This window comes from Anolis sagrei, chromosome 4 (assembly GCF_037176765.1).
Source record: "Anolis sagrei isolate rAnoSag1 chromosome 4, rAnoSag1.mat, whole genome shotgun sequence".
Lineage (NCBI taxonomy): Eukaryota > Metazoa > Chordata > Lepidosauria > Squamata > Dactyloidae > Anolis > Anolis sagrei.
Window position 1 is genome coordinate 200,436,880 of NC_090024.1, and position 116,048 is coordinate 200,552,927.

Here is a 116,048-nt window from a genome sequence, read left to right on the forward strand (position 1 = left end):
GCTACTCACAGTGCCATTGTTCATATCCCTGCTGCCTAGTCTTAAAGCTTCATATACCAAGTAGAAGGTCTAAAGAGGAAACTTTCCTTCACTAAAGTGAACATGCTTAGAATCTCCTGAACAATTGAGTTTCTAAATGCATCCAATCCATGTACAAAGACTTCTCCTTCGTACTTTGTGCCTCAATGCATGATATAAAACTGAAGATTAGATGACAGTGGAGAGGTGGCTTGACTTCCCACTACACATTCTGATGAAGGCCTGAATAGGGCCATGAAATCTTAGTAATCACTCTTCCCGTTTTCCTCTCCCTTCACTGGGAAGTGTGTGTGTTTCTGTGTATGTAGCTTCAAGTTGCCTGATGACTTATGGTGCCCCATGAATTTCATAGAATTTGGGGGGGGGGGGGGTTGGGTGACAAATAGAGGTAGTTTTGTCAGTTCCTTTCTCTGAAACAGAGTTTATGGGTTGGTGTATTTGGAGGAGGTGTCTCCCATCCAGCTACTAACCAGGGCTTACTTCGCTTAGCTTCTAATATCAAACAAGATCTGGTACATTTAGGATATTTAGATGAGAAGGAAGTAGGAGAGCTCAATTTCCTTTCTCGTGCCTTGTGGCTACCATAGCAGTGGGGCAGTGAATTTGCTCTTCTGTGCTCTGAGTTTTATGACCTCATCAGATGGGCTGCCAGAATCACCATGCATCATGGTGAATCTGGCAGTACCTATCTGGGGGTGTGGGGAACCCGTTGCCCAAAGCCCCACATCACCTGACTCACCTGAGTCCCCATCTCACGGGGAGAAGTGTCGACAACCTGGCTTCCCCCCATTGTTGCTGTTCACTTTCACTGGCAAAGGAAAACTTCTGTTCCAAAAGCTTTTTTGTAATTGACTGGAAGGGCTTTTAATGATGTGCTGTTTTAACGTTGTGCTATTCTGTTGACTATTTTCTTTTATTTAAACTGGGGTTTTTTTTTAATTCTGTAGGTTTTTAATTGTATTTTGACAATAACTTGGTATATATCCATGGAGATAGCCCGTTTAATCATAAAAAGACAAAAAAAATCTGGTAATAACTTTGAACTTAATTGGAGAAAAGAAAATCCTAGCATAAGCTTTTATGGGCTTCATGCTCTGATGAAGAAGACCGAGTTAAAAAAAATGTTTATGCCAGAAAATATAATTGTATGTGTTTTTACTTACGGTTTTGCAGAGATTGTTATCCACATTTGATTGATTTTTTAAAGCTGACTTGAGATTCTGTCCTGGAGAAAACAAGGGGGATAAATTATTATTATTATTATTATTATTATTATTATTATTATTATTTCTTACTTGCCTCTCCTCATAGCTCAAGGTAAGTCATAGCACAGCAAAAACACACAAATACTTTACAAATTCTAAAAACACATATATTAAAATGCAGTTCCATAAATGATACATATCAAAACATGTCTATAAAATAGACATTAATCACACAGGACAGAGAGCAAAACATAGGACATGAGTTTAATAATAGTAACCATAACAATACTACAGTATTCCCAAGATAGCTTAGCACTTTGACATTTAATAGAAAACCCACTGCACTATTAAGATGAAAGCATCATGCCTTGCTTGTAAAGTACATGAAGACATCTTTTTGGCTTCTATGGCAGACATGCTAGAGTTTAGGTCTGATCCATCAGGGCATTTATTATGATCAAACCAACAAGTTGGTTTCCAGATGAACTAATTGTCCAAATAGGAATCTGAAACAGATAGCACATCAAGCAGGCCACACAAACCAATAGTTGTGCTTTTGGAAAAGTTTGTAGGAAAGACTTTATTACAAACAAGGGATACTAAACTGTGAGATACTGTATGCTATAGGTTGCTGTCTCCATAGTGGCATTTTCTGGTGTGAGCGTGTGTGTATGTGTATAAATATTTTTTAAAATATTTTCCATTCCTGGGAAGAAGCTACACAGAAAGCACTAATGATTAAAATTCATCTAGGTTTCACATATTAGCTTTACCATAGTTGACACACAGATCAAGGCTATTGTTCCCTTAAGCACCAATTATATAGTTTGGGGTGTAGTACAAGGTTTTGGTCACAGGGTGGAGGCACACATTCAGATAAGCAGTTCTGATTCTGAACTGAAAGGTCTTTGCAAGGTCTATGCTGTGGTTCTGTGGCTGTGCAGAGAAGTGACTGGATTTGGTATATATACAGTCAGCATGGCCTCCATAAATATTTCTCCCCACATTTCTGTATGGGGGAAATTGTTCTGTTTAAAGTCTTTTTGAGGGAGAGTTTTTCTATTTGATCTTCAAGATAGTTTTAAAGGTTCTGCTTTGTGATTTTGCTGCTGGCAAAACATAGCTGTGAAAGTCAAGATGCATTGGGTTATGGCATTTCTTCTAACAAGTGGCTCAAGTCATTGGGCTCTGTTTGCATATGATGGATGAAGTGTACAACAGAGAAAGTCAGAGCAGGGAATGCTGCTGACAATGCCCCATTTAAGGCATTCAGATTCTGAAGGCAGTAGCTGAATTGGAGACTTTAAAAATCTCAGGAAGATATTTCTAGTTTCTATGTATGGTCGTGAAAGTTGGACAGTGAAGAAAGCTGGCTGGAAAAGAATCAACTCATTTGAAATGTGTTGGAGTAGAGTTCTGCAGCTGCCATGGACTGACAAAAAGATAAATAGATAAAAAAAGTAAGTCCAAAAGCTAGGCTAAACTCTTCCCAGTAAACCAAATATCTAAACTGAGATTATTGTACCCTGAACAGATCATGAAGCAATGTGGCTCCTTTTAAAATATATTAATTGGGAAAGTGAAAAAGAGGAATGCTGCATTATAAGTGGAAAGACTTAATTAAAGAAAATGGTTTTGAATTTAAACAACCAGAGCACAGGGTTAATAACAGGGTTCCTTGAACATCTCTCATTCATAGGGTCACCAGGTAACTTGACAGTAATTAACTATAAAGGCTCTTAATTCCAATTTCCATTTCCCTGGGGTAGTGTTACAACTAGTTTTTGGAGGAAAATCTACTGGAAGTCCATTTTTCAGCACTCCTTGTAAAGACTACAGAAATCAATAAAGTAATGCAGTGGAGAAGGGCAGGTGCAACAGCCAGTGGAAAAGCCGTAAGGAGCCTGCTGTTTTCCATTACCTTCTTGATGTAATTAGCATTTTATGAGGGGAAAAGAATCAAATTCCATGTTTTGAGGAGCAGACAGAATCCTCCCAGTTCCTGATGAGACAGAAAAAGACCCATCCGAATTATTGCCAACTTCTCTCCATTCTATCATGCATCCATGCTTTGGGTCCCACTCCTCCAAATCCAAAATTCTACACTAGTTCTCTAAGAACAGTACAAAAATGGTATCAACAGGAGGAAAAATGCATCAATACATATCTTGAATTTGCATAATTACAATAATATGCATACTTATAATTATGTATCTAATATGCAAATTAAATGCTTCAGTTTGAGCAACTGGGAGGTGATAATCTTATGTTAGGAGCATCCACAGATTAATCTATTCTTAGGATTGCTGTAAAAATAGGGGGCACCCTATATGCCACCTTGAGCTCCTTGGAAGAAAGATGAAGTCTACAGTGAGCCCTTGATGTTGCTTTGACATTCCCGAATCCCTCATATATCCCAAAATCCTTGGATGTTCAAGTTGCATTAGATACAAATGACATAAAATGGTGTCCCATGGATAAAATGACAAAATCAAGCTTTGTTTTTGGGATTTTTAACAAGTATTTTCAAGCCTGGGATAGTGAAATTCTTAGATGCAGAATCTGTGGATATGGAAGGCGGATTGCAAGTGCAATAAAGTAATTATTTCTATGGACTTCTTTGTGAATATCAGAGGTTGTAAGCTTCCTCGCTTTTTTTCCAATAAAAGTAAACGAAAGAAAAATAATTAAAATGTTGCTGTGTTAGACATATTACTCATAAGAGCCTTCCACTTCTTTGTTCCTACTTTACAACAAGGAAGTACAGGCAAGGATGGGTAGTAAGCATGAAAGCGTATGAGTCAGAGATTATTATCAAGGCTTGTCTCTAGCAACCTCTGACAAATATATCAAGTGCAAAACAAACATCCTTGGATTATATAGCGACTTCTGCAAACTTTGCCAACCACTTCTCAATCTTTGGTGAGATCAACCTTTTCTAATAAAGTGCCTTACACATATTTTGAAATTCAGCTCCCATCTGACCCAGTCAAAGTGCTTAGTGGTTAGGAATTATCAATATCAGAGAACCAATTGGATAAATCATTGGATTAGATCATGGGAATGAGACTCAAGAAAAAGGCAATAAAATTAACACAGACCCACCCTCCTCCCGAAGTAACAAATAATGTATTATATTTTAAAGAGGAACAACCAATTCTGACATGGTTACTTTAAAAAAAAAAAGGCTTCAAGCTCTGATTACTCCCTTTGCAACCACCTGAGATGTCTCTTTCCTTTTAATAGATTTGGTTTCTTAAGGCCACCATTTACTCATTGCCAAAAAAGAGGAAATATATTCCTTTGAAACTTGGCAGACCTATCACCTCAGAAAGTGCAGCTGTCCTGAAGACCTGATACAATTTTATCAAGAAATGTTTTCAAAGCCATTGGCACAGATATATTTTAAAATATGTACATTTACAAAGTACTGGCATCCCCCCTTTCAAAAAAAAAAAAGAAGTCAAATCACTAATTGACTGAAATTTAACCAAAATTTAATATCCTCTAAAGGTGCTATTATAAATTAAATCTAATTGCTTGTTGCAATTATAGTGGACATGTTGAATCAACAGATTTTACATGAGTGCTGACTTATCCTACAGCAGTTGATTCTAGTAGCAACTAGCAGTTACATTTAGATTACATATTACCCAAAAATTGCTTTATAGCCGTTGGCTGAATTGTAATGATAATCAATGGAAGCCATGAAGATTTGGAATTCTGAAGTGCTATTCCAATTTAGATCCATTCCACACTGGCAGATATGGATAAGATTGAGAATATAGAAGACAAGACGAACATAGCTCTGGCTTTTGGCACAAGCTTTTTAGCCTGAAAATATAGAGAAAAGGCCCACATTTTACTCATGTTTCTATGTATATAATTTGGAGGTTAAACTACACAATTTACCTGACTCCAGTGTTGCTCAGGATTACACAAAACCTAGTGTTACTGTACTGTAGTCCTGTTTAGTTGAACAAGAACAGGGAATTAGCCACAGAAAGCATTCCATTCATCATTGTCTACATTAAATGGTTTTTTGGGAATTGTTTTGCTATTGGATCCAATGTATTAGGGCAAGTTTCTTAAATCTGTGTGCTACTTTTAAATCATTTCTGTATTTGTTGTTGTTGTTTCTATTTCAAGAGTTCTTCAAAATTAAGGGAAGTGATGAATGATCAACCTTGGTAAATAGTTTCCACTTAGCACCGATGAAGTGTTAAAGAGGATTTGCTTTTTGAACATAGAAAAAAATCTTTTTCTTTCAAAGACACTCCAACTTAGATCCCATTTTTAATACTTTAAAATAATAACAGTCATCTGCATCCATAGATTCTGCACCCATGGATCCAACAGATCAGAAATATAGAAGTGCGGAGGGCGAGTGGGGTTGTTCCAAAAAACAAGCTCTGACCCCCCCCCCCCCCCCCAAATATCATATAGACTTCCATTATTTCACAGATACTCAAAGTCTCTCTGGCACTCATTTGAGAAATTTCCATTTTACATCATGGGTCTTGAACATCCATGGATTTTGATATCCACATGGAATCCTGGAGCCACACCTCAGTGGATACCAAGGATTCACCATACTATATCTAGTGCTGATGTGCTTTAATAAATATGTACTCAAAAGTAAAGGCGATTATTACTGCAGCTATGGGAGCTCTAAACAGAACCAGCTTTTGGAAGGGTCCACTAGTCAAAGTGGAGCCGTTGAACCTACTGTTGAATGATAAGTCAACACTTACATAAATCCCATTGATTCAATGGCTCTACTTTAGTTGGGACTAACAATTAAGATCCAGCATGATCTAGTGGTTTTACTATGACCCTGAAGACAAGGTTAGAAACACACCCCCCCCCCCCACCCACCCAAGCTGTGAAAACCCTGGGTGGTATGCAAACCTCCTTTCCATGACAAGGCTAACCTTGGGGGAAAGAACCAGTGATAGGGTCACCTTAGGGTCAAAAACAACTCGCCAAAGAAGACAACAAAATAATTGGATCTCAGCCTGTATCTCCATCATGTGAGGTCTTAATTCAATACCAAGCCACTCCAAAATGCTTTTCATGATGACAGAGAGCTCTTGTAACAATGTATTGTTGCTGAATAAATCATTTCTCCCCAGCTACTGTGAGGATTGCAGAAAGGTTCTGAAGTAATATAAGAGGGCAAGCAGATGAAGCATTGAAACCAAAAAGATCCAGCACTTTAACCCTGCAAACCCAGACACCATTTCCCCAATGTTCCAGTAGTAGTACTTTTGGATTAAGCACAGCTCAATCTTATTTTATATCAACATGATGTCGAGCATCGACACCCCTTCCCTCCAGGTCAAATTATAAGTAAAAGTATAGTTGGAGTCACGGCAAGAAGATCCACAAAGAGTGGGAGCTGGGATCCATTCAAGAACCTATTCTGCTAATGATCAGAGATACAGAGGAGCCCAATAGCAGCTACCAGCAACCTGGATACAATCTATCTTCCCCTTTTATTACAATATAACCCTTAAATAAGCATGCAATAAGGTGTGTTATCCTCCATCTTTGATTCTTTGTATCTTCTTTTCCTCCTGTGTCTTTCTCCCTTTCTCCTGCCTCCTGCAGCTGGCCCTGGTAACCACATGCCCATCAACCCCAGACTGGGGTTCTCCTCCTTCCTTCCCTCCTAAATCAACCTTCTTGAACCCCAACTAACCCCATTACCAACCCTCGCCCCTGTGGATGCCCAGGTTCCTGTGCCTGGGAACCCTCAGTATCCATGGACCCTTTTTGATTGTATAAAATGCTATTTTGTGTTTCATATAAAACTTTTGAAGACCAAGCCACTGATCCAGCTCAGGTAAACTTTCCCTTGCACCCCTTTTACCTCGGAGTCTCCTTTAGCACTTCCTGGTCATCCTCACAAAGGATTCAAGCATCCATCATCACTGGAATCAATCAAGTTATATTGAACCCCAACTGTGCAGAAGACGACAGGCTCTGTAAGCCAGACCATCCGCCCTTTGTCACAGTCACCTGGACATAAAAGACACATTCATCCCCTGAAACTCCTCCAGTACTCCAGGAGGTCCTGCTCCGGTCATGCACAATGCCATTTTCCCTTTCCCTGGAACAGACCACATAATCCTGACATCATGGACAATATTCTGCTTTTGGTCTCAATGGACACCAGTGGCAGAGGTGTTAGACTCATTTGCTGAAGACTCACAACTCATTTATCTTTACAATAAAACCTATAGGACCCATAATCCTCTCAGGACACTTTGCACTCCTTTGTCCAGCTGGTCATCCTGTCCCGTCAGCCATTGGAGATCAGGAATCTGGACTGGAAGCAGGAACTCCTCCCCTATTGGCTGGTGGGTGCAGCAGTCCTGTCTCTCCAGGGGAATCCTCCCAGCTGGCCATGATGTCAAAGCTGGCTCTGCCAATCAACATGAAGCTGGCTCCAGGTGGGAAATATAAAGGGTTTCTGTGTATTAAAATGTCTGTTTTTGCTATGCCAAGTGTGATGAATTGCCTACCTTTTAGACCAGAATAAGCTCAGGAATTAGGCCCAGCTTTTCTTTTTGGCAGCCATTTTGGGTGCCTGGAGGCAGCAGCCATCTTAGGTTAGTCATTTCTTAGTGGAGGCAGAGCTTAGAAGCAGCCTGGGGGGAAATGTGGAGAACCTTTGTGATTGGCTGGGAGAAAGTGGGCGAAGCTTGGGTGAAGTGCAGAAAAAAATGAGCCTTAAAGGGTGCTTTTTGAAATCTGACAGTTAAGTCTGGTTCTGGTGTTTGAAGAAGAGAGTTAGGAGAAGGAGGGGGGAAGCTAGTGAAGCCTAAGAAGATAGTTAGAGAGTTCAGAGAGCTATTAGGGGAGAAAAGCTGGTTTAGTGATTATAAACAGATCCCAGGAAAAGGACTGTTTGAAGTAAAAAGAATCTAGTCAGGAGGAAGTCTGCTAGTATTCCCGAGGGAGTTAAGAGTTGTTACTGGAAACCAAGAACTGAACTGTTTTAAAGTAACCAAATAAGCTTCAACTCATTCTTGCAACCGTTACACTTAAGTGCCTGTGTTTTTGAAAACTACACAAATAAACATCTTTGTTCTTCGTTCACAAACAATTGCCTCAGTGTGCCTCTCTATTAAGAAGTATTCTGGAGCCCCTGGTGGCACAGTGGGTTAAACCCGTGCTAGCAGGATTGAAAACCGACAGGTCGTAGGTTCGAATCCGGAGAGAGGCGGATGTGCTCCCTCTATCAGCTCCAGCTCCTCATGCAAGGACATGAGAGAAGCTTCCCACAAGGATGATAAAAACATCAATTCATCCGGGCATCCCCTGGGCAACGTCCTTGCAGACAATCAATTCTCTCTCACCAGAAGCGACTTGCAGTTTCTCAGGTCACTCCTGACACAACAAAAAAAGAAGTATTCTTTTCAAGTTAGGGAAACAGAGTTTCCAGATTGGTGGCAGCAAATACTTAGAAGGATCTCAATATTAACTACCTCAGTGTCCCTGAGTTTGAATTCAGCACCATCCAGCTTACTTACAATACATTGGTTCAACAAGAAAACTAAAAAAACCCTTTTGTCTTTGGTGGTAGCCTGTTACCATAAAAAAACACTTTAGAGTATTGCTTTATTTGGTGGCAGCGTTTGAGTCTTCAACCTTTAATTAATCAAATAAACAAATAGTTCCCTCACATATATTGGTGGCACAGCGTTAGGGACTGTTAGTAAAGATAAACTGTTCTGTACACCAAGTATCTCAGTTTCTGTTAGTAGCTTACTACAAGTCGTCATCCTTTCCAGCTGGAGTGCAATAAAATACCTCAGTGGCTTTCTTCTTGAACTGGTGAGATCTCTTGATTGAAGAATATTGTGTTTATAGCTTCTTGATCTCACCAGGCATGGATCCACTGCCAGTACCGGTCACCCGCTTAACAGGATTTGGTATCCACACTCCGGGATTGCAGTATCTGTAGTTTGGATCTCACAATCTGTGATCCCTTAAATTTGCTCTATTTCAAACATAGTCCAAAAGGATATTCCACCTCACTGTGATTTCACAATGTGCAAAGAAGGGAACAGGTCAGGGGAGAATTAAAACGATTTCATATATCTTCATAAAATAGCCAGTCTGTGACATTTTCTCTCATTAGTTCAGATGTGGGTGAGTTGTGGCTTTCCAGATGTCACTGAACTGCAGTTTTTCAATGAGTGTAACTGAGTTCTATGAAAGAAAGAAGCTCAGCTGGGGCACTGCAAGGAAGAGGCACATCCTGTTTCTTATTCTAAAAAGTGGAAGTGTGAGAACACAAGGAAGAAATCCAAAATCATGCTAATAAGATCTGCCTTTGCTATCTCACATGCAGATGAATGGAATGACTGTCTTTCATTTTTGTGGGGGCTGGAGCAGGAAGCAGGCATTGAACTTCAAACCAGTATTACAACAGGAGAAAATCTTGGCCAGGAATCTTTGGTACTGTACAGGTCACCTCAGATAGTAATACCTCAAATGGCAGTATGATTTTTTTTAAAAAAAAAAAATGGGACGTATAATACCAGCTGAGTAGTTTCTCTTCTACCATTCAATCTGTAGTCAACTCCAGGGGTGAGATAGAAAATGGTTATCTGTATTGATCTGTTGTTATAAATAAACTCCTCACTCCACCCCACACAACACAGAAATCTAAGATCTAGTAGTAAGTAATTTTCTTATTATATTGTTGTCTGAAGAAACAATATACAGAGACACAAGAAATTATTTAAATGTGTAAATAATTGGGTTGTTGCTCTTAATGGTTACTTGCACCAGGAAGGCAGCAGGTTAAGAACCATTGCAGCAGCCAACACTGATTAAGACCCCAGAACACACACACCTAGACTGCAAGTGAAAACTGTGGAAACTGAGGTACTACCACTGGTTCATCTAATCCAAGCCCTGCCATGGAACAGGAGCAAAGACAATAAGCCGTGTCATTGTTAGATCTTGGGCATGATAAAGGAAATAAGAAGAAAACAGAAAAAAGCTTCTGCCAATTGTGTAAACTATTGTCCTTTGCATCAGTGTTTCTCTGTTTTGGTAGATAAAACTTTGGATGTAAGCACCTTAGAACAGTTATTGCTTTCAGTAAGGTACACTGATGTTGAAGCTGCAGGAGTAAGAGAAGACTTTATAGCAGGCATGGGCAAACTTTGACCCTCCGGGTGTTTTGGACTTAAATTTCCACAATTTCTAACAACCTACTGTTTTGGACTTCAACTCCCACAATTCCTAACAACCTTGTTTGAGTTAAATTCCAAAACATCTGGAAGGCTGAAGTTTGCTCATGCCTGCTTTATAGGCTTTGTGAAGATAAGTGATATGACATGTGGGGAACTTGCAGACATTATTTTGAAAACACTAGGAAAAAAGTGGGCTGAACTTGCAATACTTGTGTAGACAGGGTTATGATGAAGTTGCTAATATGAATGGTCATATTAGTGGTGCATACGCAATTATATTGCTGAAGTATCCAATGGCTGTCCACATCTACCACAATGCTAATTCCCTAAATCTAGCCTTAACAAAGACTTGCAACATTCCACCTGCCAAGGAACACTACCACCTATGTGCGATTTCTTCAGAGCATCATCCATCAGACTGGCACTGTTGAAGAAAAAGACTGTTTCCCTGAATCAAGCAGCCTGTTGCCACTTTGCAAAACTGGTTGGGTTGAGTGACACTTTTATGAATTCTGTCTAGCTTTGCTTACTAACAGACTGTCTCAACTTTTCAGGGAGAATTCCACTTAATCCTCTCTGGTTTTTCAGCAGTTTTTGTCTCCTCCTCTCACTTCCCCTCTTTGACCACAGCTGACTTCCATTGGTGCAAACTGTCAATGTGCAAAAGTAGTTAGTATTCATTTGTCTTAGGAGGAGAAAGGATAGCATCCTGCCCTTCCCAGTAGCCTCAGGCAAAAGCACAATGGCTTGTGTTCTTTTTCATTAATAACTTTTTCCATCTTGACCACCCTCTGATGCTGCTTAATCATGTGTCCCAGTTTTCATCTGTGAAATGGAGGGCATGACTTTGTCCTTCTAATTTTAACAATAGGGTTTGTTCAGGAGATCCCACAAGGAATGCAAACTTTTCTTAAACATTAACTGAAAAAGTTGCCATGGGAACTCTTTGTGAGCCAAAGCCTTTTTATAACCAGCAAGGAATCTGAATGGGATGCTCCCTTCCCTCTACAGAATGTTGTAATCCTTGTGTCTGTGCAGAAATCAAAAGTGCAAGCCAATTATTTTGGAATTCAAAAAAGAAGAAGTTTAACTTTGAACTCCTGAGCTCAGACCAAGTGTTCTGCTAAACATTCTGGTACTGGGAAAGTGAAACGCTGAGTGTTCATTGGAGATTTTACGCATGCCCTTCTATGTAGGGTTTATTTGTTTCTTTATAAATAAACAGAAATATTACATATCACCAATAAGACCCCAGCCCCCTAATTCCCAAAGCAAACCAACAGTAGGATAAGTACTGTATTCTTGTACATTTTTACTGGCTGGAGAATTGAGAGTCACAAAAACCCATTTAAAAGAGGAGGCAGGCTTCCATAACCAGCAAGACCACTGAATAATGTAGACCCCCAAAATAACTTTTCCAGATCATATTTTCTATTATGTCTCCAGAATGCAGAAATTGTTTTTATTGTTTGCCATAAGAAAAGTGTTTTGACTTGCTTGGTCCCAATGCAAATGCTGAATTTTCCACTAGACAGAAAAAGTAGCTAATTATTTAGTTTACCAATAAATAATTACCAAAACCCAAATTAACCAGACAAATGACAACGTTGGCATGCAAACAAAACAAAGCTGCTGAGAATTCTTGTTAACATTTATGTTTAAAAGAAATTCACTCCATTTGTCAGTTTCCATCTCTTTCTCTCTTTTTAAAGCAATTACAGCGCTGAATTATTCAAAACTATCCTTTCCCAGTGAAGTGCTGAGACTGCAGTATCTCCCTGCCACTTGAGAAGGAAGACTGGACCTATTAAACCACAATCCAATTGTCAGCTTGATGACAAATGTCATCACATATGTTTTTAAAACTACAGTAGTAGGCTTCAGTTTTTTATTTGAACAAGAAATCTACTACATGCTTACTTAAAAGACAGCTCCATCAACTGCACTGGGATTTTATTCCTATGTACACAATTATATGAAAGAAAGATCCCCTGAAAGCACAGGGTCTTGTATCTGAGTAAACATGTGAAAGATCAAATATGTAGTTTATGGGTTGTAGTCCAGACACTCTGGTTTGTAGTAGATTCCTTTAGTGTTTGAAGCAAGTTGCTTAGGATAAGAGATACACATTTGGAATAGGGATATGCGAAATGGTAGAAATCAGTCCATCCCCCCACCCCCCTTGGTTCTGTTTTCTGGATGATTCTGGGAGATTAGGAGGGGGACAGATTCGTAATTCAGAACCCTGAGTTCCGTTTTCTTTTAGGGAAGATTCGGTCCATTGGCTCCAATGGGGAAATTTTAGAGGCTCATTTCTCTGTCATTTTTATGGCTATCAGGATTAAAGTTGGCACACTTGTAGGACACATCAAAAACTATAATTGGGAAACACTTGTCCGCAGGAGTGACAACTACTAGGTTCATAGTCTTTAAAAACGAAGACTAGCAATTAAAAATGCATGCTTTTTCATATAAGAGGAAACTGTGAGCAATATAATTTAGCAGCCATTTCTAATTGCATGTATATATCCACGTTTTAAGGAATTTGTGCCCTCAGTATGGATTGATAAGCTATATTTCTTTTGTTCTTTTATCAAAAGAACTTACCAAATACCAAAAAGGAATAGATTCACCCATCCGAACCATGGGTTGAACACACAAAAGTCTTACAAGTTTTGATAGAAATCCTTGTATCTTCAGCCATGTCAATATTCAATCAAAGCTCTTTTTAAAAAAATTTCCTCAGGTATCTCACATCTTTAATATCTATACACAAGGCAAATTTGACATGGCGCTCTTTATTGTCATGCGTAGCTGTAGAATTTGGCCACTATCAATGGAAGGATTAATGTTGCATTTATGTTTTGCATAATTTCTCAGATTTACACCTTTTTATATGTTGAATGGAATAAACAACCCTTTTTATAAAGTTGAATGTAGGAGAAAGCAAAACAGATTTCACCATCCCTCTCTCTGTGAGAGGCGTACTTCTTTGCAAAGAAGGATGACATTGTGATGAAAGAACTGGTTTGACATACAAGGAATATGCCCTGCCTTTGTAGGTGTTTCTTTTGCCTTGCTGGGAAAGCCACTTAAATTGAACTTTAAACAGGTTTCGCACTGCAGGAAGGTACATCTATTTGTTTATCAGTCTGTTGTCATGGCACAGCATGCCACAGTAATAAAGTGCAAGCATGGCAACGCAATCCCAGCTTTTTCCTTATAGCTTTTATAAGCCAGGCATTTTTAAGCAACAGTTGAATGTCTAAATGAACATCCAGTTCTAGTTTTGGAAAACTCACTGAATCTAAAATGGACACATTCAAGAAACCAAGGGCACAAGTTCAAACTGAAAGCTACACAAATTCAGACTAGAGATATGCTATTTGAATAGAAATGAATTAAAAGAGTAGAACACAAAGACACAGTCAACAAATAATGCTTACTGACATGTAGTCTGTCTAAGAAACTCAACAAATTATTTTCCTGTACACCAAGAATATACAAAGTCCAGACCCGAAACTGGACTAGTCCTCTTGGCCCCTTTTACACCTCGTGTAGGCTTTTTTGCTTACTGCAAATTGCATTCACACCTTCCTTAAAAAAAAACTCACACCAGAGCACCCTGTCGGCCATCACCACCCCCAGCTCCTTCAGAGTCAGGCCAGTCACTTCAAGGATACCAGTCATCCATCTTACCCTTGGTTGGCCCCTCTTCCTTTTTCCTTCTCCAGCATCATTGTCTTCTCTAAGCTTTCCTGTCTTCTCATGAAGTGGCCAACGTACTTCATCTTTGCCTCTAATATCCTTCCCTCCAATGAGGGAAGGATATTTCCTTAAGTATGGACTGGTTGGATCTTCTTGCGGTCCAAGACACTCTCAGAATTTTCCTCCAGCACCACAGTTCAAAAGCATCTATCTTCCTTTGCTCAACCTTCCTTATGGTCCAGCTCTCACATCCATAGGTTACTACGGGAAATGCCATTGCTTAAACTATGTGGAACTTTGTTGCCAGTGTGATATCTTGCTCTCCTCCCAAGAAGTAAACGTATTCTGATTTCCTGGCTGCAGTCTATGTCTGCAATAATCTTTACACCTAGAAATACAAAGTCTGTCACTGCCTCCATGTTTTCTCCCTCTATTTGCCAGGTATTGATCAGTCTTGTGCCATAATCTTGGGGGGGGGGGGGGATGTTTAACTGCAACCCAGCTTTTGCACTTTCTTCTTTCACCTTGGTTAGAAGGCTCCAAACTACCCCTCTGGAATACATACAAGCCCACTTATATGTCACCCACCTGGCCCTTTCACACTACACCATTATAGCACTATGATTCCACATTAAATGCCATAGCCGAGTTCTTTGGAACACAAGGGTTTGTCACTTAGGGAGGTACTAGAGCTCACTGGCTGAGAAATACCCCTTCCTAAACTGCAAGTCCCAAGATTATATGGGACATTGCAATTCAATAAATGTGGAATCATAGTGCTATAATTGTGTAACGTGAAAGGCTCATTGGTGCAGCTCAGTTTGAGAACTGGAGAAGACCTCTGTACATTTAATGGTTCAGTAGAAAAGGGAATATCACCAAGTCTACCTCATCATATGGTCACATAACATGCAGCACCTGTGAGAACCCCTTTTTACAGAATTATTGAAAGTGCTGACACTTTCTTCAGTTTTCATTCTTGCAAGTGTACCATCAAGAAGAGCTGTCATTTTCAATGTAAATCCTGACCTTTGTTATTATGTGTGGTAGACTGGTTTAGCTATTTTTTCCTTTTTTTTCTTGAGAAGTAGAGTAAAAATGGTTTTCAATAAAGAAATAAATGGAGACACTTGAGAACAAATGGAACAAGATTTTCCCAACAGCAGGTTGTTTTTATGTTTGCTCTTTGACACTAGATCACCTTCACTTCCTTCACTGTCTAGCAGCAGCTGCAGTTCTCCAGAAGCTATCATTGTTTTGCAGAAGTCTACATCTGTGAGACTGTTTCAATTTTACTGAGTGCTGCTCTGCAGTAACCACTAAGAGCAGAAGTACACATGAGAGAACCGAGATGAATGAAAGAAGAGAGAAGCAACAGGAGAGAAAGGGAAGGTCTTTGAATGCAAATGCAAACAAGCATGCTATACACACTCCAGAATTTCAGAAGCTGAAAACTGGGACACATCAAAGGGTGGTCAATCTGACAAACATTAAGAAGGAAGAAAACAAATGAGCAAGGAGAGGCAGCAGCTGCTTGCTTTTGACTATACCTACTGGGAAGGGCAAGACTTCACTTCCTCTCAACTGAGTTGATTGAGTTGCTGAGTTAATTGAGTGAAAACTACTTTATCTCTTTGAACTGTTTTTTCAGTAACAGAAGTAAACTGAGGACAAAGGAGAAAGTGGGAGGTGGGTAGATAAACTGGAATATTTTAAAACCTGATGAAAAAGTAGGACAACAGAAGATTAATTGGAAATTGGAATAGTTGTAAGGTAGGGAGACTGGGGATCTAGATTGTGAGAATATAAGAAGCCTCATAGCACACATGAAACTTGAAATTTAGAAAAACTAATGAATTTCCAACAGCCAATTAACTGCCCGCACTTCTGAAAGCTGTTTTGATACTCCCACAGTGAACAAGATTGTTCTCTTCATTGTACTGATAAGATGGTTCTCTTGGTATTTCCCAGAAAACCACACAAATGTTTGGGAATGAGAAGGACGTATTGTCGAAGGCTTTCATGGCTGGAATCACTAGGTTCTTGTAGGTTTTTTCGGGCTATAGGGCCATGTTCTAGAGGCATTTCTCCTGACGTTTTGCCTGCATCTATGGCAAGCATCCTCAGAGGTAGTGAGGTCTGTTGGAAATAGGAAAATGGGTTTATATATCTGTGGAATGACTGGGGTGGGGCAAAGAGCTCTCTGCTGAAGCTAGGTGTGAATGTTTCAGCTGACCACCTTCATTAGCATTTGAAGGCCTGGCTGAGCCTGGGAAAATGTTCTGTTGAGAGGTGTTAAGATGTGCCTGGTTGTTTCCCCTCTGCTGTTTTGCTGTTGTAATTTTAGAGTTTTTTAATACTGGTAGCCAGATTTTGTTCATTTTCATGGTCTCCTCCTTTCTGTTGAAATTGTCCACATGCTTGTGGATTTCAATGGCTTCTCTGTGTAGTCTGACATGGTGGTTGTTGGAGTGGTCCAGCATTTCTGTGTTCTCAAATAATATGCTGTGTCCAGGCTGGTTCATCAGGTGCTCTGCTATGGCTGACTTCTCTGGTTGAAGTAGTCTGCAGTGCCTTTCATGTTCCTTGATTTGTGTTTGGGCGCTGCGTTTGGTGGTCCCTATGTAGACTTGTCCACAGCTGCATGGTATACGGTAGACTCCTGCAGAGGTGAGAGGATCCCTCTTGTCCTTTACTGAACGTAGCATTTGTTGGATTTTCTTGGTGGGTTTGTAGATTGTTTGTATGTTATGTTTCCTCATCAGCTTCCCTATGTGGTCAGTGGTTCCCTTGATGTATGGCAGGAACACTTTTCCTCTGGGTGGATCTTCATCTTTACTCTCGTGGCTTGTTCTCGGTCTTGCAGCTCTTCTGATGTCTGAGGTGGAGTATCCATTGGCCTGGAGAGCCCAGCTGATGTGGTTCAGTTCATCTTGGAGGAGGTGGGGTTCGCAGATTATTTTTGCACTCATCAACCAGAGGTTCCCAGAAGAAATCACAGCTCTGTTTCACCATTGCCTCACCACCAGTTACTTTCAGTGGGACAATGAATTCTACGAACAGAAAGATGGAGTAGCTATGGGTAGCCCTCTCAGCCCGGTCATAGCTAACTTCTACATGGAACACTTTGAAAAACAAGCCCTGGAGACAGCAACCAAAAAGCCCACGATATGGTTCATATATGTGGATGACACCTTCACCATTTGGAGCCATGGAGAAGAAGAACTCAACAGGTTCCTGGACCATCTTAACAGCATCCACCCAAAAATCCAATTCACAATGGAAAAAGAAAATGAAGGAAGACTGCCTTTTCTAGATGTCTTGGTCATCTGCAAACCAGATCAACAATTGGGTCACACCGTCTACAGAAAACCCACACACACAGATAGATATCTACATAAAAACTCCAACCATCACCCAAGTCAAAAAAGAAGCACCATTAAAGCCTTGGCAGACCGTGCAAAAAGAATCTGCGAACCCCACCTCCTCCAAGATGAACTGAACCACATCAGCTGGGCTCTCCAGGCCAATGGATACTCCACCTCAGACATCAGAAGAGCTGCAAGACCAAGAACAAGCCACGAGAGTAAAGATGAAGATCCACCCAGAGGAAAAGTGTTCCTGCCATACATCAAGGGAACCACTGACCGCATAGGGAAGCTGATGAGGAAACATAACATACAAACAATCTACAAACCCACCAAGAAAATCCAACAAATGCTATGTTCAGCAAAGGACAAGAGGGATCCTCTCACCTCTGCAGGAGTCTACCGTATACCATGCAGCTGTGGACAAGTCTACATAGGGACCACCAAACGCAGCGCCCAGACACACATCAAGGAACATGAAAGGCACTGCAGACTACTTCAACCAGAGAAGTCAGCCATAGCAGAGCACCTGATGAACCAGCCTGGACACAGCATATTTATTTATTTATTTATTTATTTATTTTATTTCATCTACTTATACCCCGCCTTTCTCACCCTGGGGGGGACTCAGGGTGGCTTACAGGAAAGGCACAATTAGATGCCCAAATCACACAACAAACAATACAAAATATAACAATTCAACAATTAAAATAAAACATCAATACCCAATAAAATCATAAAAACTATCTCATGTCAGAGTCCATATATCAGAGTCCATATATCCATTCCATTCCATTGTCCTTGTCTATCGACAGGTCCTTTAGTTAGTTGTCAGCATGGCCAAAATTTGGTCCCACATCCAGGTCTTTAGTTTTTTCCTAAATGCTGGAAGGGAAGTCGTCGATCTGATCTCCCCGGGGAGTGAGTTCCACAGGTGAGGGGCCACCACTGAGAAGGCCCTGCTCCTCGTCCCCGCCAGCCTCACTTGTGCCACTGGCGGGGTCGAGAGCAGGGCCTCCCCAGAAGATCTTAAACTTCGAAGTGGGATGTAGAGGGAGATCCGTGCGGACAAACACACTTGGCCGGAACCGTATAGGGTTTTGTAGGTCAAAACCAGCACTTTGAATTGTGCTCGGAATTGGATCGGCAGCCAGTGGAGCTGACGCAACAGGGGGATGGTGTGCTCCCTGTACGCCGCTCCGGTGAGCAATCTGGCTGCTTCTCGCTGGACTAGTTGAAGTTTCCGAGCAGTCTTCAAAGGCAACCCCACGTAGAGTGCGTTGCAGCAATCCAACCGGGATGTGACAAGAGCGTGGACCACCGTGGCCAGATCCGACTTCCCAAGGTACGGGCGCAGCTGGCGCACAAGTTTTAATTGTGCGAAAGCTCTCCCGGCCACCGCTGAGACCTGGGGTTCCAGGCTCAGTGATGAGTCCAGGATCACTCCCAAGCTACGAACCTGCGTCTTCAGGGGGAGTGTAACCCCGTCTAACACAGGCTGTAACCCTATACTCTGTTCGGCCTTCCGACTGACCAGTAGGACCTCTGTCTTGTCTGGATTCAATTTCAATTTGTTAGCTCTCATCCAGTCCGATACAGCAGCTAAACACCGGTTCAAGGTCTGGACAGCCTTCTTGGTGACAGGTGAGAAGGAGTGACATATTATTTGAGAACACAGAAATGCTGGACCACTCCAACAACCACCATGTCAGACTACACAGAGAAGCCATTGAAATCCACAAGCATGTGGACAATTTCAACAGAAAGGAGGAGACCATGAAAATGAACAAAATCTGGCTACCAGTATTAAAAAACTCTAAAATTACAACAGCAAAACAGCAGAGAGGAAACAACCAGGCACATCTTAACACCTCTCAACAGAACATTTTCCCAGGCTCAGCCAGGCCTTCAAATGCTAATGAAGGTGGTCAGCTGAAACATTCACACCTAGCTTCAGCAGAGAGCTCTTTGCCCCACCCCAGTCATTCCACAGATATATAAACCCATTTTCCTATTTCCAACAGACCTCACTACCTCTGAGGATGCTTGCCATAGATGCAGGCGAAACGTCAGGAGAAATGCCTCTAGAACATGGCCCTATAGCCTGAAAAAACCTACAAGAACCTAATGAGAACGACATTGCATAATAGAAGATGGTGATCAGCAATACCAACACTTGTCTCTTTTGTGGGTCTTCAAAATCAAATTATAAGGTTTCTAAATATAAAACAACAACCACAACCACAAAAATATTAATAGAAAGCCTCAATTAAACAGAGACAAATTCTGGCACAACTGGTGAGTTTTGCAAGGAGTTTGCATCTATCTCATTGTAAAGCTCCAAAGGAACAATTGAGTCTCTCGTGCATGCAAACTATTTGTGATAACTAAAGGCAATGCCAATGTTCTTTAAAATTATGTTTAGTGAACAAAAATGGTTGCTAAGTTCTGTCTTTCATCACCCCATATTTCCTCTTTGGGGAGAAATACATTGTTGAGCTCATTGTTTCCCTCATATATATAAAGCAGTGAGTTCAGAAATATATTTCCCTGTTCAGCTGTTCTTCTCTTCCAAATTCTTTCAACCTTCCCCTGCATTTCCCACATCTTGCTGTCTGCCTCAAAGACAAATACATCCTTCCACACACATATTCTTTCTGTACATTCTCAGCTGTCTGCAAATCCTACCCACCTTAAGCACCCTACTATCATCACATTTGGAGTCAATGAAACATGAATATCCTTTTTCTCCCAGGGGCATAGTTAACTTTTAGCAGACGTGTAACTACAATTGATTCAATTCATTTATGAAAAACCCTTGACTTTTTAAAAGAAGCAGTGTGCTGAACTCATGGTTTAAAATGACATCTATTCTTGAGAGGGGATTGCATATCCAAAGCCATTAATAACAGCATAACATGGAAAGATTGATAACATTAAAATCCTGGTATTTCTATTGGAATTTAAAACAAACATTTCAAATGGTAAAAGTGAAACAGAATATTTTTGTTTGGGTCAGCAAAATCCTGTAATTTGGACACATGTATTTAGAATGGAAATAGGACTTTATGCATATACAAATAAAATAAAAGCCAAATAAAATCAACATGTAAGGATCAAGAGCATAACAGCTCTTTTTTTCTAATGTGTATTTCCATGCCTCTTCTCTTTTCATATGGATCATGGATTTCATGTTTTCCATGAGACCTAGAATGTCACAAAATCAATGTTTCTGGTAACATAGAGAGCCTTCACATGGAGGTTCTCTTGGTTAAGGATATTGACAAGCTAAAACATGTCCAGAGAAGGGTGATCCAAATAATTAAAGGAATGGCTTAGGGAGATGAGTATGTTTAGCTTGGATAAAAGGAGGCTGAGAGGGGACATTAAAGCCATGTTTAAATATTTGAAAGCATGTCACATTGAGGATGGGGGCAAGCTAGTTTTCTGCGGTTCTAGACATCAACATATAGAGCAATTGATTCAAGCTGCAGGAAAAGGGATTCCACATAAAAATAAGGGAAAATGTATTGAGGGTAAGAGCTATTCAGCAGTGGAAGATGCTGCTTCAAAGTGTGGTGGAGTCTTCTCCTCTGGAGGCTTTTAAGCAGAGACTGAATGGCTATCTTTTGGGAGTTCTTAGCATATTCTGCATAGCAGAATAACACTGAACTGGATGGCCCTTGAGGTATCTTCCAACACTAGGATTCTATTATTCTATTGCCAGATTGTTTTATATGTGTTTCAACTTTCTTTTATAATTCTGTATCACAGACTCAGAGCGCCAACTAGATCTGGCCTCGGTTCCAACCTTCCTTATCAACGAAGACAGCAGATATCTTGCCTCCCCTATGGCATATTTAACAAACTTGGAGGTTCCTATTCATCGAAGGGCTTTCACCCTGGCTTGATGCCACGCTCTCCCATCAGCTGTATTTGAAGGCCGCTACTGGAAGATCCCTTTCCCAGAGAGACTCTGCCCCTGTGACTTGGGTCATGTAGAAACAATAGAACATGTGCTCCTTCAGTGCCCGTTCTACAGGAATATCTGTGCCAGGTTTATTTTACCTCTGATACACAAGTACCCAGGCCATTCAGGACAATGTTATACCTCCCTGCTACTTGCAGATACTAATTCAGCTACAATCTACAATGTTGCAAAGTTCTGTGCAGCAGCATACAAAATCCGTCAGGGAATGACTAGTCCCAAAAGTTAACTGTGTGTCCAGTAATCATCTTCCCTGAATCTACAATTTGGTGATGGATCTGTGCACTGTATGTTTTTACCGTTTCCCCCTCCACTCCCTCGCCCACATTGTGCTTCAGTAGTTATATTTATATTTTTAATGTACTAAACATACCAAGCTTGTATGAAAATGTGATTTCTATTTTCTGTGCTGGTCTATGACCGAAATAAATGATTTGATTTGATAATTCTGTAGGTGTTATTTTCTCTATGGGCATGAATGGGAAGTTAATGATATGCTATTGGTGAATGTATTAGTCAAATTACCACATCTCTTCCTCTCTCACACACACATACTCCTAACTGTGATATTTTAGTTTATTGTACTCTGCATAAACTGAGTTTTGGCTTCAACTTTTTAGGAGTATATAACTGTCCTATATCTGGATTCTGAGTTTTGACTTTAACTTTCTAGAAGTATGTAATTGTCCTATATCTGGATTCTGCATTATTTTTAACATGACACAATACCGTGAGATTGAACTAGACTACTATCAATTGTAATTCCCACCAAAATCAACAGGTGATATATTTATTGTAATTAACTTGTCCTATGGATTTCAATGGGGTTTGATTCAACTGACACCGCAAGCCTGTAAATGTCTATTCACCACTGAGCTGGATCCAAATATTTTAAGTAATGCCAACACTTCTTTGAGAGAACATATGCATCCCAGATTCAGCCCTGAACATTTCCAAGTCAGATTGGGACATTTACTCATGTCCAGAAAGCCTAAATGAAATCATTCCAAAAAAATATAGATACATATTCTCCAACATCTAACAGCTGAAAAGCAGGATATGTGTGACCAAAATAGTAAAAGTCACCATAAAGAAAAACACGAACTAGGAGAGGCTGTAGCAGTTTCCTTTTGCCTATTATGCCCCCCCCCCCCCCCGTTGAATTAGATACAAGCTATTTTTGAAGTCAGAACTCAGTCTGACTTAAGACAAAACAATGTGGGGAGAGTAAAAGTAGAAAAGAGAAGTGGAGATTTGTTTTTTAAAAGCTGAAAAAGTAGGATAGCAGAGGACTGTTGCTGTCCCAAGTCAGGACAGTTGAAGGGTATGCAGATAGTATAAGACAACTTCCAAAAAAGTATGCTTTAAAAATCAGGAGTATTTTGTGTGTTTCCCCCCTTAAAGCTTAAGGTTACAAAAGCAATTTATGGAATGTGTAATTTCTTCTTGTCAATTCTCTCATCTGCGAATTGAAACCTCTTGAGGCCGCTTCGGCTCAAAAGCAAAACCACATGAGTACACATTGTTTTTCTCCTGGGGTTTAATTAAACTGGCAAAAAGGAAGATCTGAATCGTGTTTTTTTTTTTCTACATGAAGAAAATCCACAGATCTTAATAAGCTCTTCTTCTATTTGATAGTCAATTGATGCTGAGCTTTTGGAACCCAAACTAGGTCTGAGAAGTGAAGGACAAAATCAAACCCTGCAAAGATCATTTTGTTCTGCTTTCAGAGAAGTAACATTTACATACACAGTAAAGAGGAGAGAAAAAGCAATATTAGTAAGAGAAGTAAGTCCTGTTGTCACTGTTATTAATTTACTTCATTACTTCTCCACAAAAGCACACAGTTGCATGCATCAATAATAAATACAGTAAATGTTGCAGTACTCAATAATTCTTGTAATGGAGTGCATGTAAAACCTTTTGAAGATTAATCAGAAGGAAATGTTATTTTTAATTTCAACCCTATTTTAAAAAATAGAAATAAAATTTCTCCAACCATTATTAAAATGGTAATTAAAATGTATAGCTGGCCCTGCAAGACATGCAATACACAGCACAATGTGATAATTGGGTTTTAGAAATGAATGAGAGGGACATATGGAAACTGTAACAGCCATAAAACCACATATTTATATTTTTCTGAAATTGCACATTCAAAATCCGTTCTCTTTAGGATGCCCACACAGATTTCTACATACACACGCACACATATCTAAAAGTGCCTGATTTTAGATTTTAGTGTTTCCAAAGATTTGTAGAGCGATCTGTAGCGAGAACACTTTTCTATGCAGTTTTAGATCCTTCAGGATAATGGTATGGTCAACATTTGGCAGAAGTTGATACTAGAGCCCCATTAGAAGATTTAGAAATTCCTAGAAATGTTATCTCAAGTTGAAAAATTGTGTTTTCATTTGTGCTTTCTCCACTTTCAAAATGTTTTTTTTTTTTTTGCCTGTAACTTCAGTGAAGTGGAAGGCCAACAATAATATGGAATACATGGAAAACAACTTGAAACACCCCTCCTTTCTATGAAGGATAAAAGATTCATCAGCAAAACACCTTGCAGTTGCTTCAGTCATTTGTAGTGACAGTGGTGTTGATGTCAATTATACTTATTTGATGTATTGTCGAAGGCTTTCATGGCTCGAATCACTAGGTTCTTGTAGGTTTTTTTGGGCTATAGGGCCATGTTCTAGAGGCATTTCTCCTGACGTTTCGCCTGCATCTATGGCAAGCATCCTCAGAGGTAGTGAGGTCTATTGGAAATAGGAAAATGGGTTTATATATCTGTGGAATGACTGGGGTGGGGCAAAGAGCTCTCTGCTGAAGCTAGGTGTGAATGTTTCAGCTGACCACCTTCATTAGCATTTGAAGGCCTGGCTGAGCCTGGGAAAATGTTCTGTTGAGAGGCGTTAAGATGTGCCTGGTTGTTTCCTCTCTGCTGTTTTGCTGTTGTAATTTTAGAGTTTTTTAATACTGGTAGCCAGATTTTGTTCATTTTCATGGTCTCCTCCTTTCTGTTGAAATTGTCCACATGCTTGTGGATTTCAATGGCTTCTCTGTGTAGTCTGACATGGTGGTTGTTGGAGTGGTCCAGCATTTCTGTGTTCTCAAATAATATGCTGTGTCCAGGCTGGTTCATCAGGTGCTCTGCTATGGCTGACTTCTCTGGTTGAAGTAGTCTGCAGTGCCTTTCATGTTCCTTGATTCGTGTTTGGGCGCTGCGTTTGGTGGTCCCTATGTAGACTTGTCCACAGCTGCATGGTATACAGTAGACTCCTGCAGAGGTGAGAGGATCCCTCTTGTCCTTTGCTGTCCTTTGCTGAACATAGCATTTGTTGGATTTTCTTGGTGGGTTTGTAGATTGTTTGTATGTTGTGTTTCCTCATCAGCTTCCCTATGCGGTCAATGGTTCCCTTGATGTATGGCAGGAACACTTTTCCTCTGGGTGGATCTTCATCTTTACTCTCGTGGCTTGTTCTTATTTGTATCCCAAAACTGGGCATCAAATGGTGCCTCGCTTTTGTAAGCCGCCCTGAGTCCCCCCCGGGGTGAGAAGGGCGGGGTATAAGAATCTGTAATAAATAAATAATAAATTTGTTTTGAGATACTTATTTGTATCCCAAAACTGGGAATCAGAGCAGCTGGGAATCAGAGCAGCTGAAAAATGAAAGAGGAGTACAGTTAAAAGCATTAAAAAGTGAACATTAAGAACATCTTAAAACAGTTCAAACCTCCCGTATAAAGAATAAATGCAATTGGAAGAAAAAAAACAATTAAAAACAATTCAGTTTCAAACCATCCAACATGTCTGCTCTTTAAAAGCTTTCCATTGGAATAAAAAGAGGGTTGACTGCCAAGGAATGAGCAGGAAAAAAAACATTTGGGACTCTGTGGGAAAATGTAGCTGCAGCAACTTAGCCACTGTATTAATACTGCATCCTCCCTTTAGTGGGATAAGCTAGAGATAGGGCAATTTTTCTCATATACACATGCCATGTGCTGACCTCAAGGCATGTTTTCCAGAAAGGCAAATGAGTTAAAATCATCACATGTTTTTCATTTCCAGCCATGCAGATTTGGGGCCAGAGGACCACTTGTGAGGCGGTTCTTGCAGATGTGAAATTATAATGCAGCTCTTTTTAGCGTTGAAACAATTCTGCTGATGATGAAATAATGTTTTCTATGGTTTTGGTTGCCTCCATACATTTGCTTGCTCATTCCCTATGATACCAGGGCAATGCTAGTTGCTTTTTTGGCATCAGAATTATCTTTTTCAGTTTATCTTCCTCTGCATGTGAATGCTGTGTTTCACCTCAAGTAGCCTGTCCGACCTGTCTTATTTTTTTTTCTTCCCACCCAAGACAGGAGCAGGCAAAACTTGAAAATGTTGTTTTGTTTTTTGAAACCACAAAACACAAAGGCCATGCAGGTTGGGGATTTTAGGACTGAGTCAGCATGATGAAGTGGTGAACTATAATTTTGAAGACCAGGGTTCAAATTCCTGCCCAGCCATGGAAACCTTGACCCCGGGCCAGTCATACTCTCTGAGCCTTCAAGGAAGGCAGTTGGAATGAAGAAATGCTGCCAGAAAAACCTCATGATTGGTTTGACTTAGAGCTGTCATAAGTTGGAAATGACTTGAAGGTACACAACAACAACACCAAAAAGGCAATAAAAATTGCAAGCTGAAATACTTTTTTAAATTATACATCCTGGAACCTTCCACTCTTATGACACTGTGGTTTCTTTCTTTCTCTTTCATTTGTTCTTTCTTTCTTTCTACCTATGTATTAGTGTATTTGTGAATTCTCAATCAAATATTCAACTAACAGGAAGGATAGATGAAGATTACCATCCTGTTAATGGAAGACTAAACTACATATTCCAGCCAATATGCATGGATAATTTTGTATGTTTCACTCAGGTTTGTTAACATACTGATATCAACAAGAGCACCATTCAAGCTGTCTGTGATCCACAGTCAGGATTTCTACTAAAATCATTGCCATGATAATTATTCTTCCAGGATCTGGAGTCATGAATTCAGACCCATGCAAACTATCTCTTTTCATAGAGTTGCTTATTCCCCAATAGGATACTCAAATGGATAAAAGCACCTTAGAAAATGTGCTTTTGTGAGGTGCATGGCTACTGTGTGCTCGGACCCCTGGCCATTGACCTGTGGGGTCCCACAAGGATCTATTTTGTCCCCCATGTTATTCAACATCTACCTGAAACCGCTGGGAGAGGTCACCCGGAGTTTTGGAGTACGGTGCCACCTCTACACAGATGACACCCAACTCCACTACTCTTTTCCACCTGAATCCAAGGAAGGCCCTCGGATACTGGACCAGTGCCTGGCTGCTGTGACAATCTGGATGAGGATGATCAAGCTGAAGATTAATCCTGACAAGACAGAGGTCCTCCAGGTCAGTCGCTCGCCTGAGCAGGGTATTGGGTGGCAACTTGTGCTGGACGGGGTTGCACTCCCCCTGAAGTCACAGGTTCACATTTTGGGGGTCCTCCTAGATTCAGCACTGGCGCTTAATGCCCAGGTGTTGGCGGTGGCCGGGAGGGCCTTCACACAATTAAAACTTGTGCGCCAACTGTGACCAAACCCTGTGAAGTTGGACTTGACCACAGTGGTCCATTCCTTAGTTACCTCTATATTGGATTACTGCAATGCTCTCTACGTGGGGCTACCCTTGAAGATGGCCCAGAAAAATCAACTTGTTCAACGTTCGGCCGCCAGATTAATAACAGGGGTGAATTACAGGAAGCGGTCAACCCCCCTGTTTAAAGAGCTCCATTGGCTGCCGTTTATTTTCCGGTCCCAATTCAAGATACAGGTAATCACCTACTAAGCCCTAAATGGTTTGGGACCCGCCTACCTTCGTGACCATATCCCCCTCCATGAACCTACTCAATCCCTCTTCTTTCACTCCTAACGTTATCTCAGGCCCGCCTTGTGGGAACAAGGGAGAGAGCCTTTTCCTCAGTGGCTCGCCGACTATGGAATACATTGCCCGGTGAGATTAGACGAGCCCCTATTTTAGAAAGTTTGAAGAATATCAAAACCTGGCTCTTCCGCTGCGCTTTTGGAGATTAATCATATAATCTCATATTGCTGTTATCCTCAACATCTGTCTTTAGTGCATACCCCCTCCCCTTCTGTATAAAGGCTTTTTTCAACCCCATTCCGGAAGAGTTTCTCCCCCACAAATAATCTGCTCCATTGTTGTCTCACCCTGTGTTTTTAGACGTGCTTTTAGCCTTAGTATTTTATTTATGCAGCCCACTCATTGTTCTGTTGTTATGATTGATTTTATTGTGATTTTATTTTGTTTGCTGTGTTCTTATATTTTATGTTTTATGTAATTTATCATGCTGTTGTTTGTGCTTTGATTTTATTTATTGTATTGCGTTGTTGGGCTTGGCCTCATGTAAGCACCCCGAGTCCCCACTGGGGAGATGGTGGCGGGGTACAAATAAAGTTTTTTATTATTTATTATTATCAAGTAGTGCACTTAGCCCTTCAAAATCATTGCAATTATACCCTATTCACAAATGCTAGCATTCACTTAAGATGTTGTTATTATTATTATTATTATTATTATTATTATTATTATTATTGCAGCAGCAGCTCACTGCTATTTTCTCCCCCTTCTCTTGTTTCCCTTTTCTTTGCACAGGCTGTTGTCCAGCAGACACAGATCACAACCACTGTGTTACTATTCCAGTAAAAGAAATGGTCCGAAAGCCATAAAAACCAGTTGGTTCTCTTCTGCTCCATCTGTTTCTGTCCCAACACCTCCGTTTATAAGCACTTGCTCTTTGGGTGCATCAACACTGTTGATGCCACTTAAACTGACATGGCTCAAAGCTATGGAATTGTAGAGTTGTAGTTTAATGAGGCACTAATACTCTTTGACAGAGACAGCTAAATATATTGTAAAACTACAATCCCCATGTTTCCATAGTATTAAACTGTGGCAGCTAAAGTGGCATCAAACTGCATTAATTCTACAATCTAGATTTAGAGCAAGGAATGCTCACAGGTCTCTACACCACAAGGAATACCTATCATTACTGTGTTCTGGGCTCTGCCCAAAGCCCACAACTTTCCATCCCCGTTCATTTAAGAACACTGACATTTACTCCAGTATCATAAACCCTCATGTTTTTGTGATTTGCTTTACGAGTCTAGCAAGAACTGCCTCTCTCAGACTAGTCCTCCACACTTAAGTCAATCCAATTATTGAGACCAAAGGTTCTCAAACTCTGGCTTGCCGGATGTTTAGGACTTCATTTCTCAGAAGCTTAGCCAGTTTAATCAATGTTCAGGGATTCTGGGAGCTGAAGCCCAACTATTTGGAGGATCAAAGTTGAGAACCACTGAATGAGACTGTAACTCTTTTGTCCCTGCTCATCAGGGATACCAATGTGCAGTTTACAGTTCAGGACATCTGAAGAATGGAGAATGTTGCCCAAGACAGAAACAAGGAGGGATAGATTAGTCAGTGCCAAAGGGGAATCAAAAAGGCCAATTTCCCATCCACTGGAAAATAAACCTTGGATAGAGGATAATGTATGCATAATGAAGATCTGGCACTTTGAGTGTTTGACAAAGTCTGCGTTCAACCACTCCTTCCTATTCTTTTATTCTTGCTTTTAAGTTGTACTGACACTGAACAATCGTTAAAACTAGGCATCAAGTAAGGAAAAAAAGATTGGCAGTAGAGGATAACATATATTATTTTAACATCCATTTAAGATCTTGCTCTTCCAACAACTCAGATGATTCTAAGATACAAAGCAGAGGCCAAAGGAAGGCATGAATATATACTATACCCTAGGAGAACGGAAATGTGGCAAGAATTCAAAACGATTCATTGACAGAGGAGTGATTGTCCACAAAGGGGATATTCAAAGGAGACGGAAAGAGAGACAACCCATTCATTAGACTGGTGTACTTTAGATTAGTTTCCATTCAAAAGACAAAACCCCAGGATTCTTTAGAATGGAGCTACGGTCATTAAACTGCTTCAACTCTACAATGTGGATTGGTCCCATCAATATGTATTTTTCCGCACATTAAACATCTTTTCACTAAAGGTTCTGGTTTCACCTACATTGTAGAATGAATGGAGTTTGAGACCACTTGATCGATGCTATGGAAACATGGGAGCTGTCCTTTCACAAGGTATTTAGCCTTTGCTGACAAGAGTACTGGTGCAATCCTTACCAAACTTTAATTCCCATGATTCCATAACACCAAGCCATGGCAGTTGGAAGTGGTGCCAAACTGCATCTGAGAAGGCAAGCAGTTAGAAATGTCAAACCACTTTAATTCTGCAGTGTGGATGGCCTCATTGATGCAGGGATTTTTACCTCTTTTCACTGCAGATTCAGATCAGACAAGCAGCTCTCACTCCATTCTCGATTCCAGAAAGATTGGTGAAAAAAAGGAAATAAAACAGACAGAATGTGTTTCATAATGGGCTTTCGTAAGAAGAGATCAATTATTCTTCTTATTCATTTATTTCTACCTCGCTTTTCTCCTGAATCGAGACTCAAAGTGGTACACAATATGTGAATAAACATGACACAACATAAAAATAATCAACTAAACACTAATAAAGAAAATTATAGCAATATAAAATTATAAAATCATGATATACATTATGAATCAGGAATTGGCAAATTTGGGCCCTCCAGGTGTTTTGGACTGCAACACCCACAATTCCTAGACATGGACAAACTTGGGCCCTCCAGGTGTACTGGACTGCAACACCCACAATTCCCAGACGTGGGCAAACTTGGGCCCTACAGGTGTTTTGGAGTTCAACGCCCACAATTCCCAGACGCGGGCAAACTTGGGCCCTCCAGGTGTTTTGGACTTCAACTCCCACACTTCCTAGACGTGGGCAAACTTGGGCCCTCCAGGTGTTTTAGACTGCAACACCCACCATTCCTAGACATGGGCAAACTTGGGCCCTCCAGGTGTATTGGACTGCAACACCCACAATTCCCAGACGTGGGCAAACTTGGGCCTTCCAGATGTTTTGGACTTCAACTCCCACAATTCCTAGACATGGGCAAACTTGGGCCCTCCAAATGTTTTGGACTTCAACACCCACAATTCCTAGACATGGACAAACTTGGGCCCTCCAAGTATTTTGGACTTCAACACCCACAATTCCCTGACATGAGCAAACTTGGGCCTTCCAGGTGTTTTGGACTTCAACACCCACAATTCCTAGACATGGACAAACTTGGGCCCTCCAGGTGTACTGGACTGCAACACCCACAATTCCCAGACGTGGGCAAACTTGGGCCCTCCAGGTGTTTTGGACTGCAATTCCCACACTTCCTAGACGTGGGCAAACTTGGGCCCTCCAGGTGTACTGGACTGCAACACCCACAATTCCCAGACGTGGGCAAACTTGGGCCCTCCAGGTGTTTTGGACTGCAATTCCCACAATTCCTAACAGCCTCAGGCCCTTTCCTTTTGCCCCTCAGCCGCTTAAGCGGCTGAGGGGCAAAAGGAAAGGGCCTGAGGCTGTTAGGAATTGTGGGAGTTGCAGTCCAAAACACCTGGAGGGCCCAAGTTTGCCCCGCCTGTTATTAATTTTGTATTATTTGAAGACTCCAAATGGCCCCCATCCTACCCTTCCCCGGAAGTGACGCCACAAAATCCCTGCTCCTCTCTCTCTCTCTCTCTCTCTCTCTCTCTCTCTCAACCAGGGCGAACAAAAGGGATTTTCAAGCCTGCCCAAAGACTCACACGGACACGCCCCCTTCGCGCGAAGCCACCGGCTTCGGCCTCTGATTGGTCGGAGGGGCCCTCGAGGAGGCCGGCTCCGCGGCTTTCCGCGCGCGGATTGGGCTATTCTCCGAGGGGCCCGGCGAGGCGGTTGGCGGGCGGGAGCGTCAATCAGGCCGAGCTTTGAGGAGGCTGGATGGAGAGTGGGGCCGAGCGGGGACACTGGTGGTGGCTCAGGCGAAGGAGGCGGCGGCGGAGGAGAGGGAGGCGGAGGCCGGCGGAGAGCCGAGAGGAGCTCCGGTGAGAAGCTGTTGCGAGGAGGGCGGGAGATGGCGGGGAAGGGAGCAGAGGAGGAGGAGGAGCGGAGGGGGGCGCCTGCGGGAGGGCTTCGGGCCTCCGGAGGGAGGGGGCTCGTCCTCGCCGCTCCCTCAGAAACGACGCCGCCGCCGCAAGGGGCCTCCCTCCCTCCCTCTCTCTCTTTCTTGGCCGGCATTTGGATACAGCTTGAGCATCCCTTCTCTCCCGAACGGTCCACCCGAGAGAGGGACACCCTTGCCTCACGCACAACTTCGGTTTCAGTCACAAAATTACCTTCGGCCTATGCATTTCATGCTTCCATAATCTCACCAGCAGGTTATCTCAGGCATGGGCAAACTTGGGCCCTCCAGGTGTTTTGGACTTCAACTCCCACAATTCCTAACAGCCGGTAGGCTGTTAGGAATTGTGGGAGTTGAAGTCCAAAACACCTGGAGGGCCCAAGTTTGCCCATGCCTGGCACATCTCCTCTTCTGGAGGTCTTTAAGCAGAAGCTGGATGGCCATCTGTCAGGAGTGCTTTGATTGTATTTTCCTCCCTTGCAGGGGGTTGGGCTGGATGGCCCACGGGTCTCTTCCAAGACTAGCATTTCATTCTGGATAGATATTGATATTCCAAAATCCAACAAAACTTGTGTTTTTTGCTGCTCTGGAGACTAGGATGCAGAACGATGGCTTCAAACTACAGGAAAAGAGATTCCACCTGATCATTAGGAAGAACTTCCTGACTGTGAGAGCTGTTCAGTAGTGGAACTCTTTGCCGAGGTGTGGTGGAGACTCTTTCCTTGGAAGCTTTTAAGCAAGCTGAAATGCCATCTGTTAGGGGTGCTTTGAATGTGATTTTCCTGCTTTTTGCCATATATATATATATGGTTTTCATTGTTTTTATTGCATCTACTGTGGTTTTATAATGTTTAATTTGTATTTTGTTGTTATGCGTTCTGACTTGTTGTAAACCGCCTTGAGTCGCCGATAAGGCTGAGAAAGGCAGGATACAAGTATAGTAAATAAATAAATAATATATGTATTCCAGATATTGATATTCCAAAATCCAACACAACCTGTGTTTTCAGCCGTCCTGTAGACTAGGACACAAAACAGTGGCTTCAAGCTACAGGAAAGGAGATTCCACCTGTATATTAGGAAGAACTTCCTTACTGTTAGAGCTGTTCAGCAGTGGAACTCTCTGCCCCATGGTGTGGTTGAGGCTCCTTCCTTGGAAGTCTTTAAGCAGAAGCTGGGTGGCCATCTGTTGGTGGTGCATTGAATGTGATTTTCCTGCTTCTTGCCAAGGGGTTGGACTTGATGGCCCTTGTGGTCTCTTCCAGCGCTAGCATCTAATTCTGGATATATATGTATTCCAGATATTGATATTCCAAAATCCAATAAAACCTGTGTTTTTTGCTGCTCTGGAGACTAGGATGTAGAACGATGGCTTCAAACTACAGGAAAGGCAATTCCACCTGATCATTAGGAGGAAATTCCTAACTGTGAGAGCTGTTCAGAAGTGGAACTCTCTGCCCCAAACTGCGGTGGAGGCTCCTTCTTTGGAGGCTTTTAAACAGAGGCTGGATGGCCACCTGTCGGGGTGTTTTGAATGCAATTTTCTTGCTTCTTGGCAGGGGGTTGGACTGGATGGCCCGTGAGGTCTCTTACAACTCTATGATTCTATGTCCATGGTAGAAGAAAGAACTTTTGTCTGCTTGAGGCAAGTGTCAATATTGCAAATGACCACCTTGGTTAGCATTTACTGGCCTTGCAGCTTCAAAGCCTGGCTGGTTTCTGCCTGGGAGAATCTGGAAAACTCACAGCAACCCAGTGATTCCGGCCATGAAACTTTCTTTGTACCTTGCTCCGTCTCCCTGTGGGGTGGCTCACAACATGAATAAACACAATAAGATACATAAAAATAAAAAGAATAACACATCAAATCAATATAGAAACAACCCAAAACACAAGTTAAAAAAAAACACAAGTACCCAAAAGTAGGAGTATCCCTTTTTCAAAATCTGAAATGCAAGAGTGAGAGGGTGACACCTTTGCCTCACGCACAAGTTTGTTTCAGGCACAACATTATTTAAACATCGTGTATAAATTACCCTCAAGCTATGGCCGGATGACCATCTATCAAAAGTGTGTTGATTGTGTCTTCCTGCATGGCAGCAAGTTGCAATGGTTGACCCTCGTGGTCTCCTCCAACTCTGTGGTTCTATGAATATATAGGGCATAGATGAATGTCTTGTTTAGACTTGGGTCAGTTATCTCATTATGTATGTATATGCAAATGCAGGAATTCCAAAATGTGTTTTTTTTTTAACACATTTTGAGCATCTCTTACCCAGAATTCCAAAATTTGAAACTTCACACGGATGGCTGGTGGAATTACACCTGTGCCTCATGCACAGCCCAGGCACAAAATTATTTTACTTGTTGTATAAAATCTATCTTCAGGCTATGTATGTTTAGAACATAGATGAATTTCATGTTTAGATGGGTTCCATGTCCAAATTATCTATATATGTATATGCAAATGTAGATATTCTAAAATCCAGGGAAGAAAATCCAAAATACTTCTGGTACAAAACATTTTGGATTAAAAATGCTCAACGGGAGTATCAGGTACTGTTGAACCTCTCTTATACTTGTGATCAGGATTTTTGGATTTTTTTGGATTTTGGAATATGTGCATATATATAATGACATCTTTTAGGCATGGGACCCAAGCCTTAACATGAAGATGATTTATGTTTGATATATACCTTGTAGACATAGCCTCATTTTATTGACAATCCTTGTAATAATTTAGTGCACGAAACCAAGTTAATGTGCAATTGTCCCAGCAGACAATTTTGGAGTTTGGGGTATTCTGGCTAAGAGATACTCAGTCTGAGATCGACAGGGCCTAAGAGGGTTGGAAAGAATGAAGAGGCTGCTGTGAAAGGATTCATCTCTTTCTTTAAGGAGCCCCTTGAGAGCTAACTTGTGTTTCAGATTAACAAGTGTCTGTATGCCAACATGATGCATTGAGGTAACCGTTCCTGGAGTTATAGTTATGTAACTATAATGTGTGAAATTGGCCTGTGAGTTTTAGACCTTGCATGTGGTGTGTGTGTGTGAAAGGTAGAGAAAGAGGAAGAGATGTGATACTTAGGCTCTGCAGTCTTCGAATTCATCTTCATTTCCCCAAAATGAGAAATGCTGCCAATTGCATTTTCTTAGTCATATTCTGTCGTGAAAACCCTAGGAGTAAAAATGATCTAACCTATGATCCCCACACATAAATGGGCACATAAGAGGCTGAATATTATACCCCGCTCCCACTGTCATACTTTCCACATTCGACCTTCTCCCTAGGTTTCCAACTTCATGTAGAAAGTTGCTCCACTGGACAAAAAGACCAGATCGGATTCCCCTGCTTTGATCACAAAATTATCCATTTTATCTTTTGAAAGAATCTCAGAACAAAACATACTAAGGAAATCTTGTTCAGCAGCTCTCCTTGGTTTGAAAATTGAACATAATTGGAATTATTTTATGATCAGATTTAGAAAATTGATGTGTTAAGAGGAATGGCTAACTTTGAAGGAATTTAGAGCCATTTAAAAGCAATTTTCTGGGTATGAGGAAAGAACAGTAATTGTTTTAAACTATTTCACAGCTATGTATTTTTTTTCTGAAAAATAGAATTTCAGTCTGGAAAAACCACAGGGTGTTGGAATCCGCTAGAATATCAAAAGAATATTTTGTGTTTTGGGGTTCTTTTCACAGAGACCATTTATTTGCTCTAGGTAAAACTGTCTTTGTAATTCAGTGAGGGAAGCTTCTAATTTGTGTTGATATATACTCGGTTAATAGCTTACCATATTCAATGAAATGTGTTTTTGGCTGTCAAACAGCCAATAATTCATCACAAAAGAACACTAAATGCAATTTTAGTGCTTTCTTATACAGATGGGGGTTCCACCATAATGGGTTTGTGATAAATATATGTTATGTGACTGTAGCCAAAATTAAAAGACTAATTAGGGATATTAAGTTTAAATGATTATCTAGTGCTTGATATATAGCAAACCTTCTTAGCCAGATTTTTTTTAAAAAATAATAATTACTATTTTAGTAAATTTAATTATCTCTAACATACATGCTACTTTCTCTAGAATATTGGCTTTTTTATATAAGCCGAAGCTTTTGCTTGTAGCTGCTTTGCAGAATTTCTATGTTTGTTAAAGGTGTGTTTAGCGGCCATAGTAGCACTGACAACACAGATCAGCAGTTGCTGTATGTTTACTCTGTTCATATTGGAGGCATCAGGTGTTGGAAGTCTTCAAAGCAAAGGAGGGAGCTCTAACTGCAGACATCAGTCTATAGAAAGTAGTGTGTTATATGATGTTCTTTTAATCTTAGGTAATTCAAGATGTTGCCATAATACTGCAATATTTCTTTAAAAACATGAAGTAAATTAATTGGATAATTTATAATAAAATTCTGATGTAAATATTTAGAAAAATATTTTAAAGTTACAATCCATGTACTACCAAGTAGATCTCTTTAGTGCCAGTGTGGTCTTGTACTTTACTCAAAATCACGTCCGCCACCACAGCTTTATTGGTGTTGTGGTTTTCCTTTTCCTTAGCTATTGTGCTTCTAATGTTTAAACACACAAGTAATTCCTGAAAGGTTGCACTGAATGAAGGTAATCCACATGTTTCACTACAGTAGTGCAAGAGACTTCAAAAAACAGAACAAACCTATTGATGTTTAGGAAAATAAGCAGTGATCTGCATTAAAGGCACAGGTCTTTTAACAAAATTTCTAACGAAGTTGACTTTTACAAAGTCTTGTTACACTTGCTGAGCCCCCTTTTCCTTTTCCTCCTCTGTCTAGCTGGAGGGGTTTTTTAAGGAAGCATTGAAAATGATGTGATATTAATAGAGGGCTACAGTCTTCTGATGTCAGGTTATATTGGCATGTCTGAAGTAAACAATAGAAGGCAGCTTGAGCTTAGAAAGAGCTTTCTTATCCATCTAATCCTGCTTATCCATGTGTGCTTGCTTACAACAGGTAAAGTAAACAACAGCTACCTTCATTCTTTCTAATTGAGCATTTGTTAACACAGAGAACACAGCTACCCCAAGAGCATGTTAAAAAGCATAGATCAATAAGTTTGGCCACCAAAATGAAAATCATAGAAAAAGTGGAGACTTATAAAAGAGAAGATAACCCTTGGATGCATTTTGGAAGACATTTTCACATAGACTCTGGATGGCTCAAACTGTTCATTTATACAGGGTGAGGCAGCATAACGTTTTTTTTCAAAACTTAATAAAACTCATTGTATGAATCAGAAATTTATTTTTTTATAATGTAGGCGCATACCTAAAGTTTTGTTTTACATAGTTTTGAAGATCAAATTAGGTAGGTGACGTCCCCCATTCTCCATTTTCCATACACTGAGTAAACCGATTTCTGGCGTTTGTCATGACTCTTGCCAGCATAGCAGGCGTTATGTTGGCAATTTCTTCCTGGATGTTGGTCTTCAAATCTTGTAGGGTTCTTGGTCGGTTCACATAAACACAGGATTTCAAAACACCCCATAGAAAAAAATCACAAGGGGCCAAATCTGGAGAGCGGGCCAGCCACTCCAAATCCTCTCGAAAAGTAGGCCTCAACAGCAAAAGCATGCTCCTCACTGTTCCAACGCATGATGGTGACTGAACTGTGTCAGGACAAAACTTTATACTCCCGGCTCTCGAACGAGACCACTAGCACTCCACTACGTCTTCAACCGACTGAATGACATGCATTTTAAAAAAGGAAGTTATGCTGCCTCACCCTGTACAAAATTTACAACCTACTTTGTTGTTTTATGTGAACCGAGAAAAGGTGTGGCAATTATTCATGTTCCTTGTGCCTGTCAACCAAATTTTCTGTTAAAGAAGTCATATTCAGAAGCACATTCTACCTTGTTAACTGAAGTATATCTGTATATTAGAGATTGAGACCCTTGATGAAAGAGAATATTCCATGTCCACTCAAAGCAGTGTTTTCCTTATTCTCTTGGGGGGCCCACTAGAAAATAATGTGCATTATTCACTTCCACGTGTTTTTTCCTGCCTTCATTGTTGATGCAGTCACCAGCTGACTTGCCTCAGACTGGCTGAGATGGGGATTTCCAAAAGGAGCATTGTCTGCCTCTTTTTCAAACATGGGTTGTGTCAGACTGATTTTTTTACAGTCGATTTTACTGAAAGATCTATGTGTTAAAAGGGATTATGCCCATGCTGTGAGACAAATTCAATTTGTTGGCTCTATGTTACATTTATACCTCCAAGAGCCCAAGGTGTGACATATGTGCCTATTCTTACTCCACAACAACTTTAAGAGGCCCAGAAAGAGTGACTGGATAAAGGTCCTCCAGAAAATGTTATGGCAGAGTAGGGCTTTGAACATAAATCACCTTCCATTGTGTTTGGAAACAAACAATCACACTTTAATACAGGCAGTTGTGTGAAAATGTGAGTGTCTCCCAGTTTCAATACACTTGAAATACATGCTCAAAAGTGGACAGGTAGTCTACACTAATTTGAAATCATGTGAATGTATTATAGGTTGAATATTCAATCCCTTGAAATGTTCAGTTGAATCTCAGAATAAAAGTGTGTAGCACCTGGATTAAAGAATATCATTATCCTCAGAACATGCTATAACATGGACACAGAAAAGTTATCCAAGCTTTTCTTCAATGGAAATGCTTGTCAAGTGAGGTGACATGGAGCTACTTTTTTCACTATTGATATTGACATACTGTAATTAGTTGCATGTTTGTTTTGTATGTCCTCAGATCATTTTGACTTATGGCAACCCCAAAGCAAACCTATCACAGTGTTTTATTGTTAAGATTTGAACCCTGGTCTCCCAGTGTTCTAATCTAACCCTCAAAACACTACACAATCCTGGCTATATATAAACATATGCATGCAGTGATCTTAAAAGATGTCATTTTCAAGAGAATGTGCATCTTTGATAGTGGAAAATAGACTTAACAAAACATTACTAATGGTTCATTGTTTGTTTCCTGCTTTGCAGTTGTAAACACATACTACCACTATTGAAAAGAAAAGTACAACTCAGATGCCAGATACGCCACTTAGGCAGAAAAAAATGAAATGCAAAGATACAGAATGGGGCTCAACAGCAGTATGTGCTAAAAAGATCTTGGAGTTCTCATGGACAACAAGTTAAACACGAACCAACAATGTCATGAGGCGGCAAAAAAAGGCAGTGTGATTTTGGCCTGCATAAATAGTATAGATCCAGGAAAGTTGTGCTACCCCTCTATTCTGCCTTAGTCAGACCACACCTGGAATCACACTATGTCCAATTCTGGGCACCACAATTGAAGGGAGATGTTGACAAGCTGGAATGTGTCCAGAGGAGGGCGACTAAAATGATCAAGGATCTGGAGAAGAAGCCGTATGAGGAGCGGCTTAAAGAGCTGGGCATGTTTGGCCTGCAGAAGAGAAGGCTGAGAGGAGATATGATGGCCATGTATAAATATGTGAGGGGAAGTAATCGGGAGGAGGGAGTAAGCTTGTTTTCTGCTGCCCTGGAGACTAGGAAATGGAACAGCATCTTCAAAGGAAAGGAGATTCCACCTGAACATGAGGAAGAACTTCCTAACTGTGAGAGTTGTTGAACGGTGGAAATCTCTGCCCTGGTGTGTGGTGGAGGCTCCTTCCTTGGAGGCTTTTAAACAGAGGCTGGATGGCCATCTGTTGGGGGTGCTTTGAATGCATTTTCCTGCTTCTTGGCAGGGGGTTGGATTGGATGGCCCACAAGGTCTCTTCCAACTCAGTGATTCTGTGATTCTATAATTCAGCACCAGTGAACACTAGGAAATGCTCCTATTACATGTGTGATTTAGAGAAACAATATAATAGGAAATGTAGACATTTCTTTGGAAAAAAACACTGTAGCCTTAGTGACTCCTCAGTTAAAATAATTAATGCACAGGAGACTCACCAGTTTGAAACTTTCTCTTACAGCCTCAATAGTATCTGAAACACCAATATCCACTTTTCAGAAATACACCCTATTAATTAATTCCACATGAAGGTTTTTACCTCTTATCTGCAAACACTCCTAGATTCCTAGGTTTTTCAAGTGTTTATTGTTCGGTTTCCATTGCTGGGTGTACCTTTGGACAAACAGACAAAATGTTATCTAAAATTACGAGTAAGTTGCTGTGAAAATTATGCGAGTACCTCTTTGTTACAGCATCAAACAGTTATTTCCAGTATTTTAAAGATGTTTGTGAGCCATACAGCCTGTTCCCTGTGGATCACTTAATACTAGCAGTGGACCTGATTTGAAATCACTATATTTCTGTAACAGCTAACTGCCCATGAATGAATCCCTTATCACTTGAAAGCATAGGGTATAGTTTCCAATGATTACTGCTAGATATTTTTCCCAGCACACAGACAGCCCTTATCCTCAGCTAATTACAATGTGGCAATGTATTGTCAAAATTGAGTTTATTAGGCTATATTAGGATATAGCTGAATCTTTTCCAACAATATCAGCAGCGTGGTTAGTAAAACTTGAGAAATCATTGAAGTGTTTATAACTTTTTGTGTAATTGTAACATATTGTCATCATGAAATGCACTGTTTTGAAATTGGGTCCATCATTTTGAAATAGTCTGTATTTGATTTCTTGGAAAACTGTCAAAATCAGAATGTTGCATCCTTTGTCCATAGTGGGCAGACTGTGGCTTAGATTCATCATTTCGGTTAGTTATTTCTCAGATCAATGCTTAAACTACACTGTAGAGCAAAGAGACAAAATGTGAAAGATGCGGTGACAGATTACAGAAAGGAACAGACATACATCTAATTATGTCTAAAATATTCAGCAAGTACCTTTCCTGTCTTTGGAGTTCTGACCCTAAATAAAACTTTGAAAACTCTAGGAGGACACTCAGGATCTTTTAATACTGACTCAAACTGCCTATATAACTTCACAGATAAAATAGATTGTATTTTAAAAAAATGAACAAATTCCGGTTAGTATCATGGTTGCTCAAAACTTTGCTTTAAACTTCAAAGATAACAATCTTCAGAGTTCAAACAGTAATGATTTTAGATTTTGAGAAAGATATCAACTGTCATCAGATTGTAAATGCTTTCATGGGACTGACAAAAAAACAAGTCCAGCTTATAATGTGAAAAAATATTTTCATTTTCTTTCTATTATTGCCTATATATTTGACAGTTTGAGATTTTTTCCATATAGTAAATGTCAGGTAGTTATAAGAATAACTTATTTGTGCAAGAAAAATACAGTTTTTCAAGAAAAAAAAAAGCTTCAGCGATTTTTGTTGTGACATGAGAATACATACTTGGCTTGAAGTCTTTCATGATTTATTTGTTCATAAAATTGCCATAGTATAGGTTGAGCATTCCTTATCTGGAATATTTAGGACCAGTAGTGTTTTGGATTTCATTCTTTTTCCTGGTATATATGCATGATGAAATTTTGGAGCTGGGATCCAAGACTAAACATGGAATTCATTAGTTTATATACAGTGGGTTGATGTGAATTTTCCAGGCTGTATGGCCTTGTTTCAGAAGCATTCTTTCTTGACGTTTCACCCGCATCTATGGCAGGCATCCTCAGAGGTAGTGAGGTTTGTTGGAAATTAGGCAAGTGAGGTTTATATATCTGTGGAATGTCCAGGGTGGTGAAAAGAACTCTTGTCTGCTTGAAGCAATTGTAAATGTTCCAATTGGCCACCTTGATTAGCATTTAATGGCCTTGTAGCTTCAAAGCCTAGCTGATTGAAACCAAGTTTGTGGATATTGAACTATGGGAAAGTTATCTCAGACACCCATGTGGACAATTTTGAAGGATTTCAGATTTCCAGATAAGGAATGTTCAACCTTTATAAGGAAAAGACTATTATTAACTGGGCTGCTGGTTCCTTTTTCTCAAGTATATCAGTAAAATATTAAGCACACTTTTATAAAGATTAACAGTGCAGTTTTGTCAGGTATCCTTTCTCACATGTTTCCCAATTGGGAAACTGAAGAGCATCTAAGATCACAATTTACAATAGAGAGAATAAGCCTCATTAAACTCAGTGTATAGGTTTGTTGTGTTGACAGGATGCTGTTTCAAAAATACTTCATGTAGTGGTTTGATCATTAGGCTATGACTCTGGAGACAAGGGTTTGAATCCCTGGTCAACCATTGCAACCCACTGAATGACCTTGGTCAAGTCAAGCTCTCTTAACTTCATAGAAAGGCAAAGGCAAACCTCTGAACAATCTTGCGAGGAAACCTCAGTGATACAATCAGAAACAACTTGAAGGCATACAACAATAGCTAAATTATGTTGGTGTTAATACGGATAAGTATTAGGGTTGTGCAAAACTTTGTAATTAGTTTGTTGTATCTCTTTCATAAGATTCGTACATATGAAGTGATACTGTGAAACAGGAGGGCAGGCCACACAAACATTGACCTATGACTTTCGGAAGAGTTACATAAGTCTTATAAATGGCTCCAGATTTTCATTGTGGTGATCTTCTCCCCCAAAAGGGCTGGGTTTGCTTCCCCCAAAGAGGACGGCGAGGGATCCTGGGGATGACTGGCTGGATGGCCGGGCAAGGAAGGGAGGGAGGGATGCCTGGCTGGATGGCCAGGCAAGGAAGAAACTCCTCTAGCACATGGCAGACCCAGGGAGAGACAGGCAGAGACCGCACTCACATTGAGGCTTTAACATGGGAAGTGAGCAGAATTCTGGGAAATGTAGTTTAGGGTGAGGCCTTGCCACAGGGGTCCTCACCTTCCCAAACTACACTTGCCAGAATTCTGCTTACTGCCTTTTGCCGCCCCCTCCTCCCTGAAAGTTTTGGTGGGAGAAAACCCGTGTTCATTCTCTAAAGGAATTTCATCAAAAAAGGAGATTGTTGGGAGTTGAATCAACCCTGTGAGATAGGCAAAGGTGAGAGGTAGTAACTCCAAAGTTTACCTAGTGGATATCCTATATTATTATTATTATTATTATTATATTATTATTATTATTATTATTATTATTATTATTATTATTATTATTATTTCAAAGGATGGATGGGCATCTGTTGGGACTGATTTGACCGTGATTTTCCTGCCTGGCGGAAAGGGTTGGACTGGATGGCCCCTGGGGCCTTGTAGTGAAGTAGTACTGTTAAGTTTATGTTGGTTGAAATTCTCTAAAAATTAGCAGGTGTGTAAATCTTTCTGAAACTTGGGAATGATTCTCTGATTATGTTGTATCACTGAAAATAGAAATTCAAGGAAATAGCGCTTGTCTTTTTTTGGTTTTTTTAATGTTCATAAAAACTTTTTTAAATTTCCAAAAATCAGTGGATGAGTGAACCATTCTGAAACTTGGTGGGAGAACAATAGTGGTAAATGTGTTCTACCACTGTAGCAAGTTTCATCCCGGTAGCTCTAAAAATGAAGAAGAAAGGAGCCCCGGAAGCTCCCCTCCCCCCACGCAATTACTTAATGAAAAGGTAACAACAAATTCATTATTCGGACCACTAACAATATTTTAGAAATACTTTAGGAACAGTTTGCCATCCCCATAATTTAGTAATGAGCATTTTTCCATTCATTGCACAGGCATAATAAATATATCCAGAGATGTGTTTTGTTTTTGTTTTTTGCTTTTATTTTTGCATCAGTTAACCTGTTTATAAACCAGATGGAGACAGTGTAACTATTCTAAAGTAAGTAGCTTATAAAAGGAAACTCTTTAGTTTAACAATAACTGGGTGTAGGAGAAATTGAACCTGAAATTATCAATAAATGTATTGTCGAAGGCTTTCATGGCCGGAATCACTGGGTTGTTGTAGTGTTTTTTTGAGCTATATGGCCATGTTCTAGAGGCATTCTCTCCTGATGTTTCACCTGCATCTATGGCAAGCATCCTCAGAGGGTAGTGAGGTCAATAAATTTTACACTCATAAACTTCTAGATATGAAAGAAAACTGTTCCCGAGTTTTCTGTGGATTACTATTTTATGAATCTGTGTAGATGTGCAATATCACAAGGATATATTCACTATTGTATAAACAGCAAAAACTTCTAAAATTCTAGTAATAGAAACAATTTAAATTAAGTTTGTTCATAGAGAAGCCTTGTTTCAATAACATCTATGTTTTCTCATAGAGTGTAGGAGGACAGGAAATATCTTCAATAATTGCAGGAAAATGCTGGCCTGTATTTCAGGAAATAGCTAGGCATCAGAAGCAAAGTATTCAAATTTAATTTCAGCTATCTTCTCAGAGACTTCTGCTGTATATTGGGGTTTCAAAAGTATTACACAAAAGTTTTCTTCTGATTGGCCTTGTAGAATAGTTGTTGCTATATGCTTGGCTTGTTGGCACTCCTAAATAAAAGGGCTCCAAGAATTCCTTTTTTAACAACCCAGCTTAGGTCTTGCAAATTCAGGGCAATTGCTTCCTTGATTGAGTCAATCCACAGAATCTTTCCAAAATGCTCACTTTTTGAATTGTTTTAATACTGCAAATAATTTTTTTAGTGTTCACTTTTTGAATTGTTTAACCATTTTTTAACTGTAAGCTACTCAGAGTCCCAAGCTGAGAGATTAAAAATAAATACCATCATAATCACTGCAGAGCATATCAGTAGTGTTAGTGTTTTTTATTGCTATTTACAAACTGTCAGTATGAGCTACAATGCAGGTTTTCTATAACTGTGTCTGGATTTACAAAATTATAATAACAAATATTTTTTTCATTTCAGTAAATAATTCTGAGTTTTGGTACAATTGTCTTTATAGTGACAAATACAAGTTGAAATTTATGAACAATCTGGGTTATATTCTAGATCTATTTGTGAATATCATCACACAGTTTTATTCCCTTGCAAGTTATTCAGGGTAGAATAGGAGATTGTAACTAAGATCTGGGTTGCAATATTTAAGGAAAGACATTCTAGTCTTTTGCCCAGTACCAACCCAACCCAATCTGCACCTCTATGGAATTGCTATTAGTTGTAAATGGGGGGAAACAGGAACCCATATATGTGTAGGTTTGTAAAATAAAACATAAAAATATGTGAGGTGATTTTGTCACAGATATATCAGGTATTTGTGTAAATAAATTTCACAACAAAATTAATATGGATTACTTTTGACTTTCAGTGTACATAATTGTCTCAAATTTTGATCATTTTTATATAGCAACTAATAATGCAAAATATATTACTTGGCATCCTAAGGGGAAACAGTGATTGATTTGCCTAATAGCATAGCAATTTAAGTCTTTCTGAAAATATTTTGAGTAATTTTGTGTGTTATTCCTTAGATAAGACACAGACTGTAAAGATGAATTCTGAGTGAACTCTTTCTAAGTGTCTATTAAATAAATATTTGGGAGTGTTTGGTTGATGACTGCACTGATATTATCAAGTCTGCTTTTCCAAAAGTGGCTGCATAGTTCCTTATAAAGAAGGAAAGAATATGGGCCTTCATCATCTGCTGGTAGTTGTTTCCAGAAGCTCTGTAGGTACCAAAATCTCATTACATACAACGGCATTATAAAATGGCTTCCTGGCACTTCTTGTAGTCCTTTACCTATGTTTTTAGCCAACATGTATTTTAAGCAGTTTTTAACTGTTGTAAATTTTATCAATTTGTGTGCTTAACCCACTGGATGTTCTTAATCTCATTACCTGCATACCTTGTGCACCTATGGTGCAATATGGGTCTTTGGACCATTCTAAAATGATGTTGTTATTAACAACAACTGTTGCAAAGCTATAAAAATGGAAAACCTAGGCCAAGCATACTCTTATCATGGCAAGATGCTCTGTAAATTACTATCCTCTTCAGATGTTGCCCCTAAGCCTGAGTGACTGTTACGTGAGATGTATACGTCACTTTGGCTGATCAACTTGAATTTTCTGAATCACCTTTCCAGAGGTAGTGTGGTGTTATGCTTTGAGCATTGGGCTATGACTGTGGAGACCAAGGTCCAAATCTCCATTCAGCCATGGATATCTGCTGTGTGATGAGCAAGTAACACTAACCTCAAAGGAAGGCAATGGCAAACTTCCCTCTGAATAAATCTTACCAGGGAAAGCCTATGATAGGCCCCCCTTATAGTCACCATAATGTCATTGTACGTGTGTGTTGTACACACACATGTATAAAACAAACAACTCGTGTTGGAGAGTACCTGAGGATCTTTGAAGTGGCCAGAGGCTAAAACAGTATTTCTACAAATCAGTATAGTCCTTGGCATGTGGCAAAGTCAAGATCTAGGGTGGAGGGTCAAATATTTTAAGTAGTTGTTTGAATCCATAGCTGCAGTATTATCGATAGGGTGAGCCTCCTGTACGTGTTTGAGTATGTAAATAGTTCTGAATCCATTAGGAATTAAACTGGAAGATACTGGATGCTGCAACTATTGCTGTTAGTTTTGCATGATGTTGAAATATATCTTTCCCAACTTGTATCTACATTTTGGGTTGACATTGTCAACCCTTCAGCCTCCCTGTGTAAGTGTATTGTTCCCTCCTCCTTTGGTTTAGTAATAATGAAATGGATAAATGAATTCAAGGTTGATCTAGAGCTCTAAACCCAAATCACAAATATTTAAATTATAGTTAAAAGTATGCTATAGAAAACCCGAGCAGATCAGGTAGAGGCTGTAACAAAATGTAGAAATTAGCTCTTTTTAGATTGGAATTATTCTGACATATTTTAAGTGTAAATAATTTATCTGACCTACCGTATATTCCAGCATATAAAACAACCCCCAACGTTTCCAGTTAAAATATAGAGTTTGGGATATATTGGCCATATAACACTACCACTCTTCCAACGCACACCAAAAAAAAGCATCAGATTTGATTTCAATATGGTAATTTTCCTATTACTGTACCTCTTTCTCTGCCTCTCGGATCTCGCACATGGGCACCTCCACCGCTTCACTGCAGTCTTCAGGAGCGAGATGTGAAAGGCAGAGGAGGAGGTCAGACAGGTAAAAGAGGTGTGTTTGTTTGTCTGGGCCCTGAGCCACTCTATCTTTTTTTTCCATACCCCGAATGCCCTGGACGCCTGCAGCTTGCTCCGCCCTTCACTTACGCCTTCCTCGTGAGGTGCCCCTTCAGCTCACCATCGGGACCGCATTAAGTACACGAATCCTGATGAATGGATTTTCTTCTACCATACTTGTGCAGCGTCGGCCTTAATGCTTTCATACAGTCGCTGCATACGGCAGGGACACGGCCATTGCGATTTTTTAGCTCCCCCCACAATATGCAGCAACCACAGATTCTCCAATCCGATTGGAAGTTTCAGCACCCGCTCTATAAGACGACTCCCAGCGTATAAGACTACTCCCGTGTATAAGACTACTCCAGCGTATAAGGCTACTCCCATATATATGACTATCCCCGCGTATAAGACGACCCCTGACTTTTGAGAAGATTTTCTTGGGTTAAAAAGTAGTCTTATACACCGGAATATACGGTATTATAAATTTAAATAATATAATCAAATTACAATCTGGGTGAACATCTTATTGCTATGAACAAAACATAAGGACTAATTTGAGCTCAACAGTTTTTCTATAGTGATAGTTTCTTTTAAAAGTTATATTACTTTCCTAAAACTTTTCATGATTCATTCAATGCTAGTTGTAAAACTCTGGCAAAAATATAGTTTTAGTCCGCAGCAGTAGTAGTACTTTAAACAAACGGTGTTGTGTCTGACCTTATTACCATTTATCTAGCGATGACTTTGAAGAGTCTAGTGGAATTGCCAGGAAAATATAGTAACAGTATGTGTATAAGGAAAAGCTTTTAAAGGTGCAGGAAGAGGGAGGGTTGCTGTTTTCTTCAAGAGCAACATGCTCTGTCTAGTCTTGTTGGAAATTATGAAAGAGATCTGTGAGTTTTCCAAATTGTTTAAACTTCCTCTAGACAGTCAACTTATTTATCTTCAGCACTGAATGTACTTGATATGATGACAGTTGTAATGAGTAGTTACACTGGATTTCAAACTCTCATACTTTTGTAAGGACTCATGGCTGTGGTTTCACTTGGAAAACTAATGAGAGCAGCAATGTATTTTCTGTTCCCACCCTGCCTTTCACCTTTGATGTGTGTGGGGATTTTTTTTAAGTTAACACTGTACCTTGAACTCCAACATGAAAATAAGCCTATTAATGTAGGAGATTCAGTAGAACTCTAAATTATGACATATACGGTTCCTTTAAACATGTTTTGCAACTATAACAGCGGCTAGAAAACTATTACACTTTAAATAAACCTGAATGTGTCCGCATGGTTTGCATCTATATGGAACTATGCACTACTTTGCAAAGTAATAGCTGTCAGATATTTGAACCCAACAGACTACTTTTGGTATTAATCTGACCTAGTGAATGCTGTTTCTTTAGTAATACTTCTGAACATTTTTGAAATGGTGCAATGGGTACTACAAATTGAAGATAGATGCTCACTGGAATCTTTTTTTCTTGGAGATATTAGCAGATTAAGATGAGTTCAGTTGAAAATGTGCATGATTTAATTTTTTGTAATGATATGATGTATAATATATGGGTTTCAAATTTGTTAGGAGGAATGAATTCTAGATACCAAGCATGAGTGAATGCCTTGAAAGGTAATTAAGAAAAAAGTATTTCAATCAAGCAATGCCACATGGGAAGTTTTATTACATATACACAATAGCATTTCAAGCAGCCTTTGTAAAATACTAAGTTACAGGGTCCAATATTGTTCTCAGTTGCTGCCGCTTGCTGCTAGACTGGCTAAAAGAACTACACTGCCTTGCTCTGTACATCATGTCTTGAAAATACTAGCCGTATCAAACCAGTGCAAGGATCCATTGTTTATTCTTCATTTTGGAGGGAAGAAGCAAACCACTAAAGGGTAGCTTTTTGAGGTTGCATGGTATGATAGACAGAGCTCTGTGGTTTGCATATCCATTCCCATTGCAAATAGGAATAATCAGACAGCATGCAGCAACACAGCCCTCCTGCATGACAGTTCAGGATTATGTGATTTTGCCTGGTGTGACAATTGGATGAATAGTTTCGTACACTATGTGATGTACTATTTAAAAATATGTATAAATGCATGCACATTATCCTTGTTAATTCAATTCTACTGATTGTTATATTTCTGCCCTAGTTGTCCTGTTTTGTTTTCACTGATTATCTGTCTATGAATATTTTTGTGAACACCTGGGAAAATGGTTGCTCATTTGCAAGTAGATAAAAGTACACATAAGAATAAGTACTGGCTTTGACTGCATATGCATTGTAAAATGAATGCAGTTTACACAATTTTAATTGCTATGGCTCAATGCTATGTAATCATGGAATTTGTCATTTTACAAGGCCTTAGCCTTTTCTTCTAAAGAGTTCTTTCTGGTCATTTGCCTAACTCCAAACCCCAGGATTCCATAGCATTAAGCCAGGGCAGTTAAAGTGGTATCACACTGCATTAATACTACAGTGTAGATGCAGCCTTTGTGTGGCTTTGATAAGTTCATCTAGAAAAATGTGGAAATTTGAAGTTTGCACGTCATCTGTGTTTTGTTTTGTTGTGTTATGAAAGGATGCTCAACGTTTCTTCAGAAAACTTAAGTTTAAGGTTTCATTTTGTTTCCAGGTGTTCAAGATGAATCTCGAAAAACTCAGCAAACCTGAACTACTGACACTCTTCAGCATTCTTGAAGGGGAATTAGAAGCCAGGGATCTTGTTATAGAAGCTTTAAAGGTAAGCTGCAACACAGACAGAAATACAGCAGTTTTGCAGCATTTGTTCTATTTTCTACCCAAAGATATATATGTGTGTATTGGGTTTTGGACTGAAAATGCTACATAATCCTTTGTAGCTTGCCATTTGGACTCAAGATTGGTAGAAGATGGAAACAGTTCTGTATTTAAACATCTTATCTTAAACAAGGCTGTCCTTCCATCTTAACAGAATGGTGAGACTTGAACTTCTTGTTCTCATTGGCAGGTATCAGCATGTTTCTCTTAAAAATATGATCTGGTGAACATCAGTTGTGGTAGTTTCTACAGGCAGGAATGGCAGCAGTTTATTTTCTAGATTTATAATTAACCACATTAGCATCTTTAAAACTTTTTCAAAGTTCATTTCTGGAATGCACGTTATTACATGAATTCAGTTTTCTATAGATCCCTCCATTTGAATATTCTGAGAGTTTGCATGGTGTGATATTCAATGTATATTTACTTTATTTTCCTTGTTTTCCTCTTAGTGATGCCCTTGTAATGAATAAATGTGTATATTTGCTCAGTTACTAAGAAGATATGTCATTTGAATTATCTGAATTTTTAAAACATGCCATTGAGTTCAACAGGCATATAACAAGATGCAACTTGTCTCAGCCACAATAAAAGTAATAATGTCATGTGCCATGATGTATGCATTCTTATTCAGGCAACATAAATTTAGGTCTGCATTTTTCCATCATGTCACTTCACTATTAGCAGCATAGACAGGCAAGGGGAGGCAGGTACCTTTGTAGGTACGTAAGATGGTGCTAAGTTAAGCCCAAAGCATATTACTTTTAATGGTAATCCAGTTATCTGTAGTTTATATGTCAAGAATAAGTCATATGGCAGTAGCTTACTTACTTATTGATATTCATTCACACTATTTTTTCTGGTGTTTTCATTGACTATGGAAAGAGTTTTAAATTACCACAGAAGTTAAAAAGAGTGAAGTAGGATTGTTCAGCATGAAAAGCCTAGTGAAATAGTGTAGCTGTGAACATCATAAAGTGTTTTTTCTGTTTCTTCTCTTTTTCAGTCTGAAGGTTGAAATTCCTAAACATTTTATCCATGATAATTTCATTCAGCAGTAATCTTAAATGATTGAATGTGCTTAAAATCCTTCAGCTAATTGTGTAGAATACCAATTACTATGCCATGTCAAATCTCATTAACTTGCATTTTGGTTTGGAGAAGTTATTACAAGTATTTTTAAGAAGTACCTATAATCTTATTGGTTTGCACAGTCATGGGTTTCCCCCTTTTTTAGCAAGGGGAGGCACAATCAAAGTGAGAAAGGTGGGCTTCATTCAACAGCAAGCTACATGCTTATAGTAGCCAAAGCTTATGTCATGGTACTTCTAATCAAATAACACTGACTTATTCCAAAGAAAAGCTCATGCAAGGATAATTTAACACTCTTGTCACTGCAGAAAGCTTGCAAAAAGACCAGGTATGTGAGATGGTTTACTATAGTGAAAGAAGGTAATCGGGTACAGACAGACATTTTGCACTTTTTGTTATCAGTTTTGCAAATCTTGTATTGCCATTTTTGCCAGCTTTCATATAATACTGTGTTACTAGGTCAACTTGAACAGAGATTTGACAAATTTGCTTTTTCTGAGTGGCTAATTGTAAGGCCACTGTCATATATAGAATAAGACTGCTATCACATATTGAATAATTGCTTAGTTTAATCCAGGTTATTAGGAGGAAAGCTGCTTGGTTTTATTTCATCTTTGGGAAGCCTCTCTTGCATCATTGCAAGCTTATTCTTTTGTGAATCTAACTAGCATTTGTCCACATGACAAAAGGATTTGCTAAGGGATGAATTATCTCTTGAAAACCATACAAATTCTCTATTTGACAGATGTAAGCACCAAGAAAGTGGAGAAAAAGCAGTATGAAGTAAGATATCTTTCTTGTATTATCTACTGATAATACAGAAAAGAGTAATAGCAAAGTTTGCCATGCTAGATCTTCAGCCTTGACTAGCAGTCTTAATTGTATACTAGAAGAGTTCTGTGGATAAAATGAGTTAAAGCAGAGAAAGTCCATAAGGCCATATAGAGCATTGACTCAAATTTCAGCTTATTTTGACCAGTGGAAAATTCCTACAGTGGGGGCGGAGGGGGGTAAGGCCTCCTGAGAATCCAGAAACTAACACATAGGCCTTTGAAATTGTAATGCTACTGGACAACCATGGGTGTGTATGTTTCACATTGAATAACAGTCAATTATTTCTGAATTCCTCTGACTGCTTTTCGTCTCTGGATCTTTGGGAACATTCGCATGACCCAAAAGTAGTGAGCTTTTTTTAAACCCTATTATGCTGGGCTGTTAAAAAGTGCCTAGCACAGTGGTGGCTGAACTAGGTATGTCACCTGAGTAGGAAATTATTTTTTTTCTTAATGAAATGGCAACTCTGTTAAGCCTGTGTAACTTTGGGGCCATACGTGTTGTGAAAAGGAGTTTAAACTCTCTCAGCTCTGTTTCCAACGAACAAATTTCTCTAAAGCTACTATTTTCATTTCAGGGGAAGGTCCCATGGGTGATGTTTTGAATCATGCTTTTGTATTTCTGAAGACTGTTTTTGTTTTCTTGCAGGAGCAAGAGTGTGCTCATGTTTTGAAATAAAGTTATATATTCAAATGCAGTGTAGGTGCTTAAAATTTCAATTTTCTGGTATTGCAGTGTTTCTGAGAAACAGTAGTAGCAGTGCATCTCAGGATATTTACATACTTTTTCTTATTGGTCTTTTCACAAGGTATATTTCCATGGACCCCAGAGGTCTGAGAAGATTATACTTTGGGTGCTGTCTTCTAGTAGCATTGGCTATTGTAGCCTGTTTGATCAGTAATTGGCTAACTGAAGAGTGAACTGGGAGGGGGGGAAGAGAGAAATACCTATTTTATTTTTAATTTTAATATATGATTTGAGCCAACAGGCTTCAGAGAAATTTAGGACTAAGTAATCCCAATTGCAAGAAACAAGCCCAATTATAGTCAAGGCTGATGGCCAGTTGCTGCAGTGTCTTTCCTTAAAATAACATTTTACTTACAGGTGAAGTTGGATATGTTGCTGTAGGCATCCACTGAGTTTCAAGGTATGCTACCATCTCCATTTCCCACAAAGCATTTTGAGAAATTGAAGACATGAGCCAGGCCTGGACCTTGTCAACAGTGTGTTTAGCTGCCCAACTCAAGCTCTGAGTGGTTTTAAGTGGAAGTGAGGCGGGGGGGGGGGGGGGGGAATAATCCTGCCATTTGATATGTTGGAGGAAACAGCAGGTAGTGATAGAGCAGAGAGAAAGATTCCACCAAAGGGGAAGCACGGCCAATGTTGAATAGGGTGGCCTTTTTTTACACTGTTAAATGCATTTTACTGTGGTTCATTCATTTTAATCACATTTCACATTTTCATTCTACAGATGTGGCAAGGGGAAGACAAAATGCCTTGTCACTTTGAGGGTATAAAACAGCTAAATCAAGGGGCTTTTTATATTACTCCAACTTAATGTATAGCATAAATAAAACTTGCGTATTTGTAGGGCTTTAAATATACCAGTTACTTGATTATTGTGCAGAGCATCTTTCAAATCTGGATCTCCTGAACCACAGAGATAAAGAGATTCCTTCTTTTATCATGCTTCTGGCTGATTAGATTCATGCAAGAAAGTAATCTTTCTCATTTTCTCTGTACCCACTTGTTATTACCTCAGCCAGTAGTTATTTTCAAACATATGTTGGGGGTTGGGGAAAATGGGAATAAAGAAGTTCAAGATTGCATGGTAAGCTATTTAAAGAAGCCTGTCTGGATAGATAAAAGCTGCTTGAGAATTGTGGGATCTAATAATACAGTGAAGGCAACTGTTGAAACAGCTTGCTTATACAATGTCAAAATAGGAAAATAAACATAGGGAGGCAGAACTCTACTTTTCTGCCTTTAACTGCAGCTTCAAAAAATTGTTTTTCTACAGACCCCAAAGGTTGTACTGTGGGTCAGAGAGAAACATCCTGTTAAGCCATCTATAAAAAGAACACCCACAAAACTTTAAAAAGCCTGCAGGAAGTATTTCTCCAAAGACAAATCCTTTTGGGGAAATAACGCAGTTTCTTCCTGCAGAGTGCTTGCCTTCTGCACTGCTTAATTCCAAATTAGCAGGGGACTACCTGCACATGTCACATCAACAATTGTCGGTACTCCTAAACTTTCCCTTGATCATTTCTCTAGCATCTACAAATGTTCACCCATATGTCATGTTGTTCATTGCTTTTAAAACTCTTCACAATTCCATTCTATTTTTTCCCCTGTAAGTAATTTGGTGTTGTTTGCATAGTTGACCATTTCAACACTCACACCCAAGATTCACATCATTTATGGAAAAAAGCATTTGTTCCACTGATGACCCATAGGGATATGTATGACTTACTTCCCTCTATTATTCGTCCACTCCATGCCCAGTTCTGTAATCAGTTCCTGGTGCAGGAGTGATTGTCTTTTTAGCCCTTTCTTATTAAATGTCATTCCTTCACAGTCAAGCTGTTATGTACACATTTTGTGTTATAACTCTGGCAATATAGCAATCTTTTGTAGAAGTATAATACACATATTATATTTAATATTGCATTTGGACAAAATAGGGGATCCCTGTGTGTGCCTTCAGATTGCCTGTCAAGTTACACTAACCACTGTGAATTCTATAGCATTTTCTCAGGCAGGGAATACTAGTGGTTAATTTGCTAATTCCTGCCTCTGAAACATAGCCTACTACAACACCTGTTATTCCCTGGCAGTCCCCCATCCGAGTACAACCCAGGCCTGATCCTTCTTAGCTTCTAATATCAGATTTCAGAAGATAAGGGTTCAAATCTTCTGCTTAGCTGTGTAAGATGATTGAGCAGTCCTGAGTAAGTTATACCCACTGAGCCTCAGAGGGAGGCAATTGCAAACATTCTTTTGAACAGATATTCCTAAGAAAACACTATGATAGATGTTCACAGGGATAAAACAGGGATATTCTTTTTAACATCTATATGAATGTTTAGCTAAAAGTGTTACATATGACATAGTTCACAGAATTAACCATAACTCCCACTAGTTCCAGATCTTATTCCAAATCTCAGACTTTTGGATTTTAATGAGTAACGTGGGAAGTCATATGTTCAGTCTTAGATGAAGCTGACAGTAAATTTCCTCCAAATAAAGACTGCCAACAAATTCCCAGTCATAGGGTGGTCCCCACCCAGCGACAGGTAGCAATCATTCTCCGTTACCGCTCCCCACCTCTGGAACTCCCACCCAAAAGAAATAAAAACTGCTCCCTCTCTCCTTGCTTTCAAAAAATTGCTGAAACCCACTTATGTACTGTGGCATATCGAGAGGAGGAAGACTAATATGTCCAGCATATACTCTCACCTAGACTTGCTAAACCTTGTCTAGAGACTGGAACTAACTGCAGCCCCGCTGATTGTTGCGTAACATATCATCTTTTATAATGGTTTTAGCCATTGCGTTTAATTGCTTTTATTTTTATTAATTGTTATATTCGTACAGGTCATTTCAGTTCTTACTGTTGGTTATTTTATCTGTTATTAAGTTTGGAGTTATGTTGCTGTTATATTGTTAAATATGATTTGTTCTGATGTAATTTGTCTGAATGTTTTCACTTTTTGGCATTGAATGTTTGCCTTACAGGTTGGAAACCTCCCTGAGTCCCATCATAAAGATGACGATGATGATGATGATGATGATGATGATGATTATTATTATTATTATTATTATTATTATTAAGAATCATGAAGACAAGTAACAACTAATCAGACTTTCTAATAGTGGATGAGCAAACTATCCCTAGTAAAGCTATTAGAGATAGTAGAGACAGAAGGGTAGTTCAAGAAATAGATAGTAGGGTGAACAGCAGGGAAATTATGAACTATGGTTGAGAGGCTGAGAACAATAAGAACTTTTTATAAAATTAGGAAATTATTTGTGAAAATTTATTTTTCATATATTCTGTTTATCTACATTGAGGCATACTGATTAGTTTTAGTTGGAAGCAATGTAAAAATAATGCCTTTCACCTAAGTCTTTAAAAAATATAACTAGAAAACTACAGTTTTCCTTTTCTTGATAAGAGATGATTTTATTTCAAAGTAGATGTCTACTAGTTAAGATACTTATTTTAGGAAGTGCAAACTCTTGTGAGTATGCCTGTTGTACTGGAAATAGTTGTATCACTGTCCTGAAACCTTCAAATGGGACAGATAAAAAACTAAAACAATAAAAGGAAGTTGCTTGTCATTCCAGTTTAATAATAAATAGTAAGGAAAGAACTGCTTGTGCTTTCCTGAGTTGAACTGAAATCACCTCTGGATCCTGGAGAATATTACAGTGTGATGAGTGGGTGTTTGAAAATTAGGTTGGAGGTGTCTTTCTGTTCATTCAGTCAAATATTGTGTTTGAGAGTACAGTTGCCTCCTTTCGATGTAATGCAAAGACATAGTGTGTTGTTCTTTTGTTTTGTTTTTAAAGAGAGTTCCGCAAATCTTTTTTTCTGGCACAAGTTAGAATTATAAATTTAGAAGCATTCACTTTCTTTTTAGATTAATCACATTTTACTTTGTCAACTGAATTGAGATAGTCTCTGGTCTGTTTTAACAGAGTTAGGAGAAGACTTCAAATTGTACTTAACCTAAAACAAAAACTTTCAATTTCCTGATAGCTATAGTAGGGTTACATATAATCCTATAACTTGTTCTGATAGTATTAAACCATAGTTTATAGTTATGTCTGAACACAGCCTTTTTCTTAAAATATGAAGTCAAAATGTATAAGTTTTACAGAACAGCCGTTGGTTATTTCAACTGAGTTAACATCTCATGGTTTTGTATGCTTCCTATTTTCTTACTCTTATCAAGCTTTAATGATTTCTTACTATGGTGTATATTGTATTGATAAATCCCTCAAATATACTATAACATTTAAGAAGCACAGCAAGGTAAAGCAGGATTTTCTACATGTTTTATTAAACTGGTAACATTCCATGAAACAATAGCTTTTTGTTGCTATTTTTAATAAATGTACATACATGCTAACTGATAGTTATTTTCTGCTCTTTTGAGCTTACATGAAAGCAAATTTCCCAATTTTTGTCTACTTCAGATAAATTATATTCCAAATGTATACAAAAGTTTTCTTTAGAGTATCAAAATACTGTTTCATCTGAACTGCTTCTGTCATTCTGTTTCTACCCATCTACCAATACTTTTAGTAAGTAAAATAGTTTCAAGAACAATGCTACAGATTGTACAGGGGATGTTATTGCCTTCTCTAACACAAATTGTTGGTTTGCTTTTCCTGTTGCTTTGACAGCTGTCCTTTGTTTAACAAGATCAGCAGAGCCAGGGCTTTATGGAGCTACTCTTTAAAATTAAAACCTTTATTGATGCTGAAAGGGCTACTGTATTTAATTTAGTTATAACTTAACCATGTGTTTATGTTCATAAAGATACCCAGATGTGTAGCATACATGTAAGAACAGAAAGTACTGTACTTCATGCAACTACATTGTTAGTCTTGCAATAAAAAAAAATCTGTCAGGAGAACTGCCATATTTTATTAAATCTCTACATAGGACTTTTTTTTGTGAACAACAAACATTGCAAAACATGATTTTTTTCTTGAAAGAACAACTTTTGCTATCAGATTGTAGAAGAAGATTCTTTTCTGTAGTTCCAACATGGAGCAGATATGGTGAAATGACTCCAAAACAAATACACACTTTGTATAATGCAGGCTATTCTGGGATTGCAGATTGTAATTTTTCTCTGTAGGGCCCTGTTTTCCGGAGAAAACTAAACTCAAGATTATTATTAAAAAAATAAACTAGATGTCTTTAAGGATTTTTTTCAAGAGCCTTGGTCAACTTCTGTGTGGATTTTAGCCTGAAGAGAAAAGAGCTGGATTATATTTTTCCTAAAGCAGTCATTATCACACTTCTATATCATAACCATTCAAATATAGTATAGAGTTGTAACATTCTATACTAGGCAATAGAATAAAAATGCTGCAAAGCATATTCTGTAGCAATTTTTTTTTTTTTTTTTGGAATCTTCAGTATGAGCTGCTGTTTTTATTTTAAAAATAGCTCCATCGTTCTATGCTTGCTTGAGGTTTGTATATATTTTAGTGTGATGCTTATTCTTTTGCATCCAACTTACTTTTTGGATTTTTATAGTAACAATTTAAATTTTATACTAACAATTGGTTTATTTATCTATAAAGTAATCTCTGTCCTGTATTGTGTAATAGAGTTGTGCACAACATGCTTTTGTCGGATTTCTGGATCAGATTTTCACATATGCATTCATATCACTTGCTTTTACCCACATAATATGTTGATTTATTGTTCTCTGAGAATTCAGCCCCTAAATTTCTGTAATTGGGAAAATTAGGGTTAGAAGTGGGTTTGTTCAACTAGGGATGTGGTAAAGAATTTTGTGGTCCTCTGATCATTGATTATTGCCTTGGCTTCAGTAAGAATTTGAATCCATCAACCTTTGATGTAGAGTTTATTCTGTGACATAGGCAAGACCTGCTTAAAGGGGCATTAAATTGCATGTCTTATTTATAACTTTGTAGTCTTGCAGTAGATTATCAAAGTTTGGAAAGAATTTAGAAGCTCACCTTGTACCTTTTTATATGACCAGTCTCTCTGAACAAATAGTTTTGTCCTGTGTGCTAGACTTGCAACACTCAAAGCCTAATCAGCTCATGCTTATTTGACATGACATTGTAAGCTCCATTGACAGGAAACAAGCCCTATTGGATCTGTGCTATTCTTAAGCTAGTTAAGAATGGAATTTGGAAGAGACAAATGATAAAGTGAGAGAATTATTTTTCTGCCTTTGTTTACATGAATCTGTGGTATTCTGTGTAGGATTGTGTAGGATTAATGTTTCTGCATACTTCCAGTTCTTACAAAGATGTATGTGTGATAGATCAACTGTCTAAATAATCAGGCTGGCATTAAATTTACTGAACAATAGTTAAATACAACTATGCTGCTCTTTCACTTAGTGTCTTTGTGGACTGGGATTAGGCAAGCACCACTCCATTTCTTAAATTTCCCGAGGTATTTTTCCTCTCTAGTTACAGAAATCATTCATGAAATGCCCTGTTGTTCTGTGCTGAGCAATTCTGAATGAAAAGCAGTGTTCTCATCCCAGAGTAGGAAAGTGATGTCTGTGGTTCAGATCATGTGATTTAATTGGTAAATTGGGACTTGTTTTGTGTGTATGGAAGATTTTTATAGGCACCGAATAAGGAAAGAGATTCCAGAATAGAATTTCTCAAGCAAGGGAGCACATAATTTCCATTAACTGAGAGCTATTTCACTATTGGGTTTTCTTTTAACAAATATGTTAACAGAGTCACATTGTGTATCCCACTGTCACTGGAAAACTAGAAGTGGGATTCTGTGAAGCAGTCAGAATTGTCAACCATGTCTTTTACTTTAGTTGTAACATATCTTCTACTTGGACTAGAGTGAGGATGGGGATGAAAAAATGCTGGCCTGACTTGCAAAAGGAGTCTTTTATAGGAAGCAATTTGTCAGTTCTGTAACCGGACAGTCGTAGTTGGAATAACACCCTCGACCACCATGTACTCCAGCCCTTATATAGTTAGTGTTGTATTATGTCCCCTCCCCCCTCTCTCTCCCTTCCCCCCCCCCCACCTGCCCCACATTATTGAAACATAGAGTTGAAAGAGACCATATGGTCAGTCCAATCTCCTGCTATGCAGGAATACACAATTAAAGCATCCCTGACATATTATTATTATTATTATTATTATTATTATTATTACTACTACTACTACTATTATTACTATTATAATTTCTTACTCACCTCTCCCTGTAGCTCAAGGCGGGTTGCAAGATCATTTAAACACATAATCATTGTAAAGATTCTATAAATACACATATTAAACTGTTCTATAAAAGATATTAAAACATATTTCCATAAAATACTTATTAAAATAATAATTAAAAACTTCATTTATATCCTGCCCCATCTCCCTGAGGGGATTTGGAGCAGCTTATAGCAATGAGAATTATACAACAATAAAGAATAATGAAACGAATAACCAATTTAAACTAAATCCATAAAAGTAACGACACAAAATCAATACAAAGTGAACCAAAACATATTAAATTAACACAACCACCATCCATAAATAAACAAGGATTAAAAGCAATTAAAATATCTCAGCCACTGCTCTGGGTGATGGAACTAGTTAAGAAATTTAATTCCATTTAAATCCTCCAACCATTGTGCATTATTATGTTTAACCATTATCAAAAGCCTGTTTATAAAGCCAGGTGTTCAGTTCTTTCCAAAATGTTGAAAGTGTAGCTTTCCTGATCTTCCTGGAGAGGATGTTTCAGAGCCAGGGGCCACTACCAAAAAGGCCCTCACCCTTGTCCCCATGAACCGCACTTGCAATAGACGTGGGACTGTGAGAAGGGCCTCCCCAGCAGATCTTAAGGCCCAGACAGATTCATCGAGAGAGATGTGGTCGCATAAACAGTCTGGACCTGAACAGTATCAGGCTTTGTAGGTAATAACCTGCACTTCGAATTGAGCCCGGAAACATATGGGCAGTGAATGTAGCTGCTTTAATAGGGGGTGGTGTGTTTCCTATAATTTGCTGTAGTCAGAAACCTGGCTGCAGATCTTTGTACTAGTTATAGTTTCCTGACCATCTTCAGAGGCAGCCCCACATAGAGGGAATTGCAGTAATCCATCCGATATGTAACTAAAGCATGGACCACCGTGGCCAAGTCAAGTTTTTTGAGGTACGGGTGCAGTATAAAACACAAAACAAAGATTAAAACGAAGGACACGAGTTTAAAATTCATGATTAAAACAGGCTGGGTAGGCCTGCTGGAAGAGTGATGATCATCAGTCGGGTTCTGGTGGACTAGAGTAACCAAATCTCAGAGGAATTGAATATGTGGGGTAGATTCTACAGGAGAAGGTGATCCTTTAGGTAATCTGGACCCAAACCGTGTAGGGCAGTGGTTCTCAACCTGGGGTCCCCAGATGTTTTGGGCCTACAACTCCCAGAAATCCCAGCCGTTTTACCAGCTGTTAGGATTTCTGGGAGTTGTAGGCCAAAAACATCTGGGGACCCCAGGTTGAGAACCACTGGTGTAGGGCTTTGAAAGTCAAAACTAACACTTTGTACTTTGCCCAGAAACTAATTGGCAGGCAGTGAAGTAACTTTGAGATAGGTGTAATATGCTCACTCCTGAATGTTCCCACAACCAATCTGACTGCCATATTTTGAACCAGCTAGAGTTTCCGAACTTGGTACAATGGTAGCCCAATATAAAGTGCATTGCAGTTGTCCAACCTTTTGTTTACCAGTACTACCATCTTTAGGTCCTCCAAATCTAGAAAGGGTCTCAGCTGGTGGATCAGTTGCCACAATTAGTAAGTACTCCTGACTGTTGCATCTACCTGGGCTGACATTTGGAGAGATAGATACAGGAGCACTCCCAAGCTGCAAACACAGTCTTTCAGGGGGAATGCAACCTCATCCAGAACTGGTTGACAAACCTCCATCCTCAGATTAGGACCCTTAATAGCAAGCACCTCTGTTTTTCCACATCCAGCTCATCAATTGGCTTTTCCTCATCCAGGCATTAATTCAGAAGAGACACACTATTCTTAGCTGAGGCTGTTTTTGACAGCATGGAGAAATTTATATATTTATTTATTTTATTTCCTGCGTTTGTACCCCGCCCTTCTCACCCCCCCCCCCCGAGGGGGGGGGGGACTCAGGGCGTCCTTCCAACCTCTGCTTTAAAATCTAAAGAGCAGGAGACTCCATTGCACTCTGAGGAAGCATATTCCACTGTCCAGCCACTCTTACCATTAGAAAGTTCTTAATATTCAGGTGGAAAATAATTTGAATTCATTTCTCTGTGTCCTGTTCTCTAGAATAGCAGAATACAAGCCGGCACATCTTCAATATGATATCCTTTCAAATATTTCAGCTTGATTATCATGTCCTCTTTAGACCTTCTGTTCTTGCAAGCTAAGCATACCCTGCCTTTTAAGCTGTTTTTCATAGAATTTGGTTTTCAGACAACTTATGTGCAGTTGTCGTCGTTGTGCCCATTTAGTGCACTGAATACAGGCACACCCATTTTGCTCCTTTTTTCTGATAGTTTTCATTTTCTTCCTTAAGTGCTGCTGCTCTTATTTTAACTGTTTCCTGAATTCATTTTTAAAAGTTAAATTCTCCATCATGTTTTGCTTACAGTGGAGAATAGTGGCAATGAATAGACATTTCTGTGAACTCTTACCAGAGCTTCTTTCTCTTGAACATTTTCCTCAAGGCTCAGAGCACTCAGACCAGCTGCCCTGCATTTCCTCGGTAGCTTGATCCCTCCTATCCCTGCCAGGCTTTTGTTTGGCTTTGTGAAAATTGAATAGAAAAGGGGCCTACTCTCCCTATCATACAATCACCAAACGCTTTCCAAATTTTTCTTATCAAATTGTTGGGTTCTTTGGTAACTAATGTTATGAGTTCTTTTTCACAAAATACACAACTTAAAAAAATCGGGGGGGGGGGGAGATGAAACATAGACTTGTTCTGCAAGGTGTTTGTTAATTTAATCTGCCTCAAAGGCCCTTTTTTGCTTTCATCATCTTCCACTCACTCTGGGTCCCTCCTTGTATGCAGACTAAAGAAACTTTCATATTCAGAGGTGAGAGCAATACTTGTCTGAGTCTGTATAACAAATGTCAAGTAAATTCTGTAATAATTGATGATGACAAGTTATCTCATCTGCATGAAATCTTTGTGTATTCATTAATTACACTGACCAACACACATTTTGGTGCCATAAATGTTAGACCTATTTGTTGGTATATTTGACCCGCTGATACCAAATACGGCACCAGTTTTTCCCCATTGGCTCTAGTGTTTGAGATACAGAACATATGTCATATACCAGTCTTCATCTTCTCGCCCATAAAAAAGTGATAACCATATCTAAGAAACTAGAGCTGATACAGTCTATCCAATTCAATTTTCTGAATCTGTTCCCCAAATAACCCTAGAAACAGGCCTAAAAAACAAGACACCATGATATAGATAGATAGATGGATGGATGGATGGATGGATGGATAGATAGATGGATAGATGGATAGATTTATAGATGGATGGTGGTTGGGCTGTATTATCTCTTGTCTTGAGATTCGCAACAATGTAGAAGGAAGTAGCCGTGAAACCTCAACGATTAACCTTTATGTATTTGTTACTGGTCTACCCAGACAGTTTTAATCACAAATTTTAAACTTGCATCTTATGTTTAATCTTTGTTCTGTGTATTTTAATATGTATTTTTTTAGAAATGAGTTTTAATATGTGGCGCAGCTGGCTGAGTGTCAGCTGCATTAAGATCACTCTGACCAAAAGGTCATGAGTTCGAAGCCAGGCCGGGCTGGAGTGGGTGTCCAGCCATTGTGTAGCCTGTTGTCGACCTTTGCAACCCGAAAGACAGTTGCATCTGTCAAGTAGGAAAATAAGGCACCACCTTGTGTGGGAGGCTAAATTTAACTAATTTATGAGGCCATAAAGAAAAAAGACTCCGGGGAATGTGGAATGCGGAAGAACTTCATTGGTGTCGCTGATGGATGATGAAAAGCAGCAGCTCCCCTGGCGGCCAGAAAAAAGTTAAATAGCCTTGGTGTATTTGTGTGTTAAACGTTGTTTGTCAAAACTGGCATTGAATGTTTGCCATATATGTGTTGACTGTAATCCGCCCTGAGTCCCCTGCGGGGTGAGAAGGGCGGAATATAAGAACTGTAAATAAATAAATAAATAAATAAATAAATAAATAAATAAATAAATAATATTTTGTAGAATGTTTTTAGATGGGTGTGTTTTTTAACAATGTTGTAACCCGCCTCCAGCTACGAGGAGAGGCAAGTAAGAAATAAAAAGATTATTATCATTATCATCATCATAAGCAAGCATCATCATAAGCAAGCACTTTGCATCTCCAGTTCAAAGAGTTTTTATTTTGATTCTGGGTTATTAAGTGAGACTGGTTTCTTTTTGGGTTACTGATAATGTAAATTAATAACTGCAGTTGGTGATCATGATGAGTGGAAATTACTCATGCTCATTTGTTCTATGCTGGGTAGATTGCAATAAGGTTTAAATTTCAATGCCACATAGAATATTATATACAACTGACTTGAATCCCTGTGCATTGTGGTCTGCCAGAAATATACCTGGACATCCCAAAGTTATTCAGCAATGTGTGTTTAAAAAAGAAAATCCAGAAGTAATGTTCTAGCTTTTTAACTAACTTTCTTGGGTGGCAGTTCCTTATAGAAGTGTGTGTGTGTGTGTGTGTGTGTGTGTGTGTGTGTGAGAGAGAGAGAGAGAGAGAGAGAGAGAGAGAGAGTTGTTATTCATCTAACTAGGTTAAATTACAAGGGACTGGTAAATCGTGAGAAAGAATATAGAATCATGGTCATATATTGTGAATCATATATACCTTAGTTTTTCATCATTTGTTGCTTTTTTCTGCATCTTTAACCAGTTTACTTTTTGTTCCTGCTGGTTCCATTGGCCCTTCCTTGAGCCAATATCTCCCTTCTTTGTTCCTATTTTTTCATACTTTGCTGCTTGGTCATATCCTTCTTTTGGTCCACTTCCCTCTTCCTTTCAGTTTGTCCTCATAGATAGATTAAATTTTAGCTTATAGCGCATAGTAAGGAGACTTCTTGTTAGATTGAATCGGATCTCCCTCTCATTGTTTATCTGTGTCTCTCTAGCTAATGTAGTCTTGTTCGCTAGAGCCCCACTGTGTTTTTTTTTAATAGCTAGACCACGGTTGTCTTGTGGTGTTTGCTAAATTCCTGTTACTGTGAGATGGCATAGTTTTATCCTGAAGGTTCCTTTTCTTTGACAGTTTATAATTCAAAATATTCGATCAATTGTTTCAGGCCCAGCATAGAGATACTTTCATTGAGGAACGTTATGGAAAATACAACATTAGTGATCCACTAATGGCTCTTCAGCGGGATTTTGAAGCACTGAAAGAAGAAAATTATGGTGAAAAGCAACCTGTTTGTGCCAACCCCTTATCCATCCTGAAGGTAGTGATGAAACATTGCAAGAACATGCAAGAGAAAATGTTATCCCAACTAGCTGCTGCGGAGAGCAGGCACAGAAAGGTGGGATACAAAATCCTTTGAACTCTGATCAGACTAATAAAATTGTCTCTTTCTAGAAGGTAATATTGTAAAACAGAGTAGCATTTGCTGAACAAAGTCCTTCAAACATTAATTTTACTAATAAAAATGATGTTACATTGTCCAGCCTATTTCACTTAATAAAATGTATTTTCCTTTTTTAAAAAAAGCAAAGAAAAATGCAGTGTTGTTGGAAATGTATAGCTGTCATAAGTTCTCAGACAAGATAATCTTGTTACCTCATCTTTTTGCTATTTCTCTGGAAGTCTTACAGGGTAACAATCACCGTTTTAGCAGCATGAATTTGTTTTGGAGCTGAAAAGGCTCCAAATTCAATCTCAGAAAATAAAATAACCTCAGTAGGCTTTCGCTGGAATTATTAACCTAAGGGAGAAATTACTTTTGCTGAATTGCATTTTATTATACTGTCTGAAGTATTGAAGAAATATTACTACAATATCTTTTATGCCAGTTCTAAGTATGTTAGCTTAGAAGTAAATCTCGATGATTTTGTGAATGTGTTCTCTTGGAAATTCAGCCAAAGCTATGTTGGTCTGGAAGCTGAAGGCTTTTGTTTTTTGATATAGGATCTTCAGTTTCTGAAATATTTGGTAAATCCAAACTACCTAATCCTTTCATAAGCCCATTTAATATATAATCGTGTGACAAAAACACTCAGTTTTTCTAACTGCACTAGCTTAATTTCCTGTAGATACCAGAATCTGAATTTACTAGATATTTTGATATAATGCAGTTAAAATATTGATCATAAATCTACAGAGAACAATTGGCAATAGTGGAATACTACAATATATGCTAATACAGTCCCCTCCATAGAACATACAGCAGAGGCTTTTTGATGTGCAGTAACTGGACAGAATATCATTTATTCCTGTAATTCAACATAAAATATGAAATAACTTCTTGGCTGGGTCCCCAGAACAAGGCAAAAGTGCTAATTTTATTCTCAAGTGGGTAAATAAGTTTCTTTTCTTAAGTTTTACAGTCCAGCTAAAATCAAAATTTTGAGAATGACATAGCAAACTCTGGGCTGAGTTTCTGCTGGCAAAAGAATAAAATGTAATAAGCATAGGAAGACACAATCATCCTTTCTCACTGCAGCCCCCATTTACACCTAAATATAGTGTAGCGGGCAGGTCGAGAAATCTAGAACTAGTGTTCAGAGATACAGATACAAAGGGGAAAAGAAATTCAATACACTACTCATTGATGAAAACTAGTAGCTTGCATCCGCTCAATTGCACAAGTGATAGTATATGCATACACTAGCAGATCATGTTGTGAGGTGCAATATACTGTGCATGCCAGTTTATTTTATTTATTTATTTACAACATTTTTACCACACTCTTCTCACCCCCGCAGGGGGACTCAAAGCGGCTAACAATGGCAACGATTCGATGCCGCAATAATTACAATTATAATAACAAGATAAAGACATACAATACAATAAATTAAAACAACATTAGTTAAACAATCATAAAACCTTTTCCATTACAACAATCATATGGTCAGTTGTTTCTGTATTCCTTTTTGGATAAGTTTGTGTATATGTACTGATTAAAAAAAAAAAGAAAAAACAAAGATGTTGCCTCACAGTTGCACAGGAGAAAACTATGTTGAATTCCGTCTGCTTGTTCATGGGGTAGTGAGGTGGACAACCTCCAAGAATTTGGAGGAGGGGGTAATGTCACACTTTATGTGATCCTGGAAGACCCCACACACAAATCTATTTTCATCATCACTAGCACACCCAGACTCTAGGATCTAGTTCATTCCAAAATCATTGGAAAGAGTTTCTATTGGCTACTTCATTTGTTTCAGCACCTCGTCTATATCAGGTGTTGCATGCTGTATTTCAGAAGAAGAAGCTGTCTAAACCACCTCTTTCACAAGCTTAATGAAGATACACATTTGTAAATAATTGAACAGTGGACATGCTATCCTGGGGAGGATAGAATATTTCAGTAAGCAAAGAAAAAGGAGTTCATATGCCATGTTTGAGAGTTCTTACATTCTTGCTTAAGGAAAAAAGAGGCCTTCACATCTGAATGTACCAGTAATTGTTACTCCTAAGTAATCTTGATTGATGGTGCCCTTTTCTGATTGAAAGGTAATTTTGGATCTTGAAGAAGAGAGACAGCGACATGCCCAAGATACTGCTGAGGGAGATGATGTCACATACATGCTGGAAAAGGAGAGAGAGAGACTCACACAACAGGTTGGCTTTCTCACTACTTAATTAGATATCAATAGAAATTATTAATTATTGTTTGGAAGCCTTCTGTGGGTGGCTACTTTTGGTATCTTTATCTTGAGAGTTTACTCATCCTGTGAACAAGGAACTAGATTTGCTCCAGTATTTTTCAATTCATTTCAAAGAAGATCTTGTTCTGTATTCAAAGTGCAAAGTGACTTGGTGTAAGAACATTTGGGAATATAAAATGGCATTTATGAAAGATCATGGTTATACCATATGGGTTTGTTTGTTGTATATATTCTTCCTGTCCATGTACCAGTGTACATGGCAAGGAACCTGAGAGTTTTAAAAAAGCAATACATCCACATTATGTTCACTTTATAGTTATTACCTGTACTTAACCAGGCAGGTTACAGCCATCAAACTACACTGCTGCTATCAACTGCATTGGTAACAGACGCACTTGGTTACCAGTTTGTTTCCTGGCACCATTTTTAATGTTGGTTATAACCTTTAAAGTTTTGTATGGCTCATGTCCAAGCACTGGAAAATCATATATACCTGTACGAGCCTGGGGCTTGCACTCATCAAAAGAATCCCTTTTCTCAGCCCCAAAACTACCACAAGTCTGGTTGGTGGGGATGTGAGATAGATGCCCTTAAACTCTGGAATTCCCTTCTAAGGAAGGCCAGAATGACTTTCATTGCTGCCTTAGGGTTGTCTGGCAAAAAATATTTTTTATCTCAATAGGACTTTAAAGTAGTAAGTTTTGAAATAACATTGCCAAGTTAAATTTTTATAATATTTTAATTGCATTTTATCCTTTTAAGTGTTGGTTGGGATTGTTTCAGTACTCTGAATGTTTAAATGATATTTTTTGTATATTTGTAGTTGCCTTGTTTTTTTGTTTGTTTGTTTTTTAAAGTAAGATGCCTCAAGTTATAATTTTGGGAGAAAGGCAGAATATCAATAATAACAACAGCAACTGATAATTTTGCTTTATTTTATATATGTTATGGTGGTTCATAAATGCATTGATCCACACATCCATTCTCTATTAATTTGGAGCGTTTTCTGGTTTTGTGTGGTATGTGTTAAACAAGTTGGCTTTTTTTTTCAAGCTCCTTTGATTTGTTTTCTAGCTGGAATTTGAGAAGTCCCAGGTGAAGAAGGTTGAGAGAGAGCAGAAAAAGCTATCCAGTCAGTTGGAAGAGGAACGTGCCCACCACAAGCAACTGTCTTCCATGCTTGTGTTGGAGTGTAAGAAAGCCACAGCCAAGGCTGCAGAGGAAGGACAAAAGGTCGGAGAACTAAACATGAAGCTGGAGAAGGAAAGAAGCAAAGTGAACCAGTTGGAGGAAGAGCTGGCAGCCAAGAAGAAGAGGGGCTTGCAGATGGAGGCGCAAGTAGAGAAGCAATTGTCTGAGTTTGATATTGAACGAGAGCAGCTGAAGGCCAAGTTAAACCGCGAAGAGAATCGCACAAAAGCCCTGAAGGAGGAAGTCGAAAACCTGAAGAAAACACTAAAAGAATTAGAGGCTTCTTACAAAGTTGCCAACAACAAGGTTGAGCTCACACAACCCAATGTCTCAGTGGTGTCAATCGCAGCTGGCACAGAGGACTGTGGTGGTAGGTCAGTAGCTTGCCAGACAGAAAGTTCCCTGGCTGAGAACACCAGCCAGGGCAGTACTGTTAGACTGGCACACATGTTGGCAGCCAACTGTGTCACAGCTCCCCATCCTTATGCCAAGGTCAATGGGCACTGTGATGCTGATATACAAGCAGATGTAGAGGCAGCTCAGCCTAAAATGGAAAACCTGCAGAAGAGTAAGCCCCCTGGATCAACTCCTGAGAATACCACAGAAAACAGTGGCTCCCCTATAAGAACAGAGTCGCTTTCCCCTTCAATTCCACCATTTCCTTCCAGTGGGATATCGTTATCACCAAGCAACACAGCTTCGTCATCTCTGACATCCTCCCCATGCTCCTCCCCAGTCATGACAAAGCGGTTGGTTGGAGCGTCAGCCAGCAGTCCCAGCTACCAGTCTTCCTATCAGGTGGGAATCAATCAGCGTTTCCATGCTGCGCGACACAAATTCCAATCCCAAGCTGATCAAGAGCACCAGTCAAGTGGCCTCCAGAGTCCTCCATCCAGAGACCTGTCCCCCACTCTGGTTGATAATTCAGCTGCAAAGCAACATGCCCGCAATACAGTCACTCAGGTTCTCTCCAGGTTCACCAGCCAGCAGGGTTCTATTAAGCCAGTCTCTCCTAATAGCTCACCCTTTGGCACAGACTATCGAAACCTGGCCAATGCAATGAGTCCCAAAAGTGAATCTAGCCCAGGCAAAATCTCCAGCCCCTTAAGCCCGTTGTCTCCTGGAATTAAATCGCCGACCATACCCAGAGCTGAAAGAGGGAATCCTCCACCAATTCCTCCAAAGAAACCTGGTCTGGCTCCTTCTCCAGTCATTCCCACCCCACCAACCAAAACCTCCCAAGCTACTTCTCTGGGCTCTCCTGTTGATTTGGCAAGTAGCTGCTCCAGCAATGCTGTTGTAACCAATGGGAAAGAAATAGAGATCTTACTGCCAACGAATAGCTAGTATCCAGAGTCACATTCCAAGTGTTTACCATTCTTGGAGCTGAAGCACTGTTTTATCCACTCCATGTTATTTATTTGGTTAGTAGTATTTAGTGTACTTTTCTTTTGTTTCCTCCCCCCCCCCCCCCCCATGATTATTAATATGACTTGTATATTCTAGAGCCTCTTGGTGTCACATAGCAGCAGACATACCAAGTAAAAAGAAGCAGTTGATTTCCTACACTGGTAGCTGACCAGTGGACTATGACAACAAAAAACAGTCATTTTAAAATTATGCAGAAAAACATGCCATGCAAATTTCCATTCCAGACAAACATTTTCTAAGAAGTGCCTGAGCTAAAGCCTGCAGATATGAATGTGATCCTCTGCAAGCCAGAAGGGATTGTCCAGCTGCAGAAAGCAGTTTTTCTGAGTCATGAATGTTGAAATCAATACTGTTGTTCCTTTCCAGTAGTTTTGTTAACAATATGCTACAGAAAGGAAATGTTCCAAAGGTGATCAGTCAGTTGTTTCCCTGCTATGAACAAAATGAGTTAATGTAGCTGCATTGTCAGGTGCACTTTGGCCCCCATTGCCAAGCTTTATGCAGCCCATACTTTCCTGAGATATAACCTTTAAAAAAACTTTGGAAGCTTTAAACAATCAGGGTGTCATTTTTTTCAGTAAGTATCCATTCTTTGAATATATTCTTTCAGTTTAGGTAAAATAGGTAAGCTGAAGTGCTGAAAAAGTGGGTTGGGTTTTTAATATGCCTCATGCATTCTACTGTTGTATTTAGAACTTCTGAGAGCAGGATCTTTGCTGTTAGTTGACAAAGATCTTAATATTACTTGAACTTATAAATGTTATTCAATTCGATACAGGTCTTTGCATTAGAAATATTGGATCGACTCTGGATGATCCAAAGCAATAACATAAGTGTTGCTCGATATACAACTACACTGTATGTCAAGCTGACATAGGTTTTGATGATTAGGTTGGATGTTTGTAGAAGACAGCTGTCCTCCTGGCAGCATTGTGGAAACCAAATTGTTGAGTTTTTGCCATAGAGAGGTTCATATATGTATGTGTGTGTATAAAGAGAAAGGGGCATGCATGTTATGCACCCAGTCCGTTGAGTCTTAGTGTGGTTATATTATTGAGGGTCTCCAGATTTTGTGAAGAAATTGAGAAAATGACACTTATAAAGCTGCTTCTTCGGCTTTATCCACTTTATTTTTGAAAATCTTTGTCCAAGGAAAGAGAAGATCGCTAGGCCAATAAAAAGGCGAAAGCATTTCCTTCCTAATAGACTTCCATTCTCTACATCTGGCCCTCTCTGTGAACCAACAGTTCTGTAACCTGTTCATGTCAGAAATTTATGCTATAGGCTGCTTTACTCTAAGATACTACAAAAGGGTGTGCTCAAGGTCAGGAATATGTTGATTGTCTGCCAACTGACTTTGAGTAAAAGTGTATGTCAGTATCTACAGAAACAGATGCTTCCACTGTCATATTCTGTATTTCCTGGACCAGAAGATCTGAAATCATGCTGAGATACCGGATTAGATTGGGGAACATGTCAGCCTCTGGATAATGTTGGACACTAGTTTCTGTCAACCCCAGTTATCATGGCTCCTGCTGGGAATTGCAATGCAGCATCATCTGGAGAACAACATGTTTCCATTCCTACACTAGACCAAAGCTATTGAATACTTCTTGCAAAAAATGTGCTGTATATGGGATAGCTAGTAGTCTCCGTTTCCTAATGTTTTTATAGAAATGCTAGACAAGTATTTGAGCAAATGGCTAATATTTCTGTGACTGCTATTTTCAAACACACAGATATGTATTTGTTCAGTATACTGTGTTTCCCTTTGGCCTTTATATTAACAATACTTGATCATTACTTATAGGAAGATAGGAAACAACTGCAATAAGCACATAAACCATTTAGTTGTGAAGTACAGGTTTTTCAGAAAGGGTTGCACAACTAAAAAATAATTGAATGATTTCTTGTCAGTTTTGCTCCTAATCTTAAAGGGAAAGTATTGTAGCAGCTCTTTAAAAGTATTCCCTTGGTGTTTACACTAATTTGTATCCTTTATGATATAACTCTATAGAGATTTATATACAATTATGAATTTTAATAGGAAATGCACTGAGTACTGTATTCTTCAATGGATTGTAGGAAAAAAAGAATGCAAAAGGAGATGTGTATTTTTGCTAGTAGTCTATCTTCTGAGATTAAAGTAAGCACAACGTCACAAGTGGTTCCAGCTAATTCAGTGAGACTTCTAGGGTTAGTATTTAAGTTTTCTGTAGACTTATGTATATAGGAATAAAATGTTTAATCTTCTTTTGATCATGTATTGCTAGAAAGGTTTGCCACTGGCTTAACAGGATTTTAATGAAGTTCAAACTGCATAATCTAGTATTAATTTTCATTAACATTTGTATATTTGTAAAGTCAAATGTATGGAACAGAAGTCTTTTTTATCATTTTTATAGCTGGCAGCATTAAACATGTTAAACATTCATACTATCAATAAAGGTTTTATTTTTATGATTTGAATCCTGTGTAAGAATCTGTTTAAAATGTAGGTTGGACTGCTTTCATGCCTAAAGATTTTAATGGACTAACATGGAACATTTAATAGCAACATGTAGACATGCCACTAGCTTTTATTGGTCTCATCAAAAGGAGAATCATTCAACTCTCCAGATGTTGATGAATGACTTTTCACAGAATCCCTTTTAATTGGCCCTTATTATTGGCTGATGGGAATTAGAGTCCATCAGAAGTTCTCTAGATGTAGTCAACGGCAGAAAAAATGAAATACAAAGATACCGAATGGGGGACGCCTGGCTTGACAGCAGTACGTGTTAAAAAGATCTTGGAGTCCTCATGGAGAACAAGTTAAAGCACGAGCCAAAAATGTCATAAGGTGGCCCAAAAAGGATTTTGGCCTGCATAATTAGAAGTATATTGTCTAGATCCAGGGAAGTCATGCTATCCCTCTATTCTGCCTTGGTCAGACCACATCTGGAATACTGTGTCCAATTCTGAGCACCACAATTGAAGGGAGATGTTGACATGTGTCCAGAGAAGAGCAACTAAAATGATCAAGGGTCTGGAAAACAAGCCCTATGAGAAGCAGCTTAAAGAGCTGGGCATGTTTAGCCTGCAGAAGAGAAAGCTGAGAGGAGACATGATGGCCATGTATAAATATGTGATGGAAAATCATAGGAGTGAGCAAGCTTGTTTTCTGCTGCCCTGCAGACTAGGACATAGAACAATGGCTTCAAACTTCAGGAAAGGAGATTCCACCTGAATATTAGGAAGAACTTCCTAACTGAGAGCTGTTCAGCAGGGGAACTCTGCCCCAGAGTGTGGTGGAGGCTCCTCCTTTGGAGACTTTTAAAACAGGCATCAGTTGGGGATGCTTTGAATGCAATTTTCCTGTTTGGCAGGGGGTTGGACTGGATGGCCCATGAGGTTTCTTCCAACTCTATGATTCTATAGGCAAATGCTCAAACCATTGATAATATTAATATAAATAGCAAAGCTATTAATACTTTGGAACAATTCTGTGAATATTTGCCCAGCTCTGTTTCGGTTCTCGAAAGCTTAACAGTCCATTCATAAGAATTCACTAAGGTGGAGTATATCTGCATCAATGCCACTCTAATCACATAGCATAATATGGTGATTGTATCTTGATTACTGTCTTCCAACAACCTTTAAACGCACAGCTACATCCTTTCATTTCTGCTGCATTTTGTAGTGTATTATCTATAGCAATCTAGGATAGTGAACTCGATCGCTGCTTGAATTATTCTTTGACTTTAAAAATGAACTTGTTTATTTGCTAGTAAGGAGTGTTCATTGGGTGTTTCTTGAAGTTGGTGTAGTTTGACTGCTACTTGGGTGTATCTTTAAGCAGCAACTGAGTTTATAAGCAAGTTTACTGCTTTGGGTGCCAGGATGTGGCTTGGAATACTTGGCCAACTTGTGCAGCAACCAGTTTCTTGGGATGAAGACAGATTTACCTTGCTGCAAAGCCCTCACCCCAGTCTGGAATGTTGCTGCACATACTTTACAACATCAAAAAGCTTCATAAGTTTCCACCCATCTCTAACATGTTGCAAGTAGCGAACATATTAATCTCAACTGTGGCAATCTACTTAACCCAGCCCTTTCTAAGGCTGCAATTATTGGGAGCCAACAGCAGCCTTGTAAATAGATTTTAGCAGTTTCATTGCTTTCAAAAGTTTTCTTTCATGGAGAACATACAATGGTTGTTTTTGTTTTGCTTTGTTTTGGGCCACTGGTAACAGCTTGGATGGACAGAGGATAGTGAAGCAAAGTTAGTATAAAGCCATCTTTGTTTCTCACAAAAGAAGATCAATGCCCCACAGCTATATGAGATAACTGGAGAATATGATACAGATTTCTTTTTCTTAGGAAACAGCAGCTTTCTGCCTCTTAAGAAAAACATTAATTGCAATATGATCCTGCTGTACTAGCCACATGAATAGATGCCTAGTTTTTAAAAAACTTCCTATATCTTATGTTTGTTTCTCCAGGTTAATTTGGCTTCCTGAAACAGGAAAGCTGGTGGTAGCATATCTGGATGAGAGGGCTGTTTCATATGAGGTTCCTTCCTTCCTCCCAGTTGCATTTATTCTAGGATCAGTTCACAGATAGTACTCAGTTCCACTTAGATAATGTCTCTGTCCCTTTAACAACTTCTAGTCCAAGTGTATCCTAAAATAACTCTTTTCTGCCACCTTGTGTTGAAAATACGAAAACAAGACACAGGTTTTACAGTAATAATAATAATAAATAATAATAATAAACTTTATATCCTGCCAACATCTCCCCAAACAATACGAACCTTATACACAAGTATTGGTGGGGAACACATGCACTTCGTTAAGTAAGCTATGTTTGTATGGAATGGGTCGGGGGGGGGGGGGGGACGGACGACGACTATAATAGCCTTTCTTCCAGTGCCTCCACACTTCAGTACTTTGTTAAGTCTTAAGTTAGTTTTCAAGCTTTACTTCCTATTCCCTGAACATTCCCAGTTTACCTTTCCAAACATATCTCCCTCTATGAGCCACCAAGGATGTTAAGATGCTTGCTTATTAATGTTATGTTGTTTTATGCTGTTTTAATTTGTTATCGTTTTGTTTTTAATTGTATTTTGCCTTGGGCTTGGCCCCATGTAAGCCGCCCTGAGTCCCTTTGGGAGATGGAGGCAGGGTAGAAAAATAAAGTTCCTCTCCTCCTCCTCCTCCTCCTCCTCCTCCTCTTCTTCTTCTTTCTTTTTGACATATTTTTAGATCACAGAAAAACCCTTCTTTAACAGGAAGTGACTGAGCCACCTAAAAAAATAATGCCCCCAACACTCCTAGAGGACATTGAAGGATGACTGGGGGCATTTGGAAACATCTTTTTGACTCTGAGAGCCACAAAAACAGTCCTGGGAAGGGTCTCTCTGCCAACCTCTGATCAAAGATTTCTTTACCCTTCCTTACATCCATTCTGAAACTTCAAATATTGTTTTCCTGTTTAGTGGCATTTCTATATGATTTCTAATTTTTGTACAAATTGTCCCCAAAACAACGGACAAATGAAGACATAGGGACTAATTGAAATATGAATTTAGGTGTGTTGTCACAGAATGAGGTGCCTTGGTGACACAAAGAAGCTCAAATTACCTCCTTCATTGGGGAGCTAAGAAGCAAATAATGAAGTGGGGGTTGTGAAGACAGAAAAATGATAGTGGGGTTTGTGTTTCTTATGGGGTTTTTGAAAGATTGGCAAGCTGGCTATCTTAGCTTTTTAACACTTACAGCCTCTGCTTTCTATGACCCATGATTTAGCCTGCAAATTACAGCCCTTAAGCTAGAATTATGGGATATTGCTCTATAGAAGGCTTTGACCCCTGTTGAAGATTTCCTGAGCCAAAAGAAGTATAGCTTACTGAAAGTGAATTTACAGTGATGTACACTGATCTAGTTCATCCCTGGCAATTGTGGTTTGGAATATCCTACCAGAATATTAATTGAAATAAGCCATCCCTAAAGCACAGGTTGTAGAAATCAGCTTTTCCTGGACTTTTTCATAGCATCGGCACTAGAGGGCAACATTTCCACAATTTTATAAACTGGAAACCTTTACAAAGAACTCCAAAATCCAAAAAATAGTTATACTTTTATTTGGCAACCCAATTGCACAAAATAAATTATGAAAGTTTTTGAAGTTTCAGTGGCTTCTTAATCAGCAAAGGTCTGGAGAACAAGCCCTATGAGGAGCGACTTAAAGAGCAGGTCATATTTAGCCTCCAGAAGAGAAGAGTGAGAGGAGATGTGATAGCCATGTATAAATATGTGAGGGGAAGTCATAGGGAGGGGGAGCAGGCTTGTTTTCTGCTGCCCTGGAGACTAAGATGTAGAACAATAACTTCAAACTACAGGAAAGGAGATTCCACCTGAACATTAGGAAGAACTTCCTAAGTGTGCGAGCTGTTCAGCAGTGGAACTCTCTGCCCCAGACTGGTAGAGGCTCCTTCTTTGGAGGCATTTAAACAGGGGCTTGATGGCCATCTGTTGGGGGTCTTCTGAATGTGATTTTCCTGCTTCTTGGTTGGGAGTGGACTGGATGGCCCACGAGGTCTCTTCCAACTCGATGCTATGATTCAAAATATATTCAAAGACATATAGGAAAGAAAAGTGACTATGTTAGGGTTACAGGCCCATGCTTTTTGTCAGATATTACTGTCAATTAAGATGGTCTGGAAGGATCTCAACTCCCCTTTTTGGCCATGTAGGGACTAAAGACAAGGGGCAAAAGAAGAGAGAATAAAATGTCAACACCATTAGCAATTAGCATTTGTTTTTTCTTTGTTTTGTTTTGTTTTGTTTTTGTGTCAGGAGAAACTCGAGAAACTGCAAGTCGCTTCTGGTAAGAGAATTGGCCATCTGCAAGGATGCTGCCCAGGGGACACCCAGATGTTTTGATATTTTTACCATCCTTGTGGGAGGATTCTCTCATGTCCCCGCATGGAGAGCTGGAACTGACAAAGAGAGCTCATCCATGCTCTCTCCAGATTCGAACCTGCGACCTATCGGTCTTCAGTTCTGCCGGCACATGGGTTTAATCCACTGCGCCACCAGGGCTCCAGCTTTTGTTTATTTGGGTTGACTAAGAAACGTATTGCTGTTTTGTAGGTTTGCCCTTGGTTTTATTTTATTGCATGGCAAATCCAGTCAAACCAAATATGCTTCCAGGAAACACTTTTATTAAGAAAAAAAATTCAGGTAAGCTTTCAACTTCAGATCTCCTACCCAGGAAAGATGTTAATCCTCAAAGTGGGGATGAGAGAGAACAGAAGGGGAAAATACTAACTTGAGATTCAGCTCATGAATTTCATGGTTAAAGTGTTAAGGAGAGATGGAGGGGAAGATGCAGATTTTGAATGTATTAATGCTTTATTAAATATCATGCAGCTTTCAGGTTTCACCACAGGCTAAATAAAACACTTCACAGAACATCTCCTCGTTTTGGAAAATACACATTCAGTAATCACTTGGCTATAATTCTGACTTTGGGCAAAATATGCAATGTTTTTTAACCTGTAGATAACAAATAAGAAAGAGAAACACAGTAGTTTTTCATCTTAATAAAACTGAGGATTAATTTTGAGTGGCAAAGAGTTCACAGATGTAGACAAAAATCTCAGAATACAAAAGTCCCTGCACAGCAGGTTGCAGTGGCCAAAGAGGACGTGTTGTCATCTTCATTGGGCTTTTTAAATGGTGAGTACTGGGTACAATACTAGCCATTTTGAAGATGTTCCAGAAGAAAGCATTTCCCTTCCTGAATGAAGGTCTCTTACCATGCTTTTTTCCCAAGCTATTTCATAACTGATTGCCATGAGATGTAATTGGTTACAAGATGTATTGACTTATGAGGCTAGAAAATGGACTCCTTTGTCTTGGCACTTGAATTTAAGTTAGTTGGTACTTTACACTGGGTACAATGAAATCATGATCAAAGTCTTCCAAGGAGACAAGTAGTAGATCCATTTGTTATGTGTTATCAATTTCCAGGACTAGACACAAATGTTTAAACTTGGATTGCGGGGAAGGGGGGTTCTATTGCAAGCGAGTATCTGTTGACTCACTTCTTTCTGCACTTCTGGATGGTCCCACAAGCGACATATTCTCTGAAGGTCTGTACTTTGTCAAAGGAATTTATTTTGCCTTTCTTCTCTCATTACTTTCTGTTTATCTAATTAAACACTTCCAATGCACTGCACAGTACACGGTATGATTTCTTGTTCTTCCTACTTTCTAAAGATATTTTATTTCTAAGGTAAAGGTAAAGTTTTTCCCCTGACATTAAGTTGTGTCCTACTCTGGGGGTTAGTGCTCATCTCCATTTCTAAGCCTAAGAGCCAGCATTGTCCGAAGAGACCTCCAAGAACATGTGGCCGGCATGACTGCATGGAGCTTTGTTACCTTCCCACTGGAGCAGTACGTATTGATCTACTCACATTTGCATGTTTTCGAACTGTTAGGTTGACAGAAGCTGGGGCTAACGGCGGGAGTTCACACCACTCCCCGGATTAAAACCTGAGACCTTTTGGTCAACAAATTCAGCAGCTCAGTGGTTTAACCCACTAAAGATATTTTAAATTAGTATTCTACCTCTCTCTATCAGTGGCATAGATACCCATGGTTTCATCTAGTCACATCTAACAATATTCCTCTCTAGGGATTCTCTAAGTCCTGGTGATTGTGTGGGATGCATATAACAGAAGTTATAGCATTGTGCTGAAAGTCCTGGTAAATTCATAGGGTAACTTCTGGCAGAAATAAATTTCTTTCAATAGGGTCCACTATTACCCAATTTTTTTCAAGGTAAGTACAGGAAAATATCCCACATGGATATTGGAAGGGGGGGGGGGGGTTTATACCATGAAGTACTTTACCTTTTCCCTTTTTTTAATAATGAGTTTTTTATTTGAGAAAAAATACAGTTACTATACATTTCCCTCACTTTTATTTACATTCACCCCTGTTCTCCCCTTCTCCAGAGCCATCTTTTCTTCTAAAGTCTCACCAAAAGTTCAATTCTTCTTCTGGAGGCAAATTCCCATCTTCTTTTTCCAATACTTTTTCTAGAAATTTTCTCCAAATACTTTTAAAGTCATTATTTTTACACAGTCTTTTCTTTACTTTTAAGTTTGATGTTAGCTTATCGTTCAGTGCCATTGTCCAGAGTTCTTTGTACCATTCATTAATCTGTATTTTCATTTCCCCTTTCCAATATTTTGCAATTAATAATCTAGCTGCTTTCCCTCTTATCTTTCTCATCCTCTTTTTTAATTAAAATTAATATTTCTACCAGATTCCTCCTAATTTTTCTATCCATAGTATTTTCTATTTCCATTATAACATATTCCCAATTTTTTTTTACATATTTGCAGTCCCACCACATATGCATGTAGGTTCCAATTTCTTGGCACCCTCGCCAACATTTTTTTATTATTATTCTTATTTATAATGTTTAACGTACTTTACCTTTTCCCAAAAAGCACTTTACCATCATGGCTACAAAATAAAGGATACCAGTCAAATAGCGGCAATAGTGGAAAAGAGAATGAGGAGAGAAGATGTTGGGGAGGGAAAGCAACCTCATACATACTACAGTGAACCTCATCTCAAAGCAAAGAAGAAGAAAAACAGAGGATACTCCAGTATATTTAGAACATGACTGGAGGTTTGAGCAGGAACTATAATTAGAAGTTGGAAATCCAAAAAGAAAATAGCCCAAAGATTAGTGGAACAGGAAGAGTATCCCTCTGAACAGCTAAACCAGAAAATCCCAAAACCCACAAGGGTCTTCCTCAAGGGGCAAAGGAAGAATGGGCAACTTAGAAGTCCCTGAAAAGACTTTGAAGTGGAGTGGGCAGATCAAAAGACAACCTGGCAAAATGGCACTACCTAGTCTCCAATCTCCATCTTTTGGGCAAAGAACATGTGGTTGCCTCACAGCTCATGGGGTTCTTGGATGAAAGTGACTATCTGGATTTTTCACAGTGTAGTTTCAGACCGGGCCATGGAACTGAGATGGCCTTGGTCACCTTAGTGCAGTGTTTCTCAACCTAGGGGCTGGGGCCCCTGGAGGAGTCGCAAGGGGGGTTTCAGAGGGATCTCCAAAGACCCCAATTAATAACTGGGGCGGCATATAGGGAGCACACAAATCCCATGTTACGCCACCTCCACTGGCTGCCTGTTTGCTACCTGGGCAACATCCTTGCAGACAGCCAATTCACTCACACCAGAAGTGACGTGCAGTTTCTCAAGTCACTCTTGACACACACACACACACAAAAGATGTATACTTGTTTTAATTATGCAATGCTTTTGACATGAAATAAATAAAGTGGAACTATTGGCCCATGTGAATGATCTCTTAGTGGTTTTCCATGGCTGTGGGATGTCAATCTGGTGTACCAGAGTTCTAGTCCAACACAAACCTAATACTCCACATTCATTCTCAAAGCTTAATAGTTGTGCAAATACAAAAACGATAGAGTAACCCTTAGATTGGTAACTATGAAATGATGAAGACAGACATGTTCACTCTGTGACAGTAATTTTAATACAGGAATGTGGCGAGTGCCAAATAAGCACATACAGAAAGCTCACTTAGTATCAAAATATACATGTAAAATGCCAAAATAACTATAATAGTCTTGTCTTTATTGATGTCTCATTTGCATAACATTTCTCTCATCAATGACTCAGGAACTGAAAAGTCAGCTAAGACATTATAATGTTCAGTAGAGGGCAGCATTGCACAATTAGATGTTTGGTGTTTTTTTTAAGCAAGAACAAAAAAAAAAAACCTGCTACTGTGAAGAAGTGATGAGTTAAATGAAAGGTGCTGCACACGCATCCTTCCTCCAGTATAACTTTTGCATCTTCTCTCTCTTGCAGTCTTCTGCTAATCTGCTTTGGAAGTCTTCTTAGTCCTCCAGGTAGATTTTAAACAAATGGGGAATTGCAAGGAGGTTATACCTTCCTTCCAGTTCTTTTGGGGGGACTTTTCCTGCAGTAGAATTAGAATTATTAGGTCCTGGTTCCATGACACATTTTAGGTATCTAACTGGTGGCAACTAGCTTTTACAGAAATCCTTTTACAGAAAGCCCACTCACTTTTTGCTAAGAGATGTCAGCTTTATAGGAGCTATATTGCTAGGTAATAAGTGACATTGCAATAAATTACTACAACACGAAGTGCTGTGTGTGGATATAGTAGGATGCCATGCATTACTTTAATACACAGTACAATTTTCTAAAATGCATATTCTTCGAGGAAAGGTTAGATTTGAGTTAAAAGAATCACCCTTTTGTCTTGTTTAAATCTACATGATTGAGTTCTTCTCCATATCAAAAGCAACACATATGTTTCTTCTTTCTAAAGACAGCTTGCCTAGCACTGCAAATGGGAACTGGAGGGGCAAAGTAATGAGGAATGGATTTTTGAAAGTGTATCTGAATCATAGGTGGGCAGTTATAGCCCTTCACATGTTTTTGTATTTGTGAATATGGCCATGGTTTGGGGAAGCTTTACATCAAAAACACTTACCCACCCAATCTGAATGGATTCATTTTCTCAGCTACCTGATTAGTTGTTTAATGTCATCCCTGAAGTTAAGGAAGAATTTTTCAAAACATAAAGCAAATTTTCAACCTGAGAGTGAACTCTGGATTATGTGTTGCCATGGTCCAACCTGAGTTTGATACAATCTTTGCTAGTTTGGTGTTTGTCTCCTAATATAAGTAAACTTTGGACACGGTTTGGCCAACACTGCAATGAAGCCAGAACTCCAAAGACCAAAACATTGGGTCTTTCTGATTTTCAGAGGCGATAATATTATCTATGCCCCACAAGCCCTTGCTCCCAGTTTTATGGTTATTTGGTCTTCAGTGGACACTTAAGACACCCTAATTTGGTAAATGACTTGATTCTGGTGGAGATGAAAATGCTGGAGCTTTCAATGGAACTGGCAGTATTTTTGTACTTTCCTTGGTTGGAGATGATGTTTTGTCTGTGTTCCTGCAATATATTTCATAAAGTCAGATTACAGCAACCAACATTTGAAAAACCGAGAACTAAAAAGTAACAAGAATCACAACTATTTTAACATGTAATAATACAAACTATAGTGATGGAAAGAAGAACTCGTTATTTTGTAGTGAGATGCATAATGAATTGTCTATGGTGGTTGAATATACTCTTTTCTTTATTCTCTATGTAATGTCTATTCAAGTACAAGGATACAGAGTTTTCTAAATAAAACAAGTTTTACATTCAACCACTTAATGTTAATGCAAAAAACCTTTTGTTCTATCCTTGGCCATTCTCGTTTTGTCTTGACACCTTCTCTTAGATCCTAGACAACTGCTACATTACATTTGCTTTGTAGTGCCTGACACCAGAAATGTTTGGTTACTCTCGTAGTGTGTATATTTCAGCCATAAGCAAAGGTTTGTGTACTCCACCATAAATATACAGCTGACTGGTTAAGTCTCCAAAGAGTTGAATGGTGCTGTGAAAAGATTTCATTTGGCAGGTTGGTGAAGTTAGTGGAATTACAGCACAATGAAGCATCGGGGTTCCCAATTGAGTTGATGTGCCTCAACTGTATTTATTCAAGCTTGCATCAGATCATAAATACTGTGAAGTCTGATTCTGAGGTAAAGTTGGGAGTTCAACAGTGATACTCTCCACCCTGCCAGATGTGAAATTTAACAGAGTAATTTGATATAACATGGTACTAGATGTTTACAGACGTTAGCACATTTGTTTTCCATAGAGAGGCTGGAAACTGTAATTTCAAATTACATTTACATTAGTTTTGCCTTTTTAAAAAGTGCCTCATAGGGGAATACTTCAATGCCCAGGCTTTCATTTGTACTAAAAGTGCCCTTTGGTGCCCATACAGTATTGGAGGGCATGAACAGATAGTTGTGTCAGTTGCAAATGGACTGGCTCTTCAGAGCCAATGGGTGTGAAGAGAAATATTTATTTTTTTCAGATGGATCAAAGGGAGCATTTCTTCTCTTTAGGACCAATCAGGAGGGGAGGGTAACACAAGAGGGCAATTCAAACAGGGAGGAATTTCAATTCTCCATTGCTGTTGTGTCTCCTTCTTCTCCTGCCTGAAGACTGAAATGTACAGGGTTGGACAATATTCCGTGAAATGGAGATTGGTCAAGATATTTTTGTCCCCCTTAATATGCATACATTGTCAACACAGTTTCAATGAGTATTAGAAATAGCTATATGAATTAATTCTAACTACCATGGCAAAAAGATATTCATGTTTGATTTGTGAATGGAAGAGCTTGATTTTACTGTGCGCCAATTTTCTCAGTTTCCGACCCCCCCCCCCCCCCTCTCTCTCTCTTGGACCAGCTCCATGTCTCTTCCCAGTTCTATGCTTTGAAAGATGGCTTTCCTGGCTTTGGCAGACTGGTAAAGCTGCTTTCCCTACAGCTGCCTCTTGTCTGCCTCACAGGCTGTATGTGTGTTTCTGAGCAATTAATCTCTTGTGCTTGAATAACTGGCAAAGGCATCAATTAATAAACCCCCAATTTCAACTGTGCCGCCTGGTAAACATTTCCCTTTTTACTAACTGTGACTGGGGATGTGCCGACTGTTGGGATACAAGGAGTAGTGCAAATGTTATTGTAAAATGCTACAGGGCCTTCAGCCACCGAGGCAAGGCAGGGTGTTAGGATCCAGGGTCAGATGTGTTTGACGGCGAAAGGTCACCATGGCGGGAGGTTTGTTTGTGGAGGAATTGCCTATGTATAGTGTAATGGAGGGGGTGCCAATGGGAATATCTGCTGTCACTTGGGGGCTGAAGAAAAGGCTGCCAGTCCATGGATAAAATGCCTGACAAGTTTGGGCTGGAAGAGAAGTTGATGAGTTGAGAGATGAAAATTCACAGCTCAGCGCATGGGCCTGCTTTTGGAGAAATGTTTGTCTAAGGGGGGGGGGGGGGGATATGAAGAAACAGCCAAAGTCCAATTGGTAGTCTGGACTAGAGAGCCAGCATTGTGCAAGGTTTAGGGAGCTGGGCTAGAACTCCAGGAGAGGTGCAAGCAGGACTGTTCTCTGCTGCCCCAAGTCTAATGGATTTTATTTACAGGAGGGTAGATTTCACATCAAGCATTAGAAAAAAAACTTCTTGGCAGTACAAACTGTTTGACATTCAAACCAATAGATTAGAGAAATGGTGGAGTCTTCTTCTCTGGACATCTTCAGAAAGAGGCTGGGCCTGATACAGATGCCCTAACTGGAGTACTCCAATACTCCAGAGGACAGGAGCAGGATTCAAAACGATCTTGACAGATTAGAGAGATGGGCCAAAGCTAACAAAATGAAGTTCAACGGTGACAAATGCAAGATACTCCACTTTGGCAGGAAAAACAAAATGCAAAGATACAGAATGGGGGATGCCTGGCTTGAGAGCAGTATGTGTGAAAAAGATCTTGGAGTCCTTGTGGACAACAAGTTAAACATGAGCCAACAAAAGCCAATGGGATTTTGGCCTGCATCAATAGGAGCATAGTGTCTAGATCTAGGGAAGTAATGCTGCCCCTCTATTCTGCTCTGGTTAGACCACACCTGGAATATTGTGTCCAATTCTGGGCACCACAATTCAAGAGAGATATTGACAAGCTGGAATGTGTCCAGAGGAGAGCGACTAAAATGATAAAGGGTCTGGAGAACAAGCCCTATGAGGAGCGGCTTAAGGAGCTGGGCATGTTTAGCCTGAAGAAGAGAAGGCTAAGAGGGGATATGATAGCCATGTATAAGTATGTGAGAGGAAGCAACAGGGAGGAGGGAGCAAGCTTGTTTTCTGCTTCCCTGGAGACTAGGACGCGGAACAATGGCTTCAAACTACAAGAGAGGAGATTCCATCTGAACATTAGGAAGAACTTCCTGACTGTGAGAGCCGTTCAGCAGTGGAACTCTCTGCTCTGGAGTGTGGTGGAGGCTCCTTCTTTGGAAGCTTTTAAACAGAGGCTGGATGGCCATCTGTCAGGGGTGATTTGAATGCAATATTCCTGCTTCTTGGCAGGGGGTTGGACTGGATGGCCCATGAGGTCTCTTCCAACTCTTTGATTCTATGATTCTATGAATCAATTTCTAGGCCTTATAGTTATGACAACATTGAGCACGTGTGATCAATGTCTGCTGAAATCTCAACACTGGGTTGGTAAAGAATGTTTTCAGCCAATGTTGATGGGTCCACCTCCCAAATTGGCTTCCGGTTAACCTCCAGCCCCTCTGAAAAGGTGTACTATGCCATGTTTCTTCGATTCTAAGATACCATCAATTGTAAGATGCACACAAATGTGTGTGTGTGTGTGATTAAAAAGCTACCACTCTTTGAAGACACACCCTGTTTTTTTCAGATGTTTATATGGGAGGTATCTTCAAATCTAAGAAATACAGTAGTTAGAAGTCTATGGGAAGTTTGTTCAAATATTGGCTGGATCACTGTTCTCAGTCTGTATTAGTTTATTTATTTATTTGCAGTATTTATATTCCATTCTTCTCACCCCACAGGGGGCTCAGGGTAGATTACAATGTGCATATACATGGCAAACATTCAATGCCATTAGACATACAACTTATATAGACAGACACAGAGGCAATTAAAGTTTCCAGCTTTCCAGTTTCATGAGAGTATACTCGATTCAGGCCATAGGGGGAGCTGCCACTTCACCGTCCACTTGTGACTCCGGGTCCTTGATGGAGTACTTTTTTATTCTTATGCATGCTACTGGAAGGTTTTATGGTGTCGTGAATTAGTTAAATTAGCCTCCCCTCATAAAACAGTACCTAAATTTCCTACTTGACAGATGCAACTGTCTTTTGGACTGCATAGGTCGACAGCAAGCTAGACTATTAATGGTCGGGAGCTCACTCCGACCTGGGCTGGCTTCAAACTCATGACCCCTTGGTCAGTAGTGATTTAATGCAGTTGGCTAGTAACTAGCTGTGCCACAGCCTGGTTCAAATAATCACACCTGTAAATCTTTTCTGCCCCATTTCTGTATTAACTGACAATTTAAAAAGATACTATATATGAGAGCATTATATTTAAGCACTATATATACACTCATATATAAGTCTAAAATTTTTAATCCAAAATTGAACCCAAAATGGGTTAACTAGTTAATGTAAACACTGTACCTTAACCCTTATTTTTTTAAAAGCACTATTCCCTTTTCTGAGTAGAGTAGTGAAAGGCAAGAGTTTAGTCTGTCCCAGAAGAACCTAAAAGAAAGCCCAGTTGCCTTCTGCTTTCTCTGCCGTGATACCACTTCTAGCCTTTTGGAATGCCTGGATGGAAAAGGGGCAGCAGTAGTGACTTTTTAGGGCTTCCTTTCAAAGGACCACAAAGAGAGTTCATCTGCATTTTTGACATCTAACTTAGAAACAACTCATAGTTACAAATGGGGTTGAAACAACAGGAAATGGGGGGAAAATCTATCCCTAGGAGGGAAGGAAATTCCTGAAAGAATTATCATGGGGAGAAATGGTCTCAACTGAAGCTTGAGTACCAATCCTTGTTTCCACAACAAGGTGAAATCTGAACAGGGGCACAAACAGCAAAACAAACACCACAAAGGTATTAGCCCATCCCTATTCTATCTAAAGCTTACACTTACACTGGAGTTATACTTAAAAAATTATCTGTAACGACTTACATACAAGTTCAACTTAAGAACAAACCTACAGAACCTATCTTGTTCTTAATTTGGGGACTGCTTACATGCACCAACATTGATAAGCAGATATCAATAGGTATTGTTCAAAGTAACCATATCTGCAAGTATATATACACGACTGGTTAGTATTTTCAGTTCACCTCTTAATTCACCTAGTTTGTTGAGACTGCTTGAACTACAGTTTCAAGACCATCTGACTGACACTGTACTCTCCATAAGAAGCAAACCTGTTAGAGCAAGTGTGATTAATGCTAGTACAGCGCAACAACTTCATACCTTTATGGATATAGATCTTGTGAATGTAGATTTATTCTGCCCCTGTACCTGGAGCATAAGCCTGGATTATAGTTACCAGCAGCACAACCTCAAGTCCTTTGAAGACAGTTGCATTTGACCACCCAGAATCTTTTCTAATGGTACCTACTGAAGAAGAGAAAAAGGTGTGGGAACCTACAAAGGGGCGTTTAACCCAGTGGAGAGAGATAAACCCATAGAGCTGGAAGCAGAATTAATTGATACAATCGGTTACATAATTGCCTTCCAAAGAAGCTACAGATTTGGCACATGGAATGCTTTGATCTTGTCTGAAAAACTGGAATGTACATTAATACCTTTGATTAGATTTGTGCAATGAAATTAATATTATCTCTTGGTTGAGCAAGTCTGTGGTATTGACCACTGGCTGTAGGGAATGCTTCCTTAAGTCTTATTTGTGCTTATAAATGTGCAAGGCCCAAACATGGAGGGCAAAGTCTCTTTGCTCAGGCCAGAAAATCCAGCATCACTCAGGGTCCTTCTACATTGCCATATAATCCAGATTATCAAAGCAGATAATCCACATTATCTATCTTGAACTGAATCATATGAGGAGACAATCTGGATTTTATATAGCAGTGCGGAAAGGGTCGCAGTAAAATGATTTCTCCCTGTTTTCATGTTTTCCTCCCCCACCCATGTCCCCATCATGGAAACAACCCTCATTTATGATATGGGAAGTGGGGAGAGGAAATAACCAGGGAAAATGGGGAAAATAGTATTCCTCCTTCAACCCCCCCCCCCTCCCGCCAAAGGACTATTCTCTCTTGCATGCCCCCTTATGCCCTCCACCCTGATAATGGAACAATACCCTAACTTTGAACTTGGAATAAAGTTCTAGCATATTAGGAGTGAATATGTGCTTTAAAACAGGGTGGCACATATATGTGTACCTCTCAAGATGTAGCCAAACTGTGAAAGTGGTTGCCAATAAATCCAATGGTGAGGAATGCTGGGTGTTGTAATCCAACAACCTCAAGAAGGCCACAGCTCCCCGCCTCCCCCACAATCTGCTTTGAAACAGCCACAATCATCAGATGCCTGTTATCATGATTCCCAAATCACGAAACCATCAGGTGTGGTTGAACTATAATTCTCAACATTCTTTCTTTTTGACTGTGCTAGTGAGGGTTGATGGGAGTTGGAGACCAAGAACACCATGGGTACAGTTTGCCAACTATTGGTCTAAGTGTGCTGGATGCTACATTCCATTAAGAGCATGAACAGAATTTTTCTTAATTATTGTCAGGCCCGTAGCCAGGATTTTGATTCGGGGGGGGGGGGGGGGCTGAGTTTGGTGCAGGAGGGGGGGGCTGAGTCTGAATGAGAGAGGATCTACCCTAGCAAACCTTTTGTATCATTATCCCAATACCCCCATGCATATGGGATATATTGAGCATGGTGATCAGCTCATGATATGAATCAACATAACAGTTTAAATAATGTACCGGTAAGGCCTTCTTGCGGTCCACCCTGAGAATTGGGGGGGGCTGAAGCCCCTCAAGCTCTCCCCCCCCCCCCCCCCCCAGCTACATGCCTGTTATGGTCATCCCGTTACTGTGTCTCTCCTGGAAAATCCTGTTTCATGCAGGAATTGCTAAGTGGAATTCTGTGACTGGGGAAGAGCAAGCTGTCAGAATAAATTATATTGATTCTTGCCTTAATCATAGTATCCTTATGGGAATACATCTCTAGTACATGTCAAGTCCAGACTTAAAAGGTAGTCACATTTCACTTTTCACGTGGGTGGCCACCAAGAAGGCAACCATCATAAAATAATGAGGGGAAAGAGGGTGAGAATGGAGGACTTTTAGCCCCATCGCAATCACGGCAATAAAATAGATATGCATAGTTCTGAGCAATGCTTTCTCAAAATGTGTGCATTGCACAACCCAATTTTGAGTTTTATTTCCATGATGGGAAAGGAAAACACTGACCAACAAAATAATGCATATTTGTTGCTTCAACACAATGTCCATACTCCCCCAAGTGCAAATACATGAGGAGAGGATCTACCTACTGCCCATTCCACCAAGGAGATATTGTGACTTTGCATTACACATAAATAGAATGTGTGGCCTCCCAACTTCACCTGTTCATCCAAGCCTGGCCTCTCAGTCTTGGCACAACAAACACCCAGTTCATGCTTTAAAAGTCCACTGCTTTTGAAGTTTCCAATTTGATGTCATTCTTGCTAGATAAAAATCAGAAGAACATGACTTAACTTGATTTTATAAGAATTATAAACATTATAAGCACTATAAATAACTCTGAGAAGAAAAGCCTCTGCTGATGGGGTGGAAGTGCTAAAGACAATTATATCCTAGGGTGCTATTCATCCTATCTGTGCCCCCATGTGTATATGTTTGAAGAGAAAAAGAATAAAAATATTTCCCAGTGAGGGAGGCATTAAATGGGTTTATCCGTTTGCTTTATCCGTGAAACATGAACACATGCTGAGGATACTTTTCCAAGCTTATCACAGAGAAATCCAATTGAGCTTTCAACAAGAGAAAATATTTGATGAAAACTGTCTGAAAAGTATTCCAACAGTGCAGCTCTGATATAAGATTATTTAAGAAGTAGTGCTTGGAAATCCGGTTTGTTGTGATTCTTTTATTCTTTCTTTCATATATAGTTCTTTAGAAAACAACAACCCAAGCAATCTTCCTTCTCAAGGAGCTCACATATTGTTTGAAAGATCACTACAATTATTAAATGCTGTCAGATATTGGAGGGAAGAGTTCTTACTTTAATCTGTAGATAGGATCTACAGAACTATGAAAGACAAACCTCCATCTGAATTTGAAACAAATTGTTGTCTAGGTTGAATGTGTTCAGAGTTGCAGATATGCTCCATAGCAAGGAATGCTATTCAAGAAAAGTATGGGCATTGGACATTACTTTTGTGAACAGTAGTTTAGCAACATATTATTAGCATATTTTAATTAAGTTAAAAATATTTTTCAAAGATAAAAACTGAAAATTGACCCCAAATGGCCAACCCCGCTCCCCAATATGTTACTGGCCCTTAAGAGCCAACATTTGCATGTTAAAAAATGCTAGTGGTTCCTCCCCAAAAATAACTCACAGATTCTAACATTAAAGGATAAGAAAAAGTCACCATGCCTGTTATCGAATATACTTGAGCATAAGCTGGGTTTTCAGCCCTTTTTAGGCTGAAAAACCCCTACTCGGCTTATCCTTGAGTCAAAGTTATTTATTATTTTACTCTGTTATAATTATTATTTTGTTACATTTATTATTTTACTCTATGTATTATTATTATTACATTTATTTTTCTCTATTTATTATTGTTATTCTTACATTTATTATTTTACTCTATTATTACTGTTATTATTACATTTCTATTATTTTCCTCTATTATTATTATTATTATTATTATTATTACATTCTTTTATTCCTTCCTTTATTATTATTGGAAGAATACGTAAGCACATTTACATTGAAGAAGATTAGAATAATGGTTTAATCAGAGCTGGACAGTCTAAACTTAAATTACACTTTTATGCAAATATTCAAAAACATTTAACCTATGGATGCCTCAATTAATGTAATTTTATTGGTATGTATTTTTATTTTAAAATTTGCCAGTAGCTGCTGCATTTCCCACCCTTGACTTATACTTGAGTCAATATGTTTTCTCATTTTTTGTAGTAATATTGGGTGTCTTGGCTTGTTTTTGGATCAGCTTATACTCGAGTATATATGGTAATTACTACAACTAAAATGGTATTTGTAATGCAATACCTCCCACTGCCTCACTTTACAGCCGACTGCATTCATCCCATTATCCTCTGTGTAAAATTTTCAAGGTAATGGAAATTGGCCTAGCTTGTTTACTTCTTAGACTGACAGACAGACAGAAGGATTACACGCCATGGTTTCTTAGAATTGTTATGATGCCCCAGTTCAGCCAACTGGATCCCTTTAACACAGAGGGAAGATACAGTGTGATCCAGAAAGGCTTGATGAGCACCCAGAAGCATTACTGATCCACTCAAACCAAGCATTGGGTGTCATGGAAGGATATATTTCTGTAGACTAAAGCAGATACAGCATAGAAACTAGAGTGTCAAGGTACAGCCCCAGCCTCTGCCAACCTAGCAATTCGAAAACACGCAAATGTGAACAGATCAATAGATACTGCTTCTGTAGGAAGATAGCAGTGCTCCATGCAGTCATGCTGGTCACATGACCTTTGAGGTGTCTATGGGCAACACCGACTCTTCAGCTTAGAAACTGAGATGAGCACCACCCTCCAGAGTTGGACACAACTAGACTTAATGTCAGGGGAAACCTTTACCTTTACCATCTCATTCATTCAAGGAGGGGGGAGCAATTCTTCAGCCTTCTCAGCTGTGTGAGTGGGTTGTATGAATTTCCCAAGACTGTTGTTCAAGCATTTTTGATGGACACCTGAAATTCACTGGCGATAAGAGAGGAAACAAATGACCCAAATGGTAGGAAAGAAAGAAAATATCTATAGGGCATTATTTGATTTAAGCAAATGTTAGGAAAGCAGGAACATTTGATGTAAGCAAATGTTAGGAAAGCAGGAACATTTGATTTAAGAAAATGTTAGGGAAGTGAAAATCTGTTTTTCAAACTCAGCTCTTAACATTTTGATATCACCTTCCTTCTTAATCATTGCTAGGGAAAAACATTAATGCAGACTTTGTTAGAATCTAACAGTGTGGGCACAATGAGCACCAAACACTTGCTAGGCAAGCAAAACAATAAACCATAAAGTTGTATGTTTTTGTACAGCAACAATAAAACAGAAATCGTGCAGCATAAAGAGTTGTTTGGGAAGATATCAGAGCTTGGCTTCTATAGAGAGAGAAAATGCTGGGAAAGGAGCTTTAGACTGGAGTGGGCCATTCTGGCTGTGTTTAACAAAAATAAATACATGTTAGAGATGCAGTAACAAATCTCAAATGTATGGTTTCACTGCAGGCTGCCGACAGACCACCATGCCACTTCCAGAATGCTCCATCAGGTGCGCAATCCAAATTTTCTCTCTGCTACTGGGCTGCACAGACAGGACAAATGGTAAGGAGACATCTGATATGCAACAGTCCAGAGGGGTCAACTGTATCACCCTTGGAGCATTGCCTTGCAGGCCTGTTGAGAATAGCTGAATTCAGCCAGAACATATAGGTGAGACAGCAATAGGCCATAGTGCTCCATGCGTCCAGTGTTTTCATGCCTGCAAGTTCTAGGAATTGGTTTACACATAAGAAATGTGTGTGTGTGTGTCAATGAGGATGCTATCTGACAAGAATTTTAATTCTAAGACTTTCTCTCCTTTGCGATGAAGAATTTTATTCTGCTTTTGACATACACCAGACCCACCTAAGAAGACCTGCCTGCCAAGAGACAAAATGGCACATGAGGAAATACATCTTACAGACAAGAGAGACTCTGGAATCTGAAACAGTAAACACAGTTACTGAGCTCCACAGATCAGGTGGTGCTCTGGAAAATGTAAGAAGCCCCCCCCCCCCATTCATACATGTAAATAATTAAAAAGGAAGAGTGTTTGTTTGTCCTTGTTTGACCAGATGCAGAGGTTTCTGGGTATTTGGGACTATCTGGCAGGAAAACATATGTGCAGACTAAGTTGAAAAGTATCTGTTATGCCTAAAAGTGATTGTAGCAGAATCCAGAAATCTCTTCAGCATATGAAAGATGACATGTACATTGAAATAAATCCATAATGCTGACATTCCAACTATATATGAACCATTCTTGTATCCACAGATACATTATATCCACTCCTCTCCTTCAGCTCTGAAAGAGATGAGCACAATCCCAGACCATGATTCTGTTGAAAGTCTCAGTAGTGTAATAACTATTTGGAATTGCAAAGGAAATCAGGCATCAAAACTTGGAGGAGCCTTTGGTGGCACAATGCGTTAAACCTTTGTGGCAGCAGGACTGAAGTCTGATAGGTAGGAGGTTCGAATATGGGGAGAACATGGATGAGCTCCCTCTGTCAGCTCCAGCTCTCCATGTGAGGACATGAGAGAAGCTTTCCACAAGGATGGTAAACATCCCCTGGGTGTCCCCTGGGTAACGTCTTTGCAGACGGCCAGTTCTCTCACAGCAGCAGCGACTTGCAGTTTCTCAAGTCTCTCCTGACACAAAAAAAAATCTTGTTTGGGAAAAGGCAGAGCTGCCCTTTATATACTATTAGGTGAACTTTGACATATAGTAATAGGTTATATTTCAGGGGAAGGAATTGGCAAAACCACCTCTGATTATTCCTTGCCTAAGGAAACTATGTGAAATGCATAGGCTAGCTATAAGTTGATAAGCAACTCAAGACACATACGCATACAGGTCTACGAATGAGAAACCTCCAAGAGATGCCATCAGTACATTCTGCTCAAACCTTACAGACCCAAGGCCATGAATTCTCATGGTGGTTCACGAAAAGGCCTTACTGGTGCATTATTTAAACTGTTATGTTTATTAATATCATGATCTGATCACCATACTCAATATATCCCATATGCATGGGGGTATTGGGGTAATGATACAAAAGGTTTGCTAGGCTAGACCCTCTTTCACTCAGACTCAGCCCCCCCCCCCCGAAACTCAGCCCCCCCGAAACACCCCCCCTCCGAAAAAAATTCACACCCCCCCCCCCCCCCCGAAACGAAATCCTGTGAAGTTCCTCTTTATACTTCTTCAAGGTTAAAAATATGTCATTGAATACCAATGTTAAAATCATCCTTCCAAGTTCTGTATATGGTTATGAAAACTGCACAGTGGATATGGTAGTCAAAACCAACTCATTTGAAAAGTAGTGCTGAGTCCTAACCATAAGGAAGAAGACATCACAAAGAGAAACAGCCCTTATGAAACACTGACAGCCTTTACAAAAAGAAAGTAACTGTCACATAAGCACAACAACACAAAGTCTTGCTCTGCTTCATTGCTAACAACCACCTGTCAGTGTTATTTGCCTAACCTCTGAACGAACTAGAGCACTAAAATACAGACACTCTTAGGCTAGCTGTCAAGGCAATTACCTCCATGACAGATGCAGATCCAATCACACAATGATGTATCATCCCTGTCTAATGTTGACACTGAAATGCCATTATGGGATTCCTCCTCAGTCTGGGTGCTAGAAATTTGCCAACATTTTGAATGTGAACTCCAGAATCCCCTCTTGAAGCACAAAGTTATTCAGAGAGATAGGAGATACCTATATAGAATCAATATATATACTACTTTCAATGGCTTTTCTTCAATTCCTCATTCTGAAGGAAGAACCTTATATTTGTCTTTGCTCAGTTCCTGCCCTACTATTAATCTCTGATTTTCTCAATGCCACTTCTAAATCTAATATTTCCACAACCATTCTTTAATGTTAAGCCTTAAGTTCTGTTGTACCCTGTTTTCAATTGCAAATTGAAAACAGCGGAGTGAAATATTCCAAGAGCACTAGAGCTTTCATCACAAGGTTGGGATCAGGTATAATATGTTTCTTTTAGAAGTATAGTAAACATTGCAAAAGGTGTATCTATTGCTTCTTTTAGAATCAGCATATATAGTGGTAAAGAATGTATATCCAGAACTTATATATAAGTCAACCTCATGTATAAATCAAAGGCAGATTTTGGGGCCAAATTTATGGATTTGAATATGATTTGTGGATAAGTTGAGGGTCATTCCTCTGAGCGGGGGGAAGCATCAGTGCCCCTGGTTCCTGCTTCCACTTCCCCATCCAAGCATTGAAAAAGATCAGATGCAGATCTATGTCAGAGAGAGTAGAGGATTGGTGCTTCTTTAAGTTCTTCTGGGAGAGACCAGAGGCCCTTCCAGACAAGCCTTTAATTCGAGATGTGTACCGCTTTAACCAAACAATGCCTTTGGAAAAAGCAAATTAATGCTGAGAAATCGGGTTTCCCTGGTTCACTTCACACTAATTAATTACCTCATTAGATCTGGAGCGTCATGAAAGATCTGGGTCTAATGAGGCATTGGGCCTTTGTGGATTGACTCTTGGGATGCATTATGTGTTTCCAAGGGGTCAATCCACACAGCCATCTTGCACTTTCAGGCTCCTGGAGACAAAAGGTACGAGAGGGCACCCACCCCTCCCTGCAAGCCCCAGATTTCTCCCTTAAAACTTACTGAAGGCCATGGAGCCTCTCCTCCCATCCTGTGGGGAGATGAGGGAAGGGATTTTCCTCCCCATCCCTCTCATCTCCTCAGGCATCATTTCCTCCTCAGGAGGATGTGAGAAGAGATACCATAGGGACCCTTTTCAGTAAGTTTTAGGGGGAAAATTTGGGGCTTCGTAGTGACTTCAGGCTATCCTGATTTCAATTGGGATAGCATGCAGCTACCCCAGCAGTAAGAGCCCAAGTTTTGGATTGGGGGTTGGGAATTGAACATGAGCGTATGTGGATTATTTTAACCTCTTTTCACTCATGTTTTAGTATCATGCAGAAGGGCCCTAAGTTTTTGCCTTTCTCCATTTTACTTAGAAAAGGAGGTGGTTCCCTTTTAAAATAAGAGTTATGGTAAAGTACTCACATTGACCCATGAATAGGTTGACCCAAGCTTTTAGGGTTGATTTATAAATAAAATTTCTCAAACTAAATATATATAGGGATATATAGGGTAATTATTTTTAGTGCTTTTGTTGAAATAATTAATTGCAGTCAATGTTACAAAGCTCAGAAAAGTACTATTCGAAACTTAATTTTGACCTTGCTTCTCTATGGGATGGCCCTAACATTAGGTAGGTTACAGATGCAGAAGGGTGCAGAAAGCACAAGTGCCTGGAACTGTGCATGCCAATTGCAAGAGCATACCAGACTAGTCCTATCCTATTTTCATATATCAAACTAAAGCAACTTTATCTGTTTGCAACACACAATGGGCCCTAACTGGGCATTAAAAGTCTTTATGCAACTGAGAAGAAACCTACTGGGCCCAGGCCTTCCACCACATCTTTGCCACCCAGTTCCACCACATTGCAGGGCAAAGGTCTGCACTAGGCAGTCAGTCTCTCTGTGCAAGTCAGGATCCTGATCCCCTGTGCCCAAATAAAATTTTAAACCAGATCTACCTTTTCAGGAGACACTCCTAATTGCTTCCCTCCCCCCCCCCCCTTCCCCCAAGTTTCCACGCTGTATGAGATAATCAAGGCTGCCTGCCCTGGCCGTCAAAATCAATGAAATATTCACAGCAATTCTGCAGTGTTCTGCCACAGCAAAGTGAAAAATTAAATTAGAGCAAATGTGCACTGGCAGCTGTCATCAATGTAGAGCACAGTTGTGTACATTTCCTCACTCTGTATGGAAATCCAACAGAGATTTCTGCAGCATTTTCTAGTTTCAGTCACTTCTTCGCCCTGCAGGAAATGTTAAATGCGTATATTGGGAAAAGTCTGCATTTCCAAGTAAACATACAGAAAAATAAATAAGAAAGACAAACTGCAGGAGTGAATGGGTTGGACACAGATGCTTAGGATTAAAAAGAAACCTTGGAGATTTCTAGTCCAAACTAAGCCCATTTTTCTGCTCAAGAAACCCAAGAAAAATATATTGTCTCTCCCATGTTTTTCCCTTACATACAATAAAAAACTACCTTTTTATTTTTAAAAGTTACATTTTGATCTATTGTCCTAATGATCCAAATTTTATTGCCAAATGCCTACATTTTTACGTGCTTATACGCAGTGAGTTATGGAAATCTTAAAACAATGGAATGATCCTTTTTATTGTTTTCAGTCCATTCAAAGTAACCAATCCTTTTTCCCCTTCAAGATGCAGCTGCCTCTCTCCTCTTCTTTTACTTCCCCTGCCTTATTTTATGGACTTACAAAAATGTCTTTGCTTTCAGCCTTGTACATATGCATGTCATAAATACCAGAACAAGATCCAATATTTGTGGATAGACTTCCCTCACCCATTTTTTCTCTCTCTGCTCCTCCTCTCTCAAGGAATGGTTTTATGGTTCATGAGATTTGGCAATGGCTGCCTTAGAACCTGTTCCGACAAGATAGGTGTCACATTCTTTGAATTAGATCCAAACATACAGATTCCCAGGCTCTGTGGGAGACCCTAGCTTGTCAGTCATGTAGAAAGGTTTAAAATTCTGTGAGCACTATAGGTAATAGATGTGAAGGGTGTGCCATAGGTGGCCTATCAGTCATGTGCCTCTCTCCCAGAAATGCTATGCCTTCAGAATTCTTATAGATCCAGCTTTGGAGAGATGCGATGTCTTCTGACCTGAAGTCTGCAAATAATAAAACCTCTAGGTTGAAAAACTTTAAAGCATCTTTTTTTAAAAAAGGCAGTCCAAACTGGAGAGAATGGAACCGCCTGTTGAAATAGAAGTTCCAGAAAAGTATTAGCATATAATGTTCTCAAATTAATGATTTTGATAAACTCCCAAAGGATGTCAGGTATCTGCCTCACTTGTGGGTAACCTGAAGGCAATAAATCTCCAGCTGTTTTGCATTAGGGTTGCCCTGGGAATGTCCTGGATCAGTTTGGGGATGTGGAAATCTGTCAAGCTCGATCTTGTTGAGGTTCTCTTTTTCCTGTGCCAAGTTCTTCCCAGTTCAAGTCTGCCTCAGAATGCATTATATGTGTATTTCAATAGAGATAATTGTACACCTTTTTCAGATATATACTTTTTTTAAAAAAATTAACATGTTCAATGTATTGTCGAAGGCTTTCATGGCCGGAATCACTCAGTTCTTGTGGGTTTTTTCGGGCTATATGGCCATGTTCTAGAGGCATTTCTCCTGACGTTTCACCTGCATCTATGGCAGGCATCCTCAGAGGTGAGGTCTGCTGGAGCTGGGAAAAAAGGGGTTTATATATCTGTGGAATGACCAGGGTGAGACAAAGGGCTTTTGTAAGTTGGGCTAGGTGTGGATCTTTCAACTGCCCACCTTGATTAGCATACAATGGGCTGACTGTGCCTGGGGCAAACTCTTCTTGAAGGGTGATTAGATGTCCCTGCCTGTTTTTCTCTCTGCTGTTTTTGCTGTTGCAATTTTAGAGTTTTTTAATATTGGTAGCCAGATTTTGTTCATTTTCATGGTTTCTTCCTTTCTGTTGAAATTGTCCACATGTTTGTGGATTTCAATGGCTTCTCTGTGTAGCCTGACATGGTGGTTGTGAGAGTGGTCCAGCATTTTTGTGTTCTCAAATAAAATGCTGTGTCCAGGTTGGTTCATCAGGTGCTCTGCTATGGCTGATTTCTCTGGTTGGAGTAGTCTGCAGTGCCTTTCATGTTCTTGGATTCTTGTTTGGGCGCTGCGTTTGGTGGTCCCTATGTAGACTTGTCCACAGCTGCATGGTATACGGTAGACTCCTGCAGAGGTGAGAGGATCCCTCTTGTCTTTTGCTGAACGTAGCATTTGCTGGATTTTCTTGGTGGGTTTGTAGATTGTTTGTATGTTGTGTTTCCTCATCAGCTTCCCTATGCGGTCAGTGGTTCCCTTGATGTAAGGCAGGAACACTTTTCCTCTGGGTGGATCTTCATCTTTACTTTCGTGGCTTGTTCTTGGTCTTGCAGCTCTTCTGATGTCTGAGGTGGAATATCCATTGGCCTGGAGAGCTCAGTTGAGGTGGTTCAGTTCATCTTGGAGGAGTTGGGGTTCACAGATTCTTTTTGCACGGTCTGCCAAGGCTTTAATGGTGCTTCTTTTTTGACTTGGGTGATGGTTGGAGTTTTTATGTAGATATCTATCTGTGTGTGTGGGTTTTCTGTAAACGGTGTGACCCAATTGTTGATCTGGTTTACGGATGACTAGGACATCTAGAAAAGGCAGTCTTCCTTCCTTTTCTTTTTCCATAGTGAACTGGATGTTTGGGTGGATGCTGTTAAGATGTTCCAGGAACCTGTTGAGTTCTTCTTCTCCATGGCTCCAAATGGTGAAAGTGTCATCCACATATCTGAACCATATAGTGGGCTTTTTGGTTGCTGTTTCAAGAGCTTGTTTTTCAAATTGTTCCATGTAGAAGTTAGCTATGACTGGGCTGAGAGGGCTCCCCATAGCTACTCCATCTTTCTGTTCGTAGAATTCATTGTCCCACTGAAAATAGCTGGTGGTGAGGCAATGGTGAAACAGCGCCGGGATGTCTTCTGGGAACCTCTGGTTGATGAGTGCCATGGTGTCTGCAACTGGAACCATGGTAAATATAGACACCACATCGAAGCTGATCAGTTTGTCATTTGTATTTAGCTTGAGATTGCTGATTTTTTCAATGAAGTGGGCTGAGTCCTTGATGTAGTGTGTTGTGAGCCCAATGTGGCTTTGTAACTGTGCAGCAAGAAATTTGGCTAAGTCATATGTGGGGGATCCAATGGCACTCACGATGGGTCTGAGTGGGGTGGAGTCCTTATGGATTTTTGGGAGTCCATAAAGCCTGGGTGGAAGGGCTTCCGATTTACATAGCTGCTGTCGTATGTCAAAGTTGATTGAGGAGTTTTTAATTAGGGTGTTGGTTTTTCTGGTTATTTTGGAAGTTGGGTCTTGCTTAAGTTTTCTGTATATAGTAGGGTCCAGGAGTTTTCTGATTTTCTCCTTGTACTGTTTTATATGCATGATTACTGTGGCATTCCCCTTGTCTGCTGGCAGAATGAGGATATCAGGATCTGAATTTAGGTCTCTAATGGCTTGTCTTTCCTTCCTTGTGATGTTACTGGAGGGGAGTTTTGCCTTTTTCAGGATCCTTGCTGCTTCCGCTCGTACTTCTTCTGCTTCTTCCTCTGGGAGGCGATAAATTGCTGATTCAACATTGGCAATGATGTTTTCTACTGGGATCCTGTAGACAAAAACAAAAATTCCACAAACGACAAAAGCAACAGCTGAAACCAGAACTGGATACATCATGGACCATCATCAACCTGACAGACAGACAACTCTCTGAAGACCAAGTATCCATACTAGCGAAAGGAGGAAACTTTGCTGTAACCGCCACCAGGATCCCAGTAGAAAACATCATTGCCAATGTTGAATCAGCAATTTATCGCCTCCCAGAGGAAGAAGCAGAAATACCCTCGACAGAGCAATGGCTATTAAAAACCTTAGACATAATGAACATGGATCTACAAACGCAAAGGCTGTCACCAAATAGAATTAAATCGAGAGAAACAAATTGGGACAAAGTATTAGACTATGTTGAAAAAGAGAATAAGGAAATAAATATCCTAAGAATGAAACAATATGAATAAGTAGTTACAAACATAAATATGTCCAGAGTCCTGAAGTCAAGAACGATAATAGATCAAGAAATTTCATGGGGGGGGGGGGGGGGGCGGGGGAGGATACATTTTGACTTAGGAATCCTGGAAGTGTAGCATTCCACTTGAGACCAACTCTCTGGTCACTTCTGTATTTCCTTACACCCCTCCCCCCCCCCCTCCGACTGTCCCCTTTCCTTTGCCTTCCCTTTCCTTCACTCTTTCTGTCAAAACCATTGTTCCCCCACTTTCCATGTAAAAGATTCTTTTCATTTTCTATTTTATATATTGGAAAAAAGAAAATGACTTTCTATCATGGTCTACTCTAAATGCACATATTCTAAATAAAAAGATATTTTAAAAAAAACATTGGCATTAAAGCAATCATTAAATCATATAAAACTTTAAAACTAATTACCTTATATACTTGAGTATAAGCCAACCCAAATATAACCCAAGGAACCTAAGTTCTCCACAAAAAAACTGGGAAATCATATTGACTCAAGTATAAGCCAAGGGTGGGAAATGCAGCAGCTACTGGTAAACTTCAAAATAAAAATAGATACCAATAAAATTATGGTACATTAATTGAGGCATCAGTAAGTTAAAGGTTTTTGGATATTTGCCATATTTCAAAGAAAAACAAAAAAACTAGCTCTGTAAGTGGAAAAGGAGGTCAACAAAAAACAATATGGTATCAACAATAACTTTAATAATAATAATAACAACAACAACAACAACAACAACAACAACAACAACAACTTCATTTGTATCCTGCCCTATCTCTCCATGGGGACTCAGCCCGGATTTCAACATAGTAACAGGCAAACATTCAATTCCTATATAAACAACTAGCCACCCCCTGCCACACGTTGCTGTGGCCTAGTCTGTTGATTTGGAAAATAAAAAATGAGAAGGTGTTGGTTTCTAATATATGTAATTTCTTTATGCTTGTGGGTAAACAGTATTTCTTGCTGTTTCTTTGTCAGGGTTGATGTGGAGAGTGTCTGGTTTGCCCACCCTGGAACATGGAAGACATCACTGTCCTTTTTTAAGGGTCCCTTTCAAATCTATGATACTATATCTGTGTGTGTGAGAATCATATCTATCTATATCTATGACTGGATGGTTCTTTGTCAGGAGGACTTTGATTACATTTTCTTGCCCCGATGAAGGGAGTTGGATTGGATGGCCTTAAGTATTTTCTGTTGGTCATGGGGGTTCAGTGTGGGAAATTTGCCCCGATTCTGTCGTTCGTGGGGTTCAGAATGCTCTTTGATTGTAGGTGAACTGTGAATCCCAGTGACTACAACTCCCAAATGTCAAGGTCTATTTCCCCCAAACTCCATCTGTGTTCATATTTGGGCGTATTGAGTGCTTGTGCCAAGTTTGGTCCAGATCCATCATTGTTTGAGTGCACAGTGCTCTCTGGATGTAGGTGAACTACAATTCCCAAACTCAAGGACAATGCCCACCAAACCTTTCCAGTATTTTCTGTTGGTCATGGGAGTTGTGTGTGCCAAGTTTGGTTCAGTTCCATCATTGGTGGAGTTCAGAATGCTCTTTGATTGTAGGTGAACTATAAATCACAGTCACTACAACTCACAAATGACAAAATCATAATTTTTTGAGTGATGGTCACTCCTTGTGTTGTGAGACATTTTGTTGCCAAATTTGGTGTGATTTCGTTCATTGGTTCTTTTGTTTTTAAGGTACTCATTATGCAGAGAGCATTTATATATATATATAGATGCAGAGCTAGATATAGATCTATAATTATTATATATACTAATTTCACATATCCATTTTCCCCTGAAACATTTGCAAATCCTCTCTCTATATATGTGTGCATTTCCCTTCTGCAATATTTGCAAGCCCTATTATATCTATGTTTATATCTATCTAGACATTTCTGTGTGTGTGTGTGTGTGTGTGTGCATCTCCCCAGCAATATTTGCAAGCCCTATATATCTATATTCATATCTATCGAGATTGGTCGATATATGTGTGTTTGTGTGTGTGTGTGCATTTCCCCCTGTAATATTTGCAAGCCCTACATATCTATCTATCTATCTATCTATCTATCTATCTATCTATCTATCTATACTAGCTGTCCCCTGCCACGTGTTGCTATGGCCCACTCTGTGTATGTGTGTTTTGTGTGTATATATATATATGTATATGTATGTATATGTGTGTGTGTGTGGTTTTGTGCATGAGTTGTAATGTAATTTTTGTTTTTTAGCTCTTTAAGTCTCTTGTGCTGTGTTTTCCAGTGTGTTTATGAGTGATGGTCACTTGTTGGTCTGATATGTGTATTGTGTCCAAATTTGGTGTCAATTCGCCCAGTGGTTTTTGAGTTATGTTAATCCCACAAATGAACATTACACACACACACACACACACATCTTTCTCTTTATAGATAATTATATCTATATAGGATTTGCATGTGTCTTGCAAACATGGCAAGTTTCCATTGACAAGTTAATCCTTTGCGTGATCAGGATGCCACGTAAGGCTCCAGAATACAAGGGAATACTGAGTGCATAGAGGATTAACGAAAGGTTTGAAAAGGTTACTGTTTCAACCACAACTGTGATTCAATAAGGTAACTTTTTCAACATCTGAATCCATGTGTGTAGGTTTTCTCCCTTGTAGACAGACAGACTTGAAACTTACACGTGCAAATGAAGTCAATGAGGAATGGGGCAATGTAAATAAATAGGAAATCATTTTCACTGACATTGTCAAAAGATAATTAATGAGGGATACTTTATAGACATTGGCAGGTTTATAAAGATACTCATTACTTATCCAAGTTACAAGTGCTTGAGAAACACACTGCGTTGATTCAGCTTAGTTCTACAGTTCAAGCCAATGCAACTACATTGCATTGTAGTCTGTGGAGCCTGACTGAGGATATCTTTGTTTCCATAAAGAAAATGATGCTTTTGTTGGGGTATGTTGCCTTTGAGCTCCTACTGAAGAAGTCATAAGCCCTCATAAAGATATGTTGAGGTTTAGCAACTTGGTTGGATCTTTCCAGCCATGCTTGTTTTCATTCCTTAGCTGTGTCATCTGCTTGTTGACCATTTTTGTCCTGAATGGCTTTAAGAACAATTTAACGATCCTCAAATGAGAGTTCCAAGCATTTCAGGATTATGGGGAAGGAGACTGCAGGTCAGTTTAAGATCATGTAAATTTCCAGCTCTTTCTATTGAATAGATAATGAAATGTATAAACTTTGGAAAGTTCTTATAAAAACCCAAAAGCAAATTAAATATTTCGGTTATCTCCACTATGGAGGAGACCAGGTTATTCAACCATTAAGATGAAGAAACTGTCAAAAGGGATAGGGTGTGGATGGCAATTTTAAAAGGACTGAATACACAGTGAGTCAAACCCTTATTTGGAAGTGCTAAGCATGCAAAAGCTCTTTCCCTTCAATGGGCCAATCTTTCAGTTCCACATTTTTAAAACATATTTCAAGTTCTTTCCATAGCATTGAGGGAGAACCTTTTTAACTTTGGTAAGTTCTTGTCAACTTACAAACCCAATAAAATCCCTAACCATCCCTATTTGTCAACGGATGCCTCAACGCCTCTTGGCTTGCTTCCCTTCAGAGAAAAAGGATGACGTATGTCTTCCCCACTTTACTTATCATCATAGCCCTGTTGAACTAAGTAATAGTGACCCATTTCACATAGTGCAATCATAGCACCATAATTCTTATTACTATAGTTTAATCGTGTGGTTTGTATTTTGAACAGGCAATATAGCAGCATTTCTCAACCTGGGGGTCAGAACCCCTGGAGAGAGGTCATGAGGGGGGTTTCAGAGGGTCTCCAAAGACAATCAGAAAACATATATTTCTGATGGCCTTAGGAACCCCTTTGGCAGAGAAGGCTGAAGATCTCTCCGCCTGTCCTTCTCCTCCTTTTTGGAAACAGATGGCAAATCCTACCAAAAGCCCTCCTCTGCTGTGATTGGTCGACCTTTCAGCCAACCTCTCAGCCAATTGGAGGTCCATTTCTGAGACTCCAAGCGGGAAGGGGAGATCAGGCGTGCTCAGCACATGGCAGCATGGTGTGTGCATGTGTGGGTGAGGGAGAGTGCGCAAGGCTGAAGGCCAGCAGGTCCCTTCAAGGCATGAGGATTCTGTATGGGAAGTCTGGCCCAATTCTGACATTGGTGGGGTTCAGGATGCTCTGATTGTAGATGAATTATAAATCCCAGCAACTACAACTCCTAAATGTCAAGTTCTATTTCCCCCAAACTCCACATTGTTCACGAAATGTTCACATTTCGTCATACTGAGTATTCTTGCCAAGTTTGGTCCAGATCTATCATTGTCTGAGTCCATAGTGTTATCTGAATGTAGGAACTACAATTCCAAAACTCAAGGTCAATGCCCACCAAACTCTTCCAGTGTTTTCCATTGGTTATAGGAGTTCTGTGTGCTAAGTTTGGTTCAATTCCATGATTGGTGGAGTTCCAAATGCTCTTTGGTTGTAGGTTAACTATAAATCCCAGTAACTACAACTCCCAAATGAAACAATCAATCCCTCCCCTGCCCCCCCCCCCCCCCCAACCGAGTATTCAAATTTGGGCATATCGAATATTTGTGCTAAATTTGGTCCAGTGAATGAAAATACATCCTGCATATCAGATATTTGCATTACAATTCATAACAGTAGCAAAATTACAGTTTTGAAGTAGCAACTAAAATAATGTTATAGTTGGGGATCACCACAACATGAGGAACTGTATGAAGTGGTCATGGCATTAGAAAGGTTGAGAAACAATGTAATAGAGCTTTCTGTTTGAGAATTTTAAATACTTCTTCTCTAAACCATGAATTCCAAGGTTCCTCAGAAAATTTCTATGGAAATTAAGACCCCTTCAACACTGCCCCTATATCCCATAATCAGATCCCAGATTATCTGTTTATCCTAGATTATCTGGCAGTGGAGACTCAAATAATCCATGATCGGATCCTGGAATATAGGGGCAGTGTGGAAGGGGCCTTAGTCAATCCTCCCTATCCCCAGATTTCACCATCAATGGCTTGAAAATATTTTTTAATCCAAAAGACAAACCTTGATTTTACCCTTATATATAAGGGACATCATTATATTATCATTATATCATAATGCCATGGGCCCACTGTAATTGTGTTGTGTAAAAGGGCCTGTGTCTGATCAGAGGTCTATGAGAGAACATCATGGGTAAGCAATTCTTTTTCACCCTGGTTCCAAACATTACAATTGTATCTGCTCTCCAACACTGCTTCTAAAAACTCTATGGGCATTTCTTAGCTTGGGCCAAAGGGTTAAACATGTATTTCCAAATGGTTGGCATCTTCCCTATATGCCTTCTGTTGAGAGAATGCTTAAAACAACTAATTGCAGAAATGAATTCTGTGTTTCTGGAGAAGTGACTCACAGAACTAAACACAACTTTCCAAGATTCCATTATTTCACAATCTGAACACAACAAAAGAACATCCAATTGCACTGAGAAACCATTCAGAATAAAATGCTGCCAACATCCCATCTTTCATAATTGGCTGGTGGGAAAAATAAACTTTGCGGGGGAAGGAGGCGGGGGCCTTCAAGGCATCTCTCAGGTCTTATAAACTGACATGACTGTTTATGCTATTCCTAAGTGCTTTTGCATCATGAAAAAGAGATTTCTGGTCATGAATTTTGTGTTTTGTTTTGAACACTTCGTTTATAGAAGGTGGCTCCCAAATGGGCTAATTTTTCTTAGTTATTACATAATTCCCATTTGCTGATAGTATTCTTGTAGTAACTAGTCATTTATCTCTTGGTTGTTGTACTTTGAACTCTGCCATTAGGTAGGGCCAGGCAGAGTTATTTAACATGTTATATTATTGTATATTACTGTTGTTTTAAACTGCTTCTTTTATGATATTTTATACTTATTATTGATGTATATGGATTGTCATTTACATGATTTAATATGTTAGAAGCTGCTTTGGGTCCTGTGAGGGAGAAAAGCAAGAAATAAATACAGATTTTTATATTAATACTACTACTACTACCACTACTACTACTGTCAGGAAGAAAGAGGGACTTGTGAGATTTTCCTCCTTAGGTGCCAAATTACATCCACTTGCCATCATCCAAAAATTGCCAGCCATTCTGGTCAGTGCTATGCTAGCTGTGAAAATTTGAAAACTGTTCTCAAAATGTATCTTCTCTGAGCTCTGGAAAGATAGTGTGTAGCTCTATTTCTTCAAGTAACTCTAATACATCAGTTTTCTAAACTGTAACTTCTCTTCTCCTATCCATTTTTTCCCCTTTTCTTGATATACTTTTTCTATTATCTTTATTTAAAGGTTTGTGTCAGCACTAGTCTAGTGAACTCGCCCATTTCACAGAAAGAGAAAAATTGCATCTTCATATCCAACATTTCACAATGGAAGCTGAGGCATGTGTGACCACGTAACATCTCTCCATGTGACCAAGATGACAAACATGACTGCACCATGAATTCTAGATCACAGCTTCAGGGAGAGAAATTGTCCAAGTGACACTGCTTTCTGTGTAAAGTACATTGAAGATAGCACAATAGCAAAAGTCAGCATGGGAGAAAAATGGTGCAAGAAGAAATTAGCAAAGTATTATCATAAAGAATATATATTTGCTAGTCTAGAGATCAAAGGGAGGATGCTTTACAATGACTTTATTATAAACGTGGGGCAGTGCTTTCTCTCTTTCAAGATCCTTTGGTCTGCATCACATATAGTGAATCAAGACAAAGTAGCACTGCAAAATATCTACAGTATAGAGGAAATGTGATTTTGTTACATGTAACAAATGGAATTTAGTAGCTGAACTTATGATATTTGTTTTCCAGTACACAAACCACTGCTGCGCAGATGCCAGTGGTTTGTGGCCACTGCGGCTATTCCAAGAGACAATTCAATTAACCCTTGGGAGGAAATAGTAAAAGGGCAACTTCTGACTTAATCTTTATAAACATAGTAATTAGTAATTTATAAACATAGTAATTATAAACATAGTAATGGAACATATTACCAATAATATTGCAGAATCCACTTTTATATTGTGTATTGTACAGTGCAGCAATGTGTGACTGACTCATGGAAGAGTATCTGGAAGGGTCCTGCAGTTAGCACTGCCCTCTTCATGGGTACCAAACCTCTGGGAAAGGCTAAAGGAAGAGACAAGTGCAGAAAGCGAAAGCAATGCAAATACAGACGAATAGTTCCAAAAACAGATGTTGAGTAAAAGAACCCAGAAAAAATGAACAAACTGCTTAGTGGTTATAGATATAGTGCTATTAAACATTTGAAAAGTTTTTCATTTGAACATGTGAACTTTTAAATAAGCAACTTGCTTCAAATATTTTAAAGAAAAAAAGAAAACAAAACTCTTCTGGTGGCTGAAACATTTTGGGTGACTCTATGAGATAGCACATTCCCATTTGGACTCACAGTTAAATGGTGTGAATAGCCCCATTTTAATCCCCCCCCCCAAAAAAAATCCCTTCAACAACGTGATTATTTACATTTTATAAATGTTGAACATTTCTTGGTATTGACAAGGTCTGAAGTGATTTTTAGCCCAACCCTCAAACCTTAATATGACTAAATCAACTTTTTTCAGTTTAAGTAGTTTTTGAATTAGGCTGTTCATTGATAGTTTTAATATTTTTAAAAGTCACTTTAGTACTACCATTTAAGTATGGTAAACCTATTTGCTCAATAGGAATCAATTATAAGGATAGCATTTTATTAGTTAGCCATAGTCCTAGAAGACATTGGAACTGTATTTTCAAAATCACATGCAGAGAGTCTTGTTCTGATTGAATCTAATCACTAGGGAGAATGAAGTAGTTGCCTCAAGTGGCAGATGATGGGTGGCAGCAAGCAAGGCAGTGGAGAAAGGTTGTATATCACCTATATTAGTCGATCTTAGTATCTCAAGAATAGGACTTGTGTTCTGGTTGTTGTTGGATAGCATGAGCTAGCACCCTAGTCAGCATAGGCTAGGCAATAATAAGGAGTTCTGGGATTGTGGCTTATTACCAGTGCTGAAGAAATTAAACTATGAGAAGCACCTTACAATTTAACATTTTAAATCACGTTGTTCTAAATATGGTAGTCATCATGTGAACTTAAATAGAGCAAGCAGTACTCAACAGAAGGGGGCTGCTACCTGCTGTTCTTGCACAGGGATGGCAAATTTAATCTAGCTACTTGCAAGACATTCCTCTTCTCTCAGATGTTTCAGATTTTGTTGGTATGTGTGATAAATTCACACTGTTTTATTTTTGAAAAGTGTGCACAGGATGCTAAGGTGAAGGTAAAGGCTTCCCCTGTCTGACTCTGGGGAGTGGTGCTCACCTCCATTTCTAAGCCGAAGAGCCGGAGTTATCCATAAACACCTCCAAGGTCACATGGCCAGCATGACTGCACGGAGCGCCGTTACCCTCCCACAGAAGAGGTACCTATTTATCTACACACATTTTTATGTTTCCAAACTGCTAGGTTGGCAGAATCTGGGCCTAACAGTGGAAGCTCACCCCGCCCCCTGGCTTTGAACTGCCAACCTTTCGGTTAGCAAGTTCAGCAGCTCAGCAATTTAACATGCTACACCACCAGGGGCCTCTAAAAGCATGCTAAACACTGCTAACATTTGTGTTGGTCAATGGGAGAATTCACACCAGATTGGTTTCCAACTCCTATGTATGGTTATGAAAGCTGGAGAAAGACTATAGAAAGAGAATCAGCTTATTTGAAAGGCAGTGCTGGAGGAGGGTTCTATAATTATCATGGACTCAAAAATATAAAAAATAGGTTTAAGAACAAACAGGTTTAAGAACTCTCCCTTGAAAGTAAAATGTCTGAACTGAGACTACTGCACTTTGGACCTATCATAAGATGCCATGACACATTTGTAAAGACAATGAAGGTGGAATGAAGTAGGAAAAGAGGAAGGCTGCATCACAATTGGATAGATTTGGTCAAGGAGTTTGTGAGATCTGAGCAAATCTGTCATTAACACACTTGACTTGGAGGTCTCTCACTCATAGGGTCATTATATGTCAAACTCAACTTGATGGCAATTAACAATAACCACAGTCCCCGCATCAGGTAATTTAAGAACCACTGGCATAACTTAGCTTCCATTCTCCATGGTAACATTTCAATTATTCTATATCACAATAACAGAGTGCTGGGTTGTTTGTAAAAGTCATCTCTTTGGCACCTTTGCCAGCAATTTTGAAGGGAGAGCCCTTTAAGCAATATTCTCTAGCAGACATAGCTGGTCTGGTGAAAAACCTCACAAATAATAGAAGAAAGCCTTCAAAGGCCAGCTATAATGATGTTCAAATGCAACAAGTCTAATGTATGAAACTCACAATGAAAGCATCATGTGTCTGCCATTTAGATTTTCCTCTTGGTCCAACAGCTCCTAGGGCAGAGGTTAAGCTCTTCAGTTCCCTTTTTGATCTACATCTATCTCATCATTTCCATGTTTTTGGGTACAAGCTCAAGTCTTTGAATTATTGGAATGGAAGAGAGGGGTATTAGGCTAACCAACCATTTCTATAGTTACTTACACTGCGATATTTTTTTTTTACGAAAGGTAAGGAAGATTTCTCCAAATTGTTTCTCAAGAGTTCAAAAGATTGCCATTTCTTCAACTTGAGATATTAGCTATTCTACATGCATTTAAATGTGTTGCAATTTATTTTGAAAGATGCTATCATTTTAAAGTGTAAGCCACTTGATTTTTATTTTATTTTATTTTATTTATGTGCCTTCGAGTTGACAATAATTCTGACTTATGGCAACACTGTCATAGAAATTTCCTGGCAAGATTGATTCAAAGGATGTTGTCATTGCCTTCTAATAAGGTACAAAGCATGACTTGCTCAAGGTCAGTGGGTTTTTATGACTGAGCAAGGATTCAAACCCTATTCTCCCAAAACCCTCACTCAGACTACAGCATGCTAGCTTTTAGCCAAAGCAATAGGGCTGGCCTAAAAGCTAAACAAAAGAAACACTGATGGCCTGTTGTTGTTGTTGTTGTTGTTGCTGCTGCTGCTGCTGCTGCTGCTGCTGCTGCTGCTGTTGTCTTTGACAGAGCTCAGAGAATCATCTGCCCCATGCCATTTAATTGTCATAGCTCTATCCCAATTTATCTTCAGATTAATGTATTGTCGAAGGTTTTCATGGCCGGAATCACTGGGTTGTTGTGTGTTTTCCGGGTTGTATTTTCACCGTGCAAAAAGAATCTGCGAACCCCACCTTCTCCAAGATGAACTGAACCACCTAAACTGGGCTCTAAGGCCAATGGATACTCCACCTCAGACATCAGAAGAGCTGCAAGACTGAGAACAAGCCATGAGAGTAAAGATGAAGATCCACCCAGAGGAAAAGTGTTCTTGCCATACATCAAGGGAACCACTGACCACATAGGGAAACTGATGAGGAAACACAACATACAAAACACTTACAGACCCACCAAGAAAATCCAACAAATGCTACGTTCAGGAAAGGAGAAGAGGGATCCTCTCACCTCTGCAGGAGTCTACCGTGTACCATGCAGCTGTGGACAAGTCTACATAGGGACCACCAAACGCAGGGCCCAGACACGCATCAAGGAACATGAAAGGCACTGCAGACTACTTCAACCAGAGAAGTCAGCCATAGCAGAGCACCTGATGAACCAACCTGGACACAGCATATTATTTGAGAACACAGGAGTGCTGGACCACTCTCACAACCACCATGTCAGACTACACAGAGAAGCCATTGAAATCCACAAGCATGTGGACAATTTCAACAGAAAGGAAGAAACCATGAAAATGAACAAAATCTGGCTACCAGTATTAAAAAACTCAAAAATTACAACAGCAAACAACAGAGGGGAAACAAACAGGCACATAAAATCACTCTCAACAAAAGATTCCCCCCAGGCACTCCCAAGCCATTGAATGCTAATCAAGGTGATCAGCTGAAACATTCACACCTAGCCCCAGCAGACAAAAGTCCTTTGTCTCACCCTGGTCATTCCACAGATATATAAACCCATTTTTCCTACTTCCAACAGACCTCACTACCTCTGAGGATGCTTGCCATAGATGCAGGCGAAACGTCAGGAGAAAAATTGCCTCCAGAACATGGCCATATAGCCCAGAAAAACCTACAACAACCCACTGTATTTTCATATTCCAGATTTGTGGATCAGTGATGTGGACTATAGTCCTCACTAGCGTTGCTCTCCATCCAAAATGCCTGACTCTCTTTGGACCAGGCAATTCAAGACACAACAAGGCAAGACTCTACAGGGGAAGTACAGTACAGTTAACCATTCCAAGTTCTCCACCACTTAAAGAAGAATCCAAATTCTTCTCAATCAGATGGCTACTCCTTTATAGTATAGTTACATTGAAAGAGCTGTGGTTCTAAAACTGACTTAGTGAAGTCTGCCCACATATCTCAACAAATCATGGAAATTGGGTTTCACTCACTTTAAATGTTATATTTTGTCTTCCTTTTGAAACCAGCCTGGGTCCTGAATATTTGGATGACTATATCTTTTCCCATACATGTCACAGCCTAGCCTACATGTATGGGGCTCCTTAGAGGTCATGTTTAACTGCTCATTCTGCCCAAAGTAGGCAAATATCTACACCAGGAAGAACCTTTTCAAAAGATATCAACATCACTGTTGAATCTGCTAGGGAGATATGACTTTTAAGCAGATAGCTAAGGAAGTGTTGTTCTGCCAGAGTTCTAGAAGTATATGATAGCTCTGTTGTTGGACGTCAGCAGGTACCACTCAAGCAATATGGAACAGAACCATTTGAAGGAAGGGATTTTTGATAGAAAGTGTTATTCCCTATTGATAACTGTCATTTTAATAACAACAGACCATTAATATTTCATGATGTTAGTTTTTTCCCCAGGATTGTTGGAAAAAGTATTGGGGAGACGGGGAATGCTGACTCATCCTGGTCCTGGTGCTAAAATGATAGCTGCCTGCTAATACAAATCACTATATTTTCCTCAACATCCCAATGAGGATAATATCAATATGAGGAGAATAACAATAAGACGTGGGTAAGAGTGCAGGTTTAGTTCTTGTCCTTGTGCTTAGCATTCCATAAAATGTGGTTCAAAGTATTTTGAATGACAAGTACACACCTCCTTCAAATTTGGCAAGAAATAAAAATTCTGGCAGGTACTAGATTTGTTCAACAAAAGTGAAGACCTCTGATAAAATATAGGATGTGATGAACAATGTGCTGTCTGTGAGTTGTAGTTATGCTGCACTTCCCAGCAGCCCTAGCCAGCAGAGCCAATGGTATAAGATGGAGAAAACTCCTGTCCCATGGTCAGAGGCGGCCCTAGGTAATTTTCAGTGGTAAGCAAACAGTATTTTGGCAACCCCCCCCCCCCCCAACCAATCACTGATATATATTTTCTGTTCGTCGTGGGAGTTCTGTGTGCCATATTTGGTTCAATTCCATCATTGGTGGAGTTCAGAATGCTCTTTGATTGTAGGTGAACTATACATTCCAGTAACTACAACTCGCATATGTCAAGGTCTATTTTCCCCCAAGAGCGCCTCAAGAGCGCCCCTGTGCAAAATCAACTATATTGCAAATGCTTACTTTGTGTAATGGGTTGAGCCGCCCCTACCCACGGTCTTCAGTTTAGAAGGTGTTGTCCTGATTGTTCAGAGAATCATGGAGTTGGAAGAGATGTGGGCCATCCAGTCCAAACCCCTGCCAAGAAACAGGAAAATCACATTCAAACCACTTCTGACAGATGGCCATCCAGTCTCTGCTTAAAAGCCTCCAAAGAAGGAGCCTCCACCACACCCCAGATTTGTCATTCCTCTGTATCGGTTGCTTTTAAAAAGTCCCCGTCTCTCTCTCTTCTTCCTACTTTCTTCTTTGTCTTTAGTTTATGTCATTTGCTGCACACTGAGTTCAAAGAACAAAAGTAATTTGCACAGAATTAACTTATTGGGAGAACAGACTCATGGAGAACCTTGGCCTTCCTTGTAGACTCCAGCAAAAGCAAACTGCTGCAGTCTCTCCTAACCCATGTGTTTTTCCTCCTTAATAACTCTGGCCATTTTGACCACATATTGATGTTGCTTGGCCAGTTTTATCTGTGAAACCTTGGAGGCTATGCAGTCCAACAGCATCTGGAGAAATACAAGTTTTCTGCTCCAATATAGACCAAGAAACCTATGTAAATCATGTAAAATCTTGGATATTTTTCTGGAGACAACTAAGCCAATACTATATTACAGATTGCTTTTGAAACTCCTCTCAGGAAAGAAATTGAGAAAAACATCCTTATATCCCCCTTCATTATTTGTGTTATGGCTATAGCCTTTTCTCCATTAAATATCTTTTTCCTTTGGTAAAGGAAACACAAAAAGCCACCTCTTGCAGTCTATGCTACTCTCTTCAAATTCTATTATCTCCCCTGCTCAAAAAAAAAATACTTATCTGTCCTCATATTTCTACCCCAAACATTAAGACTTTGAGATCCCATCTGTCAAAGCATTGGGAAAGCAGCCAAAAATCTAGGTGATCCTTTGATGTGCCTCAAGTGGCGGAAGCTTTTGAAGCTGGTATAAGAGCACCAGGTTGAGCTAACTGGATTCTTCCTTTATCTAACAAAATACAGTATGAGATCAGAGTCACTAGTAATTGTTGGCAAATCAAATATTGCCTAGGGTATTAAATTATTCAGTCAAGTCATGGTGCATGCAGGCTGTTCAATGGTACTTGGTAACTTGCTGTGCAAAAGCTAAGAGCATTTCAACAGGTAGTGCTCAAGTTGTTTCAGAGGCCATTCTTGTTTCTTCTCTTATAGAGTGATGAGAGAACAGCCCATATTTGTTCCCAGGCTGCTATCTGATGTGTATCTATGTGGAAGAACTTGGCGAATATTTATATCCATTACTGACTAATGAAATGTAACTGGCTGACAACAAGCTAGAGCACTGCCAAAATCAGACATGAGGCTCGCAGATGTCCCTGGGAATAGAACGCAAGCCTCCTTTGGAGCGGTTAGTGCAGCACAAAAGGTTAGCCGTAAATTTGGTACAGATGCTAAACTTGCCATTTGAAATCCATTTCGTTGGTGTATGGGGGTCCTTTCAGAGAGAAAAGCATAAATTCCCCTTTTCGAACCACGCACTTAACATTTTCTGGTGCCTCAAATTATGTGACTCAGGTTGTTTCGATACAGTGCAATTTGTCTGTTACCCGAGGGCATAGTGTGTGCCGAAGGGTGGAGGGATATAACTGTTGACTTTGACACAAGGAGAGAATAAGCTCTCTAGTCTACCATTAGCTGAACTAACATTGTTTTCAACTTGCAAGGTTAATGGTGGAATGAATAAAGAGTAAACTGTGCTAAATTCTTCCCTGGAGGGGGAAAGCACAAGTTAATTATTGCCGAGGTGGCTAGTCAGCAGCCTAATGTTTGAAAGTGTCTGGGCAAAAGAAGTTGATTCTCAGAAATTCAAACAAAAACAAATTGCTTAGGATACCCATTGGAAAAGTAGCTTTGTGAATCCAAGGTTCTTGTCCTTTTGGCTGAGGGATCCTGATAGCAGTAGTCCCAAAAATAACTTTTCTTAGCTCCGGAGAGATATAATAAAACTATAACCAATCTGGAGCTCATCAATCATGGCTCACAACTTCCATGGTGGCTAGAGATTTCTCTGTCAGGCTCCCTGGCAAATCCACTCTGGGGTTTTGGTCTGAACTTTGAAGGAGCCATCACAAAATTATTATTATTATTATTATTATTATTATTATTATTATCATCATCATCATCATCATCACCATCACCATTTCTTACCCGCCTCTCCTCATGGAGAGGCGGGCCTCTCCACATAATCAAAACACATAATCATTTAAAAACACTTTGTAGAATACACATATTAAAACATATTTCCATAAAATGCATATTAAAATAAACCAAAAAAAGTAGATATAGAGTGGAAGTTTAAAATTCATCATTAAAACTGCCTGGGTCTTCACTGAGTCTTAAATTGCTGTTGGAGCTCTACTAGCAGGTTGTTCCCCAGTTTTGGGGCAGGTGATGAAAAGGTCCTCTGGGTGGTGGTTGCCAGTTGGGTTCTAGCAGTCTGGAGCAGATGCCCCCCAGTATTCAGAATGGATAGTATGGGAGAAGGCGATCCTGCAGGTTATCGTTTTTGAGGAGCACCTACCCCCAAGCACCACCATCTGGAATCTGAGAGGTACAACTGGAAACACTGCAGCACAGTGCCTTCAATGCCCAGCTCCTCCAGGCGTTTCAGAAGGATACTACGGTTGATGGTATCAAAGGCCACTGAAAGGTCTAAAAGTGCCAACAGGGACAAACCCTTTGTAAATACTGAGACAGATATCCACTAAGGTGACCGTAGCAGTCCCAATTCCATATCATGCTCTGAAGCCAGTTTGAAATGGGTCAAGGAACTGTGTGTCATTTAAATAGTTTAAGTGATACATTCCAGAGGAACATGAATAGAAATCTGTGGTACTGCTGGTGTATGAGGACAGCCATGTGCAGAGCTTAAGTGTCTAAGTCTACACATTGCCTGGCAAACATATGAACTGGGATCTTTATGCAATTGAGTGTAAGGATTTCAATCTGGTTTTGACACCTCCACAAAATCAATCCTCTACATTCACTGGGGTTAGGAGAACAGAACCCCAACAAAAGTGGAAAAGCCATGAATAAAGCCTACACTTTATTTAACTGAGACAACACCTCTCCAGGAATCTCTAGGTCCTATAGCACAACTCTGTTGTCAACATCCTCTTGAATTTGATCATAGAATGTAATGTAATCCAACTCTTATAACTTTTCAATTGGCAAAATATAATCTCTATCTATCTATCTATCTATCTATCTATCTATCTATGAAAGTCTGTATGTATGTTTGCACTTCAAGGACTCCTACATCGTTTGATGGATCTGGACCAAACTTGGAACACAAACCCTTCAATGCATAACTTAAAATTCTGGTGGGGTTT

The 116,048-nt window shown here is 39.5% G+C and overlaps 1 protein-coding gene across 2 annotated transcripts; it reads left to right on the forward strand.

The window, feature by feature from the left end:
* Nucleotides 1-31,458: 31,458 nt before the first annotated feature.
* On the forward strand, nucleotides 31,459-72,119 carry CTTNBP2NL (CTTNBP2 N-terminal like). Of its 2 annotated transcripts, none has more exons than XM_060772715.2 (5): nucleotides 31,459-31,598; nucleotides 49,334-49,441; nucleotides 64,503-64,733; nucleotides 66,884-66,991; nucleotides 68,113-72,119. In XM_060772715.2, the coding sequence occupies exons 2-5, from the start codon at nucleotides 49,343-49,345 to the stop codon at nucleotides 69,574-69,576; spliced, it is 1,902 nt and encodes a 633-aa protein (XP_060628698.2). In that variant the 5' UTR covers nucleotides 31,459-31,598; nucleotides 49,334-49,342; the 3' UTR covers nucleotides 69,577-72,119. The 2 variants fall into 2 exon arrangements, with proteins under 2 accessions (XP_060628698.2, XP_067324183.1); XM_067468082.1 differs by lacking the exon at nucleotides 31,459-31,598 and adding an exon at nucleotides 39,432-39,847.
* Nucleotides 72,120-116,048: the final 43,929 nt, after the last annotated feature.

Coding starts and splice junctions, on each gene's coding strand:
- CTTNBP2NL (XM_060772715.2), top strand. CDS start 49,343: ATGAATCTCGAAAAACTCAGCAAACCTGAACTACTGACACTCTTCAGC. Junction 49,442..64,502: donor TTGTTATAGAAGCTTTAAAG/GTAAGCTGCAAC, acceptor CAATTGTTTCAG/GCCCAGCATAGAGATACTTT. Junction 64,734..66,883: donor CGGAGAGCAGGCACAGAAAG/GTGGGATACAAA, acceptor TCTGATTGAAAG/GTAATTTTGGATCTTGAAGA.